Source organism: Camelina sativa, chromosome 10, assembly GCF_030686135.1.
Source record: "Camelina sativa cultivar CO46 ecotype springtype chromosome 10, ASM3068613v1".
Classification (NCBI taxonomy): domain Eukaryota; kingdom Viridiplantae; phylum Streptophyta; class Magnoliopsida; order Brassicales; family Brassicaceae; genus Camelina; species Camelina sativa.
In genome coordinates this window covers 15,881,724-16,018,494 of record NC_141889.1, presented here as the reverse complement: position 1 = coordinate 16,018,494, position 136,771 = coordinate 15,881,724, and the positions used below count along the sequence as shown (strand labels likewise).

Genomic DNA, 136,771 nt, shown 5'->3' with positions numbered 1-136,771 from the left:
AGACTAGGATCAATGCCCAAGTTAATAGTACTTTGATGCTAGTTGAGTGGTTAGAAGCATAAGATTGAACCAAGCCTTGAATTCCTACATTGCATTTGGTCTAAATTGAAGCATGTTGAGATTTGAAACCATTTCCTATTTATAAGAACCTAATATTGACTTTCAATTATCAATGTGTGCATTGCTTTAAACTCATGGATACCATATACATATTTGGATCATCTTCTTCCTTTTTAGCACTCTTGTTGATCCAAGTAGCTGATTTCCTCATTAAGAATCAGTTCCCCTACCCCTAAACCAAACCTTCTTTCAAGCCATGTTTATTCTTGTGAGAGTGAGGCCTATTTTTGGGATTGAGCTTGGTAGAAAGTGTTAGGTTTGAACTGACAAGAGTAAAGCTTTGTGTAGTTCTAGTTTGCATTTTTCAAACTAGATAGGACTAGGTGGTTCACTTGTTGGGTTTGGGACTTGGCTGTTAAGAAAAGAAAAGAGGAAAAAGAGAAAGAAAAGAGGGTAGAGTCTTTAAGAGGAGAATGTGTTTAAGTAAAAGTCTAGTGAAAGGATGGGAAGTAAAAAAATGTTGAGAATGGTTCTAATTAAAGAAAAGAAAAGAAAGAAAAGGAAAGTCTAGGTGTTCTTACCTTTAGCATTCTTCTAAAGCTCAATCCATTTTCATGAGAGAACCTTGATTTTGATAAGCCCTACTCTAAAAAGAGACCATCATTGTCTAAAAGCCTTTGTTTCCAAGCCAAATGAGTTTAAGCATTGCATAGAATTGATTCATATTCTTGATTAATGAATGTTAAAGGAAATGGTTGATTTGAATGCATGTGGATGTCTAAGGCTCAAATCAATAAAGGTTGTGATATGCTTGTCTAAAGTCTTTAAGTATAGCTCATTCAACTTGCATCATAGTACTAGTAACTTGGACATTGATTCTAGATAGTCTATTTGCAAGCTTTAGGAGCTGAGATCCCACTTTCAAACCTCACCTACCTTCTTTTGTCTTGATTATTTGCTTGAGGGCAAGCAAAGACTAAGTTTGGGGGTGTTGATGTTCATATATTTTACCTTGTTTTCCCTTAGTTTATCCACAACTTTTGCATCTTTTGCTATCCATTTAGGCCATTATTGTGTAGCTTTAGGACTAATCATGCATTAAAGTATAGTTGCATTGCATTTGCATCTTTTCATGCATAAACAGGTGATTTTGGAGCTTAAGGAGCATGGAAGCAATGCTAAGGAGAAGTGAAGCAATCCTGAGGAGAAAACAAGAAAGTTAAGGCTGAAGAATCAAGGTCCGGAGTCCAACTCGACCGCACACTCGACCAGACACTCGACCGTGTGCTGAGAAGGACTCGACCGAGTGGAGAATGCACGAGAGAAGCCAGCTCGACCAGCCACTCGACCGACACTGGTCGAGTTGACCGAGCCGTTGACTGCTTTGACTTTTTGTATTTTTAGGGCTTCCACCTCACCTCCTATATAAAGCCCTTGTACCTGCAGCCACCAAAGAGTCCAGATTTTTAGAGAGTCTAAAACCTAGTTTTTACCTTTTTTAGATTTTATTCCTTTTGCACTTTCTTTTATTTTTTAGATTTTGTACTTGTTTAAGAAAGAAAGACTAGATTCTTGTATTTTGTTGGTTTCATAACTTTCAAGATATTAAGATTTCGAGTTTTATTTCTTCATCAATATTGTAGATCTCTGTTTCATCTTTCTAATGATGCAAGTTTCAATAATTTCTGGATTTTTGACTTATTTCACCATGTGTTCTTGTGAGTAGTTTGCTTAGGACCTTGAGGATGGGTTAGGCTGGGTTGATCTTGTGGTTTATTTGATTTGGTCAAGCTTGATTGTTGTAGATCTCTTCTAGGCTAGATGTTCTTAATGCTGATCCTATATCTGAGAAGGTAGGGTTTGATTTCAAGCATCTTAGCATTACACCAATGTTTTAGGAGCATAGATAAGGCTAGATCTAGAGCTTACCATTAGGCTTGCTAAGAGATTAGAAGTCTTGTTTGGTTTGAGATGTATTGCTTAATGTCTGCTTGTGTAGATTCTTTACTTTGTGAGAACAAGTCTAGAAATGCATAGGTTTGATTGTTTCTTGCCATGAGAGTGGATTAAACATGTCTTAGAATAGTATGTCTAGAGATCAGCTCAAAGTTTGCTTGAGATTTGTTGACCAAGTTAGATAACCACAATGATTAGCTCAGCCCATGAATCCCTCCTCAAGGCCTTCTTTGTTTATTAATATCTTAGTCTAAATATCATTGCCTGCTTGTTGTTTGATTAGTTTTTGCATTGCTCTGTTTTTCTTGTGTTGCTCTGTTTTCACGTTTAGTCTAGCTCGACCCTGTACTCGACCTACACTCGGTCGAGTGCTGCTCGAGTTCGTCTCCAGAATTTGTGTTCATGCTTTGTAGTTGTCCTGTCTTATCTCTTGTTTCATTCCTGTTTCATTTATATTGCATTCACTTAGTTTTCTGTTCATTACTTGTCTTGCATTAGTTCATTAGCATAGTGTCTATTTCTGTTCTTGTTATTATAATCATTCTGTTTCATTTGCATTTAGTATCTTGTTCTAGTTGTTTTTACTTTCTGCATTTCATATCTCATTATAGGATTGTTAGTGACAAACAATCTTTACATTTGGCTTGACTTAGACTCATATGCACATCTTGATTGTTCACAAACACTCAGATAGGATTGACACCTCTTATACTGCAACTGCATAAGGGGAATTGAAACACCCTGACATCCATTCATTCATAAATCATCATTCCATACATCATTCATTCACCACACCACACAAATAGTCAGTTTCAATAACAATACCAATTAAATAACCAACTGAACCAATAATCCAATATTAATCCATAATAGAATAACAACCAACCAATCCTAACCATTTCAATGTCAAACAACAGGAAGCCAAGGAACCGGCAACCTAATAAGTTCTAAAGACCCAACTCTAGCAACCTAGCAATGCCAGATAACATCCAATCGAGTCCCTAGAACAGCTTCCTCTTCATTGCCTTGATACCACGATCACACTTTGCCTTTACCTGAACCACAAACACAAATTGAGATGCATGAGTATTTGATAAATACTCAGTGAGGCAATCCTCCCATCTACTGGGCTATACACACAAGAAATAAGATCTCTCATGCCACAAACAACAACAATAAAACAAACCAGGAACATGAAGAAGTGACCCGACACGATCCGGTTACTGTCAGAATGGTGTCAATTGATACCAGAAGGTGTCGACCGATACCAGAAGGTGTCGACCGACACTGGACATCTGGTGTCGACCAACACCACTTGGGTGTCGACCGACACCTGCTCGACACCCCCAAAACCCTAACGGTGTCGACCAACACCTCCACATGGTGTCGACCGACACTCGCTAAGTTCCCGAGCCATCCTTGCGTTAGTGTCGACAGACACCACATTGGTGTCGACCGACACCACTGTCGAGCAGTGATTTCCTTCAAACAGAACCTCTAAATCTCGCCTCCAAACTTCTCCTCTTCGTCCCACACAATCCCATGAACGAATTTAAGCCTCAGGAGCTACAAAAAACTCACAAACAACCAAAAACAAACAACCAACCAACACACAATATCACAGAAACAGAGATCTTAGCTTAGATAAGCCATGGTCATGCACTCACCTTAGCCAACAAAGAGATCCCACCACGTTCCTAACCTTGGATCTTCACTCTCAGAGCAAGATCTCTCCAAAAACGCCTTCAAAACTCACAAACTCTCACAAGAACTCTTAGAAACTGTTTTCTCCTCTTTCTCTCTCAAAAACAACAAACGGCGACCAAGACAACAATAAAACACGACCTAGGTCGTTTTCCCACTTAAATATCTCGGTTCAATGGTTTTTCCTAAACCAAACCGGTCCAAATCGATAACTAAATTAATCTGGTCGAACCAGAAATAAGTGGTGTCGACCGACACCACATGAGTGACGATCGACACCCACCCCCAAAACGCAGAGTTTTGGTTCAAGGGCGTTACAATTCTCCCCCACCAAAATAGATTCGTCCTCGAATCTTGAACAACACTCAGCCAAGGACTCATGTGCTACCGACTCCACGGCCCGCACTCCTCCGACTAATATACGAAAGGTCACCTCTAGGTGATAGACTCACGCTCCAAGCATTATTTGCTCTCGACTTTTGGACTTTCCTTGTCTCATAGGCCTAAAACTTGAGTTTTTATTGGCTCTTCATCAGACCTAAGTCTGCATGCCATAATGTTGGTTCCTCATCGGGCCTAAACCCGCATGCCATAATGTATAAGGAGAAATCCAATATTCGTCTCTCGGGTCGTCACCCTACAGCGCGCCTTTGGATCGTCATCCGAATTCGATATACCAACCACACTCCCAAGCCACAAAGTCTTGGAATATGGCGGTACTAGGAGAATCGAAGTCCCCCAAGAGTCGTGAGCAAACAATTCTGAACACGTCTGAGTCCTATTCCTAACCAGGTTCCCTTCCCGTGGCTCGCGTAAGACAACACAATGTCCTACCAACCACATATCCCCTCATTGGAATACCCCATGACCACACAAGGATCATCTCACTGCCCCACGGGCCGCGAAGGCCAAACAAATGTCTTAAACATGACCGCCACAAAGGCCAAACAAATGTCCTAAACAGGACCGCCACAAAGGCCAAACAAATGTCCTAACAGGACCGCCACCAAGGCCAAACAAATGTCCTAAACATGACCGCCACAAAATCCAAACAAATGTCTTCAACAGGACCGCCACCAAGGCCACTCATCCCGAAAGACCGTCACGAAGACCACACAATGGCTAACAACCCGCCACAAAGGCCAAACAAATGTCCTAACAGGACCGCCACCAAGGCCAAACAAATGTCCTAAACAGGACCGCCACAAAATCCAAACAAATGTCCTCAACAGGACCGCCACCAAGGCCACTCGTCCCGAAGGACCGTCACGAAGACCACACAACGACTAACAACCTGCCACGAAGGCCACACAACGGCTAAAAAGCCCGCCACAAAGGCCACACAAGCCCTCTCCTAGGCTCTCCGCCACCAAAAATGGACAAATTCTAACTCACATAAAACTATCCATTTTTAGCACTTACCACATCTGGAAACTTTCCACTTATAGAAACTTCTAATTCAGGAAACTTTCCTCCAAAACACTGCCTTGCGGAAATTTTGTACCCCAAACATCACCTCATCTTGTTACTGAGTCGCACAACCAACCACCCCAAGCGACCGAGTAACAAGAGAGATGGGCTAGAATACTCTATTCCCGCTCCAGCCACGGACTATAGATGGGGCCATGCTAGGCAAGCTCAAGTCGTGGCTTGCTTCTCATACCACTTCTTAAACCTTGCCTTCATCCTCGCCTCAGGCTCCCAAGTCTGCTCCTTAACACCATCACAGTCCCACAGGACTCTCATCAACGGAATCTTCTTCTTCCAAAGTTCCTTGATCCTCCTCTCGAGAACCTTCACTGGACTCGCCTCCAAAGTTATGTTGGGCTGAAGATCCTCAAGGATCTTAGCCGACAACTGATGATCCTCACGGAGACAATTCCGCAACATAGACACATGGAAAACCTTATAAAATGCACGCATAACCTCAGGTAACTCCAGCCTATATGCCACTTGTCCAACTCGCTCAATCACTCTGAACGAACCCATATACCTCAGACTCAACTTAGTAGTCAATGACCTGTTCGGACCCCGCAGCATGGCCACCTTGAGGTACACTCTATCTCCAACCTGAAACTCAAGATCTTTCCTCCTCCTATCGGCATAACTCCTATGCCGATCCTGAGCTTCCTTCATGTTCAGCTTGAGAACCCAAATCTTCTCCTAGGTCTCCTGAAAAAAATCTGCCCCGTACATGCTCCTCTCCCCCACCTGAGTCCAGCATAACGGTGTACGACACGACCTCCCATACAAAGCCTCATAAGGAGCCATGCTAATACTTGCCTGGTAACTGTTGTTGTAAGCAAACTCTACCAAGATCAAGTGATCTGCCCAATGGCCACCCTAATCCAACACACACATCCTCAGCAAATCCTCCAACGTCTGGCTCGTCCTCTCTGACTGTCCATCTGTCTGGGGATGATAAGTTATACTCATATGCACCTTAGTGCCCATCTCTGCCTGAAATGCCCTCCAAAACACCGAAGTGAACTTAGAATCCCTATCAGACACAATACTCGCTGGCACCCTATGCAACCTGAATATATCCTTCACATACTTCTTAGCCAAGACTGCTGCTCCATTAGTCTTCTTAATGGCCAGAAAATGTGCCGACTTAGTCAACCGGTCCACAATGACCCAAATAGCATCAAACGTCCTGGACACTGGCAAACCCACCACGAAGTCCATAGTAATCATATCCCACTTCCACTCTGGAATGGGAAGACTCTTCAGTAATCCACTTGGTACCTAATGCTCAGCCTTCACTAGCTGACACACATCGCACCTCGCAACCCAACTAGCCACGTCCTTCTTCATCCCGACCCAGTGATAGTACCTCTTGAGATCACGGTACATCTTAGTCGCTCCTGGATGAATAGAGAACATGCTCGCATGAGCCTCTCTCAGAATCTCCTGCCTCAACTCCTCATCCTTGGGCACACAGATCTGCCCATGCACTAGAATAGTACCATTAGCCGAAACCTGATACTCTGAGTTAACATCCTTTGAGGCATTCACCAGCCCCAAATCCGACTTCTGAGCCAACTGCACTCTGCTCAACAGATCTACTCTATCAGCTGCAATCAAACCCAACGACTCCTGAGAAACCGCACACAAGCTCAACGCACTGATCTCTCCTACCAGAGAATCCATATCCTGCTCCTGAGCCGAAGCCGCCCGCTTCCGACTCAAAGCATCTGCAACCAAGTTAGCCTTACCAGGGTGGTAGGCTATCTCCAGATCATAATCCGCCACCAGCTCCATCCATCGCCTCTGCCTCAAGTTCAGCTCGGGCTGAGTGAATATATACTTTAGGCTCTTATGATTTGTAAACACATGTACTTTTGCACCATAAAGATAAGATCTCCAAATCTGCAGGGCAAAAACCACAACACCCATCTCCAAGTCATGAGTAGGATAGTTGTCTTCATGCTTCCGCAACTGCCGCGAAGCATAGGCAATCACCTTCCCATGCTGCATCAACACACATCCCAAACCCACTCTAGATGCATCTGTATAAACCACATAAGGTTCTTCCTACTCAGGCAAAGCCAACACCGGAGCAGTAGTAAACATCTCCTTTAGGCTTGCAAAGCCCTCCTCACACTCCTGTGACCAGACAAAAGAAACATCCTTCCCCGTCAACTTAGTCATAGGACGTGCTCTGCTCGCAAAACCCTGCACAAATCTCCTGTAATACCCTGCCAACCTGAGAAAACTCCTGATCTCTGTGGCATTCTGCGGTCTTGGCCAATCCTTGATAGCCTGAATCTTCTCCAGATCTACAGAAATTCCATCTGCAGACACAATGTGACCCAGAAAACTCATCTCACGCTGCCAGAAACTACACTTGCTCAACTTAGCAAACAACTTCTGCTCCCGCAGCTTCTCCAGAACTGCCCTCAAATGCACTCCATGCTCTTCAGGACTTTTAGAATAAACCAGGATGTCGTCGATGAAAATGATGACAGACGCGTCCAGAAACTCCTGAGACACGTTGTTCATCAATCTCATAAACGCATCTGGTGCGTTAGTCAAACCAAACGACATCACTACAAACTCATAATGCCCATACCACGTCCTGAAAGCAGTCTTCCTCACATCTGCCTCATCTATCGGGATCTAATGATAACCCGACGCCAGATCTATCTTGGAGAACCAAGTAGCACCTCTCAACTGATCCAACAACTCATCGATCCTCGGAAGAGGGTACTTTTTTTTCACAATGACCCGGTTGAAACCTCTGTAATCAATGCACAAGAGGAAACTCCCATCATTCTTCTTAACGAATAACACCGACGCTCCCCACGGTGATACACTAGGACGGATGAATCCCTTGCTCAACAAATCCTCTAGCTGCTTCTTCAGCTCTGTCATCTCTGCTGGAGCCATCCTGTAAGGAGCCTGGGATAATGGTGTCGTTCCTGGTTCCAGTTCAATCGTAAAAGGATCAGACCGAGAAGGTGGTAATCCCTGCAACGACTGGAACACGTCCTCAAACTCCTCTACAACCTGAATACCGCTATCCATAGACTTCCCCACTGACTCTGGCATAGATATAATAACCAAATAAGCCTCACGATCCTTCTCGATCATCTTCCCAGCCTGAATGGCCGAGATCACGAGACTCCCCGAAGTCGGTCTAATCCCTTGATAAACCAACTTCCCTCCTGAACGCTCAAAATCCAGATGAACCATATGCCGATGCAACCAGTCCATCCCCAAGATAACATCATACAACTCCAGTGGGCTGATAAGCAAATCCGCATGCCAAGACTCTCCCGCGATCTAAATATTGATACCCCTCGCTCGACCAATGACCTTCAGAAATTTGCCTCCAGCAACTCTGACAACTCTTGTACGCTCTCCAAGATCTCCCACGATACCCGCACTCTCTGCTCACTCCGGGGTAATGAAGCTATGAGTAGCTCCAGAATAGAACATAACGTGGGACTTAAACCCGCCCACCAACAAGGTCCCTACACAAACCTCATGTGTTGAGAACCTAACACTTGATCACAGGACAACATAAAATCTGAACTTACTAAGAATTCACAAAGACAAAGTATCAGAGATTATACTTGTGATTGCCCCGGCGCTGGTTCCACCAGTCTCTACAGTCGTGTAAACCTGTGGCACCAGCTCAATCCGTGCCACCTGCTGCCCTCCCGGCTGCACCTGCTGCAACGCCCCCACTGCTACCGGCTGCAACTTGGGACAATAGGGCTTGATGTGCCCTGGCTCCCTGCAATAGTAGCACACACGATATGTTGTCGATGGAGCACTCCTCTTGGGACAGCTAGCAATCTTGTGATCCTTGCTCCCACACCTGAAGCAACTCGCACCACTCGACGTTTGCCTAGCCTCCCACTTCCTCTTGGTTCCCTGCGCAGGCTTACCGCCCTTGCTAGAACCTCCCTGATGTTGCGCCCTACTAGGCTGGACTGTTGGGCTTGCTGCCACTGACTGTGCCCGGATATCCTCCTCAATCCCTGCTGCAGTCTCAACCAGCTCTGCATGCGAAGCATAACTCCTCCCCCTACAGTGAACCCTCAAGTCATCACGTAGGGCCCTCAAGAACCTCCTGATCTGAGCCTCCTCAGACTCCAAATCTCGACCCCCGTACCTCAGAAGTCGACTGAACTCCAAGTCAAGCTCCCGCAGTGACCGAGTCCCCTGAGCTAGCTGAAGTAACTGCACCTCCAACCTATCCAGTGCCTCCCTAGGGAAATACTTGCGGTTGAACTCCAAGACGAAGTCAGCCTAAGACATCTCCCTCTGCACTCTCCTGGCTGCCATAGAACTCCACCACAACTGAGCATCACCAGACAAATAGTGGACCCCAATGTCCACCCAAAACCCCTCAAGACACCTCAGAGTATGGAAGTTACGTTCCACACTCCTCCTCCACACATCTGCAGTGGTAGGATTTGTACCTCCCGAAAACCGCTCCGTACAAATACGGCCCATCTCTGTCAGCATGCTAAGCCATTGGCTGCCGCTCCTCCGCCACCACTGGTGGCACTACCTGAGCCTGAGCCGGTACCACAGGTGGTAACCGCTATAACAAGTGTGCCAGCAAACCCGCAAGGTTGACATCCGGGACACCCGCACCTGGGGCCCTAATATCACCGGCTACTGGAGCATCAACACCGCCCCCTCCAGCCACACTCACGGAATCCCCCTGGACACCCTACGACTTGTCGATACCCTCTGCTGTCACACTCTGGTCCGCAATCTCACTAACCACTAGGACCCTGCCCCTACCACGACCACGCCCGCGTCCACGACCACGCCCGCGTCCATGACCAGGTCCAGCAACACCATCCTCTCTAACCATCTGCACTACCATGAGCAGAAGGCTAAGCACACAATTAACATAACACACAAACAAAAACTCACCGTGGAATCACACTGTAGACTCGAAGAAGATGTTCTCGGTTCAATGATTTTTCCTAAACCAAATCGGTCCAAATCATAATTAAATCAATCTGGTCGAACCAGAAATAAATGGTGTCGACCGACACCGCATGAGTGTCGATCGACACCCACCCCCAAAACGCAGAGTTTTGGTTCGCGGGCGTTACAGCTATTGACATGCAAGGCTAAACTATTAACATGCAAGCTAAACTATCAACATGCAAGGCTAACTATCAACATGCAAGACTAATATATGAACATGCAAGCTAGCAAACAACCTATCAATCAATCAAAGATAGCATGCGGAAGATAATGAGCTAAAAAGCAATTAAATCTACCAAGCAAGCAATCAATAATAAGCAATTAAAACTGAATAAAAGAAATCTTTTAAACAAATTTTAATTCTTGATCTTTGGGCGCCAGTATGCTTCCTTTTTCCTTTCAACACCCTCTTGAACACCCGCTTTGCAACCACAAAGGCATGCAAACGGAACATCACATAGAGCCACACCGTCGTGTAGACAGTTTTGGCCAGGGTAGCGAGCCCAGTAACCTTCGAGCTCTTCATACCAACCCTACAACTCAACGACATGGGTTACATTATCGCAGCCGCAGGCTGGTACGGAATAGTCTAGGGAAAGCCATACCAAGTCTTACTACGCTAGCCGGCCTCTGTCGCGGACTAAACGCATTAAAACCTCAACAAATTGATACTTGAGTTTTTATGGTTTTTAAGCACATAATTTTACAAGTACCATACTAAGTTACCACCTCCGATACTAGAACATTTCAAATTAGTAAAGAGTGTAACCTCACAACACCTGCATTTAAACAAGAAATCAAGGAAAGGAAATCAAGTAAATGCAACTATATGCTCAATGCAAACCGTGTACTAGATGGAAGCCATAAGACTCCATCTAGTTCGGTGATATGTGCCTGAACTCACAGATAACCGGCGAACTCTTGGTGGAGTGGGCGGATCTCTCGGCGACGTTCCTCTCTCGGCGGAACTTCGGATCTGCTCTCTTCTTGCGATCGAGTTCCTTCTCGATGCAACTCTTTAAGGTGGTCGATAGCCTTGTCTTGCACTTCTTCTTCTTCTTCTTCTTCTTTTTCTTCTCTCTTTTCTTTCTTTCTCTCTTTTCTCTCCTTTCTCTTCTCTCTTTTCTTTCGTTTTTCTTCTCTTTAATGGTGAGCGAAAATGAGAAGGGAGGGGGTCCTTATATAGAGAGTTTGGGCGGTGGAATGGACCAATGCATGTCCTCCACTTCCTTGCCTTCGATTCGTTTTTTATCAAACTTAGCGAGCAAATTAGAAATCTTTTAGGAAAGATTCTTGTCTTGAAATCTTCTGGTGCATGTCTCCTCATTGGACGAGATATAGGTGAGGAATGATGATGTTCCTACGCCTTTATTTGCATGTGAGACTATTGGCCAACTCCAAAGGTGGACAATGATTATGTCTCACTTCCTTTTCAACCATGGAATAATTACTTTGCATGCAATCTCATTGGTTAGTTTTGTGAAGACATAATGATTATGTCTCTTCACTTTGCATGAATTCCTATTGGTCAATTTAGGATTCTTGTCTGGTCGCGTCGCTACGCTGCGGTGCAGTCGACTTTTCTCGTCACGGCACGGTCTGTACTGCGGCGGGTCACGTACGTCTCTACGGTACGTCTCGGCTCTTCGGTACGTGGTGCGTCCGCGGTACATGGTACATGGTACATGGTACAATACATGATACAGTACATAGTACATGGTACATGGTACATGGTCAATCAGCCATCTCTCGGTCCGTTCAGAATTTCTCGGACATTTCTTCATCAATTCTTTTTCTCCTTACCTTGCCTTCTTTTCTTGGTCTTTCCTCGTCCTTTGGCCAGGAATTTTTATTTTAAATTTTATCCCTTGGCGAGGGTCATTACATTCTCCCCCCTCCCTTATTAGAATTCGTCCCGAATTCCATAAGGTTCTGATGGCCCTGCTTCGTCTTCTTCGAATCCTGTCCTCGTCTTCCCATGTGACGAATTTGCGGTTCTGTTTTCCCCAGAATACTTGAACTTGAGGAATGTTCCTGTTCTTCAGCTTCCGCGTTCTTTGCTCTCCAATTCCAAACGGTCCTTCTGGGTAGGTGAGGTTTGTCTCCAATTCTTCGATAGGCTCGGGTACAATCATATTAGGATCTGGAACATGCTTCCGTAGTTGTGAAACGTGGAAGACTTTATGCAGTCACATAACTTCTGGCATAGATAGCCGGTAGGCTTCTTCACCAATTCTCTTTTCAATCGGGTATGGTCCTATGAACCTTACCGAGAGCTTTCCGACTTTACCGAACCGATCCTTTCCTTTTTAAGGTGCAACCTTCAAATACACCATGTCTCCAACTTCAAACTCCACTTCTCGCCTGTTTCGGTCTGCGTACTTCTTCTGGCGGTCTTGAGCCTTCTTCATATTATCTCGGATAAAATTGATCTTCTCCGTTGTCTCATCGATCAGCTTGTGGTTGAAACTTGTTCTTTCTCCAACTTCTGTCCAACAGAAAGGCGTTCGACAGGGTCTTCCGTACATGGCTTCGAATGGTGACATGCCGATGCTTGAGTGATAACTGTTGTTATACGCGAATTCAACCAACAATAGATTTCCTTCCCAATCTATTGACCATTCCAAAGCACATAGTCGAATCATATCTTCTATGGTTCGGATAGTCCTTTCTGTCTGCCCATCAGTCTCCGGGTGGAAAGAGGTGCTCATATGAACATCTGTTCCTAGGGATCTTTGCAGGTCTTGCCAAAATATCGAGGTGAATTTTGGATCACGATCTGAGACGATATTGGCTGGCACTCCATGCAGTCTTAAGATCTCATCAATATACTTCTCTGCCAAAATAGGTGCTTGGTCTGTACTCTTCACTGAAACTAAGTGGACGACTTTTGTTAAACGATCGACCACTACCCATACTGAGTCGTTGATTCTTCCTGGCCTTGTTGGTAGTCCGGTGATGAAATCCATCGAGATAGACTCCCACTTCTATGTTGGTATGGGCAAGTTACGAAGTAATCCTGCTGGCACTCGGTGCTCCACTTTGCTACTGCTCGCTTCAATCCGGGCCAGTGGTAATATCTGCGCACATCTTTGTACATCTTGGTGCTTCCTGGGTGAATACTCAAAGCTGAGCTGTGGGCTGCTTTGAGGATCTCCTGTGTCAGTCCAATCCGGTCAGGTACGGTGATTCTTCCGTTAAGAAGTAAGGTACCATCATCTGCTAAGTGGTAACCACTAGCATTCGGCCCGTCTAAACTTCTAAATTCTTCGACAATTTTCTTCAGGTTCTCCTCCTTGGGCTGCTCTTTGCGAATTCGTTGAACTAGACTTGCTTGAGTAACGGCTTGTATACCCAATGGTTCACTGGTTTCTCCTTTTAAAGCTAATAGCCTTACCTTCTTCAATTCGTCGGCTAGGGACTCTACAGCTCTTTCGACATCAACTTCTGCCTTCCGGCGGCTTAGTGCATCTGCCACCACATTTGCTTTACCTGGGTGGTACTGGATCTTCAAATCGTAATCGGCAATGAACTCCATCCATCTTCGCTGGCGCAAATTAAGATCTGGCTGCGTGAACAAGTACTTAAGGCTTTGGTGATCCGTAAATACCTGAACTTTTTCTCCATACAGATATGATCTCATTATCCTTACCGCGAACACCACGACTGCCATTTTTAGGTCATGCATGGGGTAATTCTCTTTGTGCTTCCGTAATTGTCTTGAGGCATAGGCAATTACTTTGTCTCCTTGCATCAGGACACATCCAACTCCAATTCTTGATGCATCAGTGTACACGACGTACAACTGATTTGGCTCTGGCAATGCTAAGACTGGTGTTGTAGTCAGCGCTTCCTTCAACTTCTCAAAAGCTTCTTCTACTTCTTCACTCCAAATGAATGGTACTCCTTTACCGGTGAGTCGCGTTAAGGGTTTGGGAATGGATGAAAACCCCTTTACGAACTTCCGATAATAGCCTGCGAGGCCTAAGAAACTTCGGACCTCTATCACAGACGTTGGCCTTGGCCAAACCTAGATCGCAGCAATCTTCTCTGGGTCGGCGGACACTCCTTGCTCGGAAACTCGGTGTCCTAAGAATCCAATCTCCCTTTGCCAAAATTTGCACTTGCTGAACTTGGCGAACAGCTTCTTCTCCCTCAGTCGTTCGAACACCTTCCTCAAATGCTTTTCATGTTCTTCGGCACTCCGTGAGTAAATAAGGATGTCATCGATGAATATTATCACGAATCGATCCAAATAGTCATGAAATACTTCGTTCATGAGTTGCATGAATGCTGCTGGCGCGTTGGTAAGTCCAAACGGCATCACTACGAACTCGAACTGACCATACCTTGTACGAAAGGCAGTCTTCATTACATCAGGTTCTGAGATTGAAATTTGATGATAGCCGGAGGCTAAATCAATCTTTGAAAACCAGCTTGCTCCTCTGAGTTGATCTAGCAGCTCGTCAATCCGTGGCAACGGATACTTGTCCTTGATGGTTATGTTATTGATACCTCGGTAATCAATACACAGACGCATACTTCCATCTTTCTTCTTGACAAATAGCACTGGGGCTCCGCATGGCGATGAACTTGGTCGAATGAATCCTTTTTCTAGCAAGTCCTCTAGCTGAGTCTTGAGTTCAGCTAACTCGGCTGGTGCCATGCGATACGGTGCTTTAGCAATCGGGGTAGCTCCGGGCTCGAGATTTATGGTAAAAGGATGGCTTCTTGGTGGAGGCAATCCTTCTAACGGCCTGAATACATCTTCATAGTCCTTGACTATTGTGATGTCCTCAACTTCCAGGTCTTCCTTGTCATCTCCTCCAGTGGCGGTAAGAGTGACAAGGTAAACAGTCCCTTCTTCAAAAGAATTTCTAATTCTTATTGACGATGCGAAATAAGCCTTTGAGCTTGGGCTTATTCCGTAGAAAACTAGAGGTGTCCTTCCTCTATTTTCCATTATGACTCTGCTCCTGCTCAGTCAATATGTGCTTGGTGTTCCGATAACCAATCCATTCCAAGTATGACATCAAATCTCTCCATCGACATCAAATCTCTCCTCTTGCAAGACTATCAACACTTCCTTGAGCATTCTTCTGGTCTTGAGCGGCGGTTGATTCCCAGGGTGAAAACGTTGATATCCACTTCCTCCTCTTCACACAAATTTCCGAACTTATCGGCCACTTTGGGAGTCACAAAACTATTGGACGTTCCCGAATCGAACAATACATGAGTGGGGTTACCACCAACTAGTAATGTTCCTAAATGCATAACAAATAATAAAATGCAATGCAAAAAACTAAACACGCAATCACACAACACACAATCAATCATAAGAGAATTAGAACCCAATCAAACCTGTTATCGGACCTTTCGCAGGCTTAGGAGGTTTGGGTGGCTCTAATCCTAAGGCATAAACATTAGCTGGGGTCGCTTGCTTCTTTGTCGGGGGTTCCTTCACTTGATGCATTGGCTGGGCACAGTTCACATTTTGGGCGTTCAGTTTGGTCGGCTTCGATGGACATGAGGTCGCGTAGTGTCCATTTTCTCCACAGTAGAAACACACGATTGATGCCAAATTGGAACCTCTGACTTCAGATAGTGTTGGACAAGCTCGGGCAAAATTTCCAAGTTGGTCACACGTATAACGTCCTCTTGGATCGAAGTTGGTCGTCATACGTCCTCCTTTGTTAACAGTCATGTTGACTTTACCACAGTTCGCGTTTAGGTTTCGTCCAGCTATTTGGTTAACCTTCTGAAAATTCACTGCTCTTGCTTGCTGCACTGGCTCCTTCTTTTTCTCTAGGGCCATGACTTCTTTCTCCAGCTATATTCCTTCTTCGACATTCACAGCTCTCTCCTCCAGTTCAGCGACACTTCGGTATGTCACTGCTTGCAGTCTCCCTTTTATCTCTGGTCGTAGTCCATAAAGTAATCTACGTGCCATAGCTTCTTCGTCGTCATTTCCCTTGTAAAGATACCTCCGAAGTCGGGCAAAGATCTGGCCATAGGCTCGGACACTCATCTCTCCTTGCTCTAGTCGCAGGAATTGATTCTCCAATCGATTGCGGGACTCTGGTGGAAAGTACTTCTGTTTGAACTCCCTCTTGAAAATATCTCAGGTTATTGGCAGGTAATGGTAGCGCGGAATTACGCTATCCCACCATGTGCGTGCATCTTCCTCCAGAAAGTTGGTTGCAATCGCTCTCCTGTACTCATCCGGACATCTTGACGTTTCGAAATTCATCTCCAACTCCCTTAGCCACTTGCCGGCTAACACCGTGTTCTGCTCTCCTTTGAACTTGCGGACTCCTAGGTTTCTCATCATCAGGACTAGCCTCATAAACCATGACGATGGCGTCTCGGCCGGCTGGCTTCCTTGGTTCTGTTGCTGCTGCTGCTGCTGGATCATGTGGTTAAGGAGATCCTGTATCATCCTTAGCATCCGCTGGGTCTCGGGCACCCTCTGCTCATTCGGGTTTCCTTCACGGCCTTGGTCTTCTCTTGGCATGTTCTGATTCGGGTTGGCAGCGAATTGTGCAACTGGCGAATACTCTTGACTTGGTGGATACATGTTCCCAGGTGTGCTAAACCGGGTGTAACTTGTTGGTGAGTACCTCGGCGTCGTGCTAGGAACTTCCCATCCAGGCATGTACAGATTTGGCGCAAACATGCTTGGAAACGACTCATCTCGTGGTTCATCTCCAAAATGCAGACCCCATTCCTCCGGACCAAACTGTTGACTTGAACCCCTCTCTGGATCCGGCGTGAAGTGCATCGATCTAGACCTCTCAGATTCTTGACCAGACAATAAGGGTTACCTAATCTCATCCCCCTATCCTAAAGTGATGAACGTACCGGATTATCCTAAGTGTCTAATTGCGACAATTTTGACTCGATAAAACGTTTGAAAACACGAGTCCTACTAGCATTATAACCATGCTCTGATACCACCGTTGTAACGCCCCCGAACCGTCCTATGGCCGAGTAGGCCCAGAACGTCCCAGAACACCACTTTGAGAACATCCACTAACGATCTGGCCGAGGTTCAAGAACAAATTAGGACCCTTAGCCAGTCCATCGGTGGGGTTCTCGACCGACTGGGACGTCATTTAGGCTTTGCAACCCTTGTGACATTCCAGGCGTTGAGACGACTTGGACAAAGTCTATATCAGGTAATACTCGTACGAATAAATAAAACCAAATGTAATATAATATAAAGGGTTTATTACAAAATAAGTACCAAAAGATTATAAGTTTCGTATATAGGGCCTAGTGTCAAAAGTTCGCTTACATAATAAAACATACTTGATTTTACAAAAAGACACACAAATCTACTCCGACGGCCTAACGTTCACCACGCTCTCTAGTTCCCACTAAGGTTTACCTGCAAGACAAATATTTATCATAAGTAATCTAAGATTACTTAGTGAGTATCAGGGTTCCTGCAAAATCATAATAAATCCCCAACCCTAAAACCCCAAAATAACAATCAATCAATCAAGCAAGCAATCTATTAACAAGCAAGCCTAATCTAACAACATGCAAGTCTAAGCTATTGACATGCAAGGCTAAAACTATGAACATGCAATCTAAACTATCAACATGCAAGGCTAACTATCAACATGCAAGACTAATCTATGAACATGCAAGCTAGCAAACAACCTATCAATCAATCAGAGATAGCATGCGGAAGATAATGAGCTAAAAAGCAATTAAATCTAGCAAGCAAGCAATCAATAATAAGCTGTTAAAATTGAATAGAAGAAATATTTTAAACAAGTTTTAATTCTTAATCTTTGGGCGCCGGTATGCTTCCTTTTTCTTTTCAACACCCTCTTGAACACCCGCTTTGCAACCACAAAGGCATGCAAACGGAACATCACATAGAGCCACACTGTCGTGTAGACAGCTTCAGCCAGGGTAGCGAGCCCAGTAACCTCCGAGCTCTTCATACCAACCCTACAACTCAACGACATGGGTTACATTATCGCGGCCGCATGCTGGTACGGAATAGTCTAGGGAAAGCCATACCAAATCTTACTACGCTAGCCGGACTTTGTCGCGGACTAAACGCATTAAGACCTGAACAAATTGATACTTGAGTTTTTATGGTTTTTAAGCACATAATTTTACAAGTACCATACTAAGTTACCACCTCCGATACTAGAACATTTCGAACTAGTAAAGAGTGTAACCTCACAGCACATGCATTTAAACAAGAAATCAAGCAAAGGAAATCAAGTAAATGCAACTATATGCTCAATGCAAACCGTGTACTAGATGGAAGCCATAAGACTCCATCTAGTTTGGTGATATGTGCCTGAACTCACAGATAACCGGCGAACTCTTGGTGGAGTGGACGGATCTCTCGGTGACGTTCCTCTCTCGGTGGCACTTCGGATCTGCTCTCTTCTTGCGATCGATTTCCTTCTCGATGCAACTCTTGAAGGTGGTCGATAGCCTTGTCTTGCACTTCTTCTTCTTCTTCTTCTTCTTCTCTCTTTTCTTTCTTTCTCTCTTTTCTCTCTTTTCTCTTCTCTCTTTTCTTTCCTTTTTCTTCTCTTTAATGGTGAGCGAAAATGAGAAGGGAGGGGGTTCTTATATAGAGAGTTTGGGCGGTGGAATGGAACAATGCATGTCCCCCAATTCCTTGTTTCGATTCGTCCTTTTAGCAAACTTAGCGAGCAAGTTAGAAATCTTTTAGAAAAGATTCTTGTCCCCAAATTTTCTGGTGCATGTCTCCTCATTGGGCGAGATATAGGTAAGGAATGATGATGTCCTACACCTTTATTTGCATGTGAGACTATTGGCCAACTCCAAAGGTGGACAATGATTATGTCTCACTTCCTTTTCAACCATGGAATGATTACTTTGCATGCAATCTCATTGGTCAGTTTTGTGAAGACATAATGATTATGTCTCTTCAATTTGCATGAATTCCTATTGGTCAATTTAGGATTCTTGTCTGGTCATGTCGCTACGCTGCGGTGCAGTCAACGTTTCTTGTCACGGCACGGTCTGTACTGCGGCGGGTCACAGACGTCTCTGCGGTACGTCTCGGCTCTTCGGTACGTGGTGCGTCCGCGGTACATGGTACATGGTACATGGTACATGGTACAATACATGGTACATGGTACATGGTACATGGTACATGGTACATGGTACATGGTACATGGTACATGGTCCATCGGCCATCTCTCAGTCCGTTCAGAATTTCTCGGACATTTCTTCAGCAATTCTTCTTCTCCTTTCCTTGCCTTCTTTTCTTGGCATTTCCACGTCTTTTGGCCAGGGATTTTTATTTTAAAATTTATCCTTTGGCGAGGGTCATTACAGCAGTGATCAAGATAAGGATGTCAGCCCAAATGAGAATTCACATCTAGCCCGCAATTTTGACATGGATATGCGGTTATCTAGCTTAGAGGCTAATGTAGAAGCAGTTAAAACAGATATGGCAATGCTGAAAGAAGCTGTGATGATGCTCAAGGATGACATGAAGGTGGTAAAGGAATGTGCAGCATCAATGAAAGCTTCAACACATGTGATTCTAAGGGGTATTGGCATTGATCCCATAACTCACAAATGGATCACACCCTCACGTTCTCTTGCCATGGTTAGTGAATCAGTCCCTACTTCCACTCCTCTACAACCTCAGAACAATAATAATGAGGAATGATATGATTATGTGACATATGACTTGACTTATTTTTTGGTATTTTGGATTAAAATCATGTCTCTATGTTTTTTGTAAACCAAAAATATTTGAATTATGTTTATGTTCAGTCCTAATTATTGGTTAAGCTTTATAATTTTTATGTTGTTTTCATACAAAGCTATAATTTTTGATAATTTTGATCTGCTCATTATGAACAAAAAAAAAATCTGCTCATTTAAAAAATTTTATACGGAAAACACACAACACAAATTGTGGCTTACGTACCAGTAACCACGAAAAAGCTACGATTAAATTCATGGCTCATTATCAAATTACCCATGGACTAACCACGAAATACATTGCGGCTAAGTCAACCACGGAAACCCACGATTATTTTTGTTGCTACAAGAACCACGGAAAACCACGACAACGTCCGTTACAAAGTCAACCACGGAAACCCACGATTCTTGTGGTGGCTATAGGAACCACATAAAACCACGACAACTCCCGTCACTACTTACCCACGAACAAGGTTGTGGCTAGTATGTGGTTAAATAGCCACGAATGTGCTCATCGTAAATCGTCGCTAATGTAGCCACAAAAAGCTACGGATTCTCACAGCCACGACGCTATAGCCACGAAATGTATCTGTAGCAATTCGTGGCTAATAAGTCTTATAGCTACGTATTATAGGTTACAGCCACGAAATTTTCCGTGTCTATACCACTTTTTTTAGTAGTGTTTTGAATGATGATTGGTGGGACAAAGTCACTTATATTATCGATTCACAAGACCTATCTATGATATGATTAGATATTGAGATACCGATATGCCATGCCTTCACTTTGTATATGAGGTGTGGGATTTCATGATTGAGAAAGTGAAATTTGAGATATACAAGAAAGAAGAAGGACTTCAAGGATATGAATATAGCCTCTTCTATGATGTTGTTTATGATATCTTGGTGGCTCGTTGGGCAAAGAATAACACTCCTCTACATTGTTTAGCTCACTCTCTAAATCCAAGGTATGTGATTTTAAAATAATTGTTCTTTTCTTGTTACCTTGCCACATGTTATATAAATATAACACATTTTTGTATTTCCTAGATTTTATACTAAGCTTGGCTACTTGAAGATGAAACAAGAATTAGTCCTCATAAAGATGCAAAAATCTCAACTGAGAGGATAAAATGCTTCCAGAGATTGTTTCCTAGTAGTGATGATCATAATAAAGTGATGAATGAGTATGCATTATTCTCCACGAAGAGTGGTCCTTTTCAGGATTTGATATGCATTTTGGAGATGGAGAATATGAAACCTATGAATTAGTGGGTAAACTTTGGTGCTCAAACTCCTCTCCTCCAGACTTTGGCTTTTAAACTTTTTGGAAAACGTAGCTCTTCTTCTTTTGCTGAACACAATTGGAGTACTTACTCGTTTATCCACTCACTCAAAAGAAACAGATTAGATACAAGTCATGCTGAAGACTTGGTTTACATCCACAACAATTTGAAAAGACCAAGCAGTGGGATGTTGGTGGAGATGAAAGTAATATTCAAGCTGAAGCGGCGATTATGGAATTATCAAACCTTTCATTAGATGATCCGGATTTTGAAAATCAGTTCCTCAATAATTAGTTTATAATTGTTATTTAAAACTATTTTCTTCTATGTTGAGACTTATCCATATCCATATCCATATCTACTAATTTTTAAAACTATTGAAGTACCCATGCCGTATCCATATCTACTAATTTTTACTTTGTCATTTTTTGTCCCCGTTTCCAGTTCCCGTACTTGTTTTAGTGCAACATAGACGATCATACCTGTTTGTCTCCTTCCTTTTTTTTGATTCAATCTTGTCTCCTTCGTCTTCTTCTTTCTTGCATGGATCTAGGTTTTTGATTTTTTGGGTTTTGGATAGAAGATGAAGCAAATAGAAGTTTCACTATAATATGAATTTTTAAAGTGAAGACTTTGTTGAAAGTGAGATATCGTGGAGGCATAGTGGGACGAAGCAGTTAAAGACAGATAGTTTTTTCGATTGTTTCAAAATCTTTGTTTGTGATTTAATCCTTTTTTTCTTTTTTTTTCTCTACGATCATTTTTTATTTTAGATATTTAAAAAAAAAATTAGGTTTTGCTGACATGTCAAGTTATTATTGGTACAGTGGCATGTGTTTTAATAAAGGATTCCAAAACAAATAATATTTTAAATTATATTTAAAAACTGCTTCTAATTTATTTGACCGTGATCCAAATCTATATTATTATTTTTGAAGTACATTAGAAAATCTATTCTTTTAGTTATATTTACTTGCATGAAAGGTCTTTAGAAAAAAAAATATTGAAATTTTATAAAGCTTCCATAAAATCTCTACCTAATTCAAACATAAATATATGATTCTCCTTTCACTTTTATTTGATATTATATTTAAATTATTTTTAATTATTATGTAATACATTATTTGATAAATTTTGTGAATTTTTCTACATATGATTCAAATTTTTTTTAAAGGGCATATATTACTCAATCGATTAATAAAAAAATGTGTATACAAATATCCCACATCGTTTGGAAAAATATGTCAAGGATTTAGAGTCATACTATAAAAGAAACCAAAATGATTTCGAAATACGAATTAGTAAAGAGCTTGATTTATCAAACATTTAAATTTAGAAATTTTATTTGGTATATATACTCTGGTTCTTTATTTTTAAGAATTTAAATTCTTAAAAAGTTAAAATGACAATAATTCGGTGATATACTTGTAAAACATCATTTCATTAGTTAATTAACAATATTATTATTAGAGTAATAAATATATCTAATTAAGTTGATTAAATTAATATTGTGTAAAAATCAAATGGTCTCGCGGTATCCTGCATATTAAAACATAAAATTAGTAATCCAAATACAATTATATAATCTTAATCTTAAACATTAAAGAAAACAAACAAATTTAACAAATAAAATACAATTTAAAATTTCAATTTGTTACTCATTAATAATTTATCCTGCAATGTACCGCGAATTAAAATCTATTGTTGTTGGTGTAATATGTGAGTCAATCCTGGGTAGACCAGTGCAAAGTGCAAACCACTTTTATAGGAAAGAAAAGTCGAAACAATGTTGAAAAAGTTTCGAAAGAGAATTCCACTAGAATTTGAATTTCATCGCTAAAAAAAAAATTAGAAATGTATTCCACTAAAATTTGAAAAAAAAAAAATATACTCGTAATGTATAGTATATTTTTATAAATTTGGGATGTAATTAAAGCTGATTCGTGAGTAGGTGGACGCATTAAAGTTTTAAATGTCATCAATGATAACTTATCATCACTCAAAATACCCAAAAATAAATCTTATGACAAGTGTGGTTTTACCCCACGTAGACTTTTGATCATATTTCGTTTCGTCATAATCTCAGACATCATCTAAAAAGGATTGGAAAGATAGAAGTTTTTAAAAAAATCCCTACAAGTACTTTGAATCACAATAACAAACGATAAAAAAAAAACACAAACACTAATACATATATGTGTTTCTTTTCTCCTACTATACATAAACCTCAAAAGCAGTAGTCATCATCATTAAAACAAGCAATGTCTAGGGATGAATCATGATTTGTGGAGAAAGATATAATGTAGTTTCTAACTCAAATGAAAATAAATAAAACAATACAAACTCTTTGAACTATACCAAGTGCCAACACGGGTTAAGGCTTAGGATGCTTAGTAGAATTAGCAGATTTTCTCTTGAGGACAATGACCCAAGTAACAGCTTCCAAGAGTAAAGTAATGCCTCCTAAGGTCGCAATCACAGCAATGTAAGCCGTCTTGTAAGTATGCTTTGGGTTTAAGATGCTAAGACCTTTGAAAACATTGATGATTCCAAGGATGAGGATAGAGTATCCAACTCCGTGGTGGTAAATATTCCAAACGAATCTAAACTTGTGGTCCTTCCTTGGCCGCAACAGCATCGCAAACATCTTTAAACACGCGCAAAAAGACACAAAAGCATAGTTCAACAACAGAACAAAACATATCTTTTCTATTGGCCAACTTGCAATATCCACTAGTATAACAAATAACACTCTAATGCATGGTCCTAATGAGGATTAGCATTGGTTTAATAATTACCTGAAGAGTGGCAATAGAGAAGAGAGCGATGCCTATGTTTCGGTGACTGTTGTACTGAATACCTTTGGATTCGGAACCTAGCTTAAGTCCGGTGGCCCATCCGGCTACACCAATGACGTACGCCGAGAACTGACATGACACGTGGAGGTAAAACCAAGCAGGATCTGCTGATTCAAATATCCTCATGTATCTAGCTATCATGGCTCCAATCGGGAACAGAATTCCCCAACTCACAGCGTTCAATATCCCATGGATCTACCAATTCAGATTCAAATCGTTAAGCCAAAGGATCCAAAGTTTTGGAGAGAACGGTTTTAAAAACAAAAAAATGTAATCAAATAAAAACTCACGTTTCTCTTATGAACCTTAGAGTTCCCTTCACCGCCCCCGGAAACAGGGACTGATGGGGTGGCTCCAGTCAGATCGAGCGCTCCCATCGCGTTGAGATTTGGACCGCTGAAATCATGAGGGGCTATCCTTCCATTGGACACTCCAGGTCCGACCTGCCAAACCTGATTAACCTTCCCTTTAGCCGCCAAATCCGCCGGAACCTTCACCTTCGCAAAGATCCGCAAAGCTCCACCGTCTTTAGCCGCCTCCTCGGCCTTAATGTCCCACACTTCAAACGAGAGCTTCGAGGGAACAAGAGAGCTGTATGAGATGATGTTGAGGGTGGTAACGGAGGTGACGCCGGTTTTAGGGTCCTTAGAGGCAACGAGGGCTTGAGATCCAGCCATGCCGGTGGATTTAGGGTTAATAGCCCAAGCGATCCATCCACCAGGCTTTGAAGGTGGAGCAGAGAAAACAACGGAGAGGGTTGTGTTAGATGCGTCATAGGAGTAATGGAGAAAGGCTTTGAGGTCAAGGAGGTCGAGGCAGTGAGGGTAAGATTTGACGCCGGAAAATGTCTGTGACGAACAAGAAGATGATGACTGTGACACAGCCGGTGAGAGTAGCAAAGCCCAGAAGACAAAGGAAAGAGAGATTCTAAGGTAAGAAGACGCCATGATGATGAGATGAGTTGTAGTAACCGTTAAGTATTGGTCGGAGGAGATAAAATAGGTGAAACGGTGTGTGATAATTATAGCTTGTATCTAAATCTACGATACACACGTGGTTTCAGTTAATTAAGATTTGTATATTTTTTTCTTTTTTTTTATTTTGAAGGTTTTTTTTCCTTTTTGATTTTCGGAAAAAAAAAAAAAAAAAAAAAAAACAGCACAACGAACTTTGTTGTTGTTGTTGTCTGATTCTGGAAGATCGTGAAACAGAACATAATCAGATTAGTGGACCGTTATTATGTTTGACCTAAAACTAAGTATCTAAAAGTATTTTTGGCCTTCGATTTTTATATATTTATAGGGTATTTTATATACTTTTTATAAAAAGAATTACAATCAGGGCCGGTTCTTAAATTTTGGTAGCGTAAAGCATATTTTCTATGTTAAATTTAATAAATAAAAAAAATCATTAAAATAATAAAATATAATTAAACAATATTTTTAAAAGTTATTAAAAACTTGAACAATGTAAAACAATCTAAAAAAACTTTTCTAACTTTCTTTGCAGCAAATTCATTGATTAGCTTCTTATACTCGAGTTCTTCGATCATATCTCTCTCGATAGACATCATTGCTAATTCATTCAACTTGTCTTGTGACATTGTAGATCGTAGATAATTCTTTATCAGTTTCAGCTTTGAAAAACTTCTCTCTGCAGAAGCAACTGAAATTGGAATTGTCCACAATATATTGTAAGCAATCCATCTATTTGGATAGCAACCCTCCATCTTTTTTAAGAAATCCAACACCTCTATAGCCCTTTTCATCTCCTTTGGTACAACTTCTTTTAGAAGTTTAAGCTCTAAGAATAAATCTTTTCCATCCACATCAGAATGTTCACCATGCGTTAAAAATGCTTCTTACTTAACACAAGATTCCAACAACCCATCATCACTAGCTGATGTCAACTTCTTTCAATCAAATAAAAATCCAAAAATCTGCTTGTACCTTTCAAATTGTTCAAATCGTGTCTCAACAGAAACAATCGTTTGATCCATGATATTTAGAAAATAATTGTCTCTAAAGCCTTCTTCACGTTGTAAAACCGTACCTTCATCAATGTCTTGAACATCTTCATCAAAATGTCTTCTCCTTTTTCTGGAACAGTTCGACTTTACATAAAATTCAGGTTCATTCTCCATTTCATTTGCGATCCATGTAGCTTCAACTTTCACTCACTCAAAACCAGTTTATCTATAATCTTTCAAGAAGGAAACAAGCCCTTTCAGTTGAAAAATAGCAGTATAAATATCCATGTTCTCTGATTGAAGGAGCTTGCTTACAATGTTAAAATAAAATAAGGCATCTCTTACAAAAAAATCAAAACCTCCAATTCCATGTACTTCACTCTCTGCAAGAGATTCAGCTTCGCTTCTGGGTGAGGTTGTTGAGGTATCTACACATCGAATAAGAAGAGTCAATTTCTCTTTACGACTAACATCAAGAGTACAATCGAGAATAACCGCAAAATACTTTGCTTCTAGAATCTTGTTGATGAACTGGTTGATCTTAAGTTGAAAATTAATGTTGAATGTGCAAGCATCTCAATGAACACATTCTGAATTTTATAACTAAAGTAATGACATTGACTTTCACCTTGTTTAAACTGACGAAAATGCTCTTTCATTACTGGATCAAATTTCGCAAACCCCTCAATCATTCCCAAAAAGTTTCCGTTCTTCGGATCACCAATATTCTCATTCTCTCCGTGGAATGTTGTGTTTCTAGTGGCAAGAGTTTCAACTACTGCAACTATTCTAAGCAACACATCTCTCCAATGTTATCTCTCCCTGTTAATTTCTTCCTCCAAATGTTTATTAATGGTTATCTTCTTTTGCAGTCTTGTTATTAGCTATGTCCACCTAGTCATACATAAAATATGTCCATGACCAGTTTCATGAATTCGTAACCGCAACGAACTATTTCTCCAATCATTTTAGCCGATACTTGCCAATAGAGGAGGAATTTTTTCATGACTAAACAATTTACAACACAAACAAAAGGTAAGATCTTTTGATTTTGAGTAAATTAATTGTTGCCTATCATGTTGTTCTCCATTGCTCATTTTTCTTGTATAAGATGAATGAGAAAAGCACTTACCAATTTTATTTTTCGGAAATAGATAACTATTTGGTGGTTTAGCCGGAGGACCATTTTTCACTAATAAATCTCTCTCATTTTGTCTAATCTTTGCCCAGTTTCCTGGATCATATCCACATACTCCTGTTGATCTTCTTGGGTGTCTGTCGAATCTTTATTCACATGTTGCTCCATGTTTACATCCATATTAACACTTCCATGTGGCTCTTCAGTGTGCAACTCTTTCTCAACATCATCAACATCTTCAAAACCAGGATTTTCATCTTTAACAACTTCATCATTAATCCGGGATTTTTTCGATACAGTGACATACTTCAACATGTCATTAGTTTGAGACTTAGTTGATTCTTCTCCTCTTTTTTTCTTTTGTCTTTTTTTCATGTCCATGGGCATGTGTTCTGAAACTAACCGAAGGCATAATCACAAACAAAACATATACTTATAATCATGAAATAGTTTAAATTATTGAAACTAAAATAGAAACATAAGATTATTGATGTAAACAGAACGAGACGAACATGATTTTGCAATCCCTAATTCCCAAATACATTTATTATTTTTAAATCATAACCTTTGATTTGATAATAATTCAAAACAGTTGATAATATAGTATTATTATAATAAAATAAGGATTAAAGTTAAGGAGGAGAAAAAACAAAAGCTTATCATGTTACCTATCAGCAGCAATAATCGATGTTCTTGTGTAAAATTTTTAATTTTTGTTTCGTTTGAAGAACTTTAATATTTTAATATCTAATATAATCTAATATTTGGAGATTTTCTTGTTAAAAACAGGAATTATACAAAATTAATTAAATTTTTTTGACAATTCTTACCAAAAAAAAAGAAGAAAACAAAAATGTAAGCAAACGAAAAAAAGAAAACTGTAAAAAGGGAAAAAAACGTAATAAAAAAAGGTGCAGAGTAGAAGATTCAAACCAATGACAAGCTACTTAATTGCATGACACATAGCCAGCTGACCTACGTAATTACTTGAAGATGTGGCCCAAAAAATTTTCCTATATTGTATGGCCTAAAGCAAATGCTTCGGCTGCTTTATGTATGGGCCGGGCCTGATTACAATGCACATTATTATTTTAAAAGGTGTTCATTCTAAATAAATAAATAAAGAGAAATACTCTAAGATAACACATTTAATGTCATGTTATCGTAACCTCCTTCGATACACTTCTTCTTGACTTTTCCTTCCAAACTTAGCACACATGATTAAATTTTCCAAAATTAGCATTTGTAATTATTAGGATAATTTATTATTTTATACAATTATTATTATATCTGGGTTTTTTTCATGTGCCTTTGTCCTCAACAATTTCCAGAAGAAACTCACCATACTCCTCCGCTTTTGCCGACTCTATCATTGACCGGAGTACTTCTTCTTCGTCGTAACAGTCTCCTTAACCTCCGATGTCGTAATGATTTGCTTGTTCGAACCATCATCGTTTCCCACCACTTTGTTGTCAAAGGAGGTAACGATAACGACAGAAGAAGAAGTCAAGAAGAAGTATATCGAAACTTTGACAGCTCAATTTGGAAAAATGATGGACGAAAGCTTAGTATAGAGAAAAAGCTGAACGCAACGGTGAATTGAGTTGCAGCGATGTAACACAAATTGGATTTGGGTCTTAGTTCGCTTAACTTAGAATTGGATCTGCTTTCAGACATTTAGGAAGACATTCACGAACTATCATTTAATCCTTCCTAAATAATTTTGTTTTTATGAAAGCCATCATGAATTTTAAGAGAGAAAATGATTGTGGAAAATATAAGCTAATGCTTATATTCTCAAGAGTTCGACAATTTTCATAGTTTCTCAGAAAAAATGATGAGTTTGACAACTTTCAGAGACATACAAAAATCAAACCCAAAGTTAGCCACATAGATGTTCATTCTTATATTTAGGAAGACGTTCATGAACTTCAAGAACATCTTCCTAAACACTTTGGAATCCTTCATAAACTCATAAAAATATGTATTTAAATCTCTGTATTTATCTTTTATCCCAATGTATCACAAATTACACCATTAGAATTAGTAATATATGATATATTACTCCATTAGTAAGGGGTAATGTATCACAAATGTCTGCTTCTTTTTTCTCAATGAAAACCTTCTTGAAATTTGATAATTCCTTCCTTATTTTCAAAGAATCATTCCTAAATTTGAATCAATGTTTCCACAATCTCTTGTAAGCGGTTATGAAGTTTTTTCATAAAAGTCATTATAAAGTTTTGATGTTAGGAAATTCAAAGTTTTTCATAAAGGTCATCATAAAGTTCAAAGAGACCTTCATAAATTTTATAGAATCTTTCCCGAATTTCATACATTCCTTCCTTAATTTCATAAAATCCTTCTTGAAATTCAATCACAGTAAAATTAAAGTGCTAACAAAAACATGTGACACTGTTATGATGTAGAAACATCATACAAGTACCAAAAACAATGTAAAAATGTTTCTCAAACAACATTGACATCTAAACAACATATAAAGTAAAACTAGATAAAGGAACATACTCCTATTAAATGTCAACACACTCCTAAAGAATATCTAAAGTATACATGCATATTGCGTACACCACGTAGCTTCGAGAAATCTTCAATCCCTAATTCCTGCAATAAAAAATGAAAACATGGAATATGTTTCAGGAAAGTATTTCTGAACTTTCAACAATGCTTCCTGAACTTTCAACAATGCTTCCTGAATTTTCAACAAACATAAAAATTACAACTGAAAATCATACACACATAAAGCCAACACAAAATCATCTCAAGTTCTGGTTTGTTTATGTCCTCAAATACTAGCCTAACTAATTGATAAGAATATGGTGATTTAGGTTTTTTAGGGATTTAGAAAAGTTAAAATCACATACATATAAAAGTTACAATGCTTAAAATTTCTACAATAGAAGAAGAAAAGCAAGTGAAAATGGATATAAAGCTTCCATTACGAAGACCAGATGATGACCAGTGACACGAAGACCAGATGATGAACAGTGACACGAATACCAGATGATGAACAGTGACACGAAGACGAAGAAGATGATCAGGGAAGAAGAAGAATCATGAATCCAAAACGCGAACGAGATACCACCGTTGATTAACCGACGATGATACACTGGCCGACGATGACTCACCTCCGATTCAGATCTGATTGGGTTTGCCGGTGGTACATTGTTTGCATTTGGTTTTGGAATCAACGGAGAGGGAGGAGTGAGAGAGAACACGGTCGCTACAATTTCACTATTTTGTTCAGATGTGAGATAATAGATTATTGTTTTAATATACGGATATTTTATTTTTAATGATATACAAATTAGTGCTAAATTTGGAATATTTAAGAGTGTGTGCTAATTTTGGAACAAAAACTGAAATGTGTACTATTTTTGAGAATTACCCATAAATAAATTCTAATTCACATTATTTTTTTCTGAGTAACTAGCATGTTTTAAAGTGTGAATGCATGTTTTGAGATAGTATTAAATCTTAGTTGCTCCAAAAAAAGAGCATTAAATCATTTATTTCCAAAATTATCTTGATTCTCTATCATATGTATCTAAAGATGGAGTATTATTTTTAATAACATAAAATATGCCAAATGTTGACTAAAATTTCAGAGAACTCTCTGATTGTAATTAATTGTCATTGGTTGCTAACTTTATTCAGGCACCTATCGTTTTGAAAGATTGGCATATCCTCTTGCATCTCCTTTGCGGTATCATTGAATCGCTAGCTATATTCATTATACACAAAGAAAGTTAAGGTCTTAAAGTTTTGTGTGAAGCTTTAAACATAACATCTATTTTTATATTTTTAAATACAAGTAAAGACGGCAGAAGCTCTAGAATCTTTCAAGATAGTTTAGCTTTTCTTTCCACGCAGGTTTGACCCATGGACCAAACAAATAAAGCCAACAATTAATGATCAAATTTTTTGGAGCATGCGGTTGAAAGCAGGGCTGGTCCTTGAATTTTGGTGGCCTAAAGCATATTTTCTATGTCAAATCTAATAAACAAAAAAAATCATTAAAATACTAAAATATAATTAAACAATATTTTAAAAAGTTATTAAAAACTTGAACAATGTAAAACAATCTAAAAAAAACTTTTCTAACCTTCATCGCAACAAATTCATTCATTAGCTTCTCATACTCGAGTTCTTCGATCATATCTCTCTCGATAGACATCATTGCTAATTCATTCAACTTGTCTTGTGACATTGTAGATCGTAGATAATTCTTTATCAGCTTCAGCTTTGAAAAACTTCTCTCTGCAGAAGCAACTGAAACTGGAATTGTCCACAATATATGGTAAGCAATCCATCTATTTGGATAGCAACCCTCCATCTTTTTTAAGAAATCCAACACCTCTATAGCCCTTTTCATCTCCTTTGGTAAAACTTCTTTTAGAAGTTTAAGCTCTAAGAATAAATCTTTTCCATCCACATCAGAATGTTCACCATGCGTTAAAAATGCTTCTTACTTAACACAAGATTCCAACAACCCATCATCACTAGCTGATGTCAACTTCTTTAAATCAAATAAAAATCCAAAAATCTGCTCATACCTTTCAAATTGTTCAAATCGTGTCTCAACAGAAACAATCGTTTGATCCATGATGTTTAGAAAATAATTGTCTCTAAAGCCTTCTTCACCTTGTAAAACCGTACCTTCATCAATGTCTTGAACATATTCATCAAAATGTCTTCTCCTTTTTCTGGAACATTTCGGCTTTACATAAAATTCAGATTCATTCTCCATTTCATTTGCAATCCATGTAGCTTCAACTTTCGCTCACTCAAAACCAGTTTATCTATAATCTTTCAAGAAGGAAACAAGCCCTTTCATTTGAAAAATAGCAGTATAAATATCCATGTTCTCTGATTGAAGGAGCTTGCTTACAATGTTAAAATAAAATAGGGCATCTCTTACAAAAAATCAAAACCTCCAATTCCATGTACTTCACTCTCTGCAAGAGATTCAGCTTCGCTTCTATGCATTGGATTATCACTATTTTCAGCCAAATAAAATAGGGCATCTTTTATTTTTGGAGCTTGAAATCTTATAAGTTTCACACTGTCGATCCGACTTTTCCAACGAGTCTGCGACAATGGTTTTAGTCAGATGCCACCAACCATTTCCCTGAATATATCACAGTTCTTAGTTGATGATGAAAACAAACAATAAAGACGTTGAACAATCCCAAAAAATGACACAGCTTTTGTAGATGAGGAAGCCATATCACAAAAAGCTAGATTAAGGCTATGACATCCACATGGAGTATAAGATGCTCTTGGGGTAACTTCAAGCAAGCGGCTTTGCACTCCTTAATAATTTCCTTTCATATTTGCCCCATTGTCATATCTTTGCCCTCTCACATCATGAATTTTCAACTTAAGATCAACCAGTGCCTCTTGCAAGATGTCAAAAAGTCTTTTACCTGATGTATCTTTGACTACTAAGAATGTCAAAAAGAATCTTCAATTCTGGGTGAGGTTGTTGAGGTATCCACACATCGAATAAGAAGAGTCAATTGCTCTTTACGACTAACATCAAGAGTACAATCGAGAATAACCGCAAAATACTTTGCTTCTAGAATCTTGTTGATGAACTGGTTGATCGTAAGTTGAAAATTAATGTTGAATGTGCAAGCATCTCAATGAAATCATTCTGAATTTTATGACTAAGGTAATGACATTGACTTTCACCTTGTTTAAACTGACGAAAATGCTCTTTCATTACTGGATCAAATTTCGCAAACCCCTCAATCATTCCCAAAAAGTTTCCGTTCTTCGGATCACCAATATTCTCATTCTCTCCACGGAATGCTATGTTTCTAGTGGCAAGAGTTTCAACTACTGCAACTATTCTAAGCAACACATCTCTCCAATGTTATCTCTCCCTGTTAATTTCTTCCTCCAACTGTTTATCAATGGTTATCTTCTTTTGCAGTCTTGTTATTAGCTATGTCCACCTAGTCATACATAAAATATGGCCATGACCAGTTTCATGAATTCGTAACCGCGACGAACTATTTCTCCAATCATTATAGCCGATACTTGCCAATAGAGGAGGATTTTTTTCATGACTAAACAATTTACAATACAAACAAAAGGTAAGATCTTTTGATTTTGAGTAAATTAACTGTCGCCTATCATGTTGTTCTCCATTGCTCATTTTTCTTGTATACGATGAATGAGAAAAGCACTTACCAATTTTATCTTTCGGAAATAGATAACTACTTGGTAGTTTAGCCGGAGGACCATTTTTCACTAATAAATCTCTCTCATTTTGTCTAATCTTTGCCCAGTTTCCTAGATCATATCCACATACTCCTGTTGATCTTCTTGGGTGTCTGTCGAATCTTTATTCACATGTTGCTCCATGTTTACATCCATATTAACACTTCCATGTGGCTCGTCAGTGTGCAACTCTTTCTCAACATCATCAACATCTTCAAAACCAGGATTGTCAACAACTTTTTCGTTACAGTGACATACTTGAACATGTCATTAGTTTGAGACTTAGTTGATTCTTCTTCTCTTTTTTTCTTTTGTCTTATTTCATGTCCATGGGCATGTGTTCTGAAACTAACCGGAGGCATAGTCACAAACAAAACATATACTTATAATCATGAAATAGTTTAAATTATTGAAACTAAAATAGAAACATAAGATTATTGATGTAAACAGAACGAGACGAACATGATTTTGCAATCCCTAATTCCCAAATACATTTATTATTTTTAAATCATAACCTTTGATTTGATAATAAGTCACAACAGTTGATAATATGGTATTATTATAATAAAATAAGGATTAAAGTTAAGGAGAAGAAAAAACAAAAGCTTACCCTGATACCCAATAGCAGCAATAATCGATGTTCTTGTGTAAAATTTTTAATTTTTGTTTTGTTTGAAGAATTTGAATATTTTAATATCTAGTATAATCTAATATTTGAAGATTTTCTTGTTAAAAACAGGAATTATACAAAATTAATTAAAAAATTTCGACAATTCTTACAAAAAAAAAAGAAAACAAAAATGTAAGCAAACGAAAAAAGAAAACTGTAAAAGGGGAAAAAAAACGTAATAAAAAAAGGTGCAGAGTAGGAGGTTCAAACCAATGAAAAGCTACTTAATTGCATGACACGTAGCCAGCTGACCTACGTAATCACTTGAAGATGTGGCCCTAAAAATTTTCCTATATTTTATGGCCTAAAGCAAATGCTTTGGCTGCTTTATGGGTGGGTCGGGCCTGGTTATTTTTTATAAATTTAATTTTTATTAGGTCTTATTTTTAATAAATACAATTTTCTGTAAGAAAACATTATATATAGATATAGTCAGTTTAAAAATGAAGTTTTATTAGGTTTTTTATCTAAGAAAGTTATCTCATCTTTTGAGTTGATGGTGAATGAGCACTAGATTAGTGTTAATTAAGCTTATTGTTAATGAGTTTGAAAGTAAAATTTGGTTTAGAAAAACAAATTTAAATTGAGAAATACCCTAAAATAGCACTAATCTAAGTTTTTCTTCCAAACCTAGCACACACTCTCAAATTACTCAAAACTAGCATTTGTGATATAAATAAATGATAAAATTAATTATATCTTTTACATAACTTATCGAATATTAAACTTAAGCTTTTCATACATTCAGGTGAAGCTTTCAAAGCTTACGGCCGGCGAAGCGTCCTACTGGATTAGGATTGGAGGAGGGGGAGCGGTTGTCACCGTTTTCTTCTATGTTGTTGAGACCACCACCGAAGCTTCTCGATGTGAAGGAGGATGTAGAAACGAAGACGTCATGTTGGATGAAGGAGGTAGACAAGAAGTTCAAGCATCTCAAATGCGCTAGCCAATTCCTGAAGAAATTTGATTTCTCCTCCGCTCAGATCCTCGATTCTCGCTTTGATACAGATATCGTTCATGATTCCATCAATCCTTTTGGTCTATAAGTTGCCTCTTAGATTGATTTAGCTGTAAAAGTACCAATTTCATATTTGCATTAGTATTTGAGATTTACCGATTTTTATCATGTTTAAATTTGGAGTATATTGGTTTGATTTTAACTTGCTGAGCTTAGTCAAGTCTTATGAGTGATGGTTTGTACTTTTTGATATTGGAATCTATACATTGAATGAAATGGAAAAACATGGGTAATCTTCATTGTTCATGTCATGAGTTCAGCTATGCCTTTGTAACCTTTGACTTCTCTAAGTTTTTATTATATATGTTTCTAATTTAGATTTGAAATCTTGGTTGATTTCTTCTTAGGTTGTTGTTGCTATGAGGTGTCCTCAAGATTGGAACACAAGGTTCGAGAATATGTGATGTCTCTCTATTTTACCATGTTTAAGCATACTTTTATCTCCTGTTTTGCATTGTTTATTAGCTAGTTGTAGCATTTTCCTGTATTTTAGCTTCATTTTATGCATTAGGATAGAATTTGCATAGCATTTGCATATTTGTGTGTATAAACAGGTATTTTGGAGCTTAAAAGGAAGTAGTGATCAAGGAGAAGACATCCAGTGAAGTAAATCAAGATCAAAGTGGAGTTTAGAAGAGTTTGGGCAGTCACTCGAGCCCATGCTCTACCTGGCACACGATCGACCACAAGTCGAGCACTTGGTCGAGCATTTTGTCAGCCGACTTACTCTTTTGTCCTCTAGCCAACTTGGGCTTTCCCACTTTGCTATAAGTAGGCCTTGTACCTGCATCCACACAGTCAATCCTTTGTAGTCCTTTAGAGTCCTAGTGAAGCAGCTTATAACCTAGTTTTTGCTACTTTTAGCAACTTTATTCTCTTTGCATCATCTTATCTTTTAAACACTTTGTAATCTAGATATCTTTAGATCTGTCGACTATTTGCTTTTACTTCTTTGTATTAAGTTGTTCATCTCATCATTATCTATCTGTTCATGTCTATTTTATCATTTTCTAGGTTTGTGTTCTTCATCATGAGTTGTAGATCTGAGTAGTGGACTAGGATCTTAGAGATGGGATAGGCTGGTAAAGAGATATGTTTATCTAGATTGTTTAAGCTTGACTGTTTACAAATCCCTTATAGATTAGGAGAGTTATTGAAACTGACTTTTTTTGTGGTGTGGTGAATGATGAATGGAATGATGATTTATGAATGAATGGATGTCAGGGTGTTTCAATTCCCCTTATGCAGTTGCAGTATAAGAGGTGTCAATCCTATCTGAGTGATTGTGAACAATTAAGATGTGTATAAGAATCTAAGTCAAGCCAGATGTAAAGGATGTTTGTCACTAACAATCCTATAATGAAAATGCAAAGTGCAGAAAGCAAACTACAAGAACTAAGAACTAAATGCAAATGAAACAGAATGATTATAGTAGCAAGAACAGAAATAGAAACTATGTTAATGAACTAATGCAAGACAAGTAATGAACAGAAAACTAAGTGAACGCAAGAGAAACAAAACAGGAATGAAACAAGAGATAAGACAGGACAACTGCAAAGCATGAACACAAATTCTGGGGACGAACTCGAGCAGCACTCGACCGAGTGTAGGTCGAGTACAGGGTCGAGCTAGACTAAACGTGAAAACAGAGCAACACAATAAAAACAGAGCAATGCAAAAACGAATCAAACAACAAGCAAGCAATGATATTTAGACTAAGATATTAATAAACAAAGAAGGCCTTGAGGAGGGATTCATGGGCTGAGCTAATCATTGTGGTTATCTAACTTGGTCAACAAATCTCAAGCAAACTTTGAGCTAATCTCTAGACATACTATTCTAAGACATGTTTAATCCACTCTCATGGCAAGAAACAATCAAACCTATGCATTTCTAGACTTGTTCTCACAAAGTAAAGAATCTACACAAGCAGGCATTAAGCAATACATCTCAAACCAAACAAGACCTCTAATCTCTTAGCAAGCCTAATGGTAAGCTCTAGATCTAGCCTTATCTATGCTCCTTAAACATTGGTGTGATGCTAAGATGCTTGAAATCAAACCCTACCTTCTCAGATATAGGATCAGCATTAAGAACATCTAGCCTAGAAGAGATCTACAACAATCAAGCTTGACCAAATCAAATAAACCACAAGATCAACCCAGCCTAACCCATCCTCAAGGTCCTAAGCAAACTACTCACAAGAACACATGGTGAAATAAGTCAAAAACCCAGAAAATATTGAAACTTGCATTATTAGAAAGATGAAACAGAGATCTACAATATTGATGAAGAAATGAAACTCGAAATCTTAATATCTTGAAAGTTATGAAACCAACAAAATACAAGAATCTAGTCTTTCTTTCTTAAACAAATACAAAATCTAAAAATAAAAGAAAGTGCAAAAGGAATAAATCTAAAAAAGGTAAAAACTAGGTTTTAGACTCTCTAAAAAACTGGACTCCTTGGTGGCTGCAGGTACAAGGGCTTTATATAGGAGATGAGGTGGAAGCCCTAAAAATACAAAAAGTCAAAGCAGTCAACGGCTCGGTCAACTCGACCAGTGCTCGGTCGAGTGGCTGGTCGAGCTGGCTTCTCTCGTGCATTCTCCACTCGGTCGAGTCCTTCTCATCACACGGTCGAGTGTCTGGTCGAGTGTGCGGTCGAGTTGGACTCTGGACCTTGATTCTTCAGCCTTAACTCTCTTGTTTTCTCCTCAGGATTGCTTCACTTCTCCTCAGCATTGCTTCCATGCTCCTTAAGCTCCAAAATCACCTGTTTATGCATGAAAAGATGCAAATGCAATGCAACTATACTCTAATGCATGATTAGTCCTAAAGCTACACAATAATGGCCTAAATGGATAGCAAAAGATGCAAAAGTTGTGAATAAACTAATGGAAAACAAGGTAAAATATATGAACATCAACACCCCCAAACTTAGTCTTTGCTTGCCCTCAAGCAAATAATCAAGACAAAAGAAGGTAGGTGAGGTTTGAAAGTGGGATCTCAGCTCCTAAAGCTTGCAAATAGACTATCTAGAATCAATGTCCAAGTTACTAGTACTATGATGCAAGTTGAATGAGCTATACTTAAAGACTTTAGACAAGCATATCACAACCTTTATTGATTTGAGCCTTAGACATCCACATACATTCAAATCAACCATTTCCTTTAACATTCATTAATCAAGGACATGAATCAATTCTATGCAATGCTTAAACTCATTTGGCTTGGAAATAAAGGCTTTGAGACGATGATGGTCTCTTTTTAGAGCAGGGCTTATCAATACCAAGGTTCTCTCATGAAAATGGATTGAGCTTTAGAAGAATGCTAAAGGTAAGAACATCTAGACACATACAAGAATAAAACCTTGTCTACCCAAAGGCTCCCAAAGTGTTTTATCCTAGTAATCTAAACCCAAATGATCCTAGTTCTACCCTTTAACTTCTTCTTTTCTTTTTCACCCTTTTCTCTTTTGGTTTTCAAGTCTTAGGAGATGTTTCTTATTTGATCTTTCTAGTGGGATAGGCGATTCTTACTTATTTGCTATGGTTCTCTTTTCTTCTTATTCTTAAGACATATAAGCACTTTGCTAGACTTTCCTTTTCGTTCTTTTCTTTTCTTTAATTAGAACCATTCTCAACATTTTTTTTACTTCCCATCCTTTCACTAGACTTTTACTTAAACACATTCTCCTCTTAAAGACTCTACCCTCTTTTCTTTCTCTTTTTCCTCTTTTCTTTTCATAACAGCCAAGTCCCAAACCCAACAAGTGAACCACCTAATCCTATCTAGTTTGAAAAATGCAAACTAGAACTACACAAGGCTTTACTCTTCTCAGTTCAAACCTAACACTTTCTACCAAGCTCAATCCCAAAAAGGCCTCACACACACAAGAATAAACATGGCTTGAAAGAAGGTTTGGTTTAGGGGTAGGGGTACTGATTCTTAATGAGGAAATCAGCTACTTGGATCAACAAGAGTGGTAAAAAGGAAGAAGATGATCCAAATATGTATATGGTATCCATGAGTTTAAGGCAATGCACACATTGATAATTTAAAGTCAATATTAGGTTCTTATAAATAGGAAATGGTTTCAAATCTCAACATGCTTCAATTTAGACCAAATGCAATGTAGGAATTCAAGGCTTGGTTCAATCTTATGCTTCTAACCACTCAACTAGCATCAAAGTACTATTAACTTGGGCATTGATCCTAGTCTAGTGAATAAACAAGCTAACAAGGGAATACTCATCATAGATCCCTAATGCAAATACTATACAATCCTACATGAAACATGATAAACAAGATCCTAATATGCAATGCAAACTACATGAACACTCTTTTTTTTATAAAGAATTTTGCAAAAAAATTCAAATTTTTAGGGTTTTTCTATGCCTTAGATGCTATGCAAGTATTAACATGATGATGCTAAAAATTTGAAATAAGAAAACAAAACACAACATCAAATGCTATCTCAAACCCTCCCCCAAACTTAAATCACACAGTCCCTGTGTGAAAGAAATTTGATTGAGGATTCAAGATTAAAAACAAAAGAAAACAAAACACAACATCAAATGCAATGATATTTACAAGTGAAGGTGATAGTGGTACCTTAGGGATTGTGGAAGTAGTTGTCCACATCCATCTGCATGCTGTCATAGGAGTAGTTGGGGTCTTGCTGATGACTTGGAGGTGGAGATTGGGGCAGCTCGACGATGGTAATCGACCGGCACTCGGTCGAGTACGTGCTCGAGTGGGGGGTCGAGCTGGACCACGAGTCTTCTTTTCCTCTTCTATCTGGTCTCCCTTGCTTCCCTGATCATGAAAATACCAAACCAAAAATCAAAATACCAAAAACCGTAAACAATATGTACATGGATACCTTAGGGACTTCCTCCCTAGTGAGCTTGTTTTAAAGTCACTAAGCTTGACTTTTGATGCCTTTTTAGGCTTGTGGAGCATCTTGGAGAAGCATTGTGCACTTCTCAGGTGTTTCCTTTTCTCCCAAATACTTCTTAACTCTCTGACCATTGACTGTGAACTCACTACCATCCTTGTTGAGAAGTGTGACAGCCCCAAATGGTAGGATCTCCTTTATCTCAAAAGGGCCTCCCCATCTACTTTTCAACTTCCCAGGGAATAACTTGAGTCTTGAATTGTAAAGCAAATCTTGGTCTCTAGCCTGTAAGTCTTTGATGAGAATCTTCTTATCATGGAAGGCTTTAGTTCTTTCCTTGTAGATTTTGGAGTTTTCATAAGCTTCCAATCTGATTTCCTCAAGCTCATGCAATTCAAGGCTTCTCTTAGCTTGTGCTGTCTCTAGATCCAAGTTCAAAAGTTTGATTGCCCATAGGGCTTTGTACTCAACTTCAACTGGGAGATGGAAAGACTTGCCATAGACCAGTTGGAATGGGGTTCTTCCTATAGGTGTCTTGAAAGCTGTTCTATAGGCCCAAAGTGTTTCATCAAGTTTACTAGACCAATCCTTTCTTGTTGCTCCTACTATTCTTGATAGAATGGCCTTGATTTGTTTGTTTGACACTTCAACTTGTCCACTTGTTTGGGGGTGGTAGGCTGTAGACACCTTGTGCTTAACTCCATACTTCCTTAGCATTCCTTCAAAGATCTTGTTGATGAAGTGTGTTCCTCCATCACTAATCACAGCTCTTGGAATTCCATACCTTGGGAAGATTATGGTCTTAAAAAGTTTAAGTACCACTTTATGATCATTAGTAGGGCTGGCAATAGCCTCTACCCACTTGGAGACATAGTCCACTGCCACTAATATGTAGACATTCCCATTTGAAGGAGGATTAAAAGGTCCCATGAAATCAATTCCCCATACATCAAATATCTCAACTTCAAGAATTGGGTTTTGGGGCATCTCATTCCTTCTTGTGATATTTCCCATTCTTTGGCAAGCATCACACTTTGTGATGAACTTGTGAGTGTCCTTGAATAGTGTAGGCCACCATAGACCAGCTTGTAAGACTTTCTGGGCAGTCTTGAAAGTTGCAAAATGGCCTCCATAAGTAGAACCATGACAATGCCCTAGCACTCCTTCAACTTCATTTTCTGCTATGCACCTTCTAAACAACCCATCTGATCCCTTTTTGTATAAGTAAGTTTCATCCCAATAGTACCCATTGATGTCCTTGAGGAGCTTTTTTTTTTTATAAGGGTCCATATCTGCTGGGACTTCTTCACACACCTTGTAATTGACTATGTCAGCATACCAAGGTAGATCTTCACTTTCAAGTTCCATCCACTCCTCCATCTCATCCTGCTCGATCGTGTGCCCAAACATACTCGGTCGAGTGCATGCTCGAGTAGGCGGTCGAGTTGGAGGCCGAGTTGTCCCTATTTGCATCAGCTTCTCCTCAGGCATTGAATCATCGATTGGAATCTCCTCCTCTATCCTCATTCTGGACAAATGATCAGCTACTCCATTCTCTATCCCTTTTTTATCAATTATTTCCATGTCAAACTCTTGGAGAAGCATAATCCATCTTAACAACCTTGGTTTTGTGTCCTTCTTTGAGTAGATGTGCCTCAAAGCAGCATGATCGGTGTACACAATTACTTTGGACCCTACTAAGTAACTTCTGAATTTTTCAAAGGCAAAGACCACTGCTAGAAGCTCTTTCTCTGTTGTTGAATATCTTCCTTGAGTTTCATCCAAGGTCCTGCTTGCATAGTGAATAACATGCAGCTTCTTATCTTTCTTCTGCCCCAGAACTACTCCTACTGCAAAATCTGAAGCATCACACATAATCTCAAATGGAAGATCCCAGTTTGGAGCTTGGACTATTGGGGCTGATATCAAAGCAGCCTTGATTTCCTTGAAAGCCTTCAAGCAATCTTCATCAAAGTTGAACTCAGTCTCCTTGCAAAGCAACTTTGTCAATGGCCTAGCTATCTTTGAGAAATCCTTGATGAACCTTCTATAAAATCCAGCATGACCAAGAAAGCTTCTTATGTCCTTGACTGTTTTTGGTGGTTGAAGTTGAACCATGACTTCAATTTTTGCTTTGTCAACCTCAATACCCTTCTCTGAAATCTTATGACCAAGAACTATCCCTTCTTCAACCATGAAGTGACACTTTTCCCAATTCAAGACTAGATTTGTCTCCTCACATCTCTTTAAAACTTTGTATAGATTAGTAAGACAAGAAGAAAAGGAATCTCCATAGACAGAGAAGTCATCCATAAAAACTTCAACCACATCCTCAATAAGATCAGAGAAGATTGACATCATGCACCTTTGAAAGGTAGCTGGAGCATTACATAATCCAAATGGCATCCTCCTATATGCAAAGGTACCATATGGACATGTGAATGTTGTCTTCTCTTGATCATTGGGATGAATAGGAATTTGGAAAAATCCAGAATATCCATCCAAGAAACAGTAATGAGTATGATTGGCTAATCTTTCCAACATTTGATCAATAAATGGAAGAGGAAAATGATCTTTCCTAGTAGCAGAATTAAGCTTCCCATAGTCAATGCACATTCTATGTCCTGTTATGGTTCTAGTGGGAATTAACTCATCACGATCATTCTTTACTACAGTGATTCCTCCTTTTTTAGGGACACAGTGGACTGGTGAGACCCAAGTACTATCAGAAATAGGATAGATCACACCAGCTCCAAGCAATTTTAGAATCTCCTTTTTGACTACTTCCTTTAGGTTGGGATTAAGCCTTCTTTGAGGTTCAATACTAGAGTAGGATTCATTTTCAAGGTGGATTCTATGCATGCAGAGACTAGGTGAAATTCCTTTAATGTCATCCAAAGTATAACCAATAGCTTTTCTAAACTTCCTTAGCTCAACAACTAGCAAATCAAGCTCTTTCCTACCCAAGTTAGCATTTACTATCACAGGATAAGTAGAGTTCTCACCTAAAAAGACGTACCTTAGCCCAGAAGGGAGAGGTTTTAGCTCTACTTTTGGTGCATTCAGTTCAGACCAGTCGTCTGTGGGGGACTCGGCAGTGCACTCGGTCGAGTAGTGTTGGCGCTCGATCGAGTGTATGCTCGAGTGGGTGGTCGAGCTATCCGTATCTGCTGTTTGAACTGTCCAGACTTCCCCTCTTAATGCTGGTAACCCCTCAAAAACCTCTGGATGTTGTGATTCTCCACAGGAGTCCAATATATCTTCATAGGCCTTAGTTTCTTCATGGATAAACGCTTCCTCTCCACTTTTGGTCAAAACAGTTCTAAGGTGATCTTGTTCTACTAGCTCTTCCATCAATTCTCTTGATAAGTTGTCCAACTCTTCAACCCAAAAGACTTGTCCTCCAATTGTTGGTTTCTTCATAGCCTCTACAATGTCAAATGTCATTTTGAGGTCTTCTCCCAAGTTGAGATCAATCTTCCCTTGTCTCACATCAATTATTGCTCCTGCTGTAGCTAGGAAAGGTCTCCCCAAGATCAAAGGATCTTTTGGTTCTTCATCCATTTCCAAGACTACAAAGTCTGTTGGGACTTCCACTGCTCCAACTCTAACTGGTAGATCTTCCAAAACACCATGTGGTAATCTTATTGATCTATCAACTAAGATTAGGGAGATGTTGCATGGCTTATACCTTGTAAAACCTAGGCGCTTAGCAACTGATAGAGGCATTAGGCTTACTGAGGCTCCCAAATCACAAAGGCATCTATTGAAGGTTAAGGGCCCTATAGAGCAAGGTAGAGTAAAGGAACCAGGATCTCTTAGCTTTTGAGGGTTCACTTGCTTTTGGATTATGGCACTACACTCATGGCTGAGAATCACCATCCCTTGAACTTCTTTGATCCTTTCCATCACAGCATCTTTCAAGAATTTTTGGTAAGGAGGGATCATCACAAAGGCATCTATTAGAGGCATCCTAAGCTCAATCTCTCTAACTTGTTTGTCAAACAATGCCTTGTATTTTTCAACCATCTGTTTCTTAAATCTTCCTGGGAAAGGTAGTGGAGGCTTGTAAGGAGGAGGAATGAACCGGACTTCTTTTTCTTTGGAGGTAACTGGATTGATTTTCTCCTGAGGAGCAGCTCGATCGGGTACTCGACCACCTACTCGGTCGAGTGAGTGGTCGAGTGGTACGTCGAATTCAATGGTGTTTTCATCCTGAGTTTCTTCTTGTTGGAAACCCTCCCCCTCCTGAATTCCACTGTCCTCAGTGTGGGGATGTGCTCCTAGCCGTGTTGGTAAGACTTTTCCACTGCGAAGATTGATAGCATTGGCAAATTCAGTAGTTTGCACAATAGCTGTCCCCTTTTTATGGTTATGCTTTGAGGCAGAAGCTTGGTGATTCTCCATTGTCACAATCCTGGATGTCAGTGTGTCAAACTTGGCATGAAGTTCACTGTAATTATCATCCATCCTCCTGTTCAGCTCAGCAATTCTGTTTGCTGCCTCAATTTTGCCTTGTGTTTGCCCAATCAACAACTGTTGCATCATTGCTCTTAAGTCTTGTTCCTGGCCTTGGTTAGTCTGAAACCCTGGTGGGGACACAATTGGGGCTAGAACACTTGATGTTGTTGCTTGGGGATGTAGTTTTGTTGATGTTGTTGAGGCTGGGGAGGTGGATAGACTTGGTCTTGAGGGTTGGCCACATTGGTGCTCCTATAAGAGAGGTTGTTCTGCTTGAAACCTCCTTGGTTATAGCCTTTGTATCCTCCCTGGTTTTGCATGTAGCATAGCTCAGCAAATTCAGGCTCCCCCTCTTGAACTGGAGCTTCTTCTTCACCAATGAAGTGAATGGAGTATCTTGTCAAGCTTCTCATTGACCATCTTCAAATCCTTCTTATACTTGTCCTCTTGTTCAGTTGAGGAGCCCCTTATGGTCCTATCATAATCCTCATTATAATTGCCATCAGACTGAGCAAGATTCTCAACTAATTCTCATCCTTCTTCCACATTCTTGTTGAGGAAGTTTCCATTAGAGCCTGTATCAAGAAGCATCCTGATCTTGGGAAGTACTCCTCTATACAAGGTGCTAAGGAGTGACTCATTGCTGAAGCCATGGTGAGGACACTGAGTCTGGAATCCTTTAAACCTCTCCCAAGCTTCACAAAAGCTCTCATTATTCCTTTGAGCAAACCCAGAAATTTTCATTCCTCAATCTAGCAGTCCTTGCATTGGAGAAGAACTTGGCCAGAAAAGCTTTCTTGCATGCATCCCATGTGGTTATAGCTCCAGTAGGAAGAGTCTTCTCCCATAGATGAGCTTTGTCTCCAAGAGAAAATGGGAATAGCCTCAACTTGAATCCATCTTCACTTACTCCATTGATCTTTGTGAGTCCACATATTCTGTCAAACTCATCAAGGTGATCTAGAGGATCCTCCATTGGCAACCCATGAAATTTGTTGGCCTGTATCATGGAGATTAATCCACTCTTGATCTCAAAGTTATTGTTTGCTACTGAAGGTGGCACAATTCCAGCCCTTTGGTTGTGGGTATTGGGTGCATCTCCTGCACCAATGTGCCTTGGTCTCTGCTCATGGATAGCTGGTTGCTCCATGATGTCTTGATCTTCTTGTTGTTGAACTACTCTTCCTTCCTTTTGTCTCAAACTCTTTTGTAGCCTGTGGATGTTGTCAATAGGCTGTTGAAGACTGTCTTTGCCTTTTGACCTTGTGTGCATCAACAAACTCGATTACAGACTCGAACAGGTACACGGTCCAGCGCAGGCTCGAGTGGGTGGTCGAGTCGACTGGGAAGTAATGGCTATTTGGATCCGGCTTCTGGCTCGATCAGGTGCTCGATCACAGCTCGGTCGAGTGGTGGTCGAGTAGGTGGTCGAGTGGGTACCTGAAACTCAAGACAGCCAAGCAAAGGAAGATTCGAGTTTAGTAACGTCACAAGTGTTTAAAAGAACTTAATCTTAGACTAATAATGATCCTAAATGTCACAAAACACACTCAAATGGGCAACGGCGCCAAATTGAAACTGACTTTATATGTGGTGTCGTGAATGATGAATGGAATGATGATTTATGAATGAATGGATGTCAGGGTGTTTCAATTCCCCTTATGCAGTTGCAGTATAAGAGGTGTCAATCCTATCTGAGTGATTGTGAACAATTAAGATGTGTATAAGAATCTAAGTCAAGCCAGATGTAAAGGATGTTTGTCACTAACAATCCTATAATGAAAATGCAAAGTGCAGAAAGCAAACTACAAGAACTAAGAACTAAATGCAAATGAAACAGAATGATTATAGTAGCAAGAACAGAAATGGAAACTATGCTAATGAACTAATGCAAGACAAGTAATGAACAGAAAACTAAGTGAATGCAATAGAAATGAAACAGGAATGAAACAAGAGATAAGACAGGACAACTATAAAGCATGAACACAAATTCTGGAGACGAAATCGAGCAGCACTCAACCGAGTGTATGTCGAGTACAGGGTCGAGCTAGACTAAACGTGAAAACAGAGCAACACAAGAAAAACAGAGCAATGCAAAAACTAATCAAACAACAAGCAGGCAATGATATTTAGACTAAGATATTAATAAACAAAGAAGGCCTTGAGGAGGGATTCATGGGCTGAGCTAATCATTGTGGTTATCTAACTTGGTCAACAAATCTCAAGCAAACTTTGAGTTGATCTCTAGACATACTATTCTAAGACATGTTTAATCCACTATCATGGCAAGAAACAATCAAACCTATGCATTTCTAGACTTGTTCTCACAAAGTAAAGAATCTACACAAGCAGGCATTAAGTAATACATCTCAAACCAAACAAGACTTCTAATCTCTTAGCAAGCCTAATGGTAAGCTCTAGATCTAGCCTTATCTATGCTCCTTAAACATTAGTGTGATGCTAAGATGCTTGAAATCAAACCCTACCTTCTCAGATATAGGATCAGCATTAAGAACATCTAGCCTAGAAGAGATCTACAACAATCAAGCTTGACCAAATCAAATAAACCACAAGATCAACCCAGCCTAACCCATCCTCAAGGTCCTAAGCAAACTACTCACAAGAACACATGGTGAAATAAGTCAAAAACCCAGAAAATATTGAAACTTGCATTATTAGAAAGATGAAACAGAGATCTACAATATTGATGAAGAAATGAAACTCGAAATCTTAATATCTTGAAAGTTATGAAACCAACAAAATACAAGAATCTAGTCTTTCTTTCTTAAACAAGTACAAAATCTAAAAATAAAAGAAAGTGCAAAAGGAATAAATCTAAAAAAGGTAAAAACTAGGTTTTAGACTCTCTAAAAAACTGGACTCCTTGGTGGCTGCAGGTACAAGGGCTTTATATAGGAGATGAGGTGGAAGCCCTAAAAATACAAAAAGTCAAAGCAGTCAACAGCTCGGTCAACTCGACCAGTGCTCGGTCGAGTGGCTGGTCGAGCTGGCTTCTCTCGTGCATTCTCCACTCGGTCGAGTCCTTCTCAGCACACGGTCGAGTGTCTGGTCGAGTGTGCGGTCGAGTTGGACTCTGGACCTTGATTCTTCAGCCTTAACTCTCTTGTTTTCTCCTCAGGATTGCTTCACTTCTCCTCAGCATTGCTTCCATGCTCCTTAAGCTCCAAAATCACCTGTTTATGCATGAAAAGATGCAAATGCAATGCAACTATACTCTAATGCATGATTAGTCCTAAAGCTACACAATAATGGCCTAAATGGATAGCAAAAGATGCAAAAGTTGTGAATAAACTAAGGGAAAACAAGGTAAAATATATGAACATCAGTTATATGCTATCTTTGTTCTGAGAAGTTAAGGATAGAGCTTAGGTATTTTATCATCCAAAAGATGTTTAAGATGTTGGATAAGACTAGTACTGGAGATTATTGTGCCTAGCCTAAGAGATTAGTTGTCTAGGGTGTTTTTTGACAAATAATGAATCTGGTTCTTAATGCCTGTTTAGTATGGTTTCACCAATGATAGTTGGGTTATGATATTACTAGACTTTATTGTTATTTCCATGAGAGTGAATAGCAAGTTTATAAGATCATTGTCTAGGGATAGCTTCTGTAAAGTTTGTTAAACAATCTTGATAAGCTTAGCTAGATACCAACCAATTACTCCCATCTCTAGGACCTATTTTGCTCATTGTTTGCTTCGGTTCATCTGTTTAATCGTTTACAATTTCTTTACGTGTTGTTAGGTTGTTAGAATTTCATATATTCTTCGTTTTAAGTCCACTCGACCAACTCACTCGACCATAGTCTTACTGTGCTCGATCGAGCTTCGAGTAAACTCTTGTAACTCCCCAACTGTCGCCTCTCAGTGGGCTCCATGTCCACTCCCAGTCCATGGCCCACCTTCCTTAATGGGACTCATGTCTTCTCACTAGGCCTGTGAGCTCATCCATATCCGACGATCGGTTTGTTACGTCCAGGAGGTTTTAAAGACTTTTTACCGTCCTTACAAATCACCACATGATTTTTCCCTGTGTTTTGTCCTCACTCGCATAGTTCCGATAGTCACTTCCAGGAAGGTCACCCATCCTGAGACTACTCTAGTATAAGCATGCATAACTGTGGAGTTCTCTCATGACCTTTGACAAAAAGATAAGTGCACTTTGGTGACATAGGTGGCCAAATAAATTCTTTTAAGCCTCTTCGCATGTCACCAAAGCTCTTCCTAAAGTTCAAGAATGCTTTCCTAAAAGTTATAAAATCCTTCCTAAATATTTTTTAAATGTGTTTTTAAATCTTTGTGTATGTGTTTTGTCTTATTGTATCACATATTACTCCATTAGTGATGTATAATGATTTGATTTGTGCATATATTGGTGTTTTACAATAAATGTAGCAAATAAGAATATCAATGCCTCCTTCCTAAATTTCAAGGAGTTCTTCCTAAATTATAAGTAGACTACTTATCTTATGTAACACAATCTACTTTAACATAATACATAATCCCTAAGCACATGTGTTCAAAACATGGTAGGCGTGAATTCATGTTTATGAAGGATACCAATTATACACTTGGCGACATCTCTTTCAATATAATCTTTCAAATATTATTTTTATTAAGATCTGTAACACTCCGACCGCCACCTCTTAGTGGACTCCATGTCCACTCCCAGTCCATAGGTCCACTTTTCCTTAATGGGCCTCACGTTCTCTCACTAGGCCCGTGAGCCCATCCATCTCCGACTGTCGGTTTGCTACGTCCAGAAGGTTTTAAAGACTTGTTATCATCCCTACAAATCATCACATGATCTTTCCTTGTGTTTTGTCCTCACTCACACAGTTCCGACAGTCACTTCTCAGGCCCCTTGACCGAAAAGATAAGTGCATTTTGGTAACATAGGTGGCCGAATCAATTCTTTTAAACCTCTCTGCAAGTCTCTGAAACCGGGGTGTCACAAGACCATCCTGAATTTCAAGGAGTTGTTCATGAACATTATTGAATCATTCCTAAAGTTGAAGAAATGTGTTTCTAAATCACTATTTTTATGTGTTTTGCTTTAATGTGTCAAATATTAGTAGATTACTTCATTAGTGAAGGGTAATGGTTTTATTTTTGTGCACATTCTGATGTTAGGAAATCTAATTTTTTTATGAATGACATCCTGAAGTTTAAGGAGTCCTTCCAGAATTTCATAGAATTTTTCCCAATTTTCATACAATGCTTCTCGAGTTTCATAAAATCCTTCCTTAGTTTCAAATAACTTTTCTAGAAGTTAAATCACAATTAAAACAAAGTGCTAACAGAAACATGTGGCACTATTATGATGTTTCACAAGTTCCTTACACGTCTAAATAATAAATAAAGTAAAAAAGTGATCACATAGCTTGAAAGAATCTCCAATCTCTATTTCCTGTAGTAAAAAATATAACTTTTTTCAGAGAATATATTTCAGGAAAGTCTTCCTGGATTCTTAACAATGCTTCCTGAATTTTGAAATTTGACTAAGAAACACATTAATATACGAGCAACAACATTAAACAACACACAAGCAATAATCAATAAAGATGAAAACATGGTTTTGCCTAAGTGATTCCAAACCAGATTTTTGTTTAACTTGATTTTATTCTCTCGCTCTTCAACCTTTATTACATGCTTTTGCCTAAGTGATTCCAAAGCATTCCTATTTTTTACCAGAACCAGTCATCGCAGCTCCAAGCACATTTTTTCCCTCTATTAATGGTGAAATTGCTTTAGTTTGTATCTGCAAAAAGTGTTAAAATTATACAAATTTAAATCATCGTCACTGTTCTTAAAAAGAAAAAAAAAATAAGAAGAAGAAAACATCATATCCAATTACAAATTGGTTCTAACCTGAGTCAAGCGTTGGAAACTCATCTCCTTAGATACTTTTTAAAGTGTTATCAGATAAGTTCAACAACTCAAACGTTTTACCATTTGGAAGTCTCCTATTAGCAAATTACACAAGATCCGTCACCGAATCATTCACTGCCTCCAGATTTTCACCATGCGCAGACAATCCAAGACTCAACTTCAAACTAGCGTAACTCTTCTCTCCGAAATCAAACACTGGTTTCCCGGATTCAACCCGGTACCCAAAAATATGAACTCGGATCCCCGAACTCCTGCCATCAGTAAAGACGTTGTATCGGAACAGCAAAACTCTTTGATTCCTTCGAGAGTGTACAATTGATTAGCAACCAAAAAATACTCCATACGCAATAGCGATTAAAGCAACGATTACAAGGAATGATGGATTACAATGATTACAAGGAACGACAGAAGATGTGAATAGATGATGGAACAGAGATTGTAGAACTGAAGACTCCAGTGAATAAGAACGATGGAGGAGGTGGTCTTCGGCGAAGAGAACACTGCAACAACGAGAGAGTGAAGATTTTAATATATGATATTTTAGATTTTCTCAAAATTAAAAATAATTTTTTTTTGTCAACAAAAGATTAGCTCAGAGGAGCCAATGCGAAGGGAAATTGTTTACTTACAGAACATTATGCGGAGACGTGCGCGCATAGCGTACCAAAAGATCTGCTTTTACATTTGCATTTCTTGGAATAAAAGATAAGGAAAAAGAAGAGAACTCCTCCCTGTCCATCTTAATATCATCGAGATATGTCGAGATAGCCGGCCAGTCGTGTGGTATAGACACCACCTTCACCAAATCAGCGCATTCTGAGTAGAATGCCACATTACGGTAATCATGTCCGATCATGCAACGCATTGCCCAAATGAAAGCTTCGACTTCAACATGTAAGGGGGAAAGACTCCGTCAGAAGTTAGTAGTTCCCATGCTTGGCTCTTGCGAATGGATCGTTGGACTTCCAAGAGCCATCAACGAAGCAGCGATAGCCTGAAAAGAACATGGGAAGGGAATTGGTTGGCCCTCGTAACCGAGAGTCGGCAACCGTTGGCTGGATAGTTGAATCTGCATCTTCACCCTCCTCCTGAGCCTGCTGCCAGGCCAATGCCTCACCTTTAGCTACCTGAATAACCACCTCTGGCCGCTCAGTGATGTTTTCAATAACCTTTGCATTGCGCGCTTTCCATAAATACCACAAAATCCACGGGAAGGCTGACACATGGGATCCCGGGCTTTTGGTGTCCAAGAAATGATCCACATTAGTAAAAACAGACTCCACCGGAAAACAATGTGGTCCTACCAGTACCTGAGATAAAGCTCAGACCTGACACGCTGGTGGACAAAGAAACAGAGCATGATTAACTATTTCCTCCTCGGCACCACAACGTGAACAAACCAAATCACACGCAATACCACGCCGCCGCAAGTTTCTTGAAACTGGAATACACCCAGATAGTACTTGCCACATAAAGTGTTGGAGCCTTAGTGGGCAACGAAACTTCCAAACACTAGCTAGGAGAGAGGTAATCTCTGGCCCGTCACCAAGCACCTTAAAAGGCCCAGAGATCATCATATGTGCCGCATAATAACCAGACTTAACCGTATACCGCCCATTCTTCGTAAAATTCCAACCAAGAGAATCCTCCTTTGGACAACTACCTAAAGGTAAAGCCCCTATCAACGCAACATCAACATGATCAAAGTGCTCAGCAAGCACATCAATCCGCCAAGAGTTTGTATGCCAATCAGTTAAATGAGAAATTTTAAGAGAAGGGTCCTTAAACGGTCCCTTACTGAGAGCTAGTATCGGGGATTGAGCTGGTATCCAGGGGTCAATCCATACAGAAATGGACTCTCCAGATCCAACCCTTTTAATAAGTCCTTTATGTACCAGAGAGCGAGCTGAAGCTATACTCCTCCACCCGTAAGAGGGAGAGTAAGAACGAATCAGTTCCATGGGATTCGAATTCCTATAATACCTACCTTTAAAAACCCTAGCAAACAAAGAATCGGGATAATCAATTAGCCTCCATAATTCTTTTGCCAAGAAAGCCGAATTAAAATCATCAACATTCTGAAAACCTAAACCGCCCAAGTGTTTGCTACAACAGAGTTTCTCCCAAGCTAACCAATGCATACCACTTGTCCTACCATCCGTACTCCACCAAAAATTTGCCACAACACTGGTGAGTTTGGATGTAATTGTTTTTGGTAGCCGAAAACAAGACATCACTAACGTCGGGACCGCAGTTGCGATAGACTTGATCATCACCTCCTTTCCCCTTTTAGAAAGCAATTTCGCCGACCAACCAGTCGTACGTCCTTGCAGTCTTTCCCGGACAAACGAAAAAACCTTTGTTTTAGACCCACCTAAACTCTCAGGCAACCCTAGATACGAGCCCATGCCTCCCAGATTTGTTATGCCAAGAATCCCCTAGAGCTCTGTTTTGGTGTCTTCAGCAACCGTATGACCAAACTGAATAGAAGATTTTGCAAAATTGATTTGTTGGCCCGAGGCAGCCTCATATTTCCGTAAAATACCCAAAATGACCTCACATTGTACTTTGTCGACCTTACAAAAGAATAAACTATCATCCGCAAATAAAAGATGTGTGATTGGCAGGCATTGATTAGCCACCTTGATCCCTGTAATCAATTTATTCACCTCCGTTTTATGAATATTGGCAATTAAAGCTTTCGTGCATAAGATAAACAGATATGGAGATAGAGGATCCCCTTGTCATAAACCCCTATCCGGAATAATCAAACCATTAGGTTGACCATTTAGAAGAACTTTATACTCAACCGAGCTAACACAAAACATAATCCATCCAATCCATCTTTCATTAAAACCCATTTTGTGGAGTAACTTTTCAATAAACCCCCACTCGACCCGGTCATATGCCTTGCTCATATCCGTTTTTATTGCCATAAACTTTCCTTTACATGACGGATTAGTCCGTAAACCATGAAACATTTCCTGTGCAATCAGAATGTTATCTGAAATTAGGCGGCCAAAAACAAAAACCGATTGAGTTTCCAGAATAAGCCTTGGTAAAATCGTCTTAAGCCGTTGACACATGATCTTAGAAATATTTATACCCCACATTACACAAGCTAATTGGGTGCAGCTCCGTCATCCGGGTTGGCTTTGCCACCTTCGGAATGAGACAAATGTGTGTGGTATTTAAACCTCTATCAAACACTCCCTCCTCGAAAAAACCATTAACCAGCGAGACAAGGTCCCCTTTAACAACCTGCCACGCCTTTTGGTAAATCAAAGCGGTCATCCCGTCCGGGCCAGGAGCCTTATCCGGATGCATCATAAATAAAGCTGCGCGAACCTCTGTCTCTGTAACCGGGGCCGTTAATTGGGCATTGACCTCATCTGTAATGATTGTGCGTACCTCACATAAGACCTCATCCAAATTTGTCGGTTGAAGCGTTGTAAACAGATCTGCAAAATATGACACTGCAACATTGCAGATATCAACATCCTCCGTAGACCAAACCTCGTTCTTATCAAAAAGACCAGTAATCCAATTGCGGGCCCGTCGCTCCGTAGACCAATATACCTCTTCATCCCTATAGGCTTCCCGCAATCGTGTATTTAAATCGGAAATTACCGAAAGTGGAGTCGCGTCATCGGCCTGAGCCACGGCCAGATGGCTCTTTAAAGCCTCAATTGTATCCCGACCAAAAGGAACTTGCGTCTTACGCCACCGAGAAATAGCTCGTCGACAATTTATAATGTTGTCTAAAAAAGTGGGTGAACAATGAGTGTGTCCCCCATCCCAGCCCGCCAAGATTGCCTCCATCAAACCTTCCTTCCCAACCCACCGGCGGTCAAACATAAACCGTCGCTGCCCCCGCGGGCTTTTTGCCCCTATATTAATCACAATAGGCTTGTGATCAGAGGCAATCATAGGTAAATATTCCATAACCGTATCAAGAAATAATTCATGTCAATCCTCACTACCGAAAGCCCTATCCAACCGACAACGAATAGGTTATTTATCCCGCCAATCCCGCCAAGACAAAAAATCGTCAATATAGGGAAAATCCAAAAAGCCATAATCTTTAATCATCCCATTAAAAGGAAGAAACGAAGAGGCATGACGAAGCTTGCCTCCTCTTTTTTCATGATTACCAGTTAACTCATTGAAATGACCTGCAGCGAACCAAGGTGATGACCGAGACGCACCAATCCGCAGTAGCCGCTCCCACACCATGTCACGATTCTTGGGAATAGAATCACCATAAACAAACGTTAAATAGATGACCCGTCCTTTATAAACCGCTTCAACATCAATTAATCGATTAGACTCGAATAAAATAGAGACGTTAAAATCCTCTTGATTATAAAAAAGTGTCAAACCGCCACTGCAACCAATAGGGTCAATTGTGGTTAAATTTTTGTACCCAAAATGCCCTACATATTGTTCCAAAATAATACGAGGTTGTTTTGTTTCCATCAAAAATAAAAAATCATGTCAATATTTATGCCATAAATCCCAAAGATTACCAATGGCCGCCTTATTACTCAGGCCTTAACAGTTCCAACTAATAATATTCATAAATAAAAATCCAAATGTTGTGGTAAAAACCAAACAAGTCGACCCGCCCAGTCCTCGGGGAGATAAACAAAGTAAGGAGCCCTAAAACAACCACAAAACAGTCCAGAAACCAACAAAAACCAAAAATACTCAAGGAGTCCAATACCAACAAAATCCAACTAGGCCCAAATAGAAGGCCAAGCCCAGCATACCATGAACCCAGAAGTAGCCATGAAACCTGAAACAAGTATCTCCAATAGCAGAAAATCAGTGAGAACCACCAAACGAACCCATAGTCTCGTGATAGATCAGAATCTAAGCCGCACATATCAACCAAATTAAAACGAGGATAGGCTCCAAACGATCAAAAAACCAGTGGCAATAGTGATAAACAGCAGAGAGATAAGAAAAAAACCAGCATGGTTTTATTAATTAAAAATATTTATTTATACTATATTTTGTGCTAGTTTTGATATTTTAGAGAATGTGTGCTAGTTTTGGAGCAAAAACTTTAAATGATGCTATTTATGAGAATCTCCCATTTAAATTTATGATAAAAAAGTTAATAATCAAAAAGTTTTAAAACCATAATAAGTGACAGGTTATATAATTTTTTTTCCTATGAAAATTTAGAGAAACATAAAAAGAAAAAAACTGAGCAAACAAATCAAACATATTTCGGTTTATGGATTTAGAAACTATTTTTTGAAAATGACTTTTTATGTTATGTCTTGTTTTTTGTTATTTTGTATAAAAAATAGAGTTTTAAAAAAAATGGCGTAAAGCATCTAAAATCACTCGACCGGCCATGAATCCCATGACGTCTGAGTTTCAAAAACAAATCCACAAATGGTTTTTGACCTTAGAGTACCTCCATCAAAGAATTGAATCGGTTGCTTAAGAGTTGCTAAAGTATTATAGAAAATTAAATTTAATAATTCTGATGTGATTTTCCCAGAGCCGGCGCTGAGTATTTGTGGGCTGCAAGCCCAAATTTTTTATAATTACTTTAAAAAATTAAAAATTATTTCTTAACAAATAAATAGAGGGGCTGGGATTCGAAACCAAGCACTTGACATTTAAATCGCACTACTTTTACCACCAGCCCAAGAGAACTTTACAAGTTAAAAAAGGCCGATTAATGACTATATTCTCTGACGGCCGCAAGCACCTGCTTGCCCTGCTTGTACTCTTGGCCGGCTCTGGATTTACCTTAGGATCGATGGTTACATAAGATATTTTAGAAATGTTTAGATACTTGGTTGTGTCAGTCTGTGATTGGGTGAGGAAAATGAAAAATTTCTTTTATTTTTTTTGTTTCTGATTTTCTCTCTCTCATCTCTCTCGTTAATCTCCACAGAGAAAAGCAGAGAATTGAAGGGTGATTCAATTGGAAAGTGGATTTTCACCGACGGTATCATCATATGTAAGATTTTTTCCTGGTCATAATCTTATTGATTTCCTTTAGATCGACATGCATCAGAGTTTTAGGGATGTGAGAAGAAATTAGGTTACAAGGAATTAAAATCGATTTTAGCAAAGTTGGAAGGTGATGAAATTGATTTATGGTTCTATGATGGGAACAAATAAATCACTATAGCCGCTCGTCCAGGGATACTTCGGGTGTTGGCACTAATCATGCTTTAGATGGTTGTTGTAGGTCTAAAGATGAGTTTCGTAATCTTGGATATGTTAAAAAAAAATCTGGAGCCGCTAGGATAGAGGGTAATTATCAAGACCGTGGCCAGTTGAAATCAGAATCCGGTAGATATTTTAGGGGTTTAGATGAGGGAAATAGGTTTTTACCTCCAAGTGTTGGTTATGGCAGTGAACGACATGGTGTTAGTGTTACAGTTAGTCGCAGTATGATTAGGTCATCCGCAAGCCATGAGGGGACTAGAAACCAGATATGGGTTGAAGCGCGTAATGGAGGGAGGACTCTGTATCCCCGGAAAAAGGATGATTATTATCATTCTGAGATAGAACAATATATTGATTGTGGAAGAAGAGAGGAGAGCTAGAAGAGCATTGATTTCTGACAAAAATGAAAAGGCTTCATTAATTGAAGGAAATGGAATGTTGAGAACCCATTTGTCATTTGAGGCATCGGTTTCTGAGGAAAATAGACAGTCTCCTAGGCAAACTACTGCATCTGAAATTGAAAAAGAGCCTGAAAATCACTCAGTTCTGGCTTCCAGTGATTTTGGAGGTAAGCTAAACAAAGCCAGGTTTGTTGATGGTGTCGTTCAGGACAGCAAAGTCAAAATTTATGATACAGATCCTGAAGCTTCAGCTCATGGTAGTGAAGCAAAAATTCGTAGTAATGTCCATGCTGTAGAAAAGGCCTCTAGTTATTTTGAGACTTTTAAAGTAGAGGCCAAGGATGATATTAATGGGAAACATGATAGCAATATAGAAGCTTGCTCCACTGTGGCATATGTTACTGATAACCAAAGTACAATGAAGTCCCATGAAGATGTGTTGGACAGAACGAGCACTGGTTGTAATGCAGGTGAAGCTCTCATCTCGAAGGTCATGGAGAAGGATGAAATCATGAAGACAAAGACAAAAATCAATATCTCTCCTGTTAAATCACGGACATGTTGTATCATGCTTTTGTATCGCCACAACCTCCATTATATAACAGTGAGAGCTAAAGCTTATTCCATTTCCATTTTGTACCCACAATATCAAGCTTTTACAATATATTCTTTCCTTTTTCAATTTATTTTTCTCTTTACAATATATTTTTCCTTTTGTTACAATATATTCTTCCCTTTTTACAATATTTTTTTTTCCTTTAAAATGGCATCTTCTTCTAATAACATTGAAGAAATGATGGATGAGTATTTTGATCAAACATTTTAAATATGCTTTTATGTCATGTTTGGCACAAATCAAAATTAAAATTAATCATTTTGTAATCTATTTTTAATATGCTTTTATGTCATGCTTTGTTTAGACTTTATTGAATGCAATATTTTTAAGTATTTAAAAGTATACAAGTCTTAAAAATTTAAACAAAATACCATAATAATTTACAATTACAAAGAAAACTATTTTTAAAAACCTCCAATTTAAGAACCTTCAATGGACCTATGAAATATTAAAGTTTCTTAAGAAGTTCTTAGTTTCACTTTTTTCAAAATTAAGAATAAATTTTGTTTTAAGATACTTTCATTACATTCTTTGATGGAGATACTCTTACGCATGTCACTCTGGTATCGTCCTAAATCTTATTTGGCCTTATCCAAACAAACTGATTCATACTAAAAAAAATTCTGGTCACGAGAGTTTGACCAAGGATCACTTTCTTTGATTGTTGGAAAGTTCATGGGTTCACCTAAATTAATAAGCATGCACAAGGTCAAATTCCACTGTGTAAAATTTTTTTAAACCTCCTTCGGACCTCTTTTGGTTTTTTTTTCCTGTGCAACCCACCTCCTTAGTTACATGTGTAGTCCATTGCTTTTACTTAAAAACCAGAGTTTGGAGTTGAAACTCGTACCTAACCGTGGATCGAGGATCATAGTCTATGCAAACTATTTATTTATTTTATATTTTTTGTCAAAAAGCTTTTTTTTTTTTTTGCTAAATTGTAAATATTTCATTGATAATGAAAAAAGTTTAGGTTATAGTCAAAGATTAGAAACCTATAAATATGGTTCCATGGCAAAAAAAAAAAGAAAGAAAAAATATGGAAGCATAAGATGGTAACTAAACCAAGTTTCGGCCCATCTATTCAACCAAGCAATGAAGCTTCGGAAACAAGATAAAACGTTGACGTTTTTGTTGTCCTTCCCGGATGAGTTGCAGAAGGAGAAGGGGATTTGCAGATTGTAAAACACTTGCTTGCGACAAATAGCTCTAGAAGCCTTTCGGAGGTCCTAGACAGAGCCATCAACGGTGAAAACTCCAAATCATCGATCACATACTCTCCCTGTGAGATCGATTCTTCGTTTCAATCCATGAGCTTTCCCTGAAACGGAACCTCACAAGCCAAATTAAGCAAATGGTGCAAGCTCCCTCTACCAAGTTCATTCCCCGAAGTCAGCAGCGCATAGCAAAATAAGACCATCCATAACCACACCATAAGCCATTAGCCCTACTAGCTCCTCTATAGCACAATCAAGACGCAGGGCAGAAGCGAGTACTCAAAGCAAAGCAATCTTTAAACAAAGGTAATAACAATAGGAAGCCACGACAAAGAACATGCCTTGAACTAAAACGAAGAATTGATATACATGCGGAGTTCTCAAAAGGAGAGGGGAGCTAGCTACCACCGATAACTAAAACCTCAACTTATCAAAAACCACGGCAGCTACCCAAAGGAGCCATTTAGCATCTGGTTCGACGAGGGAACTTGACCAGCCACGAGAAAACACGCTCCTAATAATCCTGCTACTGTCCTCAAGCAGAAGATGCCAACATAGACGTAATTCTCCTAAAATGTCAAGGCTCGACGGAAAATAGATGAGACAAACAGCTTCCAATAGTAGCCATGCTTTGAAACCTATGCGAAGGAGGAACAGAAAAGAGTAATTGACGAGCTTTTTATTTGTTCCTTAAGTATGTGTTTGAATTTTTTGATGTATGATGTTCACAAGAGTAATTGACGAACGACTTTTCGAAATTGTAAACTACCACAAGGTAGTAAATCAAACAAAACCAATACATAACTATTTGAGGTAAGCTAAACGAACCAAAATAATCAAAACCGATCGATGATAAAAGAATAACTAGAAACGATTAATCAAGATATTAAGCATTGAACGTGGGCAATAATATTAATAATGATAGACTACTATTCAACTCAAGATGATAGGATCGCATAATCAAACTCATTCATAAGACAATGAATCATACAATTTAGACTAATCCATACGTACGTCTCCAATGTATACGAGATTAACATTAATCAAAGTTGGTTTCATTCAAGTCATTATTCGGCCTATTTCATTGAATAGCTCTGAGACACAAAATGTAGGCCTGGACAAAATACCCGACCCGAAATACCCGTATTAGAACCGAACCGAAAAACCCCGGTTCGGATCAAGTATGGATCTTCCACATTATACTAACTGGATCTTGATTATAAATACTTTTGGGTATCGGTTCGGTTCGGATAATACCCGATACCCAATTAGTACCCAAATATATCCGAACATATGTGTATATACTGATTTCCCCCCTTTTGTATATGTAATACCCTATGTCGAATTTGCTAAAAAGAAGAAGAAACCTGTGTTTACCGGTTCGTCTGCCCTCTTTCTACGGGAGATTTTTGTTTTGTTTCTATAAATTCTTTAACCATTCTACGATCTCAAATATCAAACAGGATTCTCTAAATTTCTTCTCTTCATCTCCTCTTACAGAGACGTCTAAGACTCATTCAAAGGTAAGTCCCTTTCATCTTGATGCTTGGTTTATAACGGGAGTTTAGTACTTTTCATTGATTGATTCTCTTATTTGGATGTTTGATGTTTCTTTGAATTTTCTCAATAACTCTAGCTTTTATAAGACTTTTGAACTTGATTTTGGATGTTACTACTCTACTACTTATTTATGTTTTGGATTATTCGGTATAAGGATTATGTTTTTCTTGCTTATTTTGCTTGGTTTAGGTACTTTGGTATGATTTTTTAGTTATAATTGCATGAAATTTAATCTAGTTTTTCAATTTATAATTAGGGTATTATAGATACATATATGGGTATTTCGGTCCCAAACGGGTAAAAATACTTGTACCGTACCAAAACTACAAAATATCGGATATATTTTGGTATTTCAAAAAATTACCTGAACCGAACCAAACCCGAAAAAACTCGAACCGAACTCGAACCGAAATTTCTAAAATACCTAAATGATTCCATAATTTATAAACCCGAAATATCCGAAACCCGAAATACTCGAACCGAACCCGGACCGATACCCGAATTGCCATGACTACAAAATGTCTAAAATCTACAATTTACGTATCTAGATTTAAAACTCCATATTGAAAGAGAGAAACAAGGGACATACATAATTATAAAACGATCAATTGATCCGGCCCGTTACGTAACTCGACTCACTATTACATAGGTGCAGGGACCCTCTATAATGAATATACTGTATAAGATAAAATGAAAGCCCGGTATATATGTAGGATTCGAAAGTACATTTAGAAAATGATAATTGTAGAATATAATATTCTTAAAGATTGCAATTTAACTTCCATCCTTCTCTTTTTTTTTGTCAATTTTAATTTGAATAATTGCCATGAAGATTATTATATTCTCCAAAACTCCAACCATAATGAAAATCGAGATCTTAGCATATATAAGTATTCTTCTCTTATTAAAACGAGATGTACGAGAATATATATCTAACAAAAATATTTGGGTTAGGATGACTATGTTTGATATATGTTCCAAATCGTGTGGTACTTTGTTGTTTCTCTAGGTTCTCTACACCTACGATACTCTCAACTCGTTAGTCATCTCTTCATACGAGTCTTTTTTGTCTAGTTTCTGAAATTGGTTGTAAACCAATCACGTTATTTCTTCTTCTTTTCACATTTACTCATCGGTTGGGCTGATTTGAGAAAAATGAGCTTGTGGACATTACAACTTATTTTAATACAAATCTCATTTAGAAAAGCATGTGAATGTCAACAACTCTCTTAAATGCATGCCATCGTGAAACAAATCACACAGCTTTGGTTGAGGAAATATTCTATGGACAAAAATACTAAACACACCAAACACTTCATTCATCTCTTGTCATCTACTAATTACTATCATTCATCTCTTAGGGCATGTTTATGGGGGATGTTAGTGGGGTTTTTAGATTTTTGTAGGTAAAAAATAAATCAAAAAAAATGAAAAAAGAGAATAGACTCTCTAATATAGTAGACTGAAATCATTTATAAGAGACGCTACGTGTCCATGATTGGTTGGCTAACAGAATAAAACAAAAAGGAATTTTTTTTTCACGCAGAAAATCTCTTTCTCTCTTTCTCTTCCGATCAAAGTGTCCATCCGATGTCAGAAAGGTCTGATTTAATCGGAAGTTAATGAATCAATGGACTGTTGGGTCGTAGGCGATTTGAAATCCTATCTCCCTCGATTCCTATCTCTCTCGATTCTCCGATTACCAAACCGTCGTCTTCTCCGTCCAAGATCTGTAACGCGATTACGTATTTGAGCCGTTTTTTCTGAATGCTCCGGTTATTCAATTTTCTGATCGATGACATTGTCCAAGCGTTTGGCTCTATTGGGAGCTCAATCCGCGATTTCTCGCTGATACATTGGCTATGGTAATTTTTCATCTGTTTTCATTCTCTCTATGTAGCCTAGATCTAGAAATTAACATGAATTTTACTATTAAGAGTGTTTGGAACCTCTAGTATGTTAAGTTAGATGAGTTGACACACAGGGTTTTAGCGTATCTTCTTCTGGGTGTTGTAAGGATATATTCCAAGAAGGTGGACTTTTTGTTCAATGATTGCAACAAAGCTTTGATCGGTGTAAAAGAGTTTGTGGCTAAGGAGAAGAACAGAGAAAAGACAGTTGTGCCATTGCCTGCATCTACTGCGTGTTTTTCCATTGTTTTGCCTGCATCTACCGCGTGTTTTTGACATTACTTCTTGATTCCATTCCTTTTATTCCAGTAATTTCGTGAATATACATGTTATAACAATAATGCTTTGTGGAGTTGTAGTTTGACATGGATGATGACCTCATGTTTACGTTTCATGAAACTTTCTCTGCCAATTAGAATGAAACCAAGCAGTGAGTGCAATAGTTTTTTTGGTTCTATTCATGTAATCAACAGACACAATCCCAACTTTATGTGTAAACTTGTTGATGCAGTGAGAGTTTCGCTCATGATATGGACATGGACGCAGGAAATGTCAGAAATACTACTGAAGAAGCATCAGTCAGAGTCACAGAAGCGGAACCACTGGATGATTCTAGAGATCATGAGAATGCATCTATGGAAAGAGGGGATCCAGAATCATATGATATTAATGTGGAACCGCAAATGTCTGAAGATATAAGCAAAGCTCAAGAAGAACATACAGTTAGAGAAACCATATGTACCATTGTGCGGGGACTAGTGGATCCTCATGGAATCTCAGACGATAATTTTTCATCTGTTTTCATTCTCTCTATTTGTGATTGTTTGTTGTAATTTTAAAAGCTTGTTTGTTGCTGTAATTTTGGATCAAAGCTATTCTAGGTGGTTGTTTCATTTCGTCTCTTTGTTGTGATTGTGAATGCTAGTTGTTCCTTGTATAAGCTTCAACATATGACAATATATGGAAATTGAATAAGTTATACACTGATTTGGCAAAATTTTGGCACAACTCAATATTACTATCAAGATTACAATTAATCTTTTTTCCATTTATGATTTGTATTTCTATTTTTCATATGCTTTTATGTTTTGTAGGTTTAAAAATTAATTAAATGTAATATTTTCTATTTTTATAAAATCTTAAATGTTTACACATTTATATCATTTCTATTCTATGTAAAAAAAAATTAAATTTCAAAAAACAATATTTTCAAAATTAAGAGACCCAAAATTAGAGTTTACCAATAGAACAGAAAATTTTAATTAAGAGATCATGGACTTTTATATTCAAAACAAAACACAATTAATTCATAAAAAATTTAACAACCCCTTTATAAGAGATTACCGATAATTATGCTCTTATCATCTACTAATTAGACTCTTCGAGTGTTCATATTTGCTATTTTAATTTTGTATATTTTTTATTTTATTTTTAAATGTGTAATGAGTTACATGCTTTGTTATCAAATACTATTCCAATAATTTATAAATACTTTGTGCCAAACTTAGTCAATAAAATAGTAAAATATTGGCTCCCACATATATGGAGAACCGAATTAACACGTTTAAGTTTCAACGTTCAATATTAGTGACTTAATAATAACAATTCAACGATTAACAACTACCTAGATTGGTATTGTGATTATTGTAATAGTATAGTCTAATAGTCATAGAGATGGCTCTAAATCATGGTCATCATAATTGAGAAGTAGACAAAAGGAGGAAGTAGGTCCATTATCAAACTCCAAGTGAATATTGATGATGCCACCGCCAAAACTGTTCAGTTACATCTTCTGTTTCTTCACTTTTCCTTCTTTTAGTGCCTGCCTTCTCTAAACCGCCCAAATCTCTTTTAGACAAAGAGTTCTCATGGAGAGATGGCATAATATTCTACATGTAATCGAATATTCTATATATGTAAATGGGCAGTAGTACCTTAAACCATCATCGACATCAATATTTATAAAATAAATTAAAACTAAAATACATTAAAGTCACCATTATTAATCTGATCATTAGTTTTCATATTACTATTGTCAGTAAATATTTCACGTACGAATTTCTCAACGTCAATTTTGGAAATCTCATAGTTTTCCGGCGCCGGAATATAAGGTGGTCGTGATACCTTAACCACCAAATCGCAATCCAACCCTCTGAAGAAACCGTGTCCCTTGATTCCTTCCACATTGATCCTACGGCTAGGATCTTTCTCCAACAGTTTTCTTACCAAGTCTCTTAACGTCGTCGTTTCTCCGACCAAACTCGGCGGTTCACTTAATATCTTAAAAAATGTCTCTTTCCTGTTTGATCCCTTAAACGGCGTCGCTCCATACAACATCTCATACAACACCACTCCTAACGACCACCAATCTACGGCGAAGTCGTGGCCATTCCCGGCGATTACCTCCGGAGCGACATATTCCTCTGTTCCGACGAACGAATTCGACTTCTCACCTGACGACTTAGACTCCGACGATCTCGAAACCGAGTCGTCCGGGGAGATTCCGGAGTTACAAAAACCCGAGAATGCGAAGAAGGACCGTTCTTTTTTCGTCGGCGACGGGGAAGAAGATCGCGGAGTTCTCGGAGGTAGATTCGTGGAAAGATCGAAATCCACAAGCATCAAATGACCATTTTCTTGAATCATCACATTATCCGGCTTCAAGTCTCTGTACACAATCCCTTGATTATGCAAATACTCAAGTGCGATCACAAGCTCCGCCGCGTAAAACTTTATAATCTCGTCGGAAAACATTTCTTCCGACTGTTTCTTCCTTAAAGAATTGAGATCTCTTCCAGGACAGTAATCGATCGCGTAGCCGACAACTTTATCAGTTGATAAAACACCATGAAGACGTGGAAACAGAGGATGGTCGAACCGAGACAACACTCCTTGCTCGAAACTAACGCGTCGGTACTCATCATCTTTGGCCTCCTTTGACTCGATTGATTCTCTTAGTATGACTTTTAACGCAAGCCGTTTGTTATCGGCTTTTACGAGGAACACAACTCCTTTAGATCCACGGCCAAGGGCTGAGAAAACTTCGAGATGGTCGAAGTTTAGAGTCGGGATCTGATGATTCCCCGGTGGTGAGATGTGGTTGCTCATCGCCGGGATTCTCAAGAGTTTTTTTTTTTTTCGATTGTTTTTGTGGCTTAATATTCTTTGGTTTTCTTTAAGGCAGTTTTTATAGGAAAAAGAAAAGCTTAAGCTATAAAAGCCGGCTCGTATATATTTTGTTTCCTTGCCGGGGAAGACATAATTCTCTTAACGTTACTTTTAGTCTTTTACCATTTTACTACTACTCGAATCTCACACATCTTTGACGTCAAAATATCAAATACTAGGTAATAACCCGTACTATATGTGAGATAAATCGACTCAAATAAAATTATTATAAGTAAAATTATTATTTGGAATTTAAGATGTTATAATAATAATTTTACACATAATTTTTTTTATTTTATTCAAATTTACATTAATTATTTTGTGTAAAAATATATTTCACCCGTGAAATGTGGAATATAATGTTAATTATTGTGATAATTGTGATAATGTTATTTATTTTTAAGATTATTGTAATAATTATTAATTTTTAATATATTCTCTTTTTGTTTCATAAATAGTGTCATTTTAGAATTTTAATTTTGTTTCATAAAGAGTGTCATTTTACATTTCCAATGCACTATTTTATGTTTTCAATGCATCTTTTCATTAGATTTTTTAATTTTACCCTTAATCTATGACTAAATTAACCCATTGAACATTTATTAAATAAGGGAATATATGTATCTTCTAATATTTTCTTAATTTGTGTGAAATGTGTCAAAATGACACTGATTCTGAAACAGAGGGAGTACTTGAATAGTCATCAAATTTTTAAAAATCGGAGAATAAGTTTTGTATTTCAAAAAGTTAAATAGATGAATAAGTTTTTAATAGTTTATGAAATGTAATTTACTTTAAATCATTAAATATGTTATGAAAATGATAATTAAGTTATTAACTATATATATATTTTTAATAGTTGATGAAGTCTTTCATTTTAAAAAAATTAATAGAAAGAAACACTACCTTATATATTCTAATGACACATTTATTTAAATAATAATGAAATAAAGGTTTCTTTATATATTTTAATGGCACATATAATAAATCAAAAGACTTATTTTTGTAAATATGTTTATCTTAAGATGCTTAATTGTAATTAAATCTCCAAATCGCTCTGGCGACGACACATCAACATTTTCAACAAAATGCTTCTCTATTAATATATAGGGAATGTATATATATTTTGAAACGTCGTCATTGTTTGCGTTTGCTTTTTAAGTTATTGTTTAATATATAGATTTCACATTCTAAACCCCTAACCAAAAAAAATTCACATTCTAAAATAACAAAGAATTCCACAAAAATACACAATTATCTATGCATTACTTTCAAAATTCACATAACTTTTGTAAACAAATACGCTAATCTCTTAAAGCAATATGAGTGAAGTGAGATTAACAAACAAGATCTTTAAACATCGGTTTTATTATATTTTTAAAATAATATAAATAAATGGTGTATTTTTATAGCTAACACACGGTTCCAGACTTCCAGTCGATCAATAGTTTAGTACTATCGTACAAAGACAAGAATATATTAACTCAAAAGTGATTTTATTCTTTCATGGAGTTTATGCGGATATTGAGTTAATTAACAAGAAAATTATAAGTAAACCTAGCAACAAGCCTACAAAAATATTGAAGATAAATACACACTAAGAATTGAACACATTACCCATCCCAGCCTAAATCAACTTCATCAACTACCGAGTTGCATTTTAAAAAAGGCCTCTACAGGCGGCAAGGAAGAAAGTAAGTCCTGGTTGACATGGGATCTGGGATCTCTAAAAGAGGAATGCTCAAAATTGACCTTCAGAAAGCTTTTGATTCAATTGAATGGAGCTTCATCCTAGACATCCTGGTTGCTACAAACTTCCCAAGCAAGTACATTCAATGGATCAGTCAGTGTATCAAAACCTCTCGGTTTTCTATATCTGTCAATGGAGAGTTATGTGGCTATTTTAAAGGGAAAAAGGGTCTAAGACAAGGAAATCCGCTTTCCCCTTACCTTTTTGTGATTGGGATGGAGATATTCTCCAGACTTCTCGACTTGAGGTACCAAGCTGGCCAAATCGGGTACCACCCTAATGCGTCAAACCCCTCTGTGACTCATCTGATCTTTGCGGATGATGTAATGGTGTTCTTTGATGGAGAACACTCTTCCCTGCAAGCTATCGTTAATTTGTTAGGGTATTTCTCGAATATCTCTCGGTTGATCCTTAATAGAAACAAAACAGAGCTTTTCCTTGCTGGCTCTTCTGTGGCTGATCAGAACAGATCAGAACAGATCCAAAGAATCAGGAGAAAATTCCAGACTTGGCAAAACAGGCATCTCTCATATGCAGGGCGTCTGCAACTCTTAACTTCAATGATCCAGAACATTATAGCTTATTGGTGTGCAGCCTTTATCCTACCAGCTAAGTGTATAAAGGACCTTGAGAAGATCTGTAGAAGGTTCCTATGGTCGGGTGCAAGTGAAATCCCAAAGCAAGCCAAAGTCAGTTGGAGACAAGTTTGTACTCCGAAAGAAGAAGGAGGACTTGGTGTAAAGGACCTGGAAGCGTGGAATAAGGTATTTGGTCTCAAACTCATTTGGAAACTTTTCTCTGCTTCGGGTTCTTTGTGGGTTGCATGGTGTAGCAAAAACAAGATGAGCCGGAACTGTTTTTGGAGACTTCCTGCTTCGAGTAAGGGATCCTCGATGTGGAAACAACTTCTCAAGTTGAGAGAAACTGTAAAATCTTTCCTGTCTTGTCAAATTGGTGATGGTAACTTGCTCCTTCTGGTTTGATAAGTGGACTCCTTTCGGAGATCTATTTACTTACCTGGGAACCAATGGACACCAAAGAATTGGCCTACCACTGGACTCCACAGTGGCTAAGGCGTATACAAGGAACAGGAGTATATTCCGACGACGAGCTCTTAGCCAGAATATGTAACTTCTCTTTACCCACCTCAACAACACTCACCTCGTAGAAGATACACAAGACACTTACATGTGGGCTAGACCGAATGCAGATCCGCACACTCGTTTTAGCTTCTCTGAGACATGGGAGCTCCTCAAGCCTCCACACCAAGAAGTGCTCTGGCATAACCAAGTTTGGTTCTCTGGTGCTGTCCCCAAACATTCATTCGTTATGTGGCTCAGCTGCCTTGACAGACTTCCAACTTTGTCACGACTAAGAACCTGGGGGACGGTAGAAGACGACTCTTGTTCCCTTTGTGAAATTTACTTCGAGACAAGGGATCATCTTTTCTTGTGATGCCCTTACTCTTACGACCTTTGGAGATGGTGCCTTCAAAAGCTTCAATTACCATTCATTGGGTTTCAATTCCTGGGATTGCTTCCTCCAATGGCTAAGACTCGCTAACAACGACCCAAATCTTACAACGCTGAAACTTGTGGTAGCTCAGACAGTCATTTACACAATTTGGCATGAGAGAAACGCTCGCATCTTTACAGGTATACGCACTCCGGTAGAAGCCCTCTTTCCTCACCTCGACAGAAGAATCCGCAACATCTGCTTAGCCAGGAGACAATTACCGAAGTTCCAAGACTTGCTAATGCTCTGGTTTCACTCCCTTTATCCCTAATCTTTTCTTCTTATTTATATATCTACCGGTTTTTGTATCGGGTTTGTTCACCCCGGTTTCGATGTTGTTTAGGCATCAGCAATACTCTATATGTATGAAGTTCTAAGATTAATACCATCAGAAATTTTATGAAAAAAAAAAAAGGAAGAAAGTAAGTAATGAAACGAATGGTTCTTCCATTGCGCCAACAATCAAATCTGGGAACATGCGTTTAGATCCTAGGAGGTGGGTGGGATTAAGAGGGTCAAAAACAACAACAAAAGAAGGACATGACAAACTCATTATAAGAGTTTGGAATTGTAAATACACCTAGTGTTATTCAATTATGTACATTATATAGATTCTTTTTGAATTCTACTCTTACTCAATACTAAGATAATTTTATTGGCAATGTGATTTGATAATAATTTAACAGAAAAAGTGGAAAGCGATATTCACATTTTATGAAAAGATTCTATCAAATACTTTTAAATAAGAGTACATTTTAATAGATTTATAAATTCTTCCAAATTCAATTAAAAAAAAAAATCCTTAATTCAATAACCCCTAATTTTTTTAATTCATATAAACTTAGTCATTACTTTCCTAGTTATTGAATAATTAAAATCAATGGCCAGTGAAATCAAAGCCTAACCCATGATGGTTGAATTGAAACTCATCACACGGATGCAACTTGTGACACAAAAGGTTTCAGGCAATGTTTTTAAAGCCGGACCGGTAACTGAACCGGGAAAGCTTCTGGGTCATGAGTCAATACGGTTCGACCGGAGTCAATAAGGAATGATATGCAACTTGTGACACAAAAGGTTTCAGGCAATGTTTTTAAAGTCAATAAGGAATGATATGTTTTCTATTTTTTTTTCAATGATTACAACTATGATATAATTGGTTACACCAAATAAAATACTTCAATAATCATAATTTTTTTTAAATAATAAATTTAAAGTGTAACAAACTAACCATTACCAATAAAATATTTTAGTAATCATTCTCTTCTATTACATACACTATTCTATTACATACACTAGAGAAAAAAATGAACACCAAATTGATTACCAAAACATGCACTAATCAAACATCTTTTATTATAAAAATAATTGGTTTCAATAAAATTACCTTAATTTTGAAGATTTGTGGTGTGAGTTGCAGAGAACTCAAACTAAAAGAAAAAAACTAGTATGAAAAGTAAAAAGTTCAATTACGAGAATTTTTATTTTAAGAAACCCTACTACTGCTAAAAATAAAACTAAGAAAGGTAATTAATTGCACTCGTTTTTACTAAAAAAAGTTAGAACCCGGTTTTATCTGATTCAATGGTTCACCGGTTTTTGGATTTTTGGCAGGTTGATATGGTTTTTTACCGGTTCAATTTTCTTTGGGTTTTAATATTAATCCAACCCGGGTATGCTGCCGGTTCGCGGGTTAATGTGGTTCGACCGCCGGTCGATCCGGTTTTGAAAACATTGGTTTCAGGTCATCAATTCGCACCCCTTCCCATCAAACAATTTTACATACTTGAGGTGACGTGGCGACATTACAATCAATCTTTTTATTTATCTTGTAATATCATACCGCTTTTACCCCTTAAGCATCTCTCTCCGCGTAAAAAGATCAAAAACTCTCGAAGCACACCGTCGTTGTTGTTGTTGTTTCGGATTCAGAGATCATCGTCGTTATCGTTTACCAATGGCCGGGAAACTCATGCACGCTCTTCAGTACGATTCTTACGGCGGTGGTGCCGCTGGTTTGAAGGTTTTTATTCTCTCTCTCTCTTTTCCAAATGTTCCATATAACCTGCTGCGTTATTGCGATTCGATTCTCTCCGCCGATGTATATTATTAGTGTCGCATGTTCGTACGATTCGTTGATTTTGAATCGTCGATTGGATTGGATTGCAGAGCTTACTAGATTACATGATGTATTGAGAATCATGTCTTCGTATTTGGCATCTTACTTTGAAATCTTTCTTCTAGGGAACTTATGGGAAATTGCATACAGAGCTGTGAACATTTGGTAAAACTGTTAGTGTTAGTGATTAAGATTATGGTGTGAAGTTAGTTAGTCCTCTTCTCATATGTGGTGGATATGTGTTCTGTTTTTTTTTTTTTTTTTGAGTAGTCTTCTTTTTTTTTGTTGTTGTGAGGCATTTTCGTATTGGTACTCTCTTTTGATGATTAAAACGTGTGCTTATCTGAGTTATATTTCCAGCATGTTCAAGTTCCTGTTCCATCACCCAAGAGCAATGAGGTTTTCTTGAAATTAGAAGCTACTAGTCTAAACCCTGTTGATTGGAAAATTCAAAAAGGATTGATCAGGCCTTTTCTGCCCCGCAAGTTCCCCTGCATTCCTGGTATTCTAATAGCTTTGAAGGTTTTAGTTTCTGTATATAAGAAGAAAAAATTGTTATTTTGCTTAGAGGGGTTTGTTTGGGTGTACTTTCTCTTTTATGAGTTTTTTTACTAATTTTTAAAGAAGACATATATATAGGCTTTCTAAATGTTAATGGAACCACCTTTGATATATTGTGTTTTTTAAACAGCTACTGATGTTGCTGGAGAGGTCGTTGAGGTTGGATCAGGAGTCAAGAATTTTAAGGCTGGTGATAAAGTTGTAGCGGTTCTCAACCATTTAGTAAGGGACACGCTATTGCGGTTATTAATGTTGTAGCAGTTACTCTTATTAGATTGGAACTTTTAAACAAGAAAAAGTAACTGTTCTTTTTCGTTGTTTTCAGACTGGAGGTGGACTTGCAGAGTTCGCCGTTGCAAGCGAGAAACTGACCGTCAAGAGACCCCAAGAAGTGGGAGCAGCTGAAGCAGCCGCTTTGCCTGTGGCAGGTCTAACCGCACTCCAGGCTCTAACTCAGCCTGCGGGGTTGAAGATGGATGGTACAGGCAATCAGGCAAACATCCTGATCACAGCAGCGTCTGGCGGGGTCGGCCACTATGCAGTACAGCTGGCAAAACTTGGGAACGCTCATGTAACCGCCACATGTGGTGCCCGTAACATTGACTTTGTCAAATCTTTAGGAGCTGATGAAGTTCTCGACTACAAGACTCCTGAGGGAGCCGCCCTCAAGAGTCCGTCGGGTAAGAAATATGATGCTGTAGTCCATTGTGCAAACGGGATACCGTTTTCGACATTCGAACCAAACTTGTCGGAAAACGGGAAGGTGATAGATATCACGCCTGGGCCTAGTGCTATGTGGACTTATGCGGTTAAGAAAATAACCATGTCAAAGAAGCAATTGGTGCCGCTCTTGTTGATCCCAAAAGCTGAGAATCTGGAGTATATGGTAAATCTAGTGAAAGAAGGGAAATTGAAGACAGTGATCGACTCGAAGCACCCTCTGAGCAAAGCTGAGGATGCTTGGGCCAAAAGTATCGATGGACATGCTACTGGGAAGATCATTGTCGAGCCGTAATAGTATTTTTTTCCCGTCTTGTAACTATCTGTGATAGTAGAAGTTCGAAGTTTGTTTCCCGTTTACACACATTGCTTTATGTTGTTTTGTTTGATATATAATATACCCGAGTATGTCGTAAATTATATAGCAAGAAACTTTGGATGAAATAGGTAGTTTTTGTTCTACCACATCGTTGAAATTGTAGAGTTTGGATCGAATTGTATCAAACCTTATGGACCAAAATTTTGATTGTTCCAGTTCGGTTTTGGTTATCAACGATCTTGAAATTTAGTTTGGTTAACCGAGAATCTTGGTTAGTCTGGTTCGGTTCTCAATCAACCAATTTTTTTTTTTATATTTTTTATTTTTGACACCCAATATTTTTTCATTTTGTTTGATTACAGGAATTACCGTTTTTACGAAAAATTAGACCATTTTTCTTAATAACCGAACTAACCAATCTATTCCAATCAAACCAAAATTATTCCACAATAACCGAAAAAGAGTATTAAAAAAAAAAATCAAAAAATTCGGTTGATATTGGTTTTAATTTCAAAACCTAACCGAAAAATAAATTTCAAAATTCGGTTAATAATGGTTTTAAATTTCTTTGGTTTTAAATTATGGTAAAATTTTCGAAACTTAAAAAAACAGAAAAACCGAAGTCCCAGTGCTTGTTTCGCCATGAGCCAACAAAATTGTGAGGATAAAACAGACCCAACAACTTCGAAAGCCCAATTACTCCTTGATGCCAAAAAGCCCATTAGCCTATCTGCGACCACGTCAATTCTTATCTCAAAAGACTTAGCAAGTGGAACCTTCCAGTAAATACAAGAGTAGTTCAAGGACCTTTTAGTCATTTCAAGAAAATCCACAAAATATTAATATCGCTCTTGAAGGGGACCACCGTTGCCTTCCCCACCACAACCCAAGCATTTTCCTCCGTTTCTCCTTTTCCCTTTTTATTTATTTTTTTATTTTTTTCTAAAATAATATATCCAAAAACCAAAAAAAATCAATAATTATATTTTTCTTTAATATTTTATTTCCTTAAAACTAATACTTTAATTTCAATTAATTAATCAATTTTTTTTTTTGTTTTCCTTCTTCATCTTCTTCTTCAATATTTTTTTTGTTCTCTTTCTTTCTTCTCCCATGGCTTCCTAAGCAATCTGTTTTTTCTTTCTTTCCCTCTCTCTCTCTATTTTTGTTTTTTTTATAGCTTCTGTTAATTTCATCTACTCTAAAACATAAACGACATTTATGTTTCTTGTAATTTCTTCATCAGATCCTTTAATTCGTCTCCAATTCTGATTATCAACCCATCAATGGTGAGGAACATCTCTACTCGATCTTCTTAGATTTTTTTTTTTCACTTTTTTCTTTCTTTATTGATTGTTTTAGGTTTTGATAAAATTAATCAAATTTAATCAATAAAACTATTTGCAAAGATTATGTTTTTTTTTTTTAATCTGTTGTGTTCATATAAGCTTTTTTTGTTTCTTCCATTAATGGAGCATAGCTGCATAGGTCAGAAAAAAAAAACCCTTTTTTTTGGGTTTTTGTGTTTTAGTAAATCCGATTTGATTGTTTTTGTTTGTTTATATTTCTCAAATTCTGTGAAAATTGATTTTTTTTTTTTTTTTTTTTATAACTCTGCAAATTCTTCTGATTATTCCTTTCTCTGCGCTAATTCTTCTGATTTGTTCTTCTCGAGATTGACTCAAAATTAATAAAGTTTAAGACTTTATAACAGTAGAACCTAGCTATATGGCTTTTAGAGTTCCTTATTCATATAACCGATCTAGATTAAATCATTGTTGTTAAAATGAAAGATTTTTGTTTTTTGGCAGATAACTTTGTAGTTGGAGATTTGTTGTGGATGAAGCTTGTTGATTGCAGCTTGTAGAAGCTGCTCCTTCTTTGAACAATGTTGATAACTTTTCAGATTACTATAACTAATCAGTGTTATGATGAGAAGCTGGTTCTTGTTTACAATCTATGTTTCATGCTACAGCCAAGAAGTAAACCGTTTATGCAATCTTGTGACGGTTCTTGTGTTCGGAGAGTAGATACTACTTACTGGAGGTTCTCAGAGCTTAATTGACGATTTTTTGTTTTTTAACATTGTCTCGTATCGCCTGAATAACGGAATAATGGAAAGGTTTGTTTCTTTCTCTTTGTTGTTGCTTCTATATATTGGACTTGTGCTGTTGGGAGAAAGTGATGAGCTTTGTGGTTTTGCTTCTGTGTAGGTATAAGATTTTAGAAGAGCTTGGTGATGGTACTTGTGGTAGTGTATATAAAGCCGTAAATTTGGAAACCTATGAAGTTGTAAGTTGTTGAAAGTATATGTTTTTTTCACTCATCATGTAGTGAATGTGTTGGCTTATTCGACATATGTTTCCTCAGGTTGCTGTTAAGAAGATGAAGAGAAAATTTTATTACTGGGAAGAGTGTGTCAATCTGCGAGAAGTAAAGGTGATTATCAAATCCTCTGAGGCTATGCAGACAGTATATATGATCTATGATCTCTATGTTTTGTGTTCAAGGATGATGATATATAGTTTTACTTTTGCAGGCTCTTCGTAAGCTAAATCATCCTCATATCATAAAGTTGAAGGAGATTGTGAGGGAACATAATGAGCTGTTTTTCATCTTCGAGTGCATGGTAAAGGCGATCTTCGCTTTCTTTCCCTCTCTAGGATACTATACTCTCTTATACTAGAGAATATATTCTCATTGATCTTGGATAAATGATTTGACTAGGACCACAATCTGTACCATATAATGAAAGAAAGGGAACGAAACTTTTCCGAGGGAGAAATAAGAAGTTTTATGTCTCAGATGCTGCAAGGGCTTGCACACATGCATAAAAGCGGGTACTTCCATCGAGATCTAAAACCCGGTATGCCTTTTGGTACTTTATAGCATTATACTAATTGAAATGGTTTTCTCTGTTTGAGTATCTTAAAAATTAAGTTTTGTTCTGTTTCTCAAGAGAATTTGCTGGTGACCAACAATATCCTGAAAATTGCTGACTTTGGGTTGGCTAGAGAAGTTGCATCTATGCCTCCTTACACTGAATATGTGTCCACACGTTGGTAAGTGATTTCTCTTTCATATTGCCTTTGCATTCATGCATGAAAGGTGATACAGATAGACTAATAACTTGTAAATTGGCTCTGATTGCTACAGGTATCGAGCTCCAGAAGTTTTGCTACAGTCTTCATCATACACTCCTGCAGTTGGTACGTTTGCAAAAACCTTTTTGTACTCAATCACATCTCAGTTGTATCATGTCAAAAGCTGAACCATGGCTTAATAGTTCATGGAATTGAATAGTTCCAAAAATTTCTCTCTCTTTTTTTTTTTTTTTTTGTCTTTCATTGGATCGCTTTTACAAACCATTTTTAAAAACTGCAGACATGTGGGCAGTGGGGGCAATATTAGCTGAGCTTTACGCTTTATCCCCGTTATTTCCTGGTGAAAGGTTAATTTTTTTTCCCTTTGACCAAACTTAATCTCTGCGTAATATTCTAAACCAAAGTGATTTTATCAGAACAATGAATTAAAATTGTCCATTTTAGATTGTATTGTCAGATTTGTGTATCCACACACGAAGATAGACCATTCAGTGAAATCTGATATAAATGGTTTGCTTATGATGAGCAGTGAGATAGATCAATTATACAAGATCTGCTGTGTTCTTGGCAAGCCGGACTGGACCACGTTCCCTGAAGCGAAAAGCATATCTCGAATTATGAGTATTAGTCACACAGAAGTAAGAGTTCTTATTGAAAAGATAAGTTGCTTAATATAATTATTTGTACGCAAATATTGACTTTGGTCTTGGAATATCTTGTGACAGTTTCCGCAGACACGAATTGCTGATCTACTCCCCAATGCTGCTCCTGAAGCTATTGATTTGATCAATGTGAGTTCTTGTTGTGTTCACTCTTTCTTTCCACTCTTCAGAAAGTTGTTATTCATTCGTTATCTTGATTTTGTATCTCTTTGTGAATTAACAGCGACTTTGTTCATGGGATCCATTGAAAAGACCAACTGCTGAACAGGCACTAAATCATCCGTTTTTCAGTGTAATTTGAATATTCCCTTGCTTCTTTTTATTCTATCTCACACACTCCTCCCCATGTACAGCTGAAAATGTAATGATTTATTCTGAACAGATGGCTACACAGGCTTCATATCCTCTTCATGACCTTGAGCTGAGGCTTAATAACATGGGTGAGGCTTTTTTCTTCGTTTCTGCTTCATGTATGTGCTGCTTTCATGACCGTTAAGAGTAATTTTAATTAATATTTGTCGTATTCTTGCAGCGGCCATGCCTAATCTTGAGCTAAATCTCTGGGACTTTAACACTGAACCTGAAGAGTGTTTTCTTGGCTTGACACTGGCTGTAAAACCAAGTGCTCCCAAAGTGGGTAAGTATCATTCCTTCGTGTACACAGTGGGTTATAATATTTGACACAAATCGACATTGAGCAAGGGTTCAAATCTTTGTTTTGCAGAAATGGTCCGCAGTGTATCTCAGGACATGAGCGAAGTAAGCGTAGACGCCAATGAACATCTCTTAAATAGCATAGTTAAACCTCTTATTGAATCTAACTGAATAAGTGGTTTACATATGCAGAATTTTCTCTTTTGCGCCGGTGTCAATAATGATCGGGAACCATCAGGTAATGAAACTTGAGCATCTGATCAGATTTTTTTTTGTTATTCTTCTCTGAGAAAGGTTGTTGTTGAATCCCTCTGTTTTGAACATTTGCAGTTTTCTGGTCTCTGCTCTCTCCTGATAATAATGGCCTCCACGCGCCCATTGAATCATCTCCTTTATCTTTGTCGTTCAGGTCAGATTTACTTGTCTAAGTTGTCACTACGGTTCCATTGTATGTAAGAAAACAAAAGACTTAATCAGGTTTTTATTGTTGTTGTTGTGAGCAGTCCAATGCAGCAACACACAACAGTGGGGGGACCTCCACAGTCGACGACAGGGTTCACAATGACATCATCAATGCAACCGAATATGTTGGACCGCCCGTGGATGGCTGTGTCTGCGCCGTTTCAACAAAGTCATTACCTGTGAATCTAATTAATCCCGCCCCCCCCCCCCCCCCCCCCCCCCCATACTCTCTCTAGTAAAAAAAAAAAAAAGTAAATAACACAGAGGTTTGTGAGAAAAGATTTTGAGTTAAAAGAAGATAGCAAAACACAAAACAAAACATAACAGAGGAAGAAGATTGTTATATTTTTTTGTCACCAATTTTATTCTTCTTAAATCCCCTTTTTAATTTGTAAAAATTGGGTTTTGGGTGATACAAATTTCCCCTCTGAGCTTTGTGTTAAAAATCATAATATTAAATAAATTAACAAAAAATCACAATTTTTTTCTTGGACTCATCATAATAGCCAAACTAATCCAATCATTTGAATCAACCAAACGAATCAATCATTTAAATCTTGATGTGGTGGTACTTCACCATAAAAATATAAATATGTAATTTTTGAGTTCGTTTATAATTAATGTTGGATATTTCGTCTTTTCAATATTTTTAGTCTTGATCTTGGCCTTATCTAGAGGAAAATTTAAAGAAATTTAGATTCGTTAATATCGTTTTATTTTGATGTGAATATTAATATTCCCTAAATAGTAGTAGTAAAGCGAACAAGTCCAACAATACGGATAGATATTGAAAAATGAATTTATATATTTTCTATCAGAAAACAAGATTCTGAAGTTGTAAGTCTGAGAAAAGCTCTGCAACGAAGTACAAAATAAGAACCCTTGTAGGCAAGCCATGGGTGGTGATACTATCAAAGATGGTAAATTTCTCGGATCTTTTCCTTGTTTCTAAGATTGTTTTGCATGTTTGATTTAACTGAAAAGATGTTGTAGAGGAAGGATCTTCAAGATCATCATCATCTCCTTGTTCTTGTTGTTTCAGGTATTAGTAATACTCTTTATCACTATTTTTATTGAGGATGATCATAATCAAGAAAGTGATGATCATGTGTTTTCTTTTTATGTGGCAGTGATGATTTAGGGTTTAAGGATTTCTCGAATCATGTTGCTGATTTGAGAAGGAGAGATAAGGATTACCAAGAGATTCTGCAAAGTCATGATCTGTTGCTCAAAAGCAACAAACGGAGACTTAGACAAGCCAGAAACGATATTTTGAGGTTTTTTTTTTTTTTTTTGCTAATTCATTTCAATTAGAGAAATAATCTGTGTTAGTTCTACTTGGTGATGTGTTTTTTTTTTTTTTTGGCTATGAATTGGTTGATATAGCTATACTCCTGGATCATGGTCTGATGGGAAAGTGAGCGATTATGATGTTCAAAAGACGACATCAATCATACTTATTGGTCCGAAAGGGGCCGGGAAGAGTAGCCTTGTTAATCGGATCACAAGAGTGATTGAAGATGATGAGTTTTCTCCAGATAGAGCTCAAGAATCATGTAAAGTATATGTTTGATTTAGTTTCTATTTTAGAAGTGATCAGTTTAAATCATGTTTTTTTCTATGCTCTTGCAGTTGGTACGCAGTCCAAAGGAGGCACATATTTTGTTGAGGAATATAAGATGCCAAGAGGAGATTCTGCTTCTTTTTGCTTATATGACACTCGTGGCTTGAGCCATATCTCATCATCATCTGATAACACTAGTATGATTGAGAAGTGGATGACAAGAGGCGTGCATCACGGGGAACCTGTCATCTGGTTTTGATTCTTCTTCTTCTATCTATCCTGACTATTCTCCCTTTGCAGTTCTTTTTTGTTAACTTTGTGAGCTTTTTCATATGTTCAGGGCATCCGATAGCTCGGATTTAAAGGATAGACTGATCCGAGATAGTGGTACCGGTTCTGAGATAAGGAAAGTGAACTCTGTTATCTTTGTTGTGGATGCGGTCGAAATCTTGAAATCGATGGAGAGTGAAACGAGCTATACTCATATGGTATCCACTGCCTTTAACTCTCCGTTACTATCGTATAAAGGTTGGTTAGTCCGTTTGTATACAACTGTAAGTTTCAAAACAGTCTTTTACTTTGTTTTTGATCTCAAAGAAGTATGTTTTCTAGATGACAAGCCAGCAGTAGTTATGACTCATGGAGATTTGCTTTCAAGGGAGGATCGTGCCCGAGTCCGAGTATTCCTTGGAGAACTTCTTGGTATCCCACCTGAAAAACAGATATTCGACATTCCAGGTAACAAAATCCATTTCAACCACATTGTTATGCATCTTTCTTGGTTATGAAAATGAATTGCATATGTGTTTTGTTTTATAGAAAGCCGGGACACAGCCACAGCGCTAACAATCTGCAACTTGCTATGCTATAGTCTTGAACATGCTGATAAGAATCTTGTCTTTCTACCTAAAAGGAACTTCACCATACCCAAGGTTTGTGCTTAGTACCTCTTTGATTTTAAAACATGATCGATGTGACAGCCGGTTAGATCTTTTTGTTTCCGGTTTGTTTTGGATCGGTTGAATTGATCCACATTGAATACATTTTAGGACCATATATCGCATACCGGTTTAGATTTTGGGGAATCGATTATTATTATTAGTGTTTAATTTGTGGTTAATGAATTAATTTCAGGTGGGAGGAGGATTAGACATAATATCAATTGCTCTGTTTGTTGTATTCATGACCTTGGCTTCAATGTGGGTTGTTAAACATATTTCCGTAGTCAGCCAAAATGTAGCGAATGAGGCTCAGCACAAACTGCGTACGTTCCCAAGTCCCCGGTTAAACAACCTCACGCATAAGGTCTCGCCAAAGCGTTGCATTGGGCCTCAGAAGATCTTTGGAGGGCCAAAACTTGCCCGTGTTCCAAAACCTGATTCTAAGTCTGTGACTGAAGGTCAGCCTAGCATTGATTTGCACATAGCTCGACGCTTGTGGTTAGACGAGGGGAAAGTGGCCGAGGCGAAACCAAGTTTAGATTGGCGAACGACTCGACGCTTGTGGTACGTTGAGTGAAAAGTATGCAAGCGTCAAACATCTTATTATATGTTAACAATAAAGTTAAAACAGGTTGTTTTAAGAAAACTTGAACTTTTCTGACCGTTCCAATAGGATTCTCTTATTTTGATTTAGTAAAAACTGTATGTGGTTTTATAAGGAGGTGGTACTATTTGACACGATGTGAAACATTCCTAAATCTTTTGTAAGACACTCTACTACTACAGGGTTGATCGGGGGAAACTTTTGAGGCTGTTATTTTATGTTAAGTCAACATTTAGCCAATCAACCTTTACTGGTTTTAAAGTCCCCATGTGTATATTAATCCTCAATTTTCTGTTAAATCTGAATGTCATTTATTTATAGTTAATACCGAAGGCAATTTACATTCATTATTTCATTACATGAAGAAGTATTATAGAACAAAAAAAAAAGGAACATAGATAAAATTTTGTCTTAAGAGCATTATTACCATGACCAAAATTAACTTTTAAGAAAAAAAAATCGTAGGCTGTTGATTTTTGATAGCATTACTATATTACCTACAATAAGGTTAAGAAATTGGACACGTAATCAATCGTAATGGATTCCATTCTAGTATTGTAAAGGCATCAAGATCAAAAACAAATGGAACCACAGTTGAAGCTAATACATAGGTTGACTAGTAGTGGTAGCTAATACATATGAATTTAGGTTGACTGCTCCCTTGGAAGTGGGATACTAAATATAAAAGAAGATGAAGTCTAGAGTAGCAAACAAATAGCAAAGAGAAAAAAAAAGAAATCAGTTTCAGTGAAGATTTTGAAGCAAAAGAAAAGAGTTTGAAAGGTTAAAAAGCTTCTCATCCTTATCTTCTTTGCCATTTTTAGTAGATCTCTGTTTTCTTCTTCCACTTTCCTCTGTTTTCGTTTTCCAATTATAGTATTAGAAAAATATCTTGTCCACCTGTAAAGAATGAAAATTAGATTAACATTGATATCTCTCTTGGTTATTTCTCCGTGAAAAAAAGGAATAACACTGTAAATGGAAGAATAATAACAAAGAAAAATATATAAATAGACCCATCCAAGTTGCCTTTGCCTCTTCTTCCAGTCCATGTCTCCATGTTTGAGTTTGTGGTTCTTTTTAGGATCTGCTCCTTTCTTAGCAGAAGTTTCGTGCTTAGTGTTTGGTTGGTAGTTTTCAAAATTTACAGTGATTTCTTGTTCTTAGTGTTTGCGGCTTGTGTTATCTTTGAGATGTTGTGCTTTGCTCCTTGTCCCAGTTTTCATGATCTGTTTAGATATGATCGCCTTTTGAAAAATTCTATTTAGACGTAAAAAGACGCATCAGTCGTCGTTGTCGCATTTGGGAGTTTGTTTGAGTCTCTATAAATTTTTATGAGTGCTCTTTGCTTGTCGGGTTATGATGTCCTTGGTTCTCGAGAGATTGACTCTCAACATGATAGGAGGAGGTAAATGTTATCTACGGATTGGTTTAGAAGAAAAAGTTTCTCTGCTACCTTGGTTCCACCACATTTAAGGTTGTAGACTTGTTATCTCTGTTTATAGATTAAGGAGTTACCCTCTTTTGATTTGGTTTTGATATGATCTGTTTGTATTTCTAATTCTGTTTATTGTCTCCCTTCGATAGGGCTTAGTTTCCGAGGGAATTCACGGCAGTTGACTTTGGAGACTTCTAGTTGTCCGCCGGCTTAAGTGTCCCTTTTTTGGGCGTTTGTAATCCATGGTTCCAAAACAAGTTTTAATAAAATTTTAGATGACCAAAAAAAACCCATCAAGTTGCTAAACAAAGTCCAATAGATATCGCACATGTACTATTCTAGTTTACATTGATTATTCCGTTACATGAAGGAATTATTACAGAAAAAAGACGAACATAGATAAAATTTTGTTTTAAGAGCATTATTACCATGACTAAAATTACCTCAAGAAAACAAAAATTGTAGGCTGTTGATTTTTTAAAGCATTACTATATTACCTAGAATAATGTTAAGAAATTGGACATGTAATCAATCGTAATGGATTCCATTCTACTATTGTAAAGGCATCAAGATCAAAAACAAATGGAACCAAAGTTGAAGCTAATACATAGGCTGAATGGTAGTGGTAGCTATATTTAAAAGATCATATGAAAACAAAAGCAAAACCATAGCAAAACATAGTAACAATTTTTCCAAAATTGTAATAAAGTTACGAGATTATAATTTTTAAAACATATAAATTATATATTATTAAACACATAAAACAGAAAATTTTGCTTATGTGACCCATGTAAGCGTCTCTATTTTATACTAAAAATCTTCCTAACTCTTTTTCCACATATTGATGGACTATTTTTATTTTCAATGGATGTTAGCCACGCTACGCATGGATTATTATATAATCGCTATTATTATTTTGAAAAAATAACATAAATTAAAATCGGGTTTTCTTATTTTGTTGATGTTCTAACTCTATCATTTGCTCTGTTTTCAGGATGAAGATCGGGTTCACGCATTTCCTTTACCGTATTGTAAAGAGGAGTACGACCCGATGTTGAAGAAGATGGACGACCTCTTCTTCCGTGTTGTCTCTGTTCTCATCGCCTTCATAGCTCTGAGAGGACCGGTGAATGACTTAGTCTCCAAGACACTTGTCCAAGCCATGGGGCTTCACAGATGAGTTCTTCCCATCTGCTTACCTTAAACGAATACATCATTTTCATTTTGAGTGGGAGTGATCATTTGCACCAGATGGACCCAATTAGAGGTGGTTTAAAGAGCATTATTACCATGACCATTAAACTCTAGAAAAACAAAAATTTGTTCAGGGGGCTAATTTTTGAAAGCATTACTTACTTGATTACCTAATTAATTTATTAATTAATTAAAAAGATGCATTAAGAAAAGTTTAAGAATTTGGACATATAATAATAAACTTCACATATACCATTAAAATTCAGTTTTTTTTCTTCTAAAAATACCACTTTTAAGTTTTTTTTTTCCCAAAAATACTACTACATTGTATTTTTTCCCCCCAAAAATACCACAAAATTCAACTAAAGATTTAATACTAAAAGTAAAACTAATCCCTAAATCTTAAAAACTAAACCCTACCTCCTAAACATTGTACCCTAAATCTAAAACTGTCAACCCAAACCTAAAAAAAATTCTACTCCCTTAAAAATCTTTTTTTTTTGTGTGTGCTATTTTTGGAAAATAAAACTTCTGTGGTATATTTGGGAAAAAACTAAAATGTGGTATTTTTGGAAAAAAAAAATATGGAATTTTGAGGAATTGTTCTAATAATAATTGTACACATAATCAATAAGGGAGATTTACTTAGATGTACTCCAAATTAGCTAATATTACCAGAATCAACAAATCTTTTATTTATTACTAGGATATTTCGGGTATTTTCAAAATGTTCATCGTCCCCTTGGTTTATGTTACCGGAAAAAACATAATTACAAAAATGTCATTGCCACGTCAAACGCCACGTCAGAAATCGCTGACGTGTATTAAATAACTCAGTTGTAACGTTTTTACAGAGATAATGACGAGTGAGTTATAGGTATGTTGCGGCTGATTTATGGAAAAAACATTTGAGTAAGAGCGGACGACTGACTTAGAGTATAATTCAGCCAAGCGTTACAGCTGACTTAGTGAAATCTGGCTGAGTTATAACTCAGCCGTCCTTACGGCTGAGTTTTCACCCGATGATTGAGTTGTGAAAACTTTGGCTGAGTTATCACTACGACACGGCTGAATTAACTTTTTCCGGCTGGCTGAGTTATGAAAAACGGCTGACTTATGAGATGCCGTTACGGCTGAGTTATGGTAAAAAACTATAACTCAGCCGTAATAATCTGAGTTATCGTACAACTCAACAATTTTACGGCTGACTTAGTAGCAAAAAATTAATTACTAGAATATCATTCAGTTATGGCTGACATATTTAACGATATGGCTGACTTACATATTTTCAGTTGATTAAGCGGCTGAATTTGGCAGCCATTTTTTTTGTTTTTTAATTACTGTAATGTTATTCTTGTTGTAACTGAATTATAATTTGTTTGATGGTTGATTTAATTAGTGGCTGATTATAACTTGTTTGGTGGCGGACTTGCCACTTCGGACACATCATCCATGTTAGCATTCCATGTCATCATCTTCTCCAGAAATACGAAACGTCGTTCCTTCGACTTCCATCTTCTTCACTTGGATTAAAAGTGATGTTTTTACCTTCTTCTTCACCTTATTCTTTACCTTGTTCTTCATTTCTTAATTTTTCTCATTCTTCTTCATTTTCTTTCATGGATCTAGTTCCGTTAATTGTTGTTTCTGGTAATTGGGTAAAGAAACACAAATATGCATTTGACACCGATGATAGAGGGTGTAGAGTTGTGCAGATAGATGCGAAAACAACACACGACAAGCTTGTGAAGCTTGTTCTCGATGATTACGGATTGAACGCAAGGAAAGATGAAATGGCTAATAAGTCAGCCATGAAGCATTATAACTCAGCCGTCATATAAATCTACGAGACCTTTCGTCTTTCCTTAAGTATTATAACTTAACCTTGAAATAATATAAATCAGACATTCCCTGTCAATAATGACGTGGAATCGTTTGCTGATGTGTATTTTTTTAAATATTTTTTGAATTAAAAATAAAAAATAAACTCAAGGGGTAAATTGTAATTAGACTCAAAACATTAAATATCTGAGCAATTTTTAGAAATTGTTAGATATTAGGAATAAACCAACTTTTGGAATACATCTGAGTAATTCTTTCAATCAATAATGGATTCTACTAATGTAAAAGGCAGATCAAAAACAAATTGAACATGGTGGTAGTGGGATGTGAGCTAATAAATGATTATTAAAACTTAAGATTGAATAAAAGAGATTAGAAAGATAGACTGAGATGTGAATTAAGTTGATTGGTCCCTTTGAATCAACTTATATGTATTACATGAAGGATATAAATTATGGGCTATTTCAAATCCGTACATGGTGGTAGTGGGATGCTACATGTTTTTTAGTATAAAAGAAGACCATGTCTTGTGTAGCGAACAGAAGCGAAAGAGATAGCAACATAAGCAAAAAGAGAGCAGTTTTAGTGAAGATTAAGAAGCAAAAGAGACGGAAAGGTTATAGCTTTTCTTCTTCTGTGTTTTTTTATCCAATGACGTTTTCCTTTGTTTTGTTTTTTTGTTCTTTCTTGTAAATACAGATTCTGGAACAACTCGCTGTGATGAACAAGTCGTTGTGCTGAACAGAGCGTTGTGCCAATCAGGAAGCTGCATCAGATCACAAACGTCTGAGTTTATGACATAGATGTGTGAGCTTACGTGGAAAGACATGAGTGGATGTGATGATGTATCGAGAAAGGTTGTTGACTTGGCATTGAAGATAGAGACAAGCTTATACTTGGAGATATGAAGAATATTCTCTACAACAAATAAGGAAGGGATAAGCTTGAGCAGCAAGCAATTTTCTTATACTTGGAGATATGAAAAATATTCTCCACAACAAATAGGGAAAGGATAAGCTTGAGCAGCAAAGAGTTTCCTTATCCCTTGATACTTGGAGATTCACCTCCTAGGGTTTCTCAAGTCGTGTTTATACATATATTTTATGAGTAGGCCACAAGCCAATTTGAGGCACTCTAAAATATTGATACGTTAGTAAACTTTGATTTGAAGCCATAAAAATAAAGTTTAGAAGATGTGTTCCCAATTCGCTGTGGCGTTAATCAGGGAGGTGGTTAAGTGCACGGAGAATTGTTCTCATTTTCTTAGATCTACAGTGGTGAGAGTTTAGATAGAAAAGAGAGAGGGTTGGATTTATTTTCTTAGATCTACACAGGTGTGTGTTTAGATAGAAAAGATAGAAGCTTAGATTCATTTTTAGTCGGGATCAATCCTATTGAGAGTAATATGTTGAGTAAGGGCCGAGACAAAATTATATCATTGTAAGAGATAAATTTTATTAATAAGATTGAAAAGAAAAGCGTTGACTTGACGCGTTTCAATTGTAAATCAGTGTGTTGTGCTTCTCTATACCTTAACATTTCTTTCATCTGTTTCCATCTTATAATTATTCTCTTTTCTTTGTTTCAGGATGAAAATAAAATTTACTCGAGTTTCCGTTGCTAAAGAGGACTATGAGTATATGAGGCAATGTTGAAAATGATGGATGAGTACGGTCGGAACTATGTTCAAGGGTTCACATGACTCGTAAAGCTTAGCACGAATGATTACCTAGTTACAATATATATATATATATATATATATATATATATATATATATATATATTGGAAAATGTTTATTGGAAGACCTATATTGAAAAGATGATATGAAAACAAAAACAAAACCATAGCAAAACATAGTAATAACTTTTTTCGAAATTGTAATAAAAGTTAAGAGATTATAACTTTTAAAACATTTAAATTATATATTATCAAACACATAAAACAGAAAATAATGTTTGATACAAGTGTGCGTATGTTCGTAAAACCAAAATGAATCAAAAAGAAGATTTTGCTTATGTGACCCATATAAGCGTCTCTATTTTATTCACTAAATTCATTCTTTTGGGATGAAGCATTGGCTCCCTCGGCGAGGCAATGGAAGAAAATTGTAGTTGCAATTATTGTTGTGGCTATCCTTACATCAGCAATAAGTGCTGTTTACTATATATTTTATTGATTGGGTGATGTCCTCGTTTAGAGATTCTAGATTTCATATTTGGCTTCTACTAAGTTTCTGTTTCTAATATGTCAAAACTCAAAAGCTAAAAGAGTAAGAACTAAGAAAGTATGTCCTTCTTATTAAACAATTAAATAAAATAAAGTTTTATTATTATTTTTGATGATGCTACATGAAAACCTACTTAAATCAGTAGAGCCACAAATTCTACTTAACAAAAAAAAACACACACACATAAAAAAGAAGATAATAGCACTGTATAGTACATACTATATAAAATAACATTTAAAACTGACAATTGAGAGAGAAAAAAAGAAAAAGAAAAAAGGGAGCTACTTATTGAAATTACACGGTTACAAATTAGTCGTCTTAATTGTAATCTCTCAAGGAATCTTGAAAATTATGTTAACTTTTTATTAATTATAGTTATGATCCATTTTGAGACTCACCATCTAAATATCATTAGACAAATCATTTATTAGAGGATTGACGACTGCAACTTTCCCTTACTTAATCAAAAAAAAAAACTGTCCCTAGCTTTTTTCTTTCTTCTGAATTAAGTTTGCCTTTTATCTAATACATTGAATTGAAAAAATTATGTGTTTTTTTTACCCAAATGTATATATTTCTTCTTCCCAGTATGATATACTTCATTGTTAGTGCATATACAAGATATTAAATATATAGACAAAGGATAGACAAGATATTAAATTCTACAGACTATTTGAAATGTCCTTAGCTTTTTCTTCCCAGTTTGATTTACTTTCTCCTTGCATGCATTGAAATTTTAAATTATTTCTTTACCAGATGATCTTGGTTTTTTTTTTTTAAGGGTTTTCGTACTACATTTGGTCATGATTTGGTATTAGAAAAATATCTTGTCCAGTAAAGAATATAAATTAGATTAACATTGATATCTCTCTAATTATTTCTCCGCAAAAAAAAATATATATTGTAAGATGGGTCAATTTGCTGAATAACCAAAAAAAAATTAACAAAGAATATAGTCATTGATGTTTAAAAAATTAAAAAATTAAGATTAAGAGTAAGATAAATTACTATTTTGGATTGTATGGTTTAAGAGTAGTGATGGATGGGAATGGACGGCAGTAGTGGTAGACAATGGCCTGGTGGTGGTCTGGCACTGGTCCAGTGATGCTATGGCGGTGAAACGGCGGTGTTTCGGTGGTGTCCTGGTAGTGTTTCGGTGGTGGTATAGCAGCTGGAGGTGATGTGATAATGGTAGAAGATGGTTATTAGAAAGCAGAGGGGGTAGTTTATGCTGATAGAGGTGTGTGGTAGAAACAAATTGATATATATTATATATTAGATATATGATAAGAGTAGTTACTTAATTAATTTTAGTTTTTTTTGATTAGTCTTGCCAATAACAAAGAAAAATATATAATAGACACATCAAGTTGCTAAACAAAGTCCAATAGATATCGCACATGGGCTTATTAGTTACCCACAGAAACAGTGGTCTCGTTTCGGTTAATAAATTTTGTTATCGATCAGTTATGTTAGAATATTACACCAAAAAAAAAAATTATGTTAGAATAAAAAGTTATTGCAAATACAGTAAAATAATTATATTATACTAAACTAGGTACATATCCACGCTACGCGCGGGTTACTGTTTTCGTTTTTGTTGTTTATTTTTTTTGTTTAGTATTTTTGTATTTTGACATTTGTTTATAGAATGCTTTGTATAGATTTTTAAATTATGTGTGTTTAATAGTAATCGCCTCAATAGATATTTCATACTCTATAATAGATGTTCAAGGAGTAGTATGATTCTAATTCCTTATTCTACCTGCACGAGTTGCAACAACTACTACTAAATCAACAACTTGTACAACAACTGTAATTAATGTAATTAATCTAAATGAGACATAAGTTATAAAATAAAAAATGAGTCAAATCAATTGATTGGATTATTAACATAACATCCCGAATCTTTCGAAATATTACCAAATATGCAATCAAATAGTATTAATCATTATCCAAATTATACTTCAAATATTAAATGTCTGATTTGAAAAACCAAAATTTGCGGAAAAAAAAATCAGTAAACACAGCATTAGGAAATCAATCTAAATTTATATTTCTGTATTTTAGTAACTACCATATATAAACGAAAACATCAACAAACCATTAGGAAATCTATACTTATTTTCTAACAGAATTTTATATACTTATATATATAATTTAGATATTTAGATTGTTAGGAGCATATTACTATTTTCAAACTAAATATTACGTGATTAATGGGATTGTATAAAGATTACTACTTATCAAACCTAATAACTATCTATAAATCAGCCGACTTCTTTTAGTATAAATATTGTAGTGATCAATATCATTTTTTATTCACTAAAAACTCTCAGCATCTCTAGATAGAAAAGCGATAACAAAAAAGCTGGCTACACATTCCGGTCACCTACCTCAAACCTTCCTAGTGCAATAAAGTGAAAATACTTCATGTGAAGCAATACACTGCACAATGAGAAGACACCTATTTAAGTTTTTCGTGCTGATTATATCTCTCATGAGATAAGAATTAATACTCAATTATATCTCTCATATCACTTACTAATCTTATCTATTTTAAATTTCTTTGTTCTTAGAGGTCAAAAATGCATCTTGCAATGACGAATGCATATGTCAATTGATATAAGAGATTTCTGAAATTTGGAGAAATCATGGTGTTACGAGAAATTTATTATGGTTCCCGGATAAAAAAATTTTCAGAGCACTAAGCATAGGACATTTTGTTACAATAAAATTCAGGTTATAAACTTATTTTAAATAAAATATTATTTGTTGGTAAGTGTTGTTTATACTTAAGTAGCAAAAATATCTTAGGATTAATTTGAGGTTTGGAGAATACCAGTGAAGTATCGATATGATCTATTTCTAAATTTGAACAAAGTTTTATAATGTGAGTAGTCTTAATTAGTGTTCTTAATTAGTGAAAAACGATTCGATCCGTTTTTTTTAATAATAAATAGTAATAATAAAAACACTAAAACTAGTGGTTTCATACTCACTAGCCATCTAACCACAACCAACAGCGGAAAACAGATACTAATAACCAATAAATAATTCAATCATAAACTAATTATCCAAACAACATAAACCAGAGAACCATCATTCCTAAACAACATTCTAGGACTCAACTCTAGCAACCTAACAGAAGCTAGACAACCAAGCGAATCACTAGAACATCCTCCTCTTCATTGCCTTGATTACACGATCACACTTTGCTCTTACCTGCATCACAAACACAAATTGCAATGCATGAGTATTTTATAAACACTCAATAAGGCAATCCTCCCATCTACTGGGCTATACACACAAACAATAGAGATACTCTAACCATCAAACAACAATCAACAAACAAACCAGGCTTTTCATCGACCGACACAAAGCTTGCATCGACAAACACCATCAGGGACCAGCATCGACCGACACAGGGTATGCATCGGTCGACACAAGGTTCAACTGCATCGACCGATGCCCCCACTTGCATCGATCGACACATGCTCGACATCACGCGGAAACCCTAATCACATCGACCGACGCCTCCACATGGCATCGATCGATGCTCCTAGGTCAAACCGCGCCGTCCTCGCACTAGCATCGACCGACGCACATAGTGCATCGACCGATGCTCATGCTGAGCATTGTTTTCCTCGAAGCTTCTCCCCGGATCTCCGTTCCTGCAACCACAAGAAACGATCCCAAGCCATAAGAAAGCTTCCCAGCGCCTCAAACAACATACTAACAAGCCTAACAACGCAGAAACAAACAGATCAGAGTAATCTCCAGCCTAGATAAGCCATGGTCATGCACTTATCTTTGACACAGAAGGAATCCGACCCAAACACAGGAAGAAAACGTTCCTAGGAAGTTCCTACAACGATCACCGCTACAGATCTCTACAAGAACAGCTCAAATCTCCCAAAAACCTCAAGAACGCTCAAGAACACTTTCTCTCTTCTCTTTTCTCTCAAAAACGGCTAAAGTCGTCTAATGAGACAAAAGAACGACTTAAGGGTTTTTTTCCTTTCCCTTTTCCCAAAACGCAGCGTTTAACTTAAGTCAAAACGTAGGAAATTGAGTCAGCCCGCCACAAAGGCCACACAATGGCTAAACAGCCCGCCACAAAGGCCACACAATGGATAAACAGCCCGCCACAAAGGCCACACAACGACTAAACAGCCCGCCACAAAGGCCACACAATAACTCAAAAGACCGCCACACACGGCGCAACGACTCAAAAGACCGCCACTACGGCCACACAAGCCCCTCTAAGGCCCTCTGCCACTAAAAATGGACAAATTCCAACTCACATAAGACTTTCCATTTTTTAGCACTTCCCATTTCTGTAAACTTTCCACTTATAGAAACTTCTAAAACAGGAAACTTTCCAACAATACACTGCCTCGCGGAAACTTTGTACCCCAAACACCACCTCATCTTGTAATTTAGTCGCACAACCAACCACCCAAGCGACAAAGTAAACAAGAGAGATGGGCTGGGATACTCCATTCCCGCTCTAGCCACGAATTACATATGGGACCAGGCTAGGCAAGCTCAAGTCGCGACTTGCTTCTCATACCACTTCTTAAACCTTGCCTTCATCCTCGCCTCAGGCTCCCAAGTTTGCTCCTTAACACCATCACAGTCCCAAAGGACTCTCATCAAAGGAATCTTCTTCTTCCGAAGTTCCTTGATCCTCCTCCCGAGAACCCTCACTGGTCTCGCCTCCAAAGTCATGTTAGGCCAAAGATCCTCAGGAATCTTAGCCAACAACTGATCATCCTCACGGAGAAACTTCCGCAACATAGACACATGAAAAACCTTATGGAAAGCACGCATAACCTCAGGTAACTCCAGTTTATATGCCATCGGTCCAACTCGTTCAATAACTCTGAACGGACCCATATACCTCGGACTCAACTTAGTCTCAGTCAATGACCTGTTTGGACCCTGCAACATGGCCATCTTGAGGTACACTCTATCTCCAACCTGAAACTCAAGATCTCTCCTCCTCCTATCGGCATAACTCCTCTGCCGATCCTGAGCTTCCTTCATGTTCAGCTTGAGAACCCGAATCTTCTCCGAGGTCTCCTGAACAAAATCTGCCCTGTACATGCTCCTCTCCCCCACCTGAGACCAGCATAACAGTGTATGACATGGCCTCCCATACAAAACCTCATAAGGTGCCATGCCAATACTCGCTTGGTAATTGTTGTTATAAGCAAACTCTACCAATCTCAAATGATATGCCCAATGGCCACCCCAATCCAACACACACATCCTCAGCAAATCCTCCAATGTCTGGATCGTCCTCTCTGACTGTCCATCTGTCTGGGGATGATAAGCTGTACTCATATGCACCTTAGTGCCCATCTCTGCCTGAAATGCCCTCCAGAACACCAAAGTGAACTTGGAATCCCTATCAGACACAATACTCGTTGGCACCCCATGCAACCTGACTATCTCCTTCACATACTTCTTAGCCAAGACTGCTGCTCCATCAGTCTTCTTAATGGCCAGAAAATGTGCCGACTTAGTCAACCGGTCCACAATGACCCAAATAGCATCAAACGTCCTGGACACTAGCAAACCTACCACGAAGTCCATAGTAATCATATCCCACTTCCACTCTGGAATGGGAAGACTCTTCAGCAAACCACCTGGTACCTGATGCTCAGCCTTCACTAACTGACACACATCGCGACCCAGTGATAGTACCTCTTGAGATCTCAGTACATCTTAGTCGCTCCTGGATGAATAGAGAACATGCTAGCATGAGCCTCTCTCAAAATATCCTGCCTCAACTCCTCATCCTTGGGCACACAGATCCGCCAATGCACCAAAATAGTACCATTAGCCGAAACCTGATACTCTGAATCAACATCCTTTGAGGCATTCACCAGCCCCAAATCCGACCCCTGAGCCAACCGCACTCTGCTCAACAAATCTGCTCTATCAGCTGCAACCAAACCCAACGGCTCCTGAGAAACTGCACACAAGCTCAACGCACTGATCTCTCCTATTAGAGAATCAATATCTTGCTCCTGAGCCGAAGCCGCCCGCTTCCGACTCAAAGCATCTACAATCAAGTTAGCCTTACCAGGATGATAAGCTATCTCCAGATCATAATCCACCACCAGCTCCATCCACCGCCTCTGCCTCAAGTTCAGCTCGGGCTGAGTGAATATGTACTTCAGGCTCTTATGATCTGTAAACACTTGTATCTTTGCACCATAAAGATAAGATCTCCAAATCTTCAGGGCAAAAACCACAGCACCTATGTCCAAGTCATGAGTAGGATAGTTGTCCTCATGCTTCCGCAACTGCCGCAAAGCATAGGCAATCACTTTCCCATGCTGCATCAACACACATCCCAAACCCACTCTAGATGCATCTGTATAAACCACATAAGGTTCTTCCTACTCAGGCAAAGCCAACACCGGAGCAGTAGTCAACATCTCCTTTAGGCTTGCAAAGCCCTCCTCACACTCCTGTGACCAGACAAAAGAAACATCCTTCCCCGTCAACTTAGTCATAGGACGTGCTCTGCTCGCAAAACCCTGCACAAATCTCCTGTAATACCCTGCCAACCCGAGAAAACTCCTGATCTCTGTGGCATTCTGCGGTCTAGGTCAATCCCTGATAGCCTGAATCTTCTCCGGATCTACAGAAACCCCATCTGCAGACTCAATGTGACCCAGAAAACCCATATCACGCTGCCAGAAACTACACTTGCTTAGCTTAGCAAACAACTTCTGCTCCCGCAGCTTCTTCAGGACTGCCCTCAAATGCACTGAATGCTCTTCAAGACTCTTAGAATAAACCAGGATGTCGTCGACGAAAATGATGACAGACACGTCCAGAAACTCCTGAAACACGCTGTTCATCAATCTCATAAACGCAGCTGGTGCGTTAGTCAACCCAAACGACATCACCACAAACTCGTAATGCCCATACCTTGTCCTGAAAGCAGTCTTCCTCACATCCGCCTCATCTATTGGGATCTGATGATAACCCGACACCAGATCTATCTTGGAGAACTAAGTAGCACCTCTCAACTGATCCAACAACTCGTCAATCCTCGGCAGAGGGTACTTGTTTTTCACAGTGACCCGTTTGAGACCCCTGTAATCGATACACAAGCGGAAACTCCCATCTTTCTTCTTAACGAATAACACTAGCGCTCCCCACGGTGATATAATAGGACAAATGAAATTCTTGCTCAACAAAATCCTTTAGCTGCTTCTTCAGCTCTGCCATCTCTGTTGACTGGAACACATGCTCAAACTCCTCCACAACCGGAATACCGCTAACCGTAGACTTCCCCACTGACTCCGGCATAGATATAGTAACCAAATAAGCCTCACGTCCCTTCTCGATCATCTTCCCAGCCTGAATGGCCGATATCACGAGACTCCCCGAAGTCGGTCTAATTCCCTCATAAACCAAGTTCCCTCCTGAGCGCTCAAACTCAACTCTACCCCGATGACAATCCAGATGAACCATATGCCGATGCAACCAGTCCATCCCCAAGATGACGTCATACAGCAAATCCGCAGGCCAAGACCCTCCTGCGATCTGAATATCGATACCCCTCGCTCCACCAATGACCCTCAGAAACTTGTCTCCAGCAACTCTGACAACTTCTGTACGCTCTCTGGGATCTCCCACAATACCCGCACTCTCTGCACACTCCGGGGTAATGAAGTTATGAGTAGCTCTAGAATCAAAACCTAACATTTTATCACAGGACAACATAAAATCTGAACTCACAAGACAAAGTACCAGAAATTATACCTGTGATCGCCCCGACACTGGTTCCACCAGTCTCGACGGTCGTGTAAACCCGTGGCGCCTGCTCAATCCGTGCCACCTGCTGCCATCCCGGTTGCACCTACAGCAACGCTACCACTGCTACCGCCTGCAACTTGAGACAATAGGGCCTGATGTGCCCTGGCTCCGTGCAATGATAGCACACACGATCTGCTGCCGACGGAGCACTCCTCTTGGGACAGCTCGCAACCTTGTGATCCTTGCCTCCACACCCGAAGCAACTCGGACCATCCGGCCTCAGCGTAGCCTCCCATCTCCTCTTGGTTCCCTGCGCAGGCTTGCCGCCCTTGCTAGAACCCCCTGATGTTGAGCCCCACTAGGCTGACCTGTTAGGCTAGCCGCTACCGACTGTGCCCGGATATCCTCCTCAATCCCTGCTGCAGTCTCAACCAGCTCTGCATGCGTAGTATAACTCCGCCCTCTACAGCGAACCCTCAAATCGTCATGTAGGGCCCTCAAAAATCTCCTGATCTGAGCCTCCTCAGACTCCATATCCTGACCCCCATACCTCAGAAGTCGACTGAACTCCAAGTCAAGCTCCCGCACTGACCGAGTCCCCTGATCTAGCTGAAGGAACTGCACCTCCAACCTATCCAGTGCCTCAGCCCAAGTCATCTCCCTTTGCACTCTCCTGACTGCCACAGAACTCCACCACAACTGAGCATCACGAGTCAAATGGTGGACCCCAATGTCCACCCAAAACTCCTCAGGACATCTCAGAGTATGGAAGTTACGTTCCACACTCGTCCTCCACGCCTCTGCAGTGGTAGGATCAGTACCTCCCGAAAACCGCTCGGTACGAATACGACCCATCTCTGTCAGCATGCTGATATAACGAGAATGGACCCTCACATCCGCAACCACTGGCTGCCGCTCCTCCGCCACCACTGGTGGCACTACCTGAGCCTGAGCCAGTGCCACTGGCGGCAACCGCTCAATCCACTGTGCCAGCAAACCCGCAAGGTCAACACCCGGGACTCCACCCACTGGAACTCCCACACCTGGAGCCCTAAAATCACTGGCCACTGGAGCATCAACACCACCCCCTCCGGCCACACTCACGGAATCCCCCTGGACACCCTACGACTCGCCGACACCCTCTGCTGTCACACTCTGGTCATCGGTCTCACTAACCACTGGGGCTCTCCCCCTACCACGACTGCGTCCGCGTCCACGACCACGACCAGCAACAACATCCTCTCTAACCATCTGCACTACAATGAACAGAAGGCTAAGCACACAATTAATGGAACACAAAAACATGAACTCACCGTGGAATCACACTGTAGGCTCGAAGAGGATGTTCTAGGACTCCATGCCACACACAATTGACTAACTCATATAATCAATCAACACATGCAATCCCAACATCAACAACAGAAACATAGTGAACCCAAACCTAGAACCGTAAAGGCTCTGATACCAAACTGAAACGACCTGACCCGTTTTTTTTTTTTAAATAATAAATAATAATAAAAAAACACTACAACTAGTGGTCTCATACCCACTAGCCACCTAACCACAAACACAACCAACAGCGGAAAACAGATACCAATAACCAATAAATAATCCAATCATAAACTAATGATCCAAACAACATAACCCAGAGAACCAGCATTCCTAAAAAACATTCTAGGACTCCACTCTAGCAACCTAACAGAAGCCAGACAACCAAGCGAACCACTAGAACATCCTCCTCTTCATTGCCTTGATTCCACGATCACACCTTGCCCTTACCAGCATCACAAACACAAATTGCAATGCATGAGTATTTTATAAACACTCAGTAAGGCAATCCTCCCATCTACTGGGCTATACACACAAACAATAGAGATACTCTAACCATCAAACAATAATCAACGAACAAACCAGGCTCTGCATCGACCGACACAAAGCTTGCATCGACCGACACAAAGCTTGCATCAACCGACACCATCAGGGACCAGCATCGACCGACACAGGGTATGCATCGATCGACACAAGGTTCAACTGCATTGATCGATGAACCCAGTTGCATCGATCGACACATGCTCGACATCACGCGGAAACCCTAATCGCATCGACCGACGCCTCCACATGGCATCGATCGATGCTCCTAGGTCAAACCGCGCCATCCTCGCACTAGCATCGACCGATGCTCATGCCGAGCATTGTTTTCCCCGAAACTTCTCGCCGGATCTCCGTTCCTGCAACCACAAGAAACGATCCCAAGCCATAAGAAAGCTTCCCATCGCCTCAAACAACATACTAACAAACCTAACAACACAGAAACAAACAGATCAGAGTAATCTCCAACCTAGATAAGCCATGGTCATACACTTACTTTTGCCACAGAAGGAATCCGACCCAATCACAGGAAGAAAACGTTCCTAGGAAGCTCCTAAAACGATCCCAGCTACAGATCTCTACAAGAACAGCTTGAAATCTCCCAAAAACCTCAAGAACACTTTCTCTCTTCTCTTTTCTCTCAAAAACGGTTAAAGTCGTCTAATGAGACAAAATAACGACTTAAGGGTTTTTCTCCTTTCCTTTTTCCCAAAACGCAGCGTTTAACTTATGTCAAAACGCAGGAAATTGAGTCAGTATCGACCAATGCTCCTCCAGCATCGATCGATACACATCTCAAACCGGGATTCCAGTTCGCGGATGTTATACGAGAGAAGTATCGATATGATCGATTTCTAACTTTGAACACAGTTTTATAATGTGAGTAGTCTTAATTAATGTTCTTCGTTCATATATTTTCCATACTCATTAATTTTGTTTTCCATATTTTGTAGAGATCATTGAAGGAAGCATCATGGGACAAACGTTTCTAATTGTTTTTCTTCAGAATATATAATTGGTTGTACCTTTTTAATATACTAAACATGTATGATGACGTCTATATTGTTATTTTACTAAACAAACATTCAAGATTTTAAAAAGAGATCTTACCTTTGTTTTAGAACACTAATTGCTATCCGTAGTTTGGAAATGCAAAAGTATTGTTAAACCAAGATCGAAATGTCCATAACAAAATACTCTATTTAATAGTATAGATATTTACTAATATTTACTATAATAATAGCTACAAACACAAAAAAATCTACTTTAATTTAAACAATCTAACTACGTTTATAGATATATAGGCAATTAGTTTACGAAATCTCAATAATTCTATATTATTTTGAATATTATAATTCTATATTATTATTAGTTTAGACAGTTAATATATTTTCTAAATCTAATATTAACTATATATTCTTATCCCAAATAAAAAAAGTAGTAGAGTAAAATGTTAACTAAAAATAAAATAGTTAATGTAAAGTTATTTTAATTGTAAAAATAAAATATATTTTTACAATATTAGAAAAGAACCCTTTTTTACAAATGGGTACTTAACATTATTTTTAGTGTATATCACTAATAAAAAATTAAATTATATAAGATAAAACATATTTAATATGGTGTAGCCAAATTATTTTAATTCAAGCTAAATATATTATTTGAGATTTCATTAATTATTTTAATAAGTATGATAGTCTAATATTTAAAACGCAGTTATGAGATAGAAAATCATATATGAGACTAGACTAGAGGTGTCAAACGGGCCGGCCTGCGTCCATCTGGCCCGTCCGCAGCGGACAATTTCTATCTTTTGGACTGCAATGGGCCGGTCCGCTAAACCCGCGGACATAAAAGTTATGTCCAAACCCATCCCGCTAAGTCCAGCGGGTTAGCGGACTGGCCCGCATGCCTAAATAATATATTAAAAATAAAGCAAAATTAATAAATAATATATTAAAATAAAGTAAAATTAATAAATAATAATTAAAAACAATTTTAAATAAAATCAATGTTTATATTAATTTTTCTAGATGTTTTTAATTTTTTTACATTAAATTTATTTGTGTTACCACATACATTTAAAAGATATATATTTAAAATTATATACAAATAGCTATGTATAACCCGCTAAAACCCGCAATCCATTTAAGTTAGGCCCGCAAGGCCCGCTTTTTAATGGGCCTAAGATTTAATGTCCATACCTGCCCCGCTAAGATACTATTTGGGTTAGGCTTAATTCATTTAAAATTAAATTTTGGGAAAAAGCAGAATGTTGTTATGGCAACTCCCTCAAGACTTTGGTAATTCCATAATATAAGATATTGGGATTTGGTAATTCCATAATCTTTTTTTTTTCTTAAAGAAATTCCATAATCTTTTCAAGCTTCAAAGACCATTATGTTCTCTCGATCATCTTATTTAGTTTCTTTCGTAAATAGAATCCGTTTTGATTCACCTTGATTGTAAGTCAGGTCGGGTATTCACCTACAATATGTGTGAGGTTTTGGAACCAGTTACGTATGTGACATGTATTTTTGGATCCTCTAGAGTTTCACGGATCTACCACATCTTGGGAAGATTGTTACAGAAACGCGGAAGAACTGTTGGTATTCTCGAAAAGTTGTTCAATATTTTCGTCAAACTGTTGGTATTCTCGAAAATGGACCAAGAGAATGGGGAATGTGTTAGGATAGTTGCTTAATAATGGTAAGCAGTTAGATTTTTCACCAAGCTAGGCATTATGCTTGGGACATATATACTCTATGAGAAGGTAAATTACTATTATACACACATTTTATAAATCTAAGCTTTTTAGTACTTTGTTATATAATATTATAATTACAAGAATATCTGAACAAAAGGGCATGTTTTGAAATATTAATCAATCAGTACGAGGCTAGGAGTAGGAGTTGTTCACAAAACGGCAAGACTAAGATTCATAATTACACTAGGACCTTGTATAGATTTTTCCTACGATTTTAACTAGATTCACACCCGCGTGTACCTGCGGGTTGTTTTCTAAAATAATTTTGTTTTATTTTAATTTTCTTTTTGAAAATATAGCCTTAGTAGAGGTAACTATTTGTTTTGTTATCTGTAAAGGCAACTATTTTTTTTTTTAAAAGGTAATATAGCCTCAGTTTATATATCTACGAATTATGAAAATATTATAGGTCTCGAAGTCATTAATTCATGGCAATTTTATCGTAATATTTTTTTATCAAGTTATGTGAAGTCCAAATATGGAAGGGAAAAAGGCATAAAAGTGGGGAATTGAGATTGCATAAAATCAACACGTTCCCTTCGTGGATTCAACTTTATCAAAACCTCATGGTCTTTTTTTTATTGTACCATTTATCTTCCAATTATTATTATTATTTTTTTTTTTTGGCTCAACATCAACTTTCATTCACTAAATCATGTGACAAATTGTTTATTCTCTCTTACAACACTTTTAATCCACCTAGGCTCTAAAGTGTATAACTTGGGATCATAGTTCTCAAAAGAGAGAGATTCCCTTGCTACCCTATCAGCCACTTTATTACATTCCCTTGGTGAGAAAACAAGTTTGAATTCCCTAAAGTTGAGGAGCAGGTCTTGAATGTCTTGAAGCATAGGAGCACACACTGGACAGATTTCAGCATTGTTGATCAATTTGACTGCTCCCAAAGAATCTGATTCCAGAATTATACGATCATAGTTAAGACGTGAGAGAGTCGATAGCGCCCTTCTGATTGCCTCTAGTTCAACCTCCAAGACGGTTCTAGTCATTCGGATAGATTGTGCTCCTAACCATAAAACCTCTCCATTTGTGTCCCTAAGCACCCACCCTGTTCCACTTCGCACATCTACACCGTTCCAGGCACCATCAGTATTACATTTAACCCAACCACCTAGAGGAGGATTCCACTTAAGGTGATGTGTTGCTCTCTCTTCAGGTTGTCTTCCCTCCGTTTCCTCAGGACCTTTTCTCTGACTCCATTCTTCAGCATCCTCTAAAGCTTTCTTCATCGTGTCTTGAGGATTAAAGTCCTTTCCCTTAAAAATTAAATCGTTCCTGGCTTTCCACAATCTCCACAATAACCAAGGAATAATTTTATCCAGCTCTTTAATATGAGGAGCATGAGAGTTGATATTCAGCACATGATCGGTATTAGAATAGAAAGAATTAGACCAGATACCACTTGGAGGAGCCGGAATAGGAGACAGAGCCCAAACCTGACGAGCATACGTACAAAGGAACAATAGATGGTTAACAGATTCTTCTTCGTGAGGACACCTTGAGCAACTTTTCTCTCTTGTCAAATGTCGATAAGACAGATTACTCGCCACTGAGAGACAATGAGTCAATTGGGACTGGTATCCGTATGCCACACTTGACTAATAAGGGGATTTAGACTGGGCTGGTCCACTTCTTGTATACGAGATCGGGTTGATATGATATGCGTTTGTACCCAGTAGCCAGACTTCACAGAGTAATGACCAGTCCGTGCATAGTCCCATGTGTAGCCATCTTTACGGTTTAAGCCCCCTGGCCGCAAATTCTCTATTGATCTCCGATTTTGCTCAGTAAAAACCAAATCCAAAATGTCACTTCTCCATTCACGTCTGTTGGAGCTTAAGATATCACTTACTTTAGCCAAAGTTGACACTAAAGGTTGTAGATCAGAGGGAATGTGTTTGGTCTGTTGTAATCCTGTAGCTGGCTTTGACTGGAGCCATGTATCTTCCAATTATTATTTTGGTCATTAATTTATGAGCATTTTATCTATTCCTACTTACTGATAAATATTCCAATTTTTTTTTTTTTTTTTTTTTTTTTTGGTCAAATTATTAAATCTTCTTCCCTTCTTGTCTTCTCAGCGTTTACCAACCAAATAAATAAGATGGCGAAGGTGGTAGATGCATGAGCCCCTCAATACACCACCTCAACTCTCCAAACACAATTAAAACTCTTCTTTATCTCTCTCTTTCTTCTGTTCAACAAACGAAACAACCAAATCCAGAATTATATAAAACCTTGTTGTGTCACTCACCACCACCTTCTTAAGAGGTATCTCAATTGTTCCCTTTTTTTTTTATCTCTCTACAAAATCTCTCCGGTTTAACCCTTGAACCGGTCTCTGTTTTTTTTGTCCCCTAAAGCTTTGATTTTGATGCAATGGGTTGGTTTCTTATGAGTTTATGTACAATGGGTGCGTTTAAGTTTTTGTCATGGTTGGTTCTGTTTTTGCGGAGAAGACTAATTCATCCTGATTGTTTTGTCTTCTTATGTTTGTTGTTCTCTTCTTGATTGGTCAGAGTCGGACTCTGGTTTCTAGATTTAGCTTAGGTTTTTTTTCTTTTCATAAAGGTAGTAGGTTTGGTTTGGTTCTTATTTGAGGGGTTGACTTGATTTGGATAAAAAAGTCTTCCTTTTTGCAATTGATTAGTTCAAATTTCCCTTTTCATACGAACATAGATTCAATTGAATTCATATCGTCACGTACTTTGATGAGTTTTGTGATGAGCTGTTAATTGACTTTTTGAGAAACTAAAATAGCTCTTCTTGTCGGATCTTCATGTTAACTTTTCCACTTTTGTGGTCTCAAAACACCAGACATATGTTTAATGAAGCATTTTTTTGTGTAATCTTACTTAATTTAGACATATAGTGTTTCTGTGAGCTGACTGATGCCTGTTTTGTTTTATGGTCTCTATAGGAGAAAAGTAAAACATTCAAAGGTACACAATATGGTGAGCTTACGGAGGCGTAGGCTATTGGGTCTCTGTTGTGGTAAACAATGTTTTTTTGACAAAAGCTATATTGTCGTCCAGACATTAGGCATAATTCAAAGTTATCAACTAGTTTTTTGTTTCTCTAGGACCAAATGGTTATGTGACACCGCTTCCTTTTTTAACTGCCGAGGAGATGATCACTGGGATTCCAAATCCTAATGCCAAAGCACCCTATAGTCTCGGACCAGCAGAAACGGTTACCGAGCCTAAAGAGGAGGTAGGGACAAATCTTTTTGCTAATTGTTGTACAGAGGTTACTCTTTACTAATGCGTAAGGGCTAAGAGCATTACTTATATAAATTACACATATAACTGTCTGAAAGCTCTTAGTTGGTTCAAAGATTAGAGTTCATAAGATTGTATATTCTATTCTAACAGTTGAGCCTTTGCTTCTTTTGGTTTGGCAGAAAATGCCTATTGAAGAAGCTGGTCGAAGAACTCGGTCGAAACATATGCATTTCAGTTTTGATTACTCAGATATGTCACCGGTTGATTCTGATTCCATCTCACCAAAATGTGAGCAGTATATATGTGTTCCAGGTCCTGTTTCTCACTCGCTAACTAATTCATTGAGATGAGTGAAGAATTGACCAATTATTTCAATGTTATTCATCTCCTATTTACAGACCAGCCGCTGAAACGAAGAAAGCGGCATAAAAGAAAACAAGTACATAACCAAGAACCATGTTTAATGAGAGGAGTCTACTACAAGAACATGAAATGGCAAGCCGCCATTAAAGTCGAGAAGAGACAGATCCACTTGGGTACATTCTCTTCTCAAGAAGAGGCTGCTCGTTTATACGATAGGTATAAAGTTAATTCTTGAATGCTCTTTCAGTACTTTGGTAAATCATTGCCATTAACAATATTACCTCTTTAGGGCTGCTTTCATGTGTGGAAGGGAACCAAACTTTGTGCTATCGGAAGAAGATAAACGAGAACTCAAACAGCAAAGCTGGGAAGAGTTCTTGGCTTACACACGCCGAACAATTACTAACAAAAGTAAGGTTTATACTAACAACCAAGTGTTGCGTATTTTGTCTAAACAACTTTTGCTTGGCTCTCTGTATTTGCAGAACCAAAGAGAAGGATAGAACATGAGGATAAGGAGATCAATGTAAGCATGTTACGTTGTCCTCCTGAAGAAGAAGAAGAAGACGAACAAGAATAACACGATTCAACATTTGTAAACAAAATGAGTCTGTTCCTGCAGATGATACAAACCAGACTCAAATACACAGAGAAAAATGTTGAATACAAGAAGCTCAACAGCTATATTAAAGTTGATAGAAATTTTTGTAGTTATATTGATTCAGCCATTATAATATGGATAGAAAGAAAAGAAAAAAAAAAAAAAAAACTCATGGTAAGGGCATTACAGCTTCTTGATATGTTACAAAGACTTACTTAAATTTTATTAAAAATCATGAATTGAATTTGATAATTTTTAAAGGTGCTTGGATGTTATATTTTTGGGCATTAATAAAAAAACACGTATATTTGAAATTTCCAGAGATGACAACACTAAAATGAGAGGCAATTATTACAAACCAAAGCCGTTAATGGCGAATTTTTTACCAATTAAATCATAATCATATTCACCAATTCTTCCACACAGTAAGAAATTGTCTTGAGATGGAAACCAAAAATGTTTACATGTCTTTTATATTATTTTAGTTTCATTTGAAAATATTATTGACTTGGCTTCTACTCGTAAATCTTTTGAACTATCATTAATTTTTTTTTTAATTGAGACAATGAATATTAGTTGAAAAGTATAAAACGTATTTAGCTATCATTAAAAATGACAACATAAAATAATTTTATATATATTTAAATTGACAGTGTTATGCCTCCTACAATAATACTTTCTAAATCCGCCATTAGTTTGATGATATAGATGCCCGAACAATTTAGTTTAAGATGAAAACATGCAGTGTTCCTATAAATAATAATGTGGATACAAAGATATGAAATATGCAATCATCTATTTTTTTCTCTAATATTATTATTTATATTCTACTTTTGCCAACAACATTTGAAAACTTTTCAATGATTTTGTAGCCTACTTCTATTGAGAGAAAATTTCACAAATAAAATATCAAAAATAACATTTTAGAACCTTAATGTTACATGAACAAGAGATTCTTGATATTTTTCTAGGGTTACTACTGGATATTGCTCAGTAATATGAAGGATAGTTCTTTTGGTTCTCTGCAGAAAAAAAAAACCTTCACAACATCAATTTTTTAGTAATTTTACCTTTCATCTCTAAAAAAATGCATATCAATCCCGCAAAATAAAAAATAATACGCAAAATAACCCTTTTTATCACTTTTGAAATTTGTTATTTTTTATAAATAATATATCAAACTTATTCGCAACAAAGAGCTTTAGTCTATTTTTATAATTTTAAAATATACTTTATGTAATTTTAAAAATATTTTAGAAAATACGTATAAGCGTTATATTGTTTATTTTTTTTCGTAGAATTAATCATTATTTTTAAAGATGGAAAGTAAAGTTGACAAAAATGGGGAAGCTTTTCCTGCAAAAATCTCATTGTTCTCTACTTAAAAAGCCTTTAGCTTTCGATTTCGTTTATTGTTCAGTATTAGTGCTTTATGGAAGGGGTTAATTGCACTCTGGATTGGAATGAAAAATATGTAAGATTCTGAAATAACCTTGAATACTATTACAAGAATACCAAAGATATAACAACTTTATTAGAGATTCCTCAAACAACTATCTTACAAGCTTGTTTGATCAGTTTCATGCAACATCACAACATGTGATTTGTCACTGAATCGATCATAATCTATCCAATCTTACCTACACAACAACAATTATGCACACTCGTATATTCACTCACCAGCAAACCCACTCAAACAAATATTTTCTTTTGCTTGACTCTTAACTCACACTTTTCTTCCTCTAAACTGCTAACCCTAATAAGATGAACTTCCTTCATTTATATAGGTTACAACAATCTTCATAGTTCTCTTCTTTGTCAAGCGGATACTAACACTGTTTCATGTCCTTCACAACATCTCTCTTTATCCAGTAGGTACTGAGAAGTTTCTCATCATCATGTTGACTTTAACAACTAACTTGTAGCTTCCAACAAACACCTTTTAGGCTGAAACATTTATCGCCCATGCTCCCCATCTCCATACTTGATGTGTTGCATTTTCTCCATTGTGCACTGGCAGTTGCATTTGACATTTCCCGCTTCAGACACTCTGTTTCTTCATATTCTTCTAAGAAACATTGGATTGCTATCTTAAATCATAAAGATGTTGGAATTGTGGTTGAAGAAGCAATCAAAAGATTTCTGGTTACAGTAATTCAAACTGCCATTGAAATTGTAGATTTTTACAAAATTATTCCCTTATATATGATAGAAGTTTGAATCGATTGTGGCCGTTTCATCGTATTTGTCGTGTAGAGTTTAATTTTCGTATAAAGTATATAGTTAATGTGTATATATGGAGAGAAGCGGTGAGCAGGGAGAGGTCGGTCACGTGAGAAACCAAAACAGAGAGAGCTTTCTTATTCACCACACATGTCTCCTTTTTACTCTTTTACCAATTGGCCAACAACTATCAAAATATCAATGGCAATCTCGTAAATCTCTCAACTTTCAATTTCCACTGTCCTCCTCCTCGGTCTCATCGTCGTTGACAAAATTTACAAACACCAAATCCTTGATTCTCTCCTATAAACACACACAAAAACCCTTTTAATCATATTCCCTAAAATAAACAAAACCCATCTCTCAATTTACCCAGAAATGTTGAAGCTTTCGTGTAATGTAACTGACCACTTACACAGCTTTTTCTTCTCCGATTCTCGCCGGCTTTTTGTTCCGGTGCATCGCCGTACCGGACCCGTCTCTTGTTTTCAGATAAAGAAGGAACCTTTACGGGCAATTCTCTCAGCCGATCAAGGAAACAGCAGCCTCCGTGTTGCAGATTCTGTTTCCGATGCTCCTCCGGCGGATCGTCTCCGATTTGGTCGGTTGATGGAAGATGGATTCTCGTATAAGGAGAAGTTCATTGTTAGAAGCTATGAAGTTGGGATTAACAAAACTGCCACCGTTGAGACAATTGCTAATCTCTTGCAGGTTTTGGTTCTTTTTTGGGGTTTGTTTGTGTGTACTCAATATACTAAACACGATTCTTGTGTCTTGCAATGTTTGTTTTAACTTTCTAATGTGATCATTGTTCAGTGTTATGGTCTCTTGGTTATGTCTTTTTTTTTGTGGTCATGTGATTGATTTGTAAGTATGGATTTGTGTAGGAAGTGGCATGTAATCATGTTCAGAAAGTTGGATTTTCGACTGATGGGTTTGCTACAACACTTACTATGAGGAAGCTGCATCTCATTTGGGTTACTGCAAGAATGCATATTGAGATTTACAAGTATCCAGCTTGGTAAGGGTCTTTTTTTGGTTTGTTTGCCTCTTATGATTTGAGTGGTTGGAGTTGAAAGTTTTCAGCTTTCTTGTTTTGGTTGTAGGAGTGATGTGGTTGAGATTGAGACTTGGTGTCAGAGTGAAGGAAGGATTGGAACTAGACGTGATTGGATTTTAAAGGACTGTGCTACCGGGGAAGTTATTGGACGTGCTACAAGGTTTTTGCTTTTTCTACTTGTCAGACTCTTATCATTTGTTTTGGATGCATATAGTTTTTTTTCTTTTTCCAAGGAATTGGTTGTGTGTATAAGTGCTAATTTAGTTATATGGGGATTTCATGCATATCTTACTCAAATGTTACAGCAAGTGGGTGATGATGAACCAAGACACAAGGCGGCTTCAAAGAGTTACAGATGAAGTTCGGGACGAGTACTTGGTGTTCTGTCCTCGAGAACCCAGGTGATGAATCATGGTTTCCACCATATTTTCTTATGGCCACTTACGAAATTTGTCGACATGAAATTCTGAACTAGGTTGTCTCTGTATCTATGTAGACTAGCGTTTCCAGAGGAGAACAATAGCAGCTTAAAGAAAATCCCAAAACTGGAAGATCCAGCTCAATATTCTATGCTTGGGCTTAAGCCTAGACGAGCTGATCTAGACATGAACCAGCATGTAAATAATGTCACCTACATTGGGTGGGTCCTTGAGGTGAGTAACTAAGTTTTATGCCACGAAACCTCAGGTTATCTATTGATGGGCCAACTCATAAATTTGACCTGGGCCCTTGGTAATTGCAGAGCATACCTCAAGAAATTATAGACACGCACGAGCTTCAAGTGATTACTCTAGATTACAGAAGAGAATGCCAGCAAGATGACATTGTAGATTCACTTACCACATTTGAAAGTCCCAACGACGCGGTCTCAAAGCTTACTGGGACCAACGGATCTACCATGTCAAGCAAACAAGAACACAATGAGAGCCAGTTCTTGCATATCCTGAGGTTGTCAGAAAATGGTCAGGAGATCAATCGTGGGAGAACCCAGTGGAGAAAGAAGTCCTCAAGATGAGTTTTTTTCACTTCTCTTGTCTCAGTGAAGTTATTTTGCTTCACGTTTGTAGTTGTATTGTATCCTCTGATCAGATCTCTTTTCGGGTTAGAAGAAATTGGATTATTTGGTGTAGTGAATTATTGTTTGCAAGTCTGTTTTGTGTCCAAATTTTGAGCTTTACGCCAAAACATTTATCAGGTCTGAATCTTTCTCTGCTTGTATCTTATCGTAAGCTCGGGAAATAAACGATTTGGTTATCCAATAATTTATGTAAGTGAAGTTTCTTCGATTAAAGTGGCTACAAAAAGAGAGAAAACAGAAATAAACTGAACAGGTGATGACAAAGAGATAGATATAGTGTTGAGTTATGTGTCAGAGCTTCTCAGTTAATGATCCATTGAAAAGCTAGTAAATACATTCTTTAGCTGACTTTCTGAAAGCATTCTCTCTAACTGCCCCAAGCCTCAGTTTCCCAAACACACCAACAAGAATTATATTCACGGGTTGTTGAGGTACGCAAGCACAGAGCATCGGTTTCAACTTTAGCGTTTACGATTATCCAACGTTGCTCAGGTCTTTAATCGACTTCTCTATTCTGCTTTGTTCTTTTCTGCTTCTTCATCTTTCTTCTTCTTGTGCCTAGTAACATACTTCTGGTACTCCTCAAGCTCTTTCTCCAGCTTCTCTATAAACTCACTCGTATGTTCAAGCGATTGCTCGTACCGATATTTCTCCAAAGCCTGCCATTTTCATTTACTTTTTGTCAAACCAAGAAACGCAAAGCCAACATAAAGTATCTGGATTTATCAATACCTTATCTTTAGAGAGGGTATCAATGGGAGACATCACTTCTGGTCTCACATAGTTTTTCCCACGGTACAATACTATGGAGTTGTTAGGTTTGACATCAATCACAATGCCCTTGCTCAACCGAGCAAGCTCTGCTGCATACTCATGAACCTGCCCGGGTTTGTTGCAGGGCTTGCAAATAACTTTAACAGTCTCATGCTTTTTCCAGTGGAGGTGCAGATTCAGAACCACACCTCCAAACACTCCTCGTCTCCCAACAAGTACAAAGTTCTTTCTCTTCTCACCTGTACGTTTTAGGTAATGCTGCTCTTCCTCTGTCAATATTTCTGGATCATAGGGTTCAGCTGGTGATTTCGGGACATCGTATTTCCTCAGTTTCTCAATCAACCATTCTTCTTTCCTCTTGGCCTGCACAATCAACCATACCAACAAATTTTGAATAAACTTCAGAGCTACTAACATGTTACATTAACTTATACAGATGAACACATGATTATAAGACTAACAGTTTATATGCATATAAAGGTCTACCCTTTCCAAGTTCGCAAGAAAACCCAATTACAATGCAGTTGAGCAACACTAGTATAGGTAGAATAATATGAAACTGCATCAATACTGATTAAAACCTTTTCAAGCTTGTAACGAATCCTAACTTCAGGGTTTGGTGAATTCATCTTCTTTTTCGCCTTAAGACGATAAAACCTCAACTCATTCACTTTAGCTTTTCTTGACAACTTAGCCCTTTTCCATTTCTTTTCTTTTCTTGTAGGCACAACATTGTTACCAGTGACATTGTTGAAAGCAAACCTCACAACATTATCATCTGTTCTTAGCTCTATAGTTGAATTACTCATGTAACGTCTGTTAAACAAACCATCATATGCAAGAAGACTCTGCTTCTGAGATCGTAAGAGGTCAAACGAAGCTGATTCATATGGAACTTGTAGAAAAGGTCTTGACTTTACACAAATGGAGTAACTAGAGAACTGATTGTGAAGCAAGACGAGCCCACAGTTCCTGCCAACAAACAAAAAGAAACCCAGAAGTCTATAAGAAGACACAAAAGGAAAGCTTAACACTTGATGGTTTCTACATCAAAAAGGCACAAAATTGCAGACAAATTGATTAGGAAAAGGTGAATACCATTTGGGATTTCTGAGAAATCGATGAACGATTCCTTTGGCATAGCCTAAAACTAACATAACATCCTTTGCCGGAGATAAACTGTTGGTCGGATTCACGGCGTCGGAGAACTCACGCACGGGGACGAAGGGAAGGGGACTTGTTTGTTCAGGGTTTTAAGCCTTCAGGATTATGGTAAAGAACAATTTGGTAGGACGGTTGGTTTAATCTGAAAATGTCGGTTCAGTTATTTTGTTTGGTTTGTTTTGCTGCATTTCAATTTTCAAACCAGATTGTTGATCTATTTTTTTTTTTTTAATTTGTTATTGATCTCTCTCGAATAAAGTACCGAAGTTTTTATATCTCGTTTAGTTTTAGTTTACGGGTTTGAATAGTTACAAGGGTCGGAACGGACAAATCTATAAACAAACTGATATTTGGTGACCATTCAAACATTATATTTTTTTTTGGTCGGTTAATTTACATCTTTTTACTAATATCTTATATGAATGAGAGAATTTAAAAACAAATAACAAATTTTATTGTATTTAATTATTTTTGTCTCAATTTTCAAAATTACTTCAAAATTACTTCATGTTTATAAAATTTCATCCAGATCTTTCTAAAACATATTGTAAGATAGTTTAAGATACTTTCATGTTTTTTTTTTGTTCTAGTTACGAATTTGTTTTTTTGCAAAAACTTAAGAAATTTTTTGAAACTATTGACATATTCCGATCTAGACATTATGTAAAGCTATTAACCCAAAAGTACCACAAAAAATTTAAAGATATTGTTAGATTATTAGAATTTCGTGTTTTTAAATAAATCTTTAGTAGGTAGGGTTTTCCAAAGTTTTTACATCATTGGTATTAATGTTTTAAAACAAAAATCATTAAGGGTACAAATGTACAGTAGTAAACACAAAATCACTATATTTAAATTAAAAAAAAATCATTAAAAATTCTTGAAACACTCTTAAAATAGTTATTAGTTTCCAAAAATTAAACTCAATTTCTATCTCTCATGTTTTATGGAGAATATATTAAAATTATTATTTTTAATTGTTTAACCATCAAAACTAAAAGATAATATTAGATATCTAATTATACCATATTATTTATTTTGAGTTATTATGGGTTTTTTATGGTTAGAAACTTATCAAAGTACTAAAGTACCAAATTTATAGTGTTTTTTTTTACAAAAAACTAAAAGTATCTATATATAGGAAAAATTTCTTCCTAAAAATGCATATTAGTGACAAGCGAATCACTTTATAAAGAGATTTCATGACTATGAAACTTAAAGATCGTTTTTCATAACAAAAAAAAAAAAAAACAAGTACCAGCTCTTTGTTTGTTTTAGATGTATGTAACTATGAAATGATGTTTGTTTTAGTGCAGTCAATTAAATAAGAGAAATTTTCAAAAATACCATTTTTCCTATGTAAAAACTCATCCAAGAAAATTAAAATTATTATATAAGAAAACATCTACTAAATCCATAATGGTGGTCAAGAAAGATGGTTTATATAACTTGTACCACATGACAAACAATGGCTGCAAATGGTTGCATCTTTCAACTTGTTAGATTTATCTTTCAACTATGTTCAACTAAGCATGTCAATTAGGGCCAAAACCCGCGAGCTAACTCGGCCCGGTTCTCACAAACACCCTAGACTTGGGCTTCAACATATATTTCCAGAAAAAATCGGGTTTTTCGGACACAGCTCGTTCTTGCTATAGAGATTTTTTAGCTTAGTCCAATCACGCTCTGACCGACCCAAAAAAAACTCTTAAACAAGTATATTTGTACTTTTTTGTTATCATTTTTGTTTGCTTGTAATTTTTTTATTAATGATTTATTGTAAATAAAGTTTTAAACTCTAATCCTAGTTTTCATATTCACTTAATAACCTTACTTAATACTTTTTAAAATTTTTATCTGCAATATTTTATAGAATTTATATATTGTTTTATTTGGCTAAAGTATAAAAAGTTATTTGGTTTTTAAACTTGTTCTTTAAAATTAAGTTGGTTTTAGTGAATAGAGATGAGTTATTTAAATTTTCATTGATTTGTTTTATAGTCTCCCTTTAAAAATTGATTTTTAACACATGTTATAAACTATATATTTGAATTTTTTATCTGTAAAATAAACACATAAATATTTTGGACTGTATCTGACTAAACTCAAATATATGCGGGCTTTACGGATTTTAGGCCGAATCTAACTAAGCCCGATTGACACCCCTGTGTTCAACCATAAAGTCAACATTGTTATGGTTAAGTATACCAGCGAAACATTACCTCTCATGCATTTGTTTTTTTGCTATGATTACGTATACTAGAGAAATATTACATCATGCATTTATTTATAGTATAAAATACGCTCTAGTGTGCATGTAGTCTTCTAGATGGGAGACTTGTACTCTAGGACCACTATTATTATAAGAAAAAATGGGAACAGCGAAACAGAATAACGGTAGTGGATTCGTTAATCAGTTAATGCATGGGTGTGTTTGCAAATTAATACCTTATTGTTGATTAAAAAACATGCAAGTTTATTTACTTTGCAATCCACTACAAAACTCTTTACAATTGTATGCACGATGTAACGAATAGGAGTTCTTCTAATTCACGATAGGATACTATCTAATTAAGTCCTAATTTTTTTTGAAGAAGTTAAGAGAAATACCAAATTCAACCAAATAAAAGGGACATTTTTTATTGACAAAAAAAAAAACTGAACAAAAAAATTTAATTTAAACTTGGGCGATTTTGCCTACTAACCAATTTGGAAAACATAATAAAGAAAATAGCACTATAATAACAAAAATAAAGTGAGTAACCATCACACTAAATTGTATAGCCTAAGGAATACAACATAAGCAACCCAAAAAACTAAATTAAAAGTTGGAAACATATGAAACAAAGATATTTAATTAAATATGTGTTGAATAAAAGATACTATACCCTAAGGGATACCACATAAAATCCTAACTATCCAAAAAAACACATGCTAAAATTAAATCACATAATATTTAAATTAAATATAATATAATGATATGAAATAGTATAGAATGAGGTATGGTGGTGGTGGTTATGGCTGAAGCGGTAGCGATAATAGCGAAGGTGATGGCAAAAACTGATAGAAATGACTATAATAGTAGCGGTTGCTGTCGCGGTGACAATGGTGGTGGTGGTTGATAGTAACAATGGTGGTAATGGTGGTAATGGCGATAACAATAATAGTTGTGATGGTGGTGATAATGGCAGCAATAATGCCATAATGGTATGTATAAATGATGGTTATCGTGATAGTATATATACATATACTTATATATAGTATATGCATATATATGTAACATCCGCGAACCGGAATCCCGGTTTGGGATGTGCATCGATCGATGTTGTAGGAGCATCGGTCGATGCAGGTCAATTTCCTACGTTTTGACGTAAGTTAAATGCTGCGTTTTAGGCAAAGAGAAAAGGGGAAAAACCCTTAAGTCATTTTTTTTGTCTCATTAGACGACTTTGGTCGTTTTTGAGAGAAAAGAGAAGAGAGAAGAGTGTTCTTGCTGTTCTTGGAGATTTTTGTGGATTGGTGGCTTTTCCTGGTGAGATCTGAGGCTTAGGGCGTTGTCGGAGGCTTCTTGAAGTGTTTTTCTGCGTGATTAAGGTTCAGAATCTTCTTGGAAAAGGTAATTGCATGACCATGGCTTATCTAAGCTGGAGATTACCATGATCTGTTTGTTTCTGTGTTGTTAGGCTTGTTAGAATGTTGTTTGAGGCGTTAGGAAGCTTTCTTGTGGCTGGGGATCGATTCTTGTGGTTGTAGGAACGAAAATCCGGCGAGAAGCTTCGGGGAAAACGATGCTCGGCATATGCATCGGTCGATGCACTATGTGCGTCGGTCGATGCTAGTGTGAGGACGGCGCAGATTGACCTAGGAGCATCGGTCGATGCCATGTGGAGGTGTCGGTCTATGCGATTAGGGTTTCCGCGTGATGGCGAGCATGCGTCGATCGATGCAAGTGGAATCATCGGTCGATGCAAGTGAACCTTGTGTCGATCGATGCATACCTTGTGTCGGTCGATGCTGGTCCCAGATGGTGTCTTTCGATGCAAGCTTTGTGTCGGTCGATGCGGAGCCTGGTTTGTTTGTTGACTGTTGTTTGATGGTTAAAGTATCTCTATTGCTTGTGTGTATAACCCAGTAGATGGAAGGATAGTCTTACTGAGTGTTTATAAAATACTCATGCATTGCAATTTGTGTTTGTGGTGCAGGTAAAGGCAAGGTGTGATCGTGGAATCAAGACAATGAAGACGAGGATGTTCTAGTGGTTCGCTTGGTTATCTGGCTTATGTTAGTTCGCTAGAGTTTTATGATAACTGATGCGGACATCGATCCTACAAACCAAACCGTTGAACCAGATCCTGTACCACATCCTGCACCAGAAGTACGAAAAGGCCCTATGACACGATCAAAGGCTAAACAGCTAAGGACAAGGTTTAACCTAGCCGTTCAAGACATTGTAAGCTCCCCAGAGCTGAAGGACGTCAACTGGTCTGTACCACCATCATGCCACCATAATGGACATGATCACATTACCGAGGAAGAGCTTGCTGAAGCTTTCACCCAAATGAGCCTTGATCAGACCAGTTCCCCAGGTATGAAACCTCTTTTGGCAGGTCAAGGAACCTCAAGAATCCAAGAGAAGACATTAGATCTGCAAGAGACATGTGATACAAGCTACACCTCCGATTAATATAGTGAAGATCAAGACCAAGACATAAAGGACATGAACGAGCATCAAGAGGCTGATCAAGATACTCTAGAGGAACTCGAGGAAGACCCCTACTTCAGTAAACAAACCAACAAGCCAATACAAGACAAGAACCCTGAAGTAGTTCATCGAGTAGTACAAGAAGTGGTTCAAGGAACGTCTATTGGACCTAGATCGCATCCAGGTAAGTCTTATTCAATATTTTCGATCCTTGCAGGTCCCACCAACCCCAACAACGGCTAGAAGACTTGCTCATCAAGAGAGATCAAGTCTACTTTAGCATTTTCTTTTATAATTTATTTACTTTCCAAAAACAATGGTTTTGTGTTTGATTTTATTTGTTTTCCTTTGTTGCATTATTTTGCATTTATATTCGGCCTTAGGGCTAGCTGAAGGACTCTTATAGAGTCCCCCTGTAGCAGTTGTACGATTTTTCACCTTTGATTATCAATAAAATACTGAATTTTCTTACTTTTTCTCTTTAAGTGTTCTTGAGAGAATAAGCTTGTTCTTTGTCTTGTGTGTGAGATTTCACAAGGCTAAGTTCGTGTACTGTATCAGAGACCAATCACATCTCTGTGGTGTACTTCAATCCGCCAGCACTTCCCCCTTTACTGATCCCACACGAGAGAAGCGACCGCCATCGTGTCAGATCTACATCATCGACCATCTTTCCTTCACAAGAGAGAAGCGACCGCCAGCTTGTGAAGCCATCATCTCTATCCTGGTATAAGACTCACCACCGAGTCTTGTATCATCTGGTATCAGAGCACAGTTCACGCTGTTCCCTTGCCAGGTTTATCTTTTCCATTTACTTTCATTTGGTTTGTAGCTTTTGTTTTATTTTATGAAAAAAAAAATCCTAGTTTCTTTTATTTCACAGCCTTATCTCTAGTTTGTTTAAGCTTTTATTTACATACTTTTAAAAAAAAAAATTATATTTTCAATTTGTTTCCTTAAGTCGTCTGTTTCACTTTCTGTATTAGTTGCCGTACTAGTTCATCTCGCATTTAAAAAAAAAAAAAAAATTCTTTTCAGCTTTTGTTTCATTGCTTTTATTGTCTAATATTGCTTGTCATTCTTAAAATTTCAAAAAAAAAAGTTTCTTTTATTTTCTTTGACATTTCCCTTTTCAACTTCTGTGGTACGTTGATCCTTTGTTGTTTTTGTCTAAGCGCATATCCGTTCTAGACACTCACTATGGGAGAAAACGCAGATATACCCCAAGACGCCATGATGCAAATGATGAGAACCCTCACAGAACAGTTGAGAGGACTCGGCGATAGGATAGGCCGTTTGGAGCAACCTCAAGCGAGGGTTGACGTTGGACCAGATCCAAAACAAAGGAATGTCCGCGACGAGGAAGACGAATCCATTGACATGGATGATGATGATGATCCACCACCAGATCCATTAAGGCGTCAACATCAGCGGAGAGAAGATCCTTTGATGCGGAACCGTGCTAGAGAGGTAGAACCACGAGAACAAAATCGAGATGTTAAACTAATACCTCCTACTTTTGCAGGAAAGTCTAATCCGGAGGTTTACATGGACTGGGAGAGACGTATGGAATACATATTCCAATGTTATGGCTATAGAGAAGCCCGAAAGGTAGCCCTTGCATCGGCGCAGCTCACTGACAATGCCTTGTCATGGTGGGATAGGACGGTAGCCGATAGAAGAAGGCAGCGGTTTGCTACCATCAGCAGTTAGGGCGACATGAAGTACCTCTTGAGGTTGAGGTATGTACCTGATCATTATCAACGAGACTTACAAAAACGTTTTAGAAAATTATCTCAGAACACAAGGACTGTGGATGAGTATTTTGAGGAGTTTGAGAAGCTCATGAACTCATTGGAGCTGGAAGAATCGAGTGAGTCCCTAATGGCTCAATTCATTGATGGCTTGCAAGAGCGTATAGCCCGAAAGGTGGAGACATCGAAATACAGCAGCCTACATGAACTACTTCACAAGGCTGTACAAGTAGAGCAGCAAATCCAGCGTAAGATGTCTTTAAGGAACCGTGCTAGAAACAACACGCCTTGGAATGCAAGCAACAGCCGGAGCATGGACAAAAGCAAAACAGTGGAAAATGACTCTAGGTTTAAGAACAAGTCTAATGAGGCACCTAAAACCTCTAACCCCGAACCAGGTAAGTTCCCTAACACTAGTCAATCTTGTACCCGTGACATTACTTGTTTTAAATGTCAAGGCAGGGGACACATGGCGAGAGAATGTCCGAACCAAAGGGTGTTGATTGTCATACCTAGTGGAGACTATGAGTGATGGAACCCGGGACGATGACCAGCATACGGACACGGACGAGGACCGGAGCGCGCAAGGAACCATGGACGCGACTGCGTCCGGAAGTAAACGGCCCTCAACCCAAGCACCGAACCTGATGCCCGGAGCTACGACAAGGAGCCGGACCGCAGCTAGGACCGCAAGGAAGAAGTGCCTCATCTTTGTCCAAGCTTTCGTCCAGGAACAAGCGGAACTCGACCGCGGCCCCAACCGACCCGACGAGCAGCCAACCGAGGCTCTTCTAACGGTCTTCACCATCTCACAAGGGTGAAGACCTCCAAGTCATTAGGGAAAGTAGTACTCTTTTTCCCACCTTGGGTTTGTCCCTACGTGGTTTACCAAGGGGGTTTTAACGAGGCTATAGACCCTAGTGCATGGCCATGGACCACTTCGGCCGCGTGGCCATTCTATCCTTAGTTTTATTTCTCTTTTAAAAACTATGTCTTGAACGCTGCGTTTTATCTCCACCCACGTGTTTAGGGTTTTGAGAGTTCCTCTATGTAAGCGGCCCTATATAAAGGGCCTAGAACCTATCATGTAAGGCAGACTATTAAGAATTAAGAACCAGAAGTTATCCTTCTCTCTCGTTTTCAGTGATTGAAACGAAACCCTAGAAGCTGCACGAACCGGGTTCGTTAGCTACTAGTTTGGCCGTATCGCAAGGAGATCCATCCCTTGTGTGTCGCTACCTCATTCCACGTCTATCTCCATCTATCCGAGAGACAAACGAGTCGAGCATCTCCTCGCGAGTCTCTCTCCGTCCGTTCTTGTCGTTCCTTTGTGCCGTTTCCTTCCGTACATCGCTCCGACCGCCGATTCCATCCGCTCACGGCCCAACCGAGTCGTACTTTTCGAATCGTTCCGCTGGGTTTGCTCCGTCCGTACGTCCGTGGTTCACGTCCGTAGTCCGGGGTCACATCAGTTGGTATCAGAGCCGAAAGTTCCTCACAAGGTCGTATTTTTCCTTCCCTTACGTCCTTGTACGGTCAAGTTTGAGTCTTGTTTAGGAACTAGTCCGTTTGTATAAGGTTTTGTTCTTGCTAGGTCTTTAGTGTTCTTGAGGTGTTCTTCGCTAGGTAGTTTAGATCCATAAAGTTGTGTTCTTTTGCTTGGTCGTTGTTAGTGGTGGCCTAAAGGCCACGTGTAGCGAGTAGAGTCCCAGCGCGTGAGGTCCATTTTTGTTTTAGTCTTAGGTTGTCTTGTAGTGCTTTTACTTTTGCTTTTTACTTTACCTTTTTCTAGTCATTAGCTGTCCAAGGTTTGTCCGATTTGTTGAACCTATCAAACAGAGAACCCACGCGTTTATTCTTTGTGTAGGATCTTTTCTGAACGGACACGCGTCACGGATCGACCGACGGAACCGATTGCTACCGTCCGATACGACCGTACGCCGGAGGACTTATCAACCGCCGCAGTACCCACTACTGACCGCCGGTGGTATCACTTCTCCAACCAGCCACTGCGTAGACCACCATCCGAACAGTACCTGGCCGCCGTCCGTACCGCGGCCACCGTCCGTACAATCACCGCCGTCCGTACAGCTGATATGGCCGCACAACCTGGAGAGCCGCTTCCACCCCCTGAAATCGGGGCAGTCTTAGCCGAGATCCGGACTCAACTAGCCCAGCTAGGGAACCGGCTACAACGGATCGAGGATGGGCAACGGCAACCCGCGGCTCGTGGACCACCTGTCCAAGATCGCCAACGACGCTTTGAACCGGATCCAGGAGGGACGTCCGAAGAAGACGATGGCCCACCCTACCAAGGTAGGCGCCCTCGACGTAGGGACGAGCATGAGGACGATCAACCCTACCGTCCGGTCGAACCGGGTCACAAACTCACGGCCCCTACGTTTGCCGGAAAAGTTGATCCGGAGGCATATCTCGACTGGGAGGGACGGATGGATCATATATTCGCCTGTTACAACTACCCCGAACCCAAGAAGATCGCCTATGCAGCCGCCCAGTTCACGGACCATGCCCTTACGTGGTGGGATCGTTCTGAAGCTGACCGTAGGAGGAACGGGGAACGCGCCTTACCGCATTGGGAGGCCATGAAGAACGAGATGAGACGCCGGTACGTGCCACCGTTGTACCACCGCGAGCTCCAGCGAAGGTTCCGCAAGCTGTCCCAAGGAGCCAAGAGCGTTGAGGACTACTATGAAGAGTTCGAGCATCTTCGCAACCGGCTGGAGGTCGAAGATAGCGAAGAAGGATTGATGGCCCAGTTCTTGGACGGACTACAAGACCGCATTGCGCGGAAGGTAGAACGTTTATCGTACAACTCGTTCGATGAACTCTTGCACCTAGCAATGCAAGTCGAACAGCAGATCAAGAGGAAGGCCAACACCGTCCACCGCTCTCGCGCTCAAGGAACGCCTAGTTGGTCGCCAAACTCGTCCCCTGGACCGGGAGGGCACCGCGGACAAGAGAAGTCCAAGGCCGTCACCATTGACTCACGGTTCAAACCAAGGGACCAGAACAAGGACTCGCGTACCGACCCCAGGCCGCAACCGACCGAAGGACGTAGCCGAGACATAATATGCTTCAAGTGCCAAGGTCGAGGCCACTACGCCCGAGATTGTCCCAATCCGCGTACCATGACCATTACCGCGTCGGGGGAGCTTGAATCCGAGGACGACAACGACCCTGACGAGCCGAACGATGCTAAGGAGGTCGAGGAAGCCGTCGCCGAGCCTGACGAGGGAGAGCTGCTTATGATCCGACGGGTCCTTAATACTAGCCAGTGTCCGGACGATACGCACCAGCGGGACAACATATTCCACACGCGATGCACTGTAAGTGGGAAGGTTTGTGGCTTGATCATTGATGGTGGATCTTGCACAAATGTGGCAAGTTCCTACATGGTCAAGAAACTTTCTCTTGGTACCACAAACCATCCTAAACCCTACAAACTCAAATGGTTGAATGACAAGGCCGTGGTCCCAGTCACCGAACAGGTCACGGTCCCGTTTAGTGTAGGCCCCTATAAAGACCAAGTCTTGTGTGACGTGGTTCCGATGCAAGCTAGCCACCTCCTTTTGGGGCGTCCTTGGCAGTTTGATAAGCGGACCTCTCACTGTGGCCACACCAACCAATACTCCTTTGTGCATGATAATAAGCGTATTTGCCTAAAACCATTGAGTCCCACACAAGTTTGTGAGCTGCAATCGAAAATGTCTAAGGAACCGAGCACTAAAATGAACTTCTTGATTAATGCTAGCACGGTTAGGAGATCACTTAGTGACTCCACTTGTCAAGTCTTATTGATGGTCTTTAAGGATGTTGTGAGTATAGGTACGGAGCAGGACGCCGTTCCGGCCATGATCAGACCGCTCCTACGACGATACCAGGACGTGTTTCCGGATGAATTACCGCACGGTCTACCACCACTTCGCGGCATTGAGCATCAGATCGACCTTGTACCCGGAGCCCAGCTCCCGAACCGTCCTGCCTACCGCGTGAATCCCGAAGAGGCCAAGGAGCTTGAACGCCAAGTATCCGAACTCATGGAGCAAGGATACGTCCGAGAGAGCCTTAGTCCGTGCGCGGTGCCAGTCTTGCTGGTACCTAAGAAGGACGGGACATGGCGTATGTGCGTGGATTGCCGGGCAGTAAACAACATCACCATCAAGTACCGCCATCCCATTCCGCGCCTAGACGACATGCTTGATGAACTCAGCGGTTCCGCCATCTTCTCCAAGATAGACCTTAAAAGTGGTTATCATCAAGTGAGGATGAAAGAAGGAGATGAGTGGAAAACCGCGTTCAAAACCAAGCAAGGTTTGTACGAATGGTTGGTAATGCCATTCGGTCTATCTAATGCTCCCTCCACCTTTATGAGACTGATGAACCATGTCCTTAGGGTCTATATCAACAAATTTGTGGTTGTTTACTTTGATGACATCCTTGTTTATAGTAAATGCCTTGAGGAACATTTAGAACATCTGTCCTTGGTCTTGGACACTCTTAGGGAGAACAAACTGTACGCTAACTTTAAGAAATGCGTGTTTGGAGCTAACGAGCTAGTTTTCCTAGGCTTTGTTGTAAGTGCGCAGGGGCTTAAGGTGGACAATGACAAGATCAAGGCCATTGAGGAGTGGCCGACCCCGACCAATATCAGTCAAGTCCGGAGCTTTCACGGCCTGGCCAGTTTCTATAGGCGGTTCGTGCGGGATTTCAGTTCGGTAGCTGCACCACTTACCGCCACCATAAAGAAGAGCGTTGAGTTCAAGTGGGGACCGGCCCAAGAAGCAGCCTTCCGCGAGCTCAAGCACCGGCTGACACACGCGCCTCTATTGGCCTTACCGGATTTCAGCAAAACCTTTGAAGTGGAGTGCGACGCGTCCGGAGTGGGCATTGGAGCCGTATTGACGCAAGGAGGCAAGCCTATTGCCTACTTCAGTGAGAAGCTCAGCGGACCGACGCTCAATTACCCAACCTACGACAAGGAGCTGTACGCCTTAGTCCGCGCGATGGAGACTTGGCAACATTATCTATTGGCCAAGGAATGCGTCATTCATACCGACCATGAGACGTTGAAGCACTTGCGCGGCCAGACCAACCTGAAGAGGAGGCACGCCAAGTGGCTGGAGTTTATCGAAACCTTTCCTTACGTCATCAAGTACAAGAAGGGCAAGGAGAATGTTGTGGCCGACGCACTTTCACGGCGCCATACGCTGATCACCACCATGGACGCACGGATCCTCGGGTTTGAGCACATCAAGGACGCGTATGGTTTGGACCCGGACTTCGCTGAGTGCTACCAGGAACATGGTAAAGGAAGCTATACCAAGTTCTTTGTACATGACGGGTTCCTATTCAAGGAGAGGCGCCTGTGCGTCCCGGCCGGATCGATGCGGGAGTTATTAATGAGGGAAGCACATGGAGGAGGGCTCACGGGACACTATGGCGTAGCCAAAACAATGGCCATCCTGAAGGAGCACTTCTATTGGCCTAAGATGAAGCGCATGGTGGAGAAATTCTGCGGTAGTTGCATTATGTGCCGGACGGCCAAGTCCACCACGCGTCCCTATGGCCTGTACACACCCCTTCCGATCGCATCAAGTCCGTGGGTTGACCTATCTATGGATTTTGTCCTTGGTCTACCACCGTGCGACAAGAAGGACGCTATTTTCGTGGTCGTGGACCGTTTCTCCAAAATGGCCCATTTTATACCGTGCAACAAGACCAACGATGCCATGCACATCGCCAACCTGTTCTTCCGAGAAGTAGTGCGGCTACACGGCCTCCCCCGTACCATTGTGTCCGATCGCGAGCCCAAGTTCCTCGGCCATTTCTGGAGGACCATATGGAGAAAACTCGGAACGCGGCTGTTGTACTCGACCGCGTGCCATCCGCAGACGGACGGCCAAACAGAGGTGGTTAACCGCACCCTCGGAGCACTACTGCGGACCACCATCGGCAGTAACAGGAAGACTTGGGTCGAATGCCTTCCATTTGTGGAGTTCGCCTACAACCTTGCCACGCACTCGGCCACCCAGAAATCGCCGTTCGAGATCGCTTATGGCTTTAAACCGCTGACTCCTATGGACGTGTTACCCTTGCCGCCCAGAGAAGTAGTGAACCAAGATGGCGCGAGCAAGGCCGAGCTTATCAAACAGTTACATGCGGAAGTGAAGGCCAACATAGAGCGGCGTACCGAACACTATGCGCGGACAGCCAACAAGGGCCGGAAGACCATGGTTTTCAAGGAAGGCGACTGGGTTTGGTTGCACCTACGGCCAGAACGGTTTCCGCAGAAGAGGAAGGACAAGCTGAGCCCCCGCGGAGATGGACCTTTCCGAGTCGTCGAGAGGATCAACGACAATTCCTACCGCCTTGAACTGCCCGGTGAGTATTTGACTTCGACCTCATTCAATGTTTCTGACTTGGCCCCGTTTGATGTAGGTACCGAGGAAGATGTTTTGAGGGCAAAACCTTTCCAAGGGGGAGGGAATGATGGAACCCGGGACGATGACCAGCATACGGACACGGACGAGGACCGGAGCGCGCAAGGAACCATGGACGCGACTGCGTCCGGAAGTAAACGGCCCTCAACCCAAGCACCGAACCTGATGCCCGGAGCTACGACAAGGAGCCGGACCGCAGCTAGGACCGCAAGGAAGAAGTGCCTCATCTTTGTCCAAGCTTTCGTCCAGGAACAAGCGGAACTCGACCGCGGCCCCAACCGACCCGACGAGCAGCCAACCGAGGCTCTTCTAACGGTCTTCACCATCTCACAAGGGTGAAGACCTCCAAGTCATTAGGGAAAGTAGTACTCTTTTTCCCACCTTGGGTTTGTCCCTACGTGGTTTACCAAGGGGGTTTTAACGAGGCTATAGACCCTAGTGCATGGCCATGGACCACTTCGGCCGCGTGGCCATTCTATCCTTAGTTTTATTTCTCTTTTAAAAACTATGTCTTGAACGCTGCGTTTTATCTCCACCCACGTGTTTAGGGTTTTGAGAGTTCCTCTATGTAAGCGGCCCTATATAAAGGGCCTAGACCCTATCATGTAAGGCAGACTATTAAGAATTAAGAACCAGAAGTTATCCTTCTCTCTCGTTTTCAGTGATTGAAACGAAACCCTAGAAGCTGCACGAACCGGGTTCGTTAGCTACTAGTTTGGCCGTATCGCAAGGAGATCCATCCCTTGTGTGTCGCTACCTCATTCCACGTCTATCTCCATCTATCCGAGAGACAAACGAGTCGAGCATCTCCTCGCGAGTCTCTCTCCGTCCGTTCTTGTCGTTCCTTTGTGCCGTTTCCTTCCGTACATCGCTCCGACCGCCGATTCCATCCGCTCACGGCCCAACCGAGTCGTACTTTTCGAATCGTTCCGCTGGGTTTGCTCCGTCCGTACGTCCGTGGTTCACGTCCGTAGTCCGGGGTCACATCAATGAGTCTCAAGACGAGCAAGATGATTACCGTACTGATCCGGAGAATGACGTGGAGTATCCTGACACAGGAGAACTTCTTGTGATCCGACGTATGCTGAGTGTACTTGTCAACCCCGAGGAGAAAGTTCAAAGGGAAACTATTTTCCACACTCGATGCACAATCAAGAACAAGGTATGTAACTTGATTATTGATGGAGGTTCTTGTACTAATGTTGCTAGCAAGTATATGGCGGACATTTAGGTCTTCAGAAAACAAAGCACCCGAGGCCATACAAACTTAGGTGGCTGAACGATGACACCGAGCTGAAAATTGCTGAACAAGTTACTGTATCATTCAGCGTTGGGAAATACCAAGATCAAGTCATTTGCGATGTAGTTCCAATGAGAGCCGGGCATCTTCTTCTTGGAAGACCATGGCAGTTTGACCGAGCTACAACTCACGACGGTCGAACAAACCATTACACTTTCACGCACAATGACTGTAAGTTCAACCTTGCCCCTTTAAGTCCTTCTGAAGTTCATGAGTTGCAAAAACACATGAACAAAGAGGTCGAGGTAAGGACTTCTAACCTTTATTTGAGATCCAATGAGGTTTGTAAAACCATGAGTGCCAAGGGAACCGTGCTACTAATGTTGTTCAAAGAATGTTTAAGTACAGGTACAAGTGAGCTTGAACTACCCGCTGAAGTACAAGCTGTACTAGATCAATACAAAGACGTGTTTCCGGAGGAGATACCACCAGGATTACCCCCTATTCATGGCATTGAACATCAGATCGATCTTGTACCCGGTTCTGCTCTACCAAACAAACCAGCTTACCGAATGAATCCGGAGGAGTCTAAGGAGTTAGAGAAGCAAGTGTGTGACCTAATTGATAAAGGGTACATCAGAGACAGCCTCAGCCCGTGTGCGGTACCAATTCTCTTAGTTCCAAAGAAGGATGGTACATGGAGGATGTGTGTAGACTGTCGAGCAATCAACAATATCACCATCAAGTATCGACACCCCATTCCAAGACTAGACGACATGTTGGACGAGTTAAGTGGTGCAACCATCTTCTCCGAAATTGACTTGAGGAGCAGCTATCACCAGGTCCGAATGAGGGAAGGAGACGAGTGGAAAACCGGGTTTAAAACCAAGCAAGGTCTCTATGAGTGGCTTGTCATGCCATTTGGGTTAACCAACGCCCCAAGCACCTTCATGCGACTAATGAACCAGGTTCTAAGGTCATTTATTGGTAAATTTGTTGTTGTTTATTTTGATGACATACTTATTTACAGTAAGTGCCATTCTGATCACATTAAACATCTAGGGTTAATTTTGAAAACACTTCGGAAGGACGGCCTTTATGCTAACCTAAAGAAGTGCTCCTTTTGTACTGATAAGTGTGTGTTCTTAGGTTTTGTAGTGAGTAAACACGACCTACAGGTGGATGAGGAGAAGATTAAGGCAATAAGAGAATGGCTACTCCAACTTCGATTGGACACGTTCGCAGCTTTCATGGTCTCGCAAGCTTCTACAGGATGTTTGTCAGGGATTTTAGTACAGTGGCTGCACCAATGACTGTCGTGATCAAGAAAAACGTGCCTTTCTCATGGGGAGAAGTTCAAGAAAAGTCCTTCAACACATTAAAAGAGAGGCTCACACAAGCACCAGTCTTAGCCCTCCCAGGTTTTGAAGTTATGTCTGAAGTAGAGTGTGATGCATCAGGCTTGGGAATTGGAGCTGTACTACATCAGAGAAAAAGACCCATGGCTTTCTTCAGTGAGAAGTTGAGTGGAGGTACGTTGAACTATCCGACCTACGACAAGGAGCTTTATGCCTTAATTTGAGCACTAGAAACGTGGCAACAACACTTGTTATCCAAGAAATTCATCATTCACATCGATCATAAACCCTCAAGCATCTCAAAGGCCAGACTTCACTTAAGAGGAGACATGCAAAGTGGTTGGAGTTCATTGAGACGTTCCCATATGTGATAAAGTATAAGAAGGGCAAAGAGAATGTGGTTGCTGATGCTTTGTCAAGAAGATATGCTCTCATAGCTACTATGGAGGCTAAAGTAATGGGATTTGAGCATATCAAAGAGTTGTACAAAGATGACCCAGAATTTGGAAAGTGCTAAAAGGAGTATGGCAAAGGAGCATACCAAGCATTCTACTTGCAGGATGGGTTTCTATTTAGAGACAAGCGGTTGTGTATTCCTCAAGGTTCCATGCGAGACTTGATACTCACTGAAGCACATGGTGGAGGTTTGATGGGTCACTTTGGTGTCGACAAAACCTTGGCCGTGGTAATGGAACACTTCTTTTGGCCCCATCTCAAGAAAGACGTTGAGAGATTTTGTGCTCGATGCATTGTTTGTCACAAAGCAAAATCCAGGTTACATCCTCATGGTCTTTACTTACCATTACCTATTTCTAACGCCCCTTGGGTAGATATTTCTATGGACTTTGTCTTAGGATTGCCAAAGATTAAACACAAGGATTCAATCTTTGTTGTTGTGGACCGGTTCTCCGGCACACTTCATCCCGTGTGACAAGACCAATGATGCGACTCAAACCACAAATTTGTTCTTCAAGGAAGTGGCGTGCCTCCATGGAATTCCAAGGACAATAGTCTCTGATCGTGACACCAAGTTCTTGAGTCACTTTTGGAAGACACTTTGGAGAAAGTTAGGTACCAAGCTTCTATTCTCTAAAACTTGTCATCCCCAAACGGATGGACAAACTGAAGTGGTAAACCGAACTCTCTCTACTTTACTTAGAGCCACTCTTGGTAAAAATATGGCAACATGGGTTGATTGCATTCCTTTTATTGAGTTTGCTTATAATCGTGCTGCCCATTCGGCTACAAAACTATCTCCGTTTGAGATAATCTGTGGAATTAACCCTTTCTCTCCATTAGATTTAGCACCTTTGCCTCAGATAGAACAGGTTTGCCAAGATGGGCTAAGAAGAGGAGAAATTATCAAGAAGTTGCATGACAAAGCCAAAGCAAATTTGGAAAAGAAGAATGCCGACAACAAACACAAGGCTGATTGGGGAAGAAAGGAGGTGTTGTTCAAACCGGGAGATTGGGTCTGGTTGCATATGAGGCCTGAGAGATTTCCAACACAATGAGCTTCTAAGTTATCACCAAGAGGCGACGGTCCATTTAAAGTTCTTGAGAAGATCAATGACAATGCCTACCGTTTGGAGCTACCAAATGAGGTAAAAATTTCTCACACTTTTAATGTAGCTGACTTGTCTGCTTATGATTCAGGAGATTCAGTTTTGAGGACAAAACCTTCTGAAGAGAGAGGGAATGATGCGGACATCGATCCTACAAACCAAACCGTTGAACCAGATCATGTACCACATCCTGTACCAGAAGTACGAAAAGGCCCTATGACACGATCAAAGGCTAAACAGCTAAGGACAAGGTTTAACCTAGCCGTTCAAGACATTGTAAGCTCCCTAGAGCTGAAGGACGTCAACTGGTTTGTACCACCATCATGCCACCATAATGGACATGATCACATTACCGAGGGAGAGCTTGCTGAAGCCTTCACCCAAATGAGCCTTGATCAGACCAGTTCCCCAGGTATGAAATCTCTTTTGGCAGGTCAAGGAACCTCAAGAATCCAAGAGAAGACATTGGATCTGCAAGAGACGTGTGATACAAGGTACACCTCCGATCAATATAGTGAAGATCAAGACCAAGACATAGAGGACATGAACGAGCATCAAGAGGCTGATCAAGATACTCTAGAGGAACTCCGGGAAGAACCCTACTTCAGTAAACAAACCAACAAGCCAATACAAGACAAGAACCCTGAAGTAGTTCATCGAGTAGTACAAGAAGTGGTTCAAGGAACGTCTATTGGACCTAGATCGCATCCAGGTAAGTCTTATTCAATATTTTCGATCCTTGTAGGTCCTACAAACCCCAACAACGGCTAGAAGACTTGCTCATCAAGAGAGATCAAGTCTACTTTAGCATTTTCTTTTATTAGTTTATTTACTTTCCAAAAACAATGGTTTGGTGTTTGATTTTATTTGCTTTCCTTTGTTGCATTATTTTGCATTTATTTTCGGCTTTAGGGCTAGCTGAAGGACTCTTATAAAGTCTCCCTGCAGCAGTTGTACGATTTTTCAGCTTTGATTATCAATAAAATACTGAATTTTCTTACTTTTTCTCTTTAAGTGTTCTTGAGAGAATAAGCTTTTTCTTTGTCTTGTGTGTGAGATTCCACAAAGCTAAGTTCGTGTACTATATCAGAGACCAATCACATCTATGTGGTGTACTTCAATCCGCCAGCACTTCCCCCTTTACCGATCCCACACGAGAGAAGCGACCGCCATCGTGTCAGATCTACATCATCGACCATCTTTCCTTCACAAGAGAGAAGCGACCGCCAGTTTGTGAAGCCATCATATCTATCCCAGTATAAGACTCACCACCGAGTCTTGTATCAACAACCCGTCCGTGGACCCCACTAGCCCACTGCTAGTTGCCCCCATAGGCTGACCCTGCAGGGCATCGATCCTAACCCATCACTGTGGATATCCAAATCCACCAGTAGGTTATTGGTGCATCAGGCGTTCCTCTAACCCTGGTCCCTCACCCTTTTACAATTCCCACAGACAAGTTGTCACCAGTAGTCCTAGAATGTTGTTTAGGAGTGCTGACTCTCTGGTTTATGTTGTTTGGATCATTAGTTTATGATTTGGAATTAATATTGGTTATTGGTTATTATTTATTGGATATTGGTATCTGTTATTTCCGTTGTTGGTTGTCTTTGAGGTTAGGTGACTAGTGAGTATGGGATCACTAGCTGTGGTGTATTTATTATTATTATTTATTAATTATTAATTAAAAAAATGGGTCAGTTCGTTTCAATATGTTTGTATTTCGTTATAACATAAAGTATATTTCAACATAAATCATTTATTTATTAATTAAAAATGACATCATGTTAAAGAGAGAGAGAGTGAAGAGGTTAAAAAAAGCTGTGTAACTGTTAATCATGCAACAAGAACAAATATGTAAATATTATAATTAATATAGTGTATATAAGGATTAGAAAGCTAGAGTTATTACTTGTTTAATTTATATATATATGTTAGGTTAGTTTTGCCAAATTGTCATCTTCTTATTAAAACAACTCGCCATTATTTGTATATGTTCTAATATCTAGTGATCTCATACTCACTAGCAACCTACCTCAATCAATAACAAACAGTGCATAACGCATAACCAATCCAATAAACCAATAATGGATAATAAATAACTTAAACCAATTCCAACAACAATCCAAAACATAACAAATCATAGACCACTAAGTTTCACTCTAGCATCCTATCACATACACATAGGAAACAACCGAGCCTCTAGAACATCCTTCTCTTCATAGCTTTGATTCCACGATCACACTTTGACTTTACCTGCACCACAACACATATGAGATGCGTGAGTATTTTATAAACACTCAATGAAGAAGTGTTCCTATCTACTAGGCTATACACAAAAGCAACTGAGCTTCCAATGTCAAACAAACAACACCCAAACACAAACAAACCAGGGAAACAAGTATCCACTGCTGCTGAAAAGGATTGGTGTCGACTGACACCCTCCTGGTGTCGGTCGACACTGGCTCTTGGTGTCGATCGACACTACTCTTGGTGTCACTCGACACACCTGTTAGCCGAAACAAGAAGCCCAAGTTAAAAGATTTAAAAATTGGCCCTGAAGTTTTCTCTAATTGCAACATTAGTCCCTAACGTGTTTTAGGACATATATATATATATATATATATATATATATATATATATATATATATATGTGTGTGTGTGTTTTTTAGGTTTTAGAAACATTAAGTTTTATTTTCTGAAACGGTGGAGAGAGAGATATTGAGAGCTTTTGGGAGAAAAGGATTTGAACTCATCTGTAGAGAGATTTATAAACTCCTTATTTTCTCTTTTAATTTCTATTGAAATTTATTCAGAAAGATGTTTTGTTCTTCATTAATTATGTTCGAGTAGTTTGCTTGTTAGGGTTAGTGTTTCTGATTAGGGATTTCATAGTTTATTGAATTAATTATTAATTAGGATTCATTATCTTCTTTGTTTTTTTTTTTATATCTATGGTTGTTCTTCATATTAATTCTTGATTGATCACCTAAAATTAATAACTTAGGAAAATGAATTGATATGAGAATATAATTGATTTTCCTGATTATAAAACCTTTGATGAGCAAAATTGGATTTTTAGGTTTTAAACTTAGATAATATTTGCATTGAGACTTTATTTATTTTACAATTAAGTTTAGAGTTCAAGAACTGTTTTTAATTGATTGAATCCGATTTATTGATTGATTTAATATTCTATGATTTCCTGAGAATTGCCCTAGACCTAGCGCTTTAATTCCTTGAATTTACACAGCTTTAATCTAATACTTTTGTTTTGCTTATATATTAACACAAATCATTCTGTTTAGCGTAAACATAAAACTCTTCAATCTATTGTGTAAATGAAAGTCCTTCTGGAATTCGACCCCTAAGTACTACAGTGATCTCTTAATTTGAGAGAGTAGTTTTAGGGTTAATTTGAGCATATCAGAATGCTATACCTCAAATCAAACACTAAAAATCGCAGACGTAGAGATGAGCGCAATATCTTAAAATCGATAAAGAAGTTCATCCAGAAAAAAAAATCTGGTTTGAGCGACAACATAAGAGGTCAAGAACATAGTAGACAATTTAATTAGGATGTGCAAATCTTTAGACCATCTTCAACTCATCTCCATTCTATCTCCAAACTCACTTAATTTTTAAACAGTTTAATTAGGATGAGAAAAAATTTCTCCAACATATCTTCATTTTGATCTCCAAAATATGTGTCTTCATATTTGGAGACTTTTAATTCATTTCTCTATTTTTGGATTTGAAATTTTTTATTTACTAATCAATCTCTTAAATTTAATATACTTATATTTTATAGATAAATTGTTAGAAATTCCCTTTTTGACATTACACTTTTTCAAAAATGTCTCTTTGTCATTTTTAGTTTTGCCCTCTTTTACACAATTACAATATGTTATTTTAACTTTTTATGATTTGGTTTCTCTATTTTATATTTAAGATATAATTTTAAGGGAGTATGGTTTAGTATTTATAGTTTAGGGTTTAGACTTTAGTCATTTTGTACATAAAATGGAGTATTTGTAAAAATGCTTGATGTTCACATATTTTACCTTGTTTTACCTTAGTTTATTTACACATTTTGCATGATTCACTAGCTTGTTAGGACATCATTGAGTAGTTTTAGGTCTGTTTTTGCATTAGAGTAGATTTGCATTGCATTGCATTGTTTCTTGCATGAACATGTGATTTATGACCCAATGGAGCATGGATAAGTGCTGAGGGAGAGTGGAGCCATCAATAGAAGCAGACAAAGGAGCTAGAGCAGAAGAGAATCAAGGTCCGGAAGTCCACTCGACCACCAAACTCGACCAGATACTCGACCGTGTGCTGAGAGGGACTCGACCGACTGAAAGGAGCAGAAGAAGACCTGACTCGACCATGCACTGACCATGCACTCGACAGAGCACATGGTCAAGTTGACCGAGCCGCCTCTCTATTTTGTCATGTAACCATTTTAGGGCTCCCCTACTTTTCTATATATACCCCTTGTACTCTATGGCCGCTGACAAGCCACGTTACAGAGGAAAAATATCACAAAAACCTAGTTTTTACCCTTTTGGGATTTTAGCTTTTGAGTTTACATCATCAGCCACCTTTAAGCTTTTTCTTTAGATTTTCTTACCTTGTTGCTTCTGTAACTTTTTGGGTATTGAGAATCTAAGTTTATTTATTTTAACAAAGTTGTAGATCTTCATCTTATCTTTCTAATCATGCAAGTTTCATTGATTTATGGGTTTATGATTTTGTTCATCATGTGTTGTTTATCTGAGTAATGTGTTAGGATCTTAGGGATGGATTAGGCTGGATGAGAGTTATGGTAGTTTAGACTGATCAAGCTTGATTGTTTAAATATTTCTTCTAGATTAGGCATGGTCTATGATGTTCTTATATCTGAGAGGGTAAGAACAGATCATAGGTTGCTTAGCATCATACCAATGTTTAAGTTTCTGGATAATACTAATGCTAAAGATTGTTGTGCCTATTCAAAGAGATTGGTTGTATAGGATGATTTTTTACCTGTGATGATCTGGATCTTTATGCCTGCTTTTATATGCAATAGCTAGTGAGAACTAGATCTAGGAGTATCTAAGCTTAATTGTTATGGTCATGAGAATGGATTAACAAGTATTAGAAGATCATTGTCTAGAGATAGCTCACTGTTGATTGAGGTTTTTTGGTCAGTTTAGATTAGTATAGTTCAAGTCCAGCCCATGAATTCATCCCTACAACTTTCTGTGTTTATTGATTTCTCTATTTGATTAATGTCATCCGCTTTCTGTTTCATTTACCTTCAACCTGCTCTGTTTGATTATTAAGTTTGGTTTTTGTTCTTCGTAGGTTCCCACTCGACCCTGTACTCGATCGAGTGCCTGCTCGAGTCCATTTCCAAGTTCTTGCTATATGTCCTGCATTTTTCTAGTTTCATCCCTGTTTTATTGCACATCTTAGTTTCAGTTATTATATTGCATTTAAACTGTTATCCTAGTAGTTTTACATTCTGCATTTACATTTGTGTCATTAAACTTTTATATCAAAACCATTTTCATATTTGGCTTAAATTAGATAAGTATTCACAATTCACATCTTGACTGCTTGCATCATCTCATTATGGATTGACATCTCTTATACTGCAACTGCATAAGAGTAATTGAAACCTCTTGCATTCCACCTGATCATACATTTTTGGTTTTAGCTTGTGTCTATTGTCTGATTGCATCATTCATATATTCATAAGTATTCCAAAACATAAAAAGATATGTTTTAATGATCCTATTTTATATCCAATTAAAATTAATTAATAGAATTGTATACGTAAACTTATAAATAATAATTTTAAAATACATCAATAACATATAATACATAGAAAATAGAAGAAAAAAGAGTACAAAACAAAGTTCTATTTCATATTTTTATTTTAATAAGCATTGAATGTTGTTTAATGTAATTTTGTTCAAAACTAAATTCTAAATATAAATAATATGCTAGTTTATTCCTTCTTTCTAAGAATAATATATTTGGGTCAAAATTCTAATCTTAATAAAGAAAATATCATTATATAAATTGATAATACGATGTAAAAACAATATATTTGAATATTATTTTTGCAGTTAAAAATAGAGAATATGGAGGAGGAGAACCCATTCCAAAATGGAGTTAAAAAATAATGAAATAGGTTGGAAAATGTATTACACGGAAAATGTATCCCCAACCTATTTTATTATTAATAAAACTAGGAAGCGGACTCGTGCGTTGCCGCACGAGAAAATGAAAGTTTAAAGAGATTAACATTGCTAAGTCACGTTTTAGAGAGGAAATTTGATAATAATTCTCTCATTGAGAGCATTTTGATTGTAGAATTTCTAAACTGGTTCTACGACTATTTATTTTTCTGATTTATCAAGTTTTGTTTAAAATATATTTTTATAACTTTTTATAATCTTAATCACTTTTTATGATGAGCTCATCATCGACTCTTTTGCCAATAATAATAATAATAAGTTAGATAAATTAACTCTTTGCACGAGATAAGAGAATTCTAAGGTGTATATAGGTAAATTGGGAGTGCCTAACATTGAGAACACCAACCTACTTAAAGAGTAACGATGGTAAGGGTTTCACATCTACGAAAACAAAGACTGGATTTATAATGCCAAGTAAATGGATGAATATATATCGCAGATTCTCTGCAAATAAACACCACAAATAAAAGTACATAACTTAAGCAATGCAACATCATCTGTTTCGTTTTAACATCTAATGGAATATTCAAAAACTATCTAAATATAAAATCTACACATTGAGAATTGAGACATTAACGTTCCAAATATATGGCAGGCCTACTTACCATCAACAAACCACAAATGGAATTCAGGGACAAACGACAGGCTTGAAAAATTTAAGAAACAAAAAGTTTACAAAACAAAGATTAATGATGAGTTGGTTTAGAAAGTATAAGAAACATCAAAAGGGTCGACTTTATTCTTTAATACATTTGTTAAAACACCACCGAATACGCATATCTCGACCGGACAAACTGTTCAGTTATTCGAAGACAAGAGAGAGTTAACTACTCCTTGCAGTAAATTCACAACAATAAGAGAGTATATATATAAAATGTGAACCATAAAAACTAAAATGATTGAACGAATTCCAAATATATAGATCTAAAAAGAGGCAATTGAACATGTTTTTTACATAGAGAAGCATTGATTCAGAGGACTAAACAAAGAGAAGCGACAATTTGGGGAAGGAAGAGAAGTGCCTTTTCATTTAATAAATTAATGACATCAGCTTAAATCTAAACCGTTGGATGAGAAAACAGAATAATTTTGTCCGTTGGATTAAAGAGACGACGTCAGCAGTGTCTTGAGTATACAGATTACAAAGAGCAAATAAGTTACCTTTAAAAGATCTTTTATTTCTAACTTGATTTGTCATTTGGTCCTGCTTACGCTTTCTCGAATTTGATTTTGTGTTGTCATAAATATGTCTGACTTTTTCTTCGGCACTCTCTATTTACATGCTCATTTGGAATGCTTCTACATATTATCAAAATGTTTGATACCCAGAAAAAAAAAGTAAAAAGAAAATAAAATTTCAACTAAAATTTCTAATAAAATTTATTTAAACTTTATTACAATAATAAAACTAACCTGGATCATTTATATCGAATGGACATCCTTCATAACAAAAAAAAAAGATTAATACATTTATACCATGTTTGTTAAAAAATTTAAATATATTAAATAAGACAATATAAGAACATATGTAAAATTATACCATGTTTGTTAAAAAAGTTTGGCTTATTCATGTCTATAGCATCACTACATGTACTCCGGACGAAGAAGATGACGTTATTGGTATTTTTGCTTTTCTAGATGGTATTGTCGTGCAAGAGAACATTACAAAAAAGAACTATCTGACCACACATATTACATTCTCTACAAAATAGCAATCTTAACAATGGGCACGAGAGATATCTCGGTTTTAAACTCAAAAAAAAAATTTAACCAACGTGTTGTGATGCAAACTCATAGGAGTCGAGAGTGAAGATCGATGCTTGTTAAGCTATTGATTAAGAAAATTAGCCTTTGTAAGCCCAGCGATGAGAATACTAACTAACCAGTTGTAAGAATGGCAACAGTGGCAGTGGCGAGAGAACGTACGGTGTAATCAACATGAAACAGAATTAGCAAATTAAGTCTCAGCCCATGATAAAGAGAAAATCATTTCAGACAAAGCTTCCTAGAATTGTATATGGAAAAAAACTTCTCAATTCTAGGAATTTTTAATCACTTATGCTTATATGCATATATTATCATGCGATGTAGGTTGCAGAACGAGCTATGTTCTTATGGAACAACGACCATGTAGTGGGTTCAATTGCTCATAACAGAAGCATGATCCTTCCTATCATATTTGGTTCGCTGGAGAAAAACACAAAATCTCACTGGAACCAAGCAGTTCACGTTCGTGTTTGCGAATATAAAGAGAATATTCATGGAGATGGACCCTGAACTCTTTGAAGATTACCAGCAACAGTACGAAGAGACACAAGCCAAATCTAAACAAGTGAGAGCAACGTTTCCAAAAAGTTATTATAAAGCAACGTTTCCAAAAAAATTACGCCTCTTTGTGCTATAGATATTGATCTCACGCCCTTTTGTTAGTCTACTTTAACTTGAAGAAATTAAATATAAGTGATATCTTGATTAAATTATGTAACCGAAAACATATAGACATACATAGCACTTAAAACAATAATCTATAATCTATAATCTATCTATATATGAGAACAAAATAGAGGAGGGAACAAAACCAATTTTTCAGAATGGACATTAACAAGTTTATAAACATACCTTGATATAGAGATTGAAGCAGGTTAATTCAAAAAACACTCCAATAAAACAATTCTTTGATTTTATTTTTTTACTTTTAAAAATACTCTGAAAACGATAAATTCGAAAATTGTTTTTGTATTCTATAGAAGTTTATATATAATAAACAAAAAGGTGTAAAATAAAAAGGTGTAAATCATATAGGTGTGAAACAAAGAGGTGCAAAAATAAATAGGTGTCATTTTTAAAAGATAGGGGTAAGACGAATAGATGCAACATTTAAAAGGTGCGATTTTTAAAAGATGGGGTATGACGAAAAGATACGTTTATTTGAAGGAAAAAGATTTGCATACTGTTGGATCATTAATATCTTTCAACCGTTAGATGGAATAATAGAACAATTCTCATCCGTTGGATTAAATATGACACAAAAAAGTGGGTTTGCTATTATATATAGATGTATAAATTAAAAAAAAACTGACTTTTTGATAATATTGTATTTTTTTAATCCATTTTAACTATTTTTTTAGATGATTTAATAAGTGTGTTGATATGTTTCTACACATTTTAAAATATATTGCCGACCATTAAGCGTATATATTGATCTATTGATACAAACATACTTTGTCTTAATTTCTACCAAAAAAAAAGGAAAATTAGAAATAAAATCTATTTTTTAAAGAGTTTGTCCATCTATACTTTATTTAGATAAGTTTGGTGAAATAGGTTTTTTGGAAAAAATTAAAACCAATTATACCTTTAATTAAAAAAAATTACTTAATTGAAGAAAAATATTT

The 136,771-nt window shown here is 38.4% G+C and overlaps 10 protein-coding genes, 2 long non-coding RNA genes, 1 other non-coding gene and 1 pseudogene across 24 annotated transcripts; 9 read left to right on the top strand and 5 right to left on the bottom strand.

The window, feature by feature from the left end:
- Nucleotides 1-23,305: 23,305 nt before the first annotated feature.
- LOC104719161 (cytochrome b561 and DOMON domain-containing protein At4g12980) lies at nucleotides 23,306-25,239 on the bottom strand. Its single transcript, XM_010437023.3, has 3 exons — nucleotides 24,336-25,239; nucleotides 23,986-24,240; nucleotides 23,306-23,834 (listed from the first exon to the last, which is right to left on the bottom strand). Exons 1-3 carry the CDS (start codon nucleotides 24,990-24,992, stop codon nucleotides 23,562-23,564), a joined length of 1,185 nt encoding a protein of 394 aa, XP_010435325.1. The 5' UTR covers nucleotides 24,993-25,239; the 3' UTR covers nucleotides 23,306-23,561.
- A 386-nt stretch (nucleotides 25,240-25,625) lies between these two features.
- LOC147936211 (uncharacterized) lies at nucleotides 25,626-26,044 on the bottom strand. The gene is made up of 2 exons (XM_087468938.1): nucleotides 25,989-26,044; nucleotides 25,626-25,710 (listed from the first exon to the last, which is right to left on the bottom strand). Exons 1-2 carry the CDS (start codon nucleotides 26,042-26,044, stop codon nucleotides 25,626-25,628), a joined length of 141 nt encoding a protein of 46 aa, XP_087325064.1.
- A 5,313-nt stretch (nucleotides 26,045-31,357) lies between these two features.
- Nucleotides 31,358-31,797, bottom strand: LOC109126866 (uncharacterized). Its single transcript, XM_019230752.2, has 2 exons — nucleotides 31,727-31,797; nucleotides 31,358-31,448 (listed from the first exon to the last, which is right to left on the bottom strand). Exons 1-2 carry the CDS (start codon nucleotides 31,774-31,776, stop codon nucleotides 31,358-31,360), a joined length of 141 nt encoding a protein of 46 aa, XP_019086297.2. The 5' UTR covers nucleotides 31,777-31,797.
- A 13,301-nt stretch (nucleotides 31,798-45,098) lies between these two features.
- On the top strand, nucleotides 45,099-45,206 carry LOC147936210 (small nucleolar RNA R71). Its single transcript, XR_015569754.1, has one exon. It is a non-coding gene; the product is annotated as a small nucleolar RNA R71 (small nucleolar RNA).
- Nucleotides 45,207-55,993: 10,787 nt separating this feature from the next.
- LOC147936209 (uncharacterized) lies at nucleotides 55,994-57,647 on the top strand. Of its 2 annotated transcripts, XR_015569040.1 has the most exons (3): nucleotides 55,994-56,205; nucleotides 56,284-56,349; nucleotides 56,584-57,647. It is a non-coding gene; the product is annotated as an uncharacterized LOC147936209 (long non-coding RNA). The 2 variants fall into 2 exon arrangements; XR_015569039.1 differs by having other exon boundaries at nucleotides 56,204-56,349.
- Nucleotides 57,648-61,718: 4,071 nt separating this feature from the next.
- LOC104719159 (sister chromatid cohesion 1 protein 2) lies at nucleotides 61,719-63,265 on the top strand. 6 transcript variants are annotated; one of them, XR_002033670.2, is made up of 3 exons: nucleotides 61,719-62,223; nucleotides 62,343-62,698; nucleotides 62,780-63,265. XR_002033670.2 is itself a non-coding variant. In XM_019230957.2 (3 exons), the coding sequence occupies exons 1-3, from the start codon at nucleotides 62,126-62,128 to the stop codon at nucleotides 63,099-63,101; spliced, it is 456 nt and encodes a 151-aa protein (XP_019086502.1). In that variant the 5' UTR covers nucleotides 61,856-62,125; the 3' UTR covers nucleotides 63,102-63,265. The 6 variants fall into 6 exon arrangements, 2 of the variants coding, with proteins under 2 accessions (XP_010435321.1, XP_019086502.1); XR_015567993.1 differs by having other exon boundaries at nucleotides 61,789-62,223; nucleotides 62,628-62,698; XR_015567994.1 differs by having other exon boundaries at nucleotides 61,839-62,223; nucleotides 62,815-63,265.
- An 895-nt stretch (nucleotides 63,266-64,160) lies between these two features.
- On the bottom strand, nucleotides 64,161-65,451 carry LOC104719158 (serine/threonine-protein kinase OXI1 pseudogene; annotated as a pseudogene). The gene has a single exon (XR_015568215.1). The product of XR_015568215.1 is annotated as a serine/threonine-protein kinase OXI1 pseudogene (transcript).
- A 5,034-nt stretch (nucleotides 65,452-70,485) lies between these two features.
- Nucleotides 70,486-72,518, top strand: LOC104719157 (chloroplast envelope quinone oxidoreductase homolog). The gene is made up of 4 exons (XM_010437016.3): nucleotides 70,486-70,724; nucleotides 71,181-71,322; nucleotides 71,512-71,603; nucleotides 71,707-72,518. The coding sequence occupies exons 1-4, from the start codon at nucleotides 70,659-70,661 to the stop codon at nucleotides 72,394-72,396; spliced, it is 990 nt and encodes a 329-aa protein (XP_010435318.1). The 5' UTR covers nucleotides 70,486-70,658; the 3' UTR covers nucleotides 72,397-72,518.
- A 771-nt stretch (nucleotides 72,519-73,289) lies between these two features.
- Nucleotides 73,290-77,662, top strand: LOC104719156 (serine/threonine-protein kinase MHK). Of its 3 annotated transcripts, XM_019231324.2 has the most exons (19): nucleotides 73,290-73,709; nucleotides 74,232-74,310; nucleotides 74,396-74,542; nucleotides 74,634-74,712; nucleotides 74,791-74,859; nucleotides 74,960-75,049; nucleotides 75,148-75,286; nucleotides 75,380-75,482; nucleotides 75,577-75,629; nucleotides 75,805-75,871; nucleotides 76,054-76,162; nucleotides 76,250-76,315; nucleotides 76,410-76,478; nucleotides 76,569-76,626; nucleotides 76,719-76,823; nucleotides 76,911-76,945; nucleotides 77,033-77,078; nucleotides 77,171-77,249; nucleotides 77,344-77,662. In XM_019231324.2, the coding sequence occupies exons 3-19, from the start codon at nucleotides 74,535-74,537 to the stop codon at nucleotides 77,483-77,485; spliced, it is 1,317 nt and encodes a 438-aa protein (XP_019086869.1). In that variant the 5' UTR covers nucleotides 73,290-73,709; nucleotides 74,232-74,310; nucleotides 74,396-74,534; the 3' UTR covers nucleotides 77,486-77,662. The 3 variants fall into 3 exon arrangements, with proteins under 3 accessions (XP_019086869.1, XP_010435317.1, XP_087324978.1); XM_010437015.2 differs by having other exon boundaries at nucleotides 74,232-74,542; XM_087468852.1 differs by lacking the exon at nucleotides 74,232-74,310 and having other exon boundaries at nucleotides 73,459-73,709.
- Nucleotides 77,663-77,828: 166 nt separating this feature from the next.
- LOC104719155 (uncharacterized) lies at nucleotides 77,829-80,672 on the top strand. Of its 2 annotated transcripts, none has more exons than XM_010437014.3 (9): nucleotides 77,829-78,222; nucleotides 78,296-78,344; nucleotides 78,433-78,579; nucleotides 78,689-78,858; nucleotides 78,935-79,118; nucleotides 79,207-79,394; nucleotides 79,479-79,604; nucleotides 79,686-79,798; nucleotides 80,001-80,672. In XM_010437014.3, exons 1-9 carry the CDS (start codon nucleotides 78,198-78,200, stop codon nucleotides 80,382-80,384), a joined length of 1,386 nt encoding a protein of 461 aa, XP_010435316.1. In that variant the 5' UTR covers nucleotides 77,829-78,197; the 3' UTR covers nucleotides 80,385-80,672. The 2 variants fall into 2 exon arrangements, with proteins under 2 accessions (XP_010435316.1, XP_010435315.1); XM_010437013.3 differs by having other exon boundaries at nucleotides 78,061-78,222; nucleotides 78,287-78,344.
- A 445-nt stretch (nucleotides 80,673-81,117) lies between these two features.
- LOC147936208 (uncharacterized) lies at nucleotides 81,118-82,138 on the top strand. Its single transcript, XR_015568147.1, has 2 exons — nucleotides 81,118-81,194; nucleotides 81,999-82,138. It is a non-coding gene; the product is annotated as an uncharacterized LOC147936208 (long non-coding RNA).
- Nucleotides 82,139-101,570: 19,432 nt separating this feature from the next.
- LOC104719154 (ethylene-responsive transcription factor-like protein At4g13040) lies at nucleotides 101,571-103,995 on the top strand. Of its 2 annotated transcripts, none has more exons than XM_087470519.1 (7): nucleotides 101,571-101,826; nucleotides 102,476-102,549; nucleotides 102,638-102,768; nucleotides 102,959-103,067; nucleotides 103,178-103,358; nucleotides 103,432-103,553; nucleotides 103,628-103,995. In XM_087470519.1, the coding sequence occupies exons 2-7, from the start codon at nucleotides 102,507-102,509 to the stop codon at nucleotides 103,720-103,722; spliced, it is 681 nt and encodes a 226-aa protein (XP_087326645.1). In that variant the 5' UTR covers nucleotides 101,571-101,826; nucleotides 102,476-102,506; the 3' UTR covers nucleotides 103,723-103,995. The 2 variants fall into 2 exon arrangements, with proteins under 2 accessions (XP_087326645.1, XP_019086580.1); XM_019231035.2 differs by having other exon boundaries at nucleotides 101,635-101,826; nucleotides 102,959-103,091.
- A 2,074-nt stretch (nucleotides 103,996-106,069) lies between these two features.
- LOC104719153 (oleoyl-acyl carrier protein thioesterase 2, chloroplastic) lies at nucleotides 106,070-108,285 on the top strand. Its single transcript, XM_010437010.3, has 6 exons — nucleotides 106,070-106,677; nucleotides 106,854-106,987; nucleotides 107,073-107,186; nucleotides 107,332-107,427; nucleotides 107,523-107,679; nucleotides 107,769-108,285. Exons 1-6 carry the CDS (start codon nucleotides 106,345-106,347, stop codon nucleotides 108,039-108,041), a joined length of 1,107 nt encoding a protein of 368 aa, XP_010435312.2. The 5' UTR covers nucleotides 106,070-106,344; the 3' UTR covers nucleotides 108,042-108,285.
- LOC104719152 (putative CRM domain-containing protein At3g25440, chloroplastic) lies at nucleotides 108,273-110,283 on the bottom strand. Its single transcript, XM_010437009.3, has 4 exons — nucleotides 109,977-110,283; nucleotides 109,460-109,850; nucleotides 108,837-109,241; nucleotides 108,273-108,763 (listed from the first exon to the last, which is right to left on the bottom strand). The coding sequence occupies exons 1-4, from the start codon at nucleotides 110,033-110,035 to the stop codon at nucleotides 108,614-108,616; spliced, it is 1,005 nt and encodes a 334-aa protein (XP_010435311.1). The 5' UTR covers nucleotides 110,036-110,283; the 3' UTR covers nucleotides 108,273-108,613.
- Nucleotides 110,284-136,771: the final 26,488 nt, after the last annotated feature.

Bases quoted from the DNA above. Each gene is read 5' to 3' on its own strand.
- LOC104719155 (XM_010437013.3), top strand. From the start codon at position 78,198: ATGGGTGGTGATACTATCAAAGATG. The intron at 78,345-78,432 runs GTATTAGTAATA...TTTATGTGGCAG, and splicing joins CCTTGTTCTTGTTGTTTCAG to TGATGATTTAGGGTTTAAGG. The intron at 79,395-79,478 runs GTTGGTTAGTCC...TATGTTTTCTAG, and splicing joins TCCGTTACTATCGTATAAAG to ATGACAAGCCAGCAGTAGTT.
- LOC104719154 (XM_019231035.2), top strand. From the start codon at position 102,507: ATGGTGAGCTTACGGAGGCGTAGGCTATTGGGTCTCTGTTGTG. The intron at 102,769-102,958 runs GTAGGGACAAAT...TTGGTTTGGCAG, and splicing joins TTACCGAGCCTAAAGAGGAG to AAAATGCCTATTGAAGAAGC. The intron at 103,554-103,627 runs GTAAGGTTTATA...CTGTATTTGCAG, and splicing joins CCGAACAATTACTAACAAAA to AACCAAAGAGAAGGATAGAA.
- LOC109126866 (XM_019230752.2), bottom strand. From the start codon at position 31,776: ATGGATCAAACGATTGTTTCTGTTGAGACACGATTTGAACAATTTGAA. The intron at 31,449-31,726 runs GTATGAGCAGAT...GGACAATTCCAG, and splicing joins CGATTTGAACAATTTGAAAG to TTTCAGTTGCTTCTGCAGAG.
- LOC104719159 (XM_019230957.2), top strand. From the start codon at position 62,126: ATGCTCCGGTTATTCAATTTTCTGATCGATGACATTGTCCAAGCGTTT. The intron at 62,224-62,627 runs GTAATTTTTCAT...GTGGAGTTGTAG, and splicing joins TCGCTGATACATTGGCTATG to TTTGACATGGATGATGACCT. The intron at 62,699-62,814 runs GTGAGTGCAATA...ACATGGACGCAG, and splicing joins AATTAGAATGAAACCAAGCA to GAAATGTCAGAAATACTACT.
- LOC104719161 (XM_010437023.3), bottom strand. From the start codon at position 24,992: ATGGCGTCTTCTTACCTTAGAATCTCTCTTTCCTTTGTCTTCTGGGCT. The intron at 24,241-24,335 runs GTGAGTTTTTAT...CTGAATTGGTAG, and splicing joins CTAAGGTTCATAAGAGAAAC to ATCCATGGGATATTGAACGC. The intron at 23,835-23,985 runs GTAATTATTAAA...GCGTGTTTAAAG, and splicing joins TCTCTATTGCCACTCTTCAG to ATGTTTGCGATGCTGTTGCG.
- LOC147936211 (XM_087468938.1), bottom strand. From the start codon at position 26,044: ATGGATCAAACGATTGTTTCTGTTGAGACACGATTTGAACAATTTGAA. The intron at 25,711-25,988 runs GCAGATTTTTGG...TTCCAATTTCAG, and splicing joins GAACAATTTGAAAGGTACAA to TTGCTTCTGCAGAGAGAAGT.
- LOC104719152 (XM_010437009.3), bottom strand. From the start codon at position 110,035: ATGTTAGTTTTAGGCTATGCCAAAGGAATCGTTCATCGATTTCTCAGA. The intron at 109,851-109,976 runs GTATTCACCTTT...GTTTGTTGGCAG, and splicing joins TTTCTCAGAAATCCCAAATG to GAACTGTGGGCTCGTCTTGC. The intron at 109,242-109,459 runs GTTTTAATCAGT...TTGATTGTGCAG, and splicing joins TTCGTTACAAGCTTGAAAAG to GCCAAGAGGAAAGAAGAATG.
- LOC104719156 (XM_019231324.2), top strand. The intron at 75,050-75,147 runs GTAAAGGCGATC...TGATTTGACTAG, and splicing joins TTTTCATCTTCGAGTGCATG to GACCACAATCTGTACCATAT. The intron at 77,079-77,170 runs GTAATGAAACTT...GAACATTTGCAG, and splicing joins TAATGATCGGGAACCATCAG to TTTTCTGGTCTCTGCTCTCT.
- LOC104719157 (XM_010437016.3), top strand. From the start codon at position 70,659: ATGGCCGGGAAACTCATGCACGCTCTTCAGTACGATTCTTACGGCGGT. The intron at 71,323-71,511 runs GTATTCTAATAG...TTTTTTAAACAG, and splicing joins CAAGTTCCCCTGCATTCCTG to CTACTGATGTTGCTGGAGAG. The intron at 71,604-71,706 runs GTAAGGGACACG...CGTTGTTTTCAG, and splicing joins TAGCGGTTCTCAACCATTTA to ACTGGAGGTGGACTTGCAGA.
- LOC104719153 (XM_010437010.3), top strand. From the start codon at position 106,345: ATGTTGAAGCTTTCGTGTAATGTAACTGACCACTTACACAGCTTTTTC. The intron at 106,678-106,853 runs GTTTTGGTTCTT...GGATTTGTGTAG, and splicing joins CAATTGCTAATCTCTTGCAG to GAAGTGGCATGTAATCATGT. The intron at 107,428-107,522 runs GTGATGAATCAT...GTATCTATGTAG, and splicing joins TTCTGTCCTCGAGAACCCAG to ACTAGCGTTTCCAGAGGAGA.